We start from the raw sequence: 110,305 nt of genomic DNA, 5'->3' as shown, positions 1-110,305 counted from the left end.
ATTGTTATATCATGTTCCCTTGTAACCACCTAGTTGCGCCTCGGTAATCGTGCACTCTGTACGAGTATCGACGGTCGCCTTCAAACTTAAAATCTGAGAAACATCTTGGGTAAAACTTGGGTTTTACAAAAGACTTGGAAAACCCGACACCTGGGTCGGTGCTTGCGAACTAAATGAATTTCCAAAATCGCGGACCGGGGAACGTACCGGGTGTATGGTTTCCCGCTCTTGCACTAAGGACCGTTTCCTTGGAATTTCATCCGAACATAAGACAAGTGCGACCACATGGGTGTAATGGGACGCCCCTGGCTGAGTAATTAGCTAATCGGGGGAGCCATGATGCCAAGAGACATGTGGATTCAACGCGGTGGTGTCGGGGAGAACCCCCGGGTTTCCTGGCACAGTATGGTCTGGGACCTAATCTGGTGTTGGTCTGGGACCCCTCTCGTTGGCATATGGTGAACATGTGTCGGCTTTGGAAATGCCTTGTCGTGAAAGCCTCAAAGTCGCCAGACGTGGCTGTTCTGCACGGGCTGGGTGACCCGGGTTAGTAACGTCGTGTGGGTAAAGTGTACCCTCTCTGCAGAGGTTATTAAACTGTTCGAACAGCCGTGCCCACGGTCATAGGCAGATGTGAGGTGATTCCTAGCGTAGTTTTGTTTGACTACTGCTTTGTGAAATTTGCTGATGTGGTTTGGGTTCGATGTTTGGAAAATCTGCGGCTGATGGGATCAGCCAGGCCCGGGTGGCCGTTTGAAAGCTGTTGGCCGGACGCCAACCTTGATCAATTCAGAAGACTGATACCTTGCACATACTCCGACCGGACGAGACGCACTGTCTCATCCGTGTCGTTTGAGAAGCACTCACTTAGTTGTTGAAGAAAAGAGTTTAAATAAAACCTATTGCAAAAACAACCGCCATCCCGTTGAAGCCTACATTAAACACTTATTTCCCATGGCTTGCTGAGTACTCCTGTACTCACCCTTGCTCTATATAAATAATCCCCCCCCCAAGTTGCTGAAGAAGATGAAGCGGATCCTGCTGACGAGGAGTTTTTCCAGGAGCAGGTCGGCTACGATGAGTTTTAGGGTTTCGGCCTAGTTCCCAAGTCGCGTCTGTGATATTTGGTCCAAGTCTTGGCTTCCGCTTCCCTTTTTGTAATGCAGTTGTGAGCTCGGGATCTGTCCGCAGCCCAACATGACTGTACTCCTACTCTATAATAAAGAGACCTCTGTTGCTGTGATATTCTGTCTTCCTGTGATACCAGCACTGTTTCCTGGGACTGGTATCGATTAATAGGTTAATTTGGAGCGTCACGGGTTAGTTCCGCTCGGGGCTAGTTCGGGGCGTGACACAAAGGGGCACAGACGAGATCAAAACCACGGCTGATGCACCGATTGCTCCACCACCACACAAGCTTTGCCGACATGTGGTACCCCTGCACCGGCGTCACCCGCCGGCCAGCCTTCGTGCGCCGAAGACCGCGCCACACCCACCGGCAGCTCCTCCTCTCACCTAGATCGCCTCCTCCACCGCCGGCCGCGCCTCTCTGCGCCAAGCCGGCCTCCTCCACCGGACGCGCCTCTCACGCCAATCCGGCCTTCCTCCATCTGCCGCGCCTCTCGCGCCAAGCCGGCCTCCATCTCTGCCGCCCGCGCCTCCGCTGCCATCGGCTGCGCTTCTCTACGCCAAGCCGGTCTCCGACCCCTCCACCGAACGATGCCGCGCCGACCAGATGCAGCCGTCTCCCACGCCCTCGGCTAGTCAACCGAGGCCGCCATGCCTCCGGTGACCGCAAACACGGTCACCACCACCGCAGCCGCTGCTGCCGAACACCCAGCCACCTCGCACCCGACTCCTTCCCCGCCGCCGACGTCGCCACCGCCTCCAGAGTCGCAGCCGCCGTCGCCGCTGTCACCGACACCAACCACCGCCTCCGCAAACTGCCGCTGCGCTGTCGTCCTCCAACACCGAGCATCTAGCTGCTCGACGCCATGTCTTCCGCCGCCGCCGCCGCCAGTTGACACGGCAGCCACCACATCCACGACCGCCGTCGCCGTTGCCAACTGCCGCCGCCGGCACCGTCACCACACCGTGGCTATCGTCACCAACTGCTGCCCGCGTCCAGATCTGGCTGAGACCGCCATCGCCACTATATTCTCTATGTTATCTATAAGGGCGATCCTTAAACATTTTCGGTTCTATCATTCAAGTCCCCAAACCTCTAAAAATTATTTTTCAAGTTTTCAAACTTTGTCCTTGTGTCGTACTTACCCAAATGGGTTCCTCACGTTCTGTGCTCTGATTTGTCACGTTGACACTCATATTATTGAGACCCACATATTAGATACATGGGAAAGAAATAAAAATGCAACACACTCTCATTCTCCCTCTTCCTCTTCTCTTCTCCATCTTCCTCATCACCGGCATTGCGGTGACAGTGGGGGGATCAGACACTGCCGCCACGATTTTGCCCAAAACTGATGAGACTGCCGCCAGGAGGGTGCTTCTCAATACGTTCAAGCTTGGTGCCCTCGGCCACCGTGCCTCCGCCGGTGTACCTTGCCCGTGACATCGCTACAAGGTGTTCCCCAACCCACGCCACGTCACGTCAGCGGTGGCGCAGGCGGAGCGTGTAGCGATGACAACCTGTGGTAATGAAGGAGGCGGCTAGAGAGTCGATGGTGAAGTTGGTGACAGCGAGCAGCTGAAATAGTGGTGCCATGTAAGATGGCAGCTCTCCGAAGAGCTTCCAGATGCATGGTGCGACTGCCGTTGACCACCACGAAAGTCCAGTGGAGCTCCTTGTAGCGGCGGTTTGGGGTGAGGTGGTCGGGATGTGGATTGTGTCATGTGGCCTGGTCAGTGGCAAAGCAAGGCCGAGCAGGGCGGTTGCCGTGGGGCGGTGGGTGTGTGTTGTCGACGAGCTTTGGTGGCCGAATGACTTTGGAAATAGGAGAAAAATTAAGGACAAACACTTTGGCCCTTTTGACTCCGACGACGGCGATTTCGGCGGCGAAGGAAATGGAAGAGAATGTGGTGCGTTTCTTTATGTTGGTTGTGGCCAAGGAAAAGCACTGGAGATGGGGATAGAAGTGGAAAATGGTGGCAGTAGCCACCGTGCACAAGAGGGGAGAGAGAAAAAAAGAGGGAAATAGATTTTTTAATTATTATTATTTCATGTATGCAGCAAGTATGGGTTTAAGATTTTTGTTTTAAAAAAATTGGCCCATCATGTGGATGGGCTAGGAATCCTACTTTCCCATCCATCTAAACAAACACATGCACGAATGCATCCCTTCCTGCTGAATTTTGGTAAGCACAGGAAAAATGTGGCTCCCAAATCCTAATACGTCTGTTTTAGAAAAAAAAAGCCCCAATATATTTGACTGTGTAATATATGAACTACTGCTATTTGCAATGTAGTTGTGGGGCTACACCTATGGATGGAAGGAACCGGTTTTGTCGGTACCCTCTTGAGCCTCGAGGTCAAGGTATGGTGCAACCGGTTTTTCTTAGAACTCCATATTTGTTTTATGTTACGAGTTGTTTTAATTTTTTTAGATTTGTCCAAATTTATAAAAAAAATAGCAATATCTACCATACAAAAATTATTTTATTAAATATAACATTGAATATATTTCAATAGTAGATTTGTTTTGTGTTAAAAATATTGTTATATTTTTTTATAAATGTAGTTAAACTTTGAAACATCTATTATATTATTATTAAAGGAATAGAAAAAGGAGCCTCCACGTTTGCTCTCATGGCCTAGAAATTCTCACATTAATCGGAGAAAAAGAAAAAAAGCAGAGTCCGTATAGAAATACAATTTAGAAATAGCTGAAATTCGGAATTAAAAAATAAGGAATATTAGAAGAGAAGACTAGAGTACATATAGAAATACAATTTAGAAATAGTTGAAATTCGGAATTAAAAAATAAGGAATATTAGAAGAGTTGACTACATATAGAAATACAATTTAGAAATAGTTGAAATTCAGAATTAAAAAATAAGGAATATTAGAAGAGGAGACTAGAATCCATATAGAAATACAACTAGAAAATAACTGAAATTCGGAATTAAAAATAAGGAATATTAGAAGTAGAGTATAGAGTCCATATAAAATACAATTAGGAAATAATAGAAATTTGGAATTAAAAATAAGAAATATTAGAAGTAGAGTATAGAGTACATATAGAAATACAATTAAGAAAAAATATAAATTCGAAATTAAAAAATAAGGAATATTATAAGTAGAGTATAGAGTCCATATATGAATTTAAAACTAACTAAAATTCGGAATAAACATAATAAAATTAAAAGTAGAGTTTTGAGTCCGTATAAAAATACAATTTAGAAATAGCTGAAATTCAGAATTAAAAAATAAGGAATATTAGAAGAGGATACTATAGTACACATAGAAATACAATTTAAAAATAGTTGAAATTCGGAATTAAAAAATACGGAATATTAGAAGAGGAGACTAGAGTCCATATAGAAATACAATTAGGAAATAACTGAAATTCAGAATTAAAAATAAGGAATATTAGAAGTAGAGTATAGAGTCCATATATAAAAATACAATTAGGGAATAATAGAAATTAGGAATTAAAAATAAGGAATATTAAAAGTAGAGTATAGAGTCCATATAGAAATATAATTAAGAAAAAAATAGAAATTCGGAATTAAAAAATAAGAAATATTAGAAGTAGAGTATAGAGTCCATATAGGAATTTAAAACTAACTAAAATTCAGAATAAACATAATAAAATTAAAAGTAGAGTTTTGAGTCTGTATAAAAATACAATTTACAAATAACTAAAATTCAAAATTAAGAAAAACATGGGAAGAAGAGTTTAAAGTCAATAAAGGAATACAATTTAGAAGTAATTGAAATTTGAAATTAAAAATTAAAGAATATTGAAAGATGAGTTTAGAGTCCACATAGAAATACAATTAGAAATAATAAAAATTCAGAAAAAAAGTAAATAATATTGGAAGAAGAGCCTAGAGTCTATATAGAAATACAATTTACAGAAAATTCGGAATTAAAAAAAGAAATATTAAAAGACGGGTCTAGAGTCCATATAGGGATATATATAATTTACAAATAACTAAATTTGATATTAAAAATAATTAATAACTAACACGTATATAAAATACAATATGAATATTACACATTTGTAGTTTCGTAAAGTTATTGCAAAATTTAAAATTATAATGTCATTTTAATATATTTGAATAATATAATGAGAAAACATATATGCTATTATATGAGAGAAAATATAATGATGCTAGCCACACAATCTGCGCGGGGCACCATGCTAGTTTTATTAAAAAAACTAAAGCGATTTGTAATATGAAACGGATGGATTTTCTTAGCGGACAAGCCGACGCGCATCAACAGGGTGAGGGCCTATGTCGAGAGCACCACAATTCCACAAGCGAGATTTCTTGACGTCAAGCGTCGACCAGGACTCGTGCCAGCCACGCACTCGCAAGTCGTCTGAAGTCGTCGTCTGAAGTCTGAACTCCCTGCCACCGCAGTCTACCACCGACGGCGATTTGCGGCCTATCACCGGGCCAATCCCCTTCAGAATCAAGATCATGTTAAAGAGCATGAAAAAAAGACGAGCCCCGGTCCAAGATTCCCTCAGTGTTTTGACTGCGTGTATGTCAGTATGTGCTTAGTCACTGGGAGTAGGTATAATAAGACCATTCACAGTGCACCTAGCTGTCGTTCTTCCTTATCCAGCCAACTCAAAGATTCATCTCCACTAGACATATCTCGTTGTCGGAATCGCATGTTTGGGCCCACAAGAAAAGAGGTGAAGAAGGGGGAGAGAGGGGAGAAGCGTCGCTGCCGTCATTCGTGGCTCCGCGTCACTGCCATGACGCTCAGTGCGCTGCCGCTACCAAGAAGGGGGAGAGAAAGAGCAGCTCGAGGTTGATCTGGAGCCGGCGAGGGAGGTGACGGAGAGGGAGAGGAGCCTCCCGAGATCCGTCGCTCGGCGCCACCGTCGTCCGTGGCTCCATGCCGCTGCTACCGAGAGGTGGTCGAGGGAGAGCAGCTCGAGGTTGATCCGGAGCAGAAGAGTGAGACGATTAAGAGGGAGAGGAGCCTCCCGCGCTGCCGTCATCCGCGGCTTCGACACCCAGCCGTCTTCAAGAGAGGGAGAGGGAGGCGACGGAGAGGGGCTCGTGGTGGTCCGGAGTTGTGACGGAGAGATCCGCCGCTCGGCACCGCCACTGTCATCCATCGTGCAGCTCGACGCCAATGTAGCTCCGCTCATGTGGTGGGAAAAAAAAAGAGGAGCGTCTTGGCTTCTCTGTTGGTGGGGTTGTTGGGGAAAGAAAAAGAGAGGAGATGAAAAGTAAAGTTGATATTAGTGGGACCCATTGTAAGTGGCATGCATTGTGAGATATTTAGCTTATATTGTTCTTGGTCTATGTGGCTGGTGAGGTTTGGCATATTTCAATAGCGCATTGCTAATGCCCTAAGAAATTGAAATCAGCCATAGCGTAACCAACCTGACGAAACTGATGAATTGGATGAAAAAAAACCAGGAGAGTGTGTAAGCCGACGACAAAATTTTTGCTGACTACACATGAGCTCCAAGACGAGAGAAACCGTGGAAAATCTTATTCAACACAAATGCAATCTTATCCAACATAAATGTGGGCTCCACACGACGTGATGTATGGTACGAGTGATGGCCTGGTGGGAAGTTAAATTAGGAAATAAATGATAAATTAGGCTGTGTTCGTTTGGGCTGGTTAGAAATCTTCCCTTCTGGCACGAAAAACGTAGAAGCACATTAGCACATGATTAATTAAGTATTAGCTAAAACTAGCTTAAAAAATGGATTAATATGATTTTTTAAAATAACTTTCCTATATAATTTTTTTTAAAAAACACACCGTTTAGCATTTGAAAAGCATGTGCACGGAAAATGAGAGTGGAAAGTTGTAAAGCTCTACAAACGAACACAACCTTAATCCATTAGAGCTTATAGGGAGTGGATTCTAATCCCTCAAGGGGATATCCTCTCGTATACCTTTTTCTTTCAAATTCGATGCAAATAGTTATGAAAAATTGTAAAAAAAAATTGACAATATAGAGTATAATGGTACCTACTAGTCCACCAAAATTCATGTTCAAATTCGATCTATACATCGAGAAACAAAAAAGACAAATTTAGATATAAACAGTACGGTGCTATTCATACGCTGAATTTGTCTTTTTTATATCTCGATGTGTGAGTTAAGTTTGGACTTAAGATTTTGTGAAGTTGTATATATGTGTTGTATGAATGTTGTCAAATTTTTCCAGAATTTTTCATAACCGTTTAGATGGTTTTTAAGCAAACGAGGGAATATCCTCTCGAGGGATTAGAATAGTTTCTCGAGCTTATGTGTATAGCCATCTTTTAGATATACACCATCTTTTGGTTACCTACTGCTGCTGACATGGTCTTTTTTATTGCCGGTAGCTGTCTAGACTATTAAACTTGTTATGAGTAGGCGAGCGATGAAGAGAGTGATCTGAACAAAATGAATTGGCACCGCCTAACTAATCACTTTGGATTATACAGGAGCACTACCTGTAGTCTGTACACCCCCCAACAAAAAAAAAGGTCCAATCCTAAATCACGCACGCCGCACAGCACGAGCCAGGCCAACCAAAGGAACACGCGAGCGCAACGGCACGGCATGATCCATTGATCCACTGGACAGGGAGAGGGAGAGCGAGAGGAAGCGACCTGCTCGGCTGGGATGATGGCGAACCGGAGCCTTGGAGCCTTGCGCCGTTTTGCGCATGCCCCGCGTGTTGCCCCAGCCCCACACTCGAATGTGCCTCCGGAATCCACAGATGCAGAGGCCGCGGATCGCACCCAATCACGGATCTCCAATCTCCAATTGCCTCGCTCGCTGCTCGCCTGCCGGCCACATGTCCCCATCCATCGATCCCCTGTTGCGCTATCGCGCCGCATCGATCGGACGAGCTACCGGAAATGCTTGTTTTGTTTGCACGCTTGTGGAGCTGTCTGTGCCCTGTAGTGCTGAATTGCTGATTGCATTTTTCTTTTTTGACCACACTGCTGATGCAATTGGAAATGGATGTGTGCATGGGTGTACCGTGCACAGAAGCTACTCTAGTAGACACCAACCAAAATAATACTCTCTCCGCCCCGTTTTAAGTGTGACCATAAATTTTCGCGTCCAACTTTAATCATCTGTCTCATTTGAATTTTTTTTATAATTAGTATTTTTATTGTTATGAGATGATAAAACATGAAAAGTACTTTACTCGTGGTTTATGTTTTAAATTTTTTTTAAAAAAATATCAAATAAGACGGACGGTCAAAGTTGGACGCAGAAAACCATGACTACATTTAAAATGGGACGGAGGGAGTAGTTGCTAAATTTCCGCAGCCATCAAACCACAGGCACCAGTGCACGACCAACTTGTTTGAAATGATAAAACGTCAGATTAAAATATAAAATAAAAACACGTAATTACGATAGAAATATAAGTGTAAAATATAAAAATAATAAGGAAATGATTGTTCGAGTAGATAGCTGGATAAACATAAGAACGGAATCAGAACTAGAGATAGTCAAAGTTTGGAGCTCTTGCTTAGAGCATGTCCAATAGAATCCCAAAATAAAACCCGGTACTAAAAACTTTGTTTTTCTTTAAAAAATGGCTCCAACATTTTCTTTATAGAGATGTCCAAAAATTAGAATCCCTAATCCCATGTCTTGTTTCTCGCTCTCCGCGAGTACGTGGGCACCTGGCGCAGTGGAGGTAGCACAGTCGTGCCACGCTCGACGAGAGGAGTTGACCTCCGATTATGTTAGTGCAGTTCTTTTTTAATAATGGATTTTCGTTAATCTGACCTCTATATCTACGAAAGATATCAGCCAAAAAGATACAAGATTACCTAGACTCACATCTCAATAAAGAGTGGAACATAATACCCCCCCAAAAAAAAAAACTACGACCTCGACACATCCCTACTTCTCGGAATCCTCTCCTGAAACGGCTAAATTCATCGAGTAGAAGTCGTCTAGTCCTCACTGCCCCTAGTGTGCCGTCACTGCGAACCTCTATTGGTGACATCTTCATCCGCTTCAGGTAAACTGGCGTCACGCGCCGCTGGTTGGCCCGCCTTCATCCAACGTCAATTCGTCATCTAGTCAAAACTAGCCGACCAGACGCGAGTTGACATGATCAGATTCCACTTCGCTGGACTCTTAGGACTCTGCCGCCCATAGGGCTACTGTCGTCGTCGGGATCCTCCTTCACCTTCCGAACTCCTAGCCTACTGCTGCCTCTACCGCAGTCCTCTTTCGCCCGAACTCCCATGCCTCTGCTGCACCTAGGGCTGCCGACGACGAGATCTGCCTCTTCCTCGCTGAGATCCTTGCACTAGCACTCAGGTCATTGCTGTCATGGGCCGCCACCCTCTTCTGTCCAAACTCCCAGGCCGCCGCTGCACCTAGGGCCGTTGCTGCATACGGAACCACCTCCGTTGGATCTTAGGCCGTCACCGTCCTTTGCCACACTCGTCGCCGCTCGAAGGGATGCTGCCGCCGATGCCACACCGCTACCTGCCACTGTCCCAACCACCTCCGCTGCTGTCACCAACCCGCTCGGCCAGGCGCGGGCCTAACCACCACCGCTACGCCTCAGCCGCCCACATCCCTACCATCTCCTACACCGCCAGATCTAGAGGCAGGAACCTAGACCCGATGCCCTCCTCCCCCTCCGTCGCATAGGGAGCAAGGTCCCTGTCAAGGAACTGCCATGCCGCCGCCTTCCACGTAGCCGCTCGGCATGCCGGGCGGCCTGCTTGGGCGACGGCAAGGCAGTGGAGAGATGCATGCCGAGTGGCCTGCTTCGGCGACGGCAAGGCAGTGGAGAGATGCATGCCGAGCGGCCTGCTTCGGCGACGGCAAGGCAGTGGAGAGATGAGACAATTATGTTGGTGTAGTGTTAGATCCATTTTCATTTTTAGGAGTTAATGTTTACTCAATTTTCATTTTTAGGAGTTAATGTTTACTTAGTCCTTAGATGGAGGAAATTTTTGACACCTGAAAATCTAACTACTTATCCAAAAGTAGAATTTTAGGGATGGACTTTTAGATTGTGCTGATGACTTATAAAATATATGTAGGATTGCCTATTTCGTAGTTTTTTTTTAAAGAAATTGATTGGATTCAATCCCCTTGTTTCAAAGACTTACTAAACAATTTCTTCCACAGGATTGAAATTTTTCAAATTTTTTGTATTTTTTTATACAAATCAAGGGGCTTCAGACTTTGGATTTTAGGGCCATGACAGAAACGCATGCCTTGTTTAGTTCGTGAAAAAAAAAATTTTGGGTGTCACATTGGACGTTTGACCGGATGTCGGAAGGGGTTTTCGGACACGAATGAAAAATTTAATTTCATAACTCGCCTGGAAACCGCGAGATGAATTTATTAAGCCTAATTAATCCGCCATTAGCACGTGTGGGTTACTGTAGCATTTATAGCTAATCATAGACTAATTAGGCTTAAAAGATTTGTCTCGCGATTTTCATACAAACTGTACAATTAGTTTTTCATTTTACCTATATTTAATGCCTATACATATGTCCAAAGATTTGGTGTGACGTTTTTGGGAAAAAAAATTAGGAAAGTACATCCCGCTCATGGCACTACTGCTACGACTTCATTTATCCTATCTAGAAGGGATAAAGCTCCAGTTTTACATTAGAGGAACGTCGTCACTAACGTGTGGGCCTTTAAAGGTGAGCCCTACCTATCAGCGACCCACGTTCCTTTAACTTTGCATCAGAGGAGCTCCGTCCATCTATAAGTAGTCCATGCTACTTAAAGCAGATGAAGAATTTTAGTGAACTGAAAGTGTTACACGTCATGTAAACGAATTCTTATAATCATAAGTAACACCGAGGCGCCGGTTTGCCGGAAATGCTCGGCATCCGCTTCACACACACAAACAAAAAGAAAAAGGAAAAAGAAGAAAGAAAAATCAGATAACAAAGCTACTCCCTCCATGTCCCATAATATAAGGGATTTTGGCTTTTTTACTTATAACATTTTACCATTCGTCTTATTCAAAATTTTTTTGCAAATATAAAAAACGAAAAATTGTGCTTAAGATACTGTAGATAATAAAGTAAGTCACAAATAAAATAAATAATAATTTTAAAAAAATTTAAATAGGACAAGTGGTCAAACGATATAAGTAAAAACTTAAAATCCCTTATATTATGGGACGGAGGGAGTACTACAAAAGAGATCGTCTCACAAAGTGACAAATCCACACTCGGATATCTCCAAGGCTGCAGCTGCCTGCAGCTCACCACACTCCACCAGTTGTCCAGTTCACCACCAAAGCTGTGGTCGATCCCCTCCACACGAAGATATGGCGGCCGTCGATACGCCGGAGAAGCCGTACGAGGGTAAGCCGGCGGCGGAGGCGAGGAGCTACTGGCGGTGGCAGAAGGAAGATTTCTTCCCGGAGCCGTCCTTCGCGAGCTGGGGCGCGTACCGCGCGGCGCTGGCCGCGACGCCCGCGCGGTTCCGCGACCGCTTCGCCGGCCGCTCCACCGACGCCGACGAGCTCGGCGCGCTGCGCCGCCGCAGCGAGAACGAGATGCGCCGCTGCCTCACGTGGTGGGACCTCACGTGGTTCGGGTTCGGCTCCGTCATCGGTGCCGGGATCTTCGTGCTCACCGGCCAGGAGGCGCACGACCACGCCGGCCCGGCCATCGTGCTCTCCTACGTGGCCTCCGGCCTCTCCGCCATGCTGTCCGTGTTCTGCTACACGGAGTTCGCCGTCGAGATCCCCGTGGCCGGCGGCTCCTTCGCCTACCTCCGCGTCGAGCTCGGCGACGTGGCGGCCTTCATCGCCGCCGCGAACCTCATCCTCGAGAGCATCATCGGCACGGCCGCGGTGGCGCGCTCCTGGACGTCGTACCTCGCGTCGCTCATCAACAAGCCGGCGAGCGCGCTGCGCATACAGACGTCGCTCGCCGAGGGGTACAACGAGCTGGACCCCATCGCGGTGGTGGTGATCGCGGTCACGGCGACCCTGGCCATTCTGAGCGCCAAGGGCACCTCCCGCGTCAACTGGGTCGCCTCCGCCGTGCACGTCCTCGTGATAGCCTTCGTCATCGTGGCCGGCTTCCTCCACGCGAAGACCAGCAACCTGACCCCGTTCATGCCGCACGGCGTGCCGGGCGTGTTCCGCGCGGCGGCGATCGTCTACTTCGCCTACGGCGGGTTCGACAACATCGCGACCATGGCGGAGGAGACCAAGAACCCATCGAGAGACATCCCTCTCGGGCTTCTCGGCTCCATGTCGGTGATCACGGCCATCTACTGCGTGATGGCGCTGGTGCTGAGCATGATGCAGCCGTACACGGCGATCGACCGGAGCGCGGCGTACTCGGTGGCGTTCAGCAACGTCGGGATGCGGTGGGCGCAGTACGTGGTGGCGCTCGGCGCGCTCAAGGGGATGACGACGGTGCTGCTGGTCGGGGCGCTCGGTCAGGCTCGGTACACCACGCACATCGCGCGCAGCCACATCATCCCGCCGGTGTTCGCGCTGGTGCACCCCAGGACCGGCACGCCGGTGCACGCCACCGTGCTCATCGCCGCCGCCGGCGCCTGCATCGGCCTCTTCTCCAGCCTCGACGTGCTCTCCAGCCTCCTCTCCGTCAGCACGCTCTTCATCTTCATGATGATGGCCACCGCCCTCCTCGTCCGCCGGTACGCACGTTCTCCCACCTTACGGCGGCGGTGCACATGTTCAAGTTCGGCACGTAGTTTTCTGTAACCAACAATGGCTTCCTGTAACGCGCGCAGGTACTACGTGCGGGGCGTGACGAGCAGGACGCACGCGAGGCGGCTGGTGGCGTTGCTATCGGTGGTCATCGGCTCGTCGGCGGGCATCGCGGCGTACTGGGGCGCGGCGCCGGAGCGGTGGGTTGGGTACACCGTGCTGGTGCCGGCGTGGGCGGCGGGCACGCTCGGCATCCAGCTTCTGGTGCCGGCGGCGCGCGCGCCCAAGGTGTGGGGCGTGCCGCTCGTGCCGTGGCTGCCGTCGCTGTCCATCGCCACCAACCTCTTCCTCATGGGCTCGCTCGGCGCGCAGGCGTTCATCCGCTTCGGCGTCTGCACCGCCATCATGCTGCTCTACTACGTGCTCGTCGGGCTGCACGCCACCTACGACGTCGCGCACGGCGCGTGCTCCGGCGACGACGTCGACGAGGAGGTCTACGCTGATGCCGCCCACGTGGACGATGCGAAGGCGGCGGCCGCGGTCGCTGCCAACGCAGACGTGGAGAGGGCGGGCGCGAAGATCTGATCACATGCCTAATGATTTGGTACATTGATGCGAAGAATATTCAAAACTGTAGCGTGCAACTGCAAATATCATTATCTATTGAACAGTATCTCACCAAAGTGGGAAATGGATTCTCTTTGGAGGGATAGGGATATCCCCTCCGTCTGTCGTGTCATGTAAATAGTTATGAAAATAATTGAAAAACAAACATATACTATCTCACATATCAAAGGTTTCTTTATAAAAGTAAATGTGATATATCACCCAAACTTCCAGGTTTAAATTTGATGTCATAAAAAAATTAATTTCACAATCATATTTTTTTCACTTGCAAAACTAAAATTTAAATTTACATGTTTGTGTAGTGACATATATCAAATTAATCTATCTTGTTATTTTTTTTATAACTATATGAGTAACATATAAGAAATGAGATTAAAAGAGTTTCCCCACCAATGTGGCTAAACATCTCAGGTCTCGAAAGAACAAGGAATAAGTTCACTTTTCTTTTCTTTTTTTTCCCTCTCTCTCTCTCTCTCTCAAATAGGGATCGGGTTTTGATAGCATTCATCAACCTCAAAATAAGGTCAACATACCACGTGGACGCCACCACCACAAGCCAAAACCGCCCAAAGCAGAGGGACTCAAATTTGCCATGGTTTTAGAAGTCGAGGGGTGATATTGCGGTTGAAGAATGTGATTCGAAGCTCGGCCCCTATCTGAGGAACCTAAAGTGGACTTTTCCAAAAATAATCGCTATGATTTAGGCCCAAGTAATCACCAAGCCCACAAAATTCAGGCCTTCCGAAAGACAGATCGACAGAGTGCAAAGCAGCGGAGAGTGGCCTACCCACATGCGTCCATGCGGGCGTGGCTCATGTGGGCAGCATTTGTTGGTAGCTTTGTAGGCTCGTTTTGGTTATGGGCTTGTGGCTGACATGTCTATGGGCCGGAATGGAAACCCATCTGAACGAGGGCGTAAGCGCGGGGAAACCCAGTCGCTGGAGCGTTCTGTGAAAAATAGGAAGGACGTTTGCCCGCCCTAACCTTTTTTCTAAGAAAAGGTTTACCGTGCTGGTGTGTTCTGTGAAAAATTGGAAAACTCATGGCTTAACTCAGACTCCGGTTAAATTGCGCCAACTGTGGGAAACTTTATTTTTGTGCGAGAAGTGCCTGAAATACACGGATGGTCAGATGGTGTTCGCTCGTTTATCGAAGCTATGGACCGAACTAGAAATTACGTTGGTGCTTGCAATTCTGCAATATACGGTATTCAATCTATATGATACCCTTGTTCCCTTCTTTTTTTCCCCATAAAAGAGGACGCAGTTTCAAAAAGAGGTTTCATCGTCAAAAGTAGTACTAGTATGCCGCTGATGTGGTAGCTGCGGAGAGGTTTCATCAAACCTCACTCGGTCACGCCACTGCTCAATGCTGTCGCCACTGTTTCGATCTTACGTGATCCCCAACGATCGACAGGACGGAGATACAAACGTGTGAGCTAGCAGAGCATATTAGCTGTCCTGGAGAGCGAGTATACGTGTCGCTAAACCAGCGCGTCACGTCGTGGCTAGCTACAGCGCGCTGCATGCATGGACGGGTACGGCGCACTGAAACCGCCGTGATGTTGATGCGCGCGCGGGCGTCGTCGTCATCGGCGTTCGCTTTCCGTGGTGATCTCCACTGGACGGGGCGACGCTCCGTGGCCACTGACCGGAGCGGTGCGTGCGTATATTCCGCCACCGCGCCACGCCATGCGCCGATCGAGATGCAGGGGCATAGAATATAAGATAGCGAGCTAGAGGAGAGCAGCTAGCGCGGATAATGCAGAGAAGGCAGGAATATAACAAAATAATTTTGTCATTATTTGTGGCGTCACATTTTTAAATACAAACATAGATAAATATCTTGCTTACTCAGTTGCTCTATATATCCATGATAGTGTGTTTTTTTCAAATAAATTAGCATGGTGGCCCGCGCAGATTACACGGCTAGTGTCATTATATTTTCTCTCATATAATAGTATATATGTTTTCTTAATATAATTTTCAAATATATTAAAATGATACATAATTCTAAATTTTGTACTAACTTTACGAAACTACTAATGTATAATATATTGTGTAATATTTATACTGTATTTTATATACGTGTTAGTTATTAATTATTTTTAATATTAAATTTTAGTTATTTATAAATTATATTCCTATATGGACTCTAGACTCGTCTTTCAATATTTATTTATTTTTAATTCCGAATTTTCGTTATTTGTTTGTAAATTATATTCCTATATGGACTCTAGACTCGTCTTTCAATATTTCTTTTTTTAATTCCAAATTTTCGTTATCTGTAAATTGTATTTCTATATAAACTCTAGGCTTTTCTTCCAATATTATTTATTTTTAATTCTTAATTTTTTATTATTTCTAATTGTATTTCTATGTGGACTCTAAACTTATCTTTTAATATTCTTTAACTTTTAATTTCGAATTTTAGTTACTTCTAAATTGTATTCCTATATTGAATTTAGACTCTCTTTTTTTAATTTATAATTTTAGTTATTTGTAAATTGTATTTTTATACGAACTCTAAACTCTACTTTTAATTTTATTATGTTTATTCCGAATTTTAGTTAGTTTTAAATTCTATATGGACTCTATACTCTACTTCTAATATTCCTTATTTTAATTCTGAATTTCTATTATTTTCTAATTGTATTTCTATATGGACTCTATACTCTTCTTCTAATATTTTTTTATTTTTTAATTCTGAATTTCAGTTATTTATAAAATGTATTTCTATATGGACTCTAGTCTCATCTTTCAATATTCCTTATTTTTTAGTTCCGAATTTCAGCTATTTCTAAATTGTATTTCTATATGTACTCTGTTTTTCTTTTTCTCTAGTTAATATGAGAATTTCTAGTCCATGAGAGCGAACGTGGAGGCTCCTTTTTCTATTCCTTTAATAAGTTAATAGATACCGAGTTTAACAAGTCTGCACAAAAAAGAAAACGTACTTAGTGAATTTCAAAATGCTAAGACCCCATTGAAACATAGGAAAAACCATAGAAATTATAGATGATTTTATCCTATAGAGTCGAAACAAAGGACTATCACATATCAATTCCTTTAGGGCATTTTTTAATCGCAGGATTGAGAAAACAGAGGAATAGAAAAAATATAGGAGTTGAATGCCACATTTATTGGATTCCTATGGGATTTTGTAATACAGGAAAGTCTTCAAACTGTCATTTGATTAGCACACAGAAAAAACGCAGGAACCTTAGACACATGAATAGGAAAACATGAGGTGAGACCTCATGCTTATTTTCCTCCAAAATTGCTCTAGTAAGGTTCATTCCATAGGAATTTCAAAGGAATTGATAGGAAACAATCCTTTGTTTCAAATGACTCTATAGGATTATTTTTCATAGGATAAAATCCTCTATAATTCCTATGGTTTTTCCTTTGATTCAAAGAGGGCCTTAAAGTTCCTATGGAATAGATCTTGCTAGAGCAATTTTGAAGGAAAATAAGCATGAGGTCTCACCTTATGTTTTTCTCTTCATGTGTTTACAATTACTGCGTTTTTCCTATGTGCTAATCAAACGAGAGCTTGGAGACTTTCCTGTGTTTCAAAGTCCCATAGGAATTCAATAAGCATGGTATTCTATTCGTACATTTTTTTTCTATTTATGTGTTTTCTCAATCATTTTCTTGGTCCTGTGTTTCAAATGGGTCTTAAAATATTGGACAACCAAGTAGAAACTTGGTGAATTCAACATCGGAGAACCATGGGATTGAAATTTGAATTCACGTACACCCTGGACTAACAAGTGCATGCGTCTCTACTAAAATGCACTCGTACGTGCATAATTATGGACGAATGATTAGAGGAGACGCAGGGCGACCCTACCAGATTGTCTTGCACAACAGATGGATGGCAACGCCCCACGGTCACAGCCGTAAATCGAGGCGGATGGATCTGATGGATGGCGTACTGAGATCGATAGATCGACCGAAGTTAGATAGATCGGACGGGCGCCGGTCGGCCCGCGGTTCACCCGTTCACGGGGACCGGCTATCAAGTATCGAATTGTACAACTGGCGGCCGACGACCGGGCACAGCGACTGCTCGCTCTCTTTTCAGCGAATCAGCCCTCGCCGGTTACAGTGCCCTGTACCGTCGATCGATCGTGACATGGTCATATCGAACGGGGCCAATGCTATTGATACATTCATGCATGCCCGGGCCGCTAATGGAGGCGCATATCTAGCCAGCTACGACATCGATCGTCTTGTCACTTGTCTCGCCCGATCGATCGATCGCGACTCACGGACAAGCAAGCTAGTTCATGTCGAGTGTACCGTGTACGGCTCGGTAAACCCCTGGATATATATGGTACGTACTACGCCCGTGATCGAAGGCCGTCCCGAACTGCGTAAACGATCGATCGCCGCGCGCTGCCGGAAGGCTACCCTCCAATACATCCATCGATATTATCGATCAGCGCGCGCGGGTCAGTGTCGACGGCCGACGGGACGCCGTACGTCGCGATCGGCGGGCGAGGGGCGGCCCCGGCCAAAGCTAGGTCAGACCCAGCCGGCGCACGGCGAACGACAGCGACCGCCGCCCCCACGCGGGTGTCGGACCCGCGGCGATGGAGAAGGTTCGCGTTCCCGCCCTGGACCACGCACACACCGGATGACCGGAGGGTTCTGTCTACCTCGGCTAGCTAGCTAGCTCCGGCCGGGCCCGGCCGCGCGCCTTGACGTACCTGACCGTCGACCGGCCCGGTGGGGGAGATCGATCGCGATCGATCGATCGACTGATCGAGACTAGCTAGAAAGCGTAGCCACACCGTACCCGCGCTCACGCTCCCGTCGCGCGCGCGTCTGCCTCGCCGTCGTGCGCGCGGGCGCGGGCGCGGTGCTGCGATCGCGACGCGACACGGTCACGCTCCCGCGCGCGCGAGCGAGAGCGAGATATGTGTGGATCGAACGGCGCCGGGCGCCACTACGCGCGTTGCAGGTTTGCAGCTTTGTATGCGCGTCTACGTGTGCGGCGTATGGCCGCCGGGGAGCACCGATGCGAGCGCGCGCCCGCGCGCTGCGTGCGTATGGTACGACGTGGAGGCGGCTCCATCGACCGATACCATAGGTGGCCTAACACGTACTCCAGAACACTTCAATAAATTTGATGTACTTCCTCCGTTTATTTATATATGTTTGGTAATTTGATATTTCAGACATAAGTTTAACCATTCCTCTAAACAAAAGTATATTATTATTATTTATTTTGTTATGATTATTACAAGTACTTTAAGCGTGACTTCAAGTTTATCACACATAATTTTTAAATATAACAAATTGTCAAGTATATATCGAAAAGTCAACGATGTAAAAAAGGAGGGATTATCTATCTATATCTCTATGTAGATGCGTAAAGTTGATTTCTATCTATACCTCGGTGTCTATTATTCTAGCAAATTAAAGTTTAGTAGATAACTAATGAATAAATGTAGTTATCCATCTGTGTAGAATTGAACTACAATGGCTTGGCTTAGAGAGCATGTGTTAGAAGACATATTCGTGTATGAGTATAGTATGGCGTGTGTAGTTATGTATGTGCGTATGTGTCTGCCATGTAATCGAAAGAAAAAAAACAAAGAGCTACAATGTCTTCGATAGAGAAGAGTCTTGGTATTATCCATTTGTTGAGGCCCGATATTTTCATCGGTTCACGAAATATTCTGTTATCTTTAAAAAGAGTGATAAATAGTTCTAGGTTCGAAAGTTTAGGTCTAAAGTAAACGGTTTGAAAAGTTTTATGATGAATAGTTCCATATTTAAATTGTAAGGTTATTTTTTTCGCGAACGCGCAAAAGGATTACACGTTAATATATTAGAAGAAGAGAGCTGTAGTTACACATCGCAATCAGCCAGACCGGCTTATGTCAGGGGAAGGGAGAAAAAAACAAAATGAAAAACTGAAGTGTAAGGTTATTTTTTAAGACCTTAATCCAAGTTTTAAGTTGTAAAACAGGATGTACCTTCATTTATGTTGATATATAGGTTTGTACACCAACATGCTACTCCGTAAATGGTACTCCTGCTTCATGATTGTTAAATCCACGGGCATGCATCCATACCCGGCTCTAAAGAGTTGATAGAACCATGGGCGGTGTACGTAAACGGCCAAAGAGCGAGCAGGCTAAAGTACAACGTGCTATCAATTCAGATACCGCTTTGATTTATTCGGTTCATTTAACCACGAGGAAGTAATAATAATATAATCAATACAACTAGATACCTGAGGCCCCTACATGACAGGCTAAACCACAAACACGTATCCTCTCATATATTTTTTTTAAGATGATGCACATACTATAGTACTATCCTCGATTCTTCATCACGGATTCACGGGACGGAAGGTCGGATCTTGTGCATGTTGTTGATAGTATTTGAGTATTTTATTTTATATTTTATAGCATAGTGACTGAGTGACACGAGAAATGAAGAATTTAATGCTTACGTGGAGCTAAAATATGTGAGCAAATTTCACGACGAGCAGCGAGCAGACGGTCCCTGTAGCGGAGCAAATTCGTCAATGACAAATTGACAATTGACAAACGACAAATAGATTTATACAAATTGAGATCCTCTGCTTTTATTGGTGCCGTGCCTTTATCACTCACAGGTGGATACATGCTTCATCAGACCCACATGTCGATTACATAGACACCTACACTTAAAGGTAGAGGAGCTTGATCCGATCTATACCGATATCTTGGCGACCCCACCATTCTTTTTTACCTATTCTATTTATCTCAAAATAAAATTATTTCTAATAATAATTACTATAAAAGTATTTTAATAAAAAAAGGTTATTACGATTTAACCATATAGAAATATTTTTTTAGTATGTGAGATATGTGAAAAGTAAATTTAGTTTTGGACGGAGAAGTACTCCAACCGTTCTAAAAATATCAATCCAGATAAGAATTTGACGTTATCTAGAACAACGAATCTGGATATTACTAGTTGAAATGTCAATCTAGATTGGTGTCTTGGGACGGAGTAAGTAGAAATTAAGCTCCAGGCTGCACGCCGGCCTCCTCCCGCCGAACGGTTTCGTCAACTTTAATTCTCCCTGAAACGGTGACACACATCACCAACCAATTGTCACCGGTGAATTAGAGATCCGCAAGCAATTCACAACTTTACCGGAGGTAGCAGTTTTTACTGTTCAAACACAGTCCTGTGGCTATAGTTCTAACTGGAATGGTCTTTCGACGAATCATAAATTGGACAACAATGTAACTAATCCCAGGAGAGATATCGTTTCTTGCACGCAAGTTTAATCGTATCTGCAAAAGAGATTACTACTCTGGATTTTTTTAGGCTTTTCTCTCCTGCTCTTAAGTTAGCACACAGAATTCGATCCACTTCCAGTTTGGCAGTTTCAACCTACTACTCGATCGGCGAGAGAGAGCCATTTGATTGCAGCCACTAGGCCGAGTGAAATCAGTCGACGTCCATGTAGGTTTTGCTTAGAATCTTGGGATTTCCAAGTTGACTAGTGGCGTATGATGTTACACAGAGATGGAAACAAATAGTGCTCTAAATAAAGTAGCAGTACACTACTACTCTTGCACGTTGAACAACTAACATGTCAGCAGTAAGAACCCTGTTCCTTGTTCAACGTGTATGAAAAATAAACAAACCAACAGTTACTGCAAATTACTACTCCTACTAGCAAATTAGTAGCAGAGAAATTAAGGGTCTAGTACACATACTAGCTTGTACATGAGGTTCAGTTTTTCATCGATCGATCTGAACTTTGCACATATAAGTATCTTGATTCCAACAATCGAATCCCACGTCTCTTTTCGTATCACGTCAATTAGTCGATCGATCGGATCCATTTCAATTTTATTAGTTGCTGTCAAGGCATAATGCGATCGATAGCGAGTCGGTGTGGGCAGGGAGCATGCCAGTTGTGTGAAATGCTATCGACCATTAGGGGGTGTTTAGATGGGGCTAAAACTTTTTAGCCCATGTCACATCTGATGTTTGAACGCTAATTTAGAGTATTAAACATAGACTAATAAAAAAACTAATTTCATAAATAAGAGCTAATCTGCGAGACGAATTTTTTAAGCCTAATTAATCCATAATTATGAAAAGTTTATTGTAGCCTCATATTATTAAATCATAGCGTAATTAGACTCAAAAGATTCGTCTCGCGAATTAGTCTAAGATTATGGAATAGATTTTAAAATTAGTGTATGTTTAATACTCTAAATTAATATCCAAACTATCATATTCTCTGTTTCTCAGACATGCCCTTAGTCAGGTAGAAACATGAACGTGACTCTACTAAAAAAACGGAAAGAAGAAGAAGAAGAAGAGGAGAAAAAAGAAACATGGACGTGACTTCAGGTTTGAAAATTCCGACAGAAGAGATAGGTAGAACAGTGAAAAGATCTCTAGGCTGTGTTCGGCACTTTTTTTTCCCAACCGATTTTCCTCGTTTTACAAATCGTTAAACGGTGTGTTTTTAAAAAAAAAATCTACGCGAAAGTTGTTTTAAAAAAATCATATTAATCAATTTTTAAAAAAGATTAGTTAATACTTAATTAATCATACAGTAATACATGCTTCGTTTTGCGTGCCGGGTCCCACAGATACTACTGTGCCTTAAAGACTCACATCACAACACAATAATAAACTAATAATCCATATAATATTGTACTACCTCCGTCCCAAAATATAGGTATTTTTGGCTATGAATACAACTAAAAAGCCTATATTTTGGGACGGAGTGAGTAACTTTTATGTGGTAGATACCTACTCCCTCTATTCCAAAAAAAAAGACAATCTGAATATAGATGGGACATTACCTAGAACAACGAATCTGGACATGTTTATAGCCAGATTCATTGTCCTATATAATGTCCCATCAATGCAAAGGTTGGCTTTTTTTTGTTGGGACGGAGGGAGTACCAATTCTAATAACTTGAAAGATGACTTTGCAAGAGAATTTTAAGTACGTGCTGAAATTGCGAGGGAACTTTAGGAAATCAAGACGAAGTAAAATTCTGTACAAAAAGTTTGCCATTTAGGATTCTTCAACAAAAAAAAAGTCCTTTGAAATTTAAACTGAAACTATCAGTGAGCTCTCTTGTATGCACACTTGCACAGAAATTATGCAGAAAACAAAATCAGCCTTGGCATTATAAAGGCATATTGTTGCTAAGCAACCAGCATAATCTGTTAGTCTAAACAACCATAAAAGTAATATTTAGCTTAGAACATAAAAAAATACTTCCATTTCTAATACATTGTCAGTTAAACTATTGTTTTAGTTTTGTTGGGGGAGAAAATATACAAATGACGCTAAGGACATGTACAATGGATGCCAATAATGGTCTCTTAGCGTTGCTAATTAGGAAAACTTATTGACATGGAAGAAAGAGAAAGAGAAGAGATAAAAAATCATTATTATGCATAACAACGGCTGAACAACGACTATTAATCACTATAATATAGAAATATGGTTGCATGAGGATAAAAAAAGGAAATAATATTAACATAAGGAATATTTTTTGAGTTAGTGATTAGAGTTTTTGTCGTCTCAACAATTGTAAAGACATGATCTCTAAATAATCTTGTATTATTTAAGAGACCATACTCGTCTCTATCATCGAACATGCCCTAGTGCCCCTAGCTCACACAACGAGATTCACGTATTCTTTTTCATCCTACTAATAATAGGCTTGTGTATTGTAACATTTCAGAAAATAGATTGACAACTTATTAGCATATGTAGGTTACTGTAGCACTTATAGCTAATTATGGACTAATTATGCTTAAAAGATTTGTCTCGCCATTTTCATGCAAACTATGCAATTAGTTTTTTCAATTATCTATATTTAATACTCCATGTATATGTCCAAAAATTCGATGTGATGTTTTTAGGAAAAAAAAATTTGAAAACTAATTGCCCTAGTAGGTTCACTGGCATTCTCATTATGGACAGAACGGTGCATATATAGCTCGGCCGGCATTCTCATTCTCATTCAAATCCTCCTCAACACAGGTTTTCTCACCATTCTTTTTCTTTTTAATAATCTGTGCTAAGTCTCTCATTGTTCCTTAATATTACCTTATCACAACTACTCGCCAAAATACAAGACGAAATCAAGATATATATAGAGCATGCGTGGGGAAAAAACATTGCGAGAATATCCGCTTAGGTTTCTTTAGTATGCTTTTTTTGTGTTTTCCTTTACCTTGTTTCTTTCACCTTCCTTGTTGACATTGTAAATACTTTCTTTTCTGCTTAATATTAATATAACACCAGCTTAGCCTTCTGTTTAAAACAAACGAACACCACGACAGGATCAATGATAAAGTGCTGCCGTTCTGTGCTTATTAGGGCCTAGGGCACCACCCTTAGCCACTTTGAGCAAGTGGCATTAGTGCCGGTGCCAGTTCTCATGATGCTTCGTATAGAGGTGCTTGATTAGCTAGGGAAGAAGCATCGTGCGGAAGATAATTTATTTATTATCTCTCTTAAATATAACCATTATTATAATGATAAAGTATGGTCAAGTACATGAACACGTTTGTCCTCTGGCTGAATATAAGTTTTATTCCCTATACCCCAAAATATTGTAATTTTTGGTTGGATGAGATATATCCTAATAATATAAATCTGGATAAGAGACATGTTCAGACTCGTAGTACTATGATGTCCTATCTAACCAAAAGTTGATATATTTTGGAACGGATGGAGTACGGTATTTTAGTAAATTTAGACATTTAACAATGGAGTGATTTTACAAATTTTTAAGAAGGTATCAAAAATATCATATCATACCTTCCGTATTAGTAGAAGGTACTAAAATTGACATTAAATTTAGGTATCTTTTAAAAACTGTAAAATTCCTCTTAACTATGTTCCAGCAAACTTTGCCGAGGTGCGTCCAGCCTGCAGCCGGCTACGACAGTACGACCTTCTCATTTCTCAATGACTGCCTAGCTTCTCCGACCTCCCGCTCGGACCTCCAACGGCTGAGATTAACCTGGGCAGACACTTGCCTACAGCGCCAACGCGCAAACAGCAACCACTAGCAAACCGTGTACATTACCGACCAAGCCTCTCTCCATCCATTTACGCTCGATCGAACGGCCCAAATCGGCGCATTACTAGCACGGCGCCACGGCCACGCGCAGCGCGTGTACGATGCCACATTGCCACCTCGCCGCTAGCTCGCTCTCGCGGTCTCGCCCTCCCCCGCGCGGCCGCGCCTATATAAATAGAGAGCTCTCGCCTCGTATGATCGTATCAAACTCAACCATCCTTGCTTTGGCTGCGTAGCGTGTAGCGCGCGCGAACGAACGAACACACCAAGCTTTGCTCTGCTTTTCCTCTGTCCAAAACAGCCGGCCATGGTGGTGCTTGCCAAGGGCGAGCTCGAGCAGATAGCCCTGCCGGCGGCGCACCCGCCGCCAGCCGACGTGCGCGCGATCGACCTGTCCGCCACGGGTCCCGCCCGCGCGGCGGAGGCGCGCGCGCTGGTGGCGGCGTGCGAGGAGCAGGGGTTCTTCCGGGTGACGGGCCACGGCGTGCCGCCGGGGCTGGTGCGCGCCGCGGAGGCCGCCGCGGCGCGGTTCTTCGCGCTGCCGCAGCCCGACAAGGAGGCCGCCGCAGGGGCGCCGCTCGGGTACGCCAGCAAGCGGATCGGCAGCGCCGGCGACCTCGGCTGGATCGAGTACCTGCTACTCTGCCTCGCCCCCGCCGCCGCCGCCGCGGCATTGCCGTGCGCCGCGACGTCGCCCACGCCTCCTTGCCCCTTACGGTAAATACCGATCTTTCCAAACGCAGCAGCAGCAGCGCCCTACTGCTACTATCTCGCGGTGTTCTAGATTATATCTTTTAAGATTTGATGAAGTATAATTATAAACGTTTTATTATCGATAAATACATCGTTTATCATAAAAAATTAATTAGTCATAAATATGAGTATGCCACTGTAATAAATCTAAACGGTGAATCGTATTTTGGCACGCCACCACGTGCGGGGTGCGTCGGATTTTGACCGTTCCGGGAAGGAAGCGAGCGAAGGCACCAGGCGGCTGGACAAAGCGGTGACATCTACGTCTGCGTTGCGCGTTGCACCGGCGGGTTACTGTTGCTTCCGTGCCGCTGCCTGCGCAGACAGATACATGCACCGTTGCTGCACGCATGTCACGTCTCTCCTCCGTTCCTTTGGGCATTATTAAGTCCAGTCATCGTTGAATCATCATTTTCTTCGCATCACTTTATTTTCCTTTAACAAACTTTAATAATTGGTCCATTGGAACGTTCGTGTCAAACAGTAGATGGAGGGTCCGATCCTAGTGAGCTGAGCTCGGACAAGTGGAGTACTTGTTTCGACAGTACGGACACATGATGTGTGCAACACAGGGTTTATTGGGGTGTAGTGTAGGGACTGATCTGAAGTCGTTATACGCGCGCGCGAGCAGCAAAACGGAATCATGCTATTATTAGTTCCATTCCATTTTGCTGTGTAGTAGTATAAGCAAGCGATAGTTTTGTCCAGGAATCTTTCTGATGTTCGCATGCACCAGCATTGGATACCTTAGGACTTGCTGTTCTTCTTTTCCCCGTGTATTTCCATTTGGCACGTGGAACATTTTACTTGAGTTGAAGTTCACAGGAACGTCAGCAACATTCTAAAAAGCTCATTAAGTGTGGTGTGTGGTGGAGCCATGTCACCCATGTGCGCATGACTTCACTCATTACCAGTGGTCTAAGAGGGTGTTTGGGAGAGACTTATGCTTTTGTGAAAGGGACTTCCTATTTTCCAAACACCCCTAAATTATATTACCAAAAAATACACACGTACGCATATACTTAATTTATCATTGGTTTTTATCTTTTTAAGTCTTAGAGTGTAATAGTGTAGTGTTGTGTGATTGAGAAAAGATTCGGGATTCAAATTCATGACGTGGGTATCGTTCTCCATTAATTAATTCGAGTCACGCATATGTTTTCAGACTTTCAGCATTACTCTTTCCGTTCCATATAAAGTAAATCTAGAACCGAATATAATACATTTTAATACTATAAATCTAGACATATTTATATTTAGATTCGTCGTGGATGTATCACCTCCAATCTTAAGTTAATTCTTCTAGAGGGGCTTTTGATACATTCATAAATAAGCGTTCATTTATTGTAGTGTTGCCCATCTGGTAAATTAATAGTGAGAAAATCGTGTGGATAAGATCGCCCATCGTGGCCGCGTGTCGCTTCACAATATCTCGGGGCCGACGTACGGAGACCGGCGCCGGCGGCTCCGTCTGACGCTGCCGTTTTGATTCACGTGCGCGCACGGTCGCATCGCCGTACGTGGCGCAGCTCGCCACATCGGTCGCATGCATGGTGGTGATCGACCAACACCACCGCCGGATCATGCATGATGCATCTCCCCTGACCTGCGGATCTGCCCGTCTCTATCCACAAACCTTTTACATCATCACGATCCAAGCCGCCGATCGAATTCGTTGCGCGATTTTGGCTTGATCTCTTTGTTGGTTTCTTCTTCAGTTGCGTTCTGCGTGAACCGCGATCGGTGGTTTAGTCTGGTTTGTTTATTTTGCTCGCGGTGCAGGGAGCTTCTACGCGAGTACAGCGCGGCGGTGCGGCGGGTGGCGTGCGGCGTGCTGGAGCTGATGGCGGAGGGGCTCGGCGTCGGGCCGGCGGACGCGCTGGCGCGGCTGGTGGCGCGCGAGGACAGCGACTCCATCCTCAGGGTGAACCACTACCCGCCGCGCCCCGATCAGCTGGGCGGCGGCGGCGGGCCGAACCTGACGGGGTTCGGCGAGCACACCGACCCGCAGATCATCTCCGTGCTCCGCTCCAACGGCGCCCCCGGGCTGGAGATCTCCCTCCGTGACGGCGCCTGGGCGTCCGTGCCGCACGACGGCGACGGCGACTCCTTTTTCGTCAACGTCGGCGACACCCTCCAGGTACGTAGTACACGTACTATACTTCCGTTGCTTGCGTGCACACACAAAATTAAAGGTCAAAAAGTTTGGTCACTTCTGCTGTTTCGCGTACGTGCCCCTGTCGATGTCGAATCGACCGTTCCATCGATCTCCAATCCAGTCGAGCAAATCAGGGTGATCAGTGCACGATCGACTGCACGGTGTACTATGCGTCAAGCAAGCGCCATCAACGCACGGTTACTTGTATGGTTAACTAGCACAATCATCTGCATGCCATGCATATATAGGGCCCAGCCTGCACGTGAAAACACGTACACTTGCATGCTAGTACGTACGTGCCTACTACTACTACTAATGGGTCCATGAACGGTGATGAGATCGATCGGTCACTGCAATTTGCCAACTCTCAAGAAAAGGCCATGCAAATTGTTGCACATCACATCGATTAATTATTGACTTAATTATTTACATTTCTCTGTATCCCTGAGGTTAAATTTCTTTGTGCTGCTCGTGTGTTTGCGCTTTGCAACCCACCCAGGTGCTAACGAACGGGAGGTTCAGGAGCGTGAAGCACAGGGTGGTGGTGAACAGCGAGAAGTCGAGGGTGTCCATGGTCTTCTTCGGCGGCCCGCCGCCCGGCGAGAGGCTGGCGCCGCTGCCGGCGTTATTAGGGGACGGCGGCCGGAGCCGGTACAGGGAGTTCACCTGGAAGGAGTACAAGGGCAGCGGCTGCAAGGGCCGGCTCGCCGACGACAGGCTCTGCAGATTTGAGAACTAGTAGTAGCAGTCATCTGACTTCTATGTACGTTTGTGTATATTAATTCGCAAGTAGTGATTATCACTGTGGTTTGCCTCTAGCAATAGCCTTGTACGTAAATTTCAGTATGTGTTAATCTGTTTATATATAAGCTTCCAGCAAAAGTTGCATGCATGTAAGTGCTCTGTGGACAGTTTAGTTTTATTACAATTAAATGAGCTCTCTTAAGATGATGGTTGCTAGTACACTGGAGCCCAGAAATAACTTTTAAGGTGAGGCTTTACGTTGTTGTGGTTTGGATTGTAATCCAAACTGTTCTTAAATTTTAGAGTTTAATTTTAAAAATAATTATAGGTAATTTTGTTTATTTATCTTATTAGGAACCATGGAAATAGAGCTGGCCAATGGAAGTGACAGAGAGAAAACCCTTAAAACCAAATTCTAAATATTCAATGTTTCAAACATACAATCGAAAGCACAACCTAATACTCCCCCATCCACAATTATAAGGTATTTTGGTCATTTATATTTTCTCCACCAATATATAAATTAAAGCCTGTACATAGATAAAAAAAATGTTTAGGATATGAAGATGTGATCATCTGTTTCTTGGAAAGGGGTGGTTGCTACTTGCCCCCTGTTTCCAATCTTCAATCTTTGATGCAGAAATTAATTTCTTTGCTTTTAGAATGAAGGGAATAAGACGAGTCTCTTAGAGCAGATACAATAGCAGACTATAAAACAGCTATAACACATATCGATGAGATAAAAGAAGAGAGAGATAAGCAGCGGGCTATAGATTTGTAGCCAGCTATATCACGGACTCCAAAACACAGTGTGTATATGATATGTGGGACCAGATATTAATAGTATAGTATATATTTATAAATAATAATTGTAATTAATTATTAAGTTGACTATAAATGATTTGAAGCTAATACTCTTATACTGCAACCTGCGGCAGCATAGAGCCTAATTAAGGAATCTCTGTTTAGGGTTCAAAAATGCGAAAATAAATCCTCTAGTATCTTGCATGATTGGAGCCGGCCGGTCTGCATTTAGAAACCACACAATAAACCGGTTAACTTCAAACTAAATGTGAGTTTTCGGTAAACTTTATGTAAATTTCACAGGTTTTTTATGAAACCATCCTTAGGAATTGATATTCGGTGACCAGTCGCACTTTCTATAGGAGTACTAGTATTTTCCGATGTTTCATGTACTACATACTCCCTCCGTCCCAAAAAAAAAATACAAACCCTGATTTTCGTGCCCAACGTTTGACCGTCCGTCTTATTTGAAAAAATTATAAAAAAAATTAAAAAGACAAGTCACGCATAAAATATTAATCATGTTTTATCATTTAACAACAATAAAAATACGTATTATAAAAAAATTTCATATAAGACGGACAGTTAAAGTTGGACACGGAAATCAAGGTTTGTTTTTTTTTGGAAGGAGGGAGTAGTCGCCTGTGCTGTTTGAACTGACAGAAACAACCAGCAGCCCATCACGAGCTGAGCAGGAGCTAGGTGCAAATGTACCGTACTAACTTAACAGTACTGATTACCGAACAACTGATGCCTGCTCAGCCGCTCAGCAAGAGAATTCATCGCATTCATGTTCTGGGTCAAACAACTGAAATCAGGTCACTCTGCATTACTAGCACGTACACTACCTGTAGGTTGTGGCCCTTCTTCTTCTATCATCAGCATTTGCAACACTGATGACAGGACAAAAGGCCATAGTATCAAGGCAAACAAGGGAAGGAATCCGTACAGTTGTCTACTGCGTTCCACCCGCCATGACAGTAATATGAAGTACGAACCCGACTGCCCTCTGCACAACCCCGACATAGAAATAGTGAAACACATCACAATGGCTTGCAAGTTGCAAGTAAATAGAGGGTACCATTTGGCCATATATAAATTATACTAGTAAGAAGCTCGGACGTCGTAACAGATTTATAGAAATATATAGAAAATTCTACTCCCTCCGTTTCACAATGTAAGTCATTCTAGCATTTCCCACATTCATATTGATGTACGGAGGAAGTAGCTTAAAATGATATGTATTTCATAAAAAGTTTTTCTTTTCCCATTTGCATGCAAATATGCAAATAGCCAATTTGTATGCACAAAAAGAAGCATAAGTAGATATTTGAGTTGCATACATGGACCTCTTCCCTTTTCGTTCGGATCGCTCTTCCATGGTGATCATGGTTCACCGTGAATACATGACGATCAACTGATATTTTCTCAGGAAGATAGAGTGTTCTACCATTTCATTACTGTAAGCCACAAATTGGTTAATTAACCGCTTTTACACATCATTAGTAATGTCCGTGTGTTGCAATTAGACAGAATCTGATGAACTTGGTTCAAATTTCTTGGTTTTTCTAGTGAACGTGGTTCAAATGTTCACTATTTTTTCTCCCATATTTTCTCTAGCTTTTATGAAACGTCTATTCTCTTAATTTTTTTATCTTGGTTTTCTGGAGCGGGTTTTCTTGTGGTTTTCCGGAACGGTTTTTTTTATCTTTTTTCTTTTTGTACGGTGTTTTAGGTGTTTTTTTTCTTAACGATTTTTCTCTCAGTTTGTTTGTATCCCTCTTTTTGGAGCGTTTTTTCTATCGGTCTATATGAATGGATTTTCTCACGGTTATTTTATATGTGGGAATTAATGGGTGAGAAGACAAGTAGGACGACTTTGATTTTAAGGTAGTAGAGATAAGGTGAAAAACAAAAGAAAAACACATCACCGAAGACATTGTTTTTCTACCCATCAATTGGCGCCATCCCATGATCGATTGATCATCACACAACAATCTTCGAAAAAACATAAGAAAGAACTTATCATCACAGCTATTATCATCAGGGTTTGCCATGTGCGGTGAAACGATGCCCTTCCTCCAGGCTCGCTTACGTGTTATATAGGCACGGGAAAAACCCTCGGCGTGGTGTTTACATCTCAACAGAATACATCCTTATCTCAAGTGTTTAGTTACAACAAACTCTAGCTAAGAAGATTCAGTTCTATCTATCCTAACAGAACCAATATTATCTAATACTCCCCCTCAATTGCAAATCTCCAATATTCAGATTATTACGAAACATTTGCAATTGCCGAACAGGAAGAGACTTGGTGAACCCATCTGCTACCTGATCTTGCGACGACACAAAGCGAATTTCCAATTTCTTTTGCGCCACTTGCTCTCTAACAAAGTGATAATCAACTTCAATATGCTTTGTTCTAGCATGAAACACTGGGTTAACTGACAAATATGTTGCCCCAATATTATCACACCATAGCTGTGATGGCTTAGGATGAGGAATTCCACATTACTTCAGCTGTTGCATTTGCCAAAGCTTTATATTCTGCTTCAGTACTAGACCTGGATACTGTAGCCTGTTTTCTAGCATTCCATGAGATCAAATTAGAACCTAGGAAGACTGCAAAACCCCCTGTAGACCTTCTGTCATCTAAATATCCTGCCCAGTCAGCATCAGAGAAGGCACTTACAACACTAGAAGGTGATTTCTCAATTTTGAGACCAAGTTTAACTGTTCCCTGCAAATATCTTAGTATTCTTTTAACTGCTGCCCAATGAACAACAAAAGGATTCTGTAGGAACTGACAGACCTTATTGATTGAGAATGATATATCTGGTCTTGTAAGTGTCAAGTATTGTAAAGCTACAACAATACTACGATACTGACTTGAATCATTTACTCCTAACTTTTCTCCTTCATGAGCCGACAGCTTCTCTACAGTGGAGAGTGGAGTACTTACAGGTTTGCATCCAGTCATACTGACTTGCTTAAGGATCTCATTTGCATACCTTTCCTGACTTAGCAGCAAGCCATCTCCATCTTTCTTTACTTCTATACCTAGAAAATAATGTAACTCACCAAGATCCTTAAGAGCAAAGTCCTTCTCTAGATTTTCAAGTAGAACTGTGACTGCCTGAGAACAAGAACTGGCAACAATAATATCATCAGCATAAACAAGTAGAAACATCACAAGACCTTTCTTGTTAAAGAAGAACAACGAAGTATCTGCCTTTGATGAGGTGAATCCTAACTCCTGCAGCCTCTTACTTAATCTGGAGTACCAAGCTCTAGGAGCTTGTTTAAGACCATACAATGCCTTATCAAGCTTGCAAAGATAGTGAGGCACCTTAGATTCCTCATATCCAGGAGGTTGTCGCATATACACATCCTCCTCAAGATATCCATGTAAAAAGGCATTCTGGACATCCAACTGTTGCAGGCTCCAGCCCTGTGAAACAGCTAAAGACAAAACAAGTCTAATAGTTGTTGCCTTAACTACAGGACTGAAGGTATCCTCATAGTCAATCCCATATCTCTGTTTAAACCCCTTAGCTACCAACCTAGCCTTATATCTATCTATTATACCATCTGCCTTCCTTTTTATCTTATAAACCCACTTACAGTCAATAACATTTGTTCCCTTCTGTGGTGGAACTAGATGCCAAGTTTTATTATGAACAAGAGCAGCAAATTCTTTATCCATAGCTATCTTCCAATTTTTATCATGCAGTGCTTCTTGTAAACTAGATGGTTCTTCAGTATCAGTTAAGCAAGCATATCTTACCGTCCCATCTGTATATTTCTTGGGTTTGTGAATTCCATGGTGCGCTCGTGTGATTGGACCTGGAATTGGCTGTGCTTCTGGCGTTGCCTCGGACTCGACTGCAGAGATGGTTGGAGTAGGCGATCCGGTAGCTGGCGTCGGTGTCGGGCCCGCATCTTGCAGAGACATGGTTGGCCCGAACGCATCTGAGTCGACGTGGCTCGGCGTGGTTGGTGGAGATGACGCCGCCGAGCCATGAGCCGCCGCATCCGCCTCGGGATCCACCTGACGCGACACCGAGTCAGCTGAATCAGCATTAGGATCGTCATCAGCGGTATAATGTTCGCCGGAACTAGCCAGATCGCAGTTCTGCATAAAATCATGGTTAATTGATGTGGATTCGCTATCATTAGCTGCGCTGTTTTCTCCGTTTGCTCCAGAATTTTGTCCTGCACTCTCACCACTGGAATCAGTAGGATTAGGATTATTAATTAGAGGTTGATCATGTACTACTGCACCCCCGTGATCAAGCATAATTGAAGGAAGGAGATTGGGAGTAAGAAGCTGGATTTCAGACTGAAGACGAGCACCAGCATTGGAATGCAACTGAGCAAAGGGGAAAACTTGTACATCAAACACAACATCACGAGAGATATATACCCGACCGGCAGCAATGTCCAAGCACTTAAACCCTTTGTGCATCGTGCTATACCCTAGGAAAGCACACTGTTTAGATCGGAAGGCAAGTTTGCGTGTGTTGTAGGGTCTAAGATTCGGCCAACAGGCACAGCCGAAGGTACGAAGCAGGAAGTAGTCGGGAGGAAGATTGAATAGGCGCTGGAGAGGAGTCTCATAAGACAGAACTCTGGTAGGGGTTCGATTTATGAGGTATGCAGCGGTGGTAAACGCCTCATCCCAGAATTTGAGTGGCATTGACGCATGAGCTAGCAAGGAAAGGCCAACTTCGACGATATGGTGATGGTTGCGCTCAACTGATCCGTTCTGCTGGTAAGCATAGGGGCAGGCGACATGATGTTCAATGCCAACATTGTTAAAGAAACTATTGAGGCGCTGAAATTCCCCTCCCCCAATCTGTTTGCATGGTTTTAATCTTCCTATTTAGGAGTTGTTCAACAAGGTTTTGGAAGGCCTAAAATTTCTCAAAAACTTTAGATTTGTGTTTCAGCAAGTAAACCCAAGTGAACTTGCTAAAGTCATCGATAAAACTAACATAATAACATTTATTGCCAACTGAACTAGGGGCAGGGCCCCATACATCTGAGAAAATAAGCTGCAAAGGTTCTAAAGAAATACTAACAGACTTAGGATAGGGTAATTGATGACTTTTGCTTTGCTGGCAAGCATCACAAATAGACTCACGACTAGAATCCCTAGTGACATGGAGATTATTTGTGCTAACAACTCGATCGACAATTGAAAAAGAAGGATGCCCTAGACGGCTATGCCACCGAGACAAAGACGGCTTGATGGCGCCATGGGCCTGCTTATCAGTTGGCAAGGGGTAGAGGCCGCTTTCACACCTGCCTCGAAGAAGTGGCCTCCTCGTGACCTGATCCTTTACCAAAAAGAAACAGGGGTGAAGTTCAACAAAGGCTCTATTATCTCTAGCAAAACAATGGGCAGACACAAGACTTTTATAAGCTTCAAGGACATGAAGAATGTTCTTGAGCCAGAGATCACGAGTGGGAGTGCAAATAGCAGTATGACCAACATAATCAATGTCCATACCTGAGCCGCTGGCAGCGTGGACCTGGTCGTTGCCATGGTACTTGTCCTTTATCGCCAGCTTCTCCATCTCGCTGGTAATGTGATCAGTGGCGGCACTGTCAATATACCAGTTTGTGTCGATGCTATAGGAGTTGTTGGTTGCAGCAGTGCTCGCAACCTTCTCTTCTCCTGTGAAAGAGGGATCAAACCTCTTCCAACACTTGGCCACCACGTGACCAATTTTGCCGCAAAGCTGGCAAGTGGGCTTGGGTTTGCCGTCACCACGGCCGCGCCTGAAACCGCCGCCGCGTCCGCCGTTGTTGCCGCCTTGTCCCCTGCCACCGCCACCACCGCCGCGCCCTCCTCGCGACACGGTGTTGGCAGAAGGGGAGGAGTTGTTCTGAAGCAGATCCAGGCGTGTCTCAAAGCCAACGAGCAAAGCATATAGCTCGCTGACTGAGATTGAATCTGCACGCCCAGCAACGGAGGAGACAACCGAGTTGTAGTCGAAGTCGAGGCCGACGAGGATGTAGGAGACGAGATCCTCCTCGTCCAGTGGATTCCTGCAGAAGACATCTCATCTGCTAAAGCTTTCATCTTACCCACATATTCAGCGACAGTTTTGTTCCCTTTCTTGGTGGTGGAGAGCGCCATGCGGGTGTTGATGACGCGAGCTCGAGACTGCGACGCAAAGAGGCTTTCAATGGCCTCCCAGACTTCTGTGGCCTTGCCGAGCGTGGCCACCTGGGTGAGGACGTCGCGAGAGAGCGACGACAGCAAGTAACTCAGGACTTGTTGTTCCTGCGCAACCCATTGCGCAAGAGCAGGATTTGCCACCTTCTCAGTGGTCTTCCCATCGTCCTTGGTGATGACGATGGTGGCTTCAGGCGCCTTGTTGCTCCCGTCAAGGAAGCCCGCCATCTGAGCGCCGCGCAACGTCGCTAGGACCTGCGCCTTCCAGAGCACGAAGTTGCTCTTCGTCAGCTTCTCAGAGACTGATTGCCCATGGAGAGCAAATGGAATGGAGCTGGACGAAGATGCCATTGATTTCGGAGAGATTGGATGCGATGGAGGGTGGAGGCTCTGATACCATGTGCGGTGAAACGATGCCCTTCCTCTAGGCTCGCTTACGTGTTATATAGGCACGGGAAAAACCCCCGGCGTGGTGTTTACATCTCAACAGAATACATCCTTATCTCAAGTGTTTAGTTACAACAAACTCCTAAGAAGATTCGGTTCTATCTATCCTAATAGAACCAATATTATCTAACATGCCAAACTACTGGGGCCGGGGTTACCGTGCCCCAGCGGTAAGCATGGTTACCGCATGGTAACCGTGGCAAACCGTAAAAAGTTTATCAAAATTTTAAATTATTTTTTAAATTTATTTAAATTTAAGGAGCTAGGTTACCGCGGTTTTCCTTATACCATACTCTCTCCGTTAAAAAAAAACTAACCGTGGAGGGGTGCTCCTAGGTTGGCTTTTTTTTGGATGGAGGAAGTACTCCCGCGGTAAGCGCGGTAACCGGTGGTTTGAGGAACCCTGATCATCATAACTAGTCAAAGAAGCCTATTCGAGCAGAAATGATCGATATACTCCGACAATCCTACTCACACTCGACACTGTCACTGTGCAAGAGACATGGATTTAACACCGGGCAACGCTTGAGCTTGAGAGACGGCTAGTATGAGCTAGCTGAGAAGACCGATGGTGTCATGTCCGTCGTGCAACACGTAACAGTGACGATAGCAACTGGATGATCCTCTCCATCGATCGCTAGTCACCTATCTATAGCTAGGCCAGCCATGGGCTAGCTGCTGAGAAACAAAGTAAAGTAGGGTCCCGTGTCTCCCAGTCGAGTTGATCGATCGATCGGCCATTCCTCGCAAATGTGTGTATACGATGCCATTCAAGTTCGCAAGGCGCATCATGTCTCTGATCCACTGATTATGCTTACGCGATCGATCGCTAATTCGCTAGCCAAGCCACCAGGGCGCGCACGCACCGGCCAGCCACCCTCGCGGGCGCGGCATCTCCTTGGCGTCGGCGTGCGTGCATGCAATTACACGCAAGGAAGTTAACGTACAGAAAAAACACATCGGTCGATCGGTACGAGCCGGGCGCATGTGGTGAGGCCGGCCCGGCGCTCGTACGTTCGCTCGTCGGGCGAGACTACCGTGAGTGCGTGCGTGACAGATCAGCGCGGCCCCGCCCTAGCTATAGCTAGCCCTTTTCACGCACGGTACGGCTGAGTCGACGTTGGATCGATCGATGGTCCCGGGCGCGGGCCGGCCTACCGGCCGGCACGGCACGGCAGCGGTGTCCGGTGTGTGGGCGTGTTAGTACGTACGGTACTCCGCCTAGCTCGTGCATGCGCGCGCGGCGCTCTCTGGTTGCTCTGCTTTTTGACGTACGGGCGTGTGTTTTGCAGTACACGAGTTGACTACGGCCCGTGACGATGCGTCGATCGGGTTTGGATGTCCAAGAGACCATTCTGCTCAGTGCAAATGTCAGGCTCCCAATGTGTCCTCTGCCATCAATCAATCCCAAATACAATCGATCTTTCGTGCCCACCTCTCAGCCTCTATTTCTAGTAAAGGTGAGTTTAGCTCACGCTAAAATTGAAAGTATGATTGAAATTAAAACGATGTGACGGAAAAGTTGGAAGTTTATGTGTGTAGAAAAGTTTTGATGTGATGAAAAGTTGAAAGTTTGAAGAAAAAGTTTGGAACTAAACTCGGCCTAAGATATCATAACATCCATCCTAACCGCGAAAATAAAGAGAAGATGTGATTATCATATAGTGCTCCTTTCGCTGATTGGATTTGACAGCATCATGCTTGTTCTACAGCAAAGGAGGGATTTCTATTTGAGCGAGCAATGTGATGTTTTTTTACTTTGGAAGAAGGTCAGCCACACGGAAAATCGTTGGTACAGTTGATCTAGAAATGTCTGAATTTGGAGGGCGCTAATGATGATGCACGAATGCACGGTAATGTTGGAGATTTGGATGCACAATTCTACAGCTAATCCTGCTGAGTTCTCCCTTCTAGATTTGTGCAGATCAAACATATTACAGCCCTTGACCTTTCCAGTAGAAGCAGCCTTTTTAGTCCAGGCTGGGCTCTGGACGGACCATAGACAAGTCTAACTTTAATTTCGGGCCAAAATTGACTAACGAAGCCCCGCTCAACAAGCTTAGGTCTTCGTTGAAGGAATTAGTTTTAGATCTTTCATCTTATCGTCAAATTTAAATCTTGTTCTTAAATCATAATAGCAGATATAGAGTACCCCGGACTATTAAAGTCAGATCAATTTACGTACATAAGTTGTTTTGATGGTGGTTTTATTCCACGTGGCATTTTAGTTATGAAAAATAAATTTTAAAGTGGTGGAGCCCATGTATCGGTGACACATCCCTCCTCTCTTCTCCCTCTCTACTTCTCTCACTCTCCTTGCCATTTCTTGATTCCACTATCGACAACCAGCCGAGCGGGGTGAGTGACGACAAAGGGTCCTCGCGACATCGGCGACGGCCCGAACGGAGCTACCCGGCAGCACGTGGTTAGGGTGGGAACCATTGGGGTACCTGTGGTCACGCATGGTGAAGAAGTACTAGTCTCGTTAGCCGATCATCGTCTGGGCAATGATGGGGAAAGGGGCCGGGTAGCCAGCGGTGCATACGTAGAGATAGGGCACCACCAACTTCTCATCCGTCGGGTGGGAGTGGAACCTCGGCAACAGATTCAACACCTCTCCTAGCGACAGAACAATGTCTCGACGATGAGTATGGGGGTTGGGATGTTGGAGGTGCACGTATAGAGGAAGTGCGCCGCTAGCTCCTCATCTGTTGAGTGGAAGCGGAACCTCGGCGACAGGTTCAGCTCCGCCCCTGCGTCACGCCCCTGCTGCGCCACGCTCTCGGCTCCCAACAGAAGTAGCCGACCAGTTGACAAATCTAGGCATCAAGCAGTGGAGACCAGGCGGAGAGGTCGGGCTAAGGAGGTAGCAGAGGCAGTCCGGCTGGATGACCACAGGTGGAGCTACTCCTTGCAAGGCTCCGCCCGAATGTCGTAGTGTTTGACTTTGCAACACCATTGGGCATTGGTTGCCAACGTTGCCAGGCTGTTCGGTGTCAACGCGGTGCCATGTTCTCTATCTTTGCCACTTTCGAGGACCTCGCGTCAGCGCCTGTGGATGGGAAAGCTGGAGAGGACGGTGACTTAGGGTGTGTTTGGTTCACGGTCAAGTTAGGATGGGATATGGTGATCCATATTTTGCTGGATATGGTGATCCAATTTTCTGTTTGGTGGAGTGGATATGGCGATCCAGTTTTTTGTTTGGTTGTAGGGATAAAGGTGAATTTGGTGATCCAATTTTCTGTTTGGTTGGATGGAGGAGGTTGGATTTGTAGGTGTGGTCACCTCTCACTTGAGATAGTGAATATACCCCCATCAAATTAATGCATAATGCATTTTATAAATTCTCTAGCAATTTTACACCGCTACCTTTCCATATTATAAATACACATAGAAAAAAAAAGAAAAAAGAAAAAGAAAAAAAGAAAAAAGCATTAGATCTGGGGCTCCTCCTCCTCACTGCCGCCGCCGCCGCCTCCTCCCGCCGGCGGCCGCTGCTCGCCTCCTCCCGTCGGCCGTCTCCTCCCGCCGGCTGCAGGCGCCACCGCCTCCCGCCGACGCGGCTCTCAGCGCCCGCACCGTCGTCGTTGCCGTTGTCGGGTCCGCATCGTCATCGTCACCGGCAGGCGTCTCCGAGCTCGCGCCTCCTCCCGCCGGCGGCCGCCTCCTCCCGCTGGCCACCTCCTCCCGCCAGCCGCCGCCTCCCGTCGACGCGGCTATTGCCTCCCGCATCGTCGTCGTCGTCGGGTTCGCATCGTCGTCGTCGCCAGTTCGCATCGTCGTCTCCGCCAACGTCTCCGAGCTCGTCGCTATCGTCCCTCTTCCCGTTGCCGCGCCAGCGCCGGCCACTGCGCCCGTATAACGCGCCGGCCCACTCGCCCGGGCGACCGCCTCCCTCCCTCGCTCGCCCGGGCGCTCAGGCGGCTGGATCCGGGCAAATCGGCCGGATCCCCCCATCCAGCATCTGGGGGAATATTCCTCCCCGAGCCGCCCCATCCCACCCCTGCCCAGCAACCAAACACCTACAAAAAAAATAGGCGGCCATGTCCTATCCACCCATATCCCTCCATCCAAACACACCCTTAGAGAACCTGGCAGCGGTTCTTCCTCCTGTCCGATGGTTCTGGCGAGTTCAAAGTCACCTTCACACCCGAAGTAGGGGGCTTGCTTTTGTCAATGTTGTCGAGCTGTTCCCTACTCTGTAGGAGCTTCTATGGAAGAACGACTTGACGTCTCCATCCATCCGTGTGGTTTCTCACCTTATCGATGCTCGGTGCGGCCGAGAGATCGTTGCCGTCGACACCTAGTGTACATTCAGCAGCGTGCATGACTATGGTGGGATGCGGTACACCGCTGACAGACCTGCTATCACCATTGGCTAGCTCTGTCCCGACCACCGCTAGCATCGCGTGGCCCCTCCGCCGTTGCTTGCCCCACTACAGGCTGCTGTCGGAGTGAAATCAAGAAAAAGCAGATGAAGGATACAGAGAAACAAAGATGAGGGAGAAGAGAGGAGAGGGACATGTCACTGACATGTGGGGTCCACTACTTCTTAATTTATTTTTTCTAACTGAAATGCCACATAGGTGGCCATTTAGGATGAAACAACCATCAAAACCACTAATGGACATAAATTGATATGGTTTTAATAGTTCATGGTACTGCATATATGGTATTGCGGTTTAAGGATACGATTTAACATCAAAATGAGAGAACTAAAGTGAATTTATTACTTAGTTAAATGGGCAGAAAACATGGCATATCTGTGTGTGGGCTAATATTTTATAGTTTAATTATACGCGGATGGATTGAAATGTTATTAAGTCCTTTATAATGTGGTGAAAAAGTGAGTAGCAATATAAAACAAAAAAAATAGTGAGTAGTCTGTGCGACAAAATGTCAAAGCCAAGTCGGAGAGATACCTTCAAAATGTCAAAACCAAGCCCCTGTGCCACAACGCCGGAGGGATACAGGTTATATTACCATGTGCGTGATGAATTTGCAGTTAGGTTTGTCTATCACGTGCATACCGTGGTGGTGAAAGTTTGTCATGGAATCACAATCTATCGAGTGAATGCATGCTACCAAAAAAGTAAATGGGAAAATAAAAGAAAAAGTAAAGCAATATGCCACCGCTCAATAATGAGCTTTGTTTTGATTTGTCATCGAGAGCATATGCACGCTTTTTGGGTTTCTCCACGAGACTGGGACTCCATCGTAAACAACATATTTACAAACAGAAAATAATTTATAAATAAAACTTTTATAAACATATTATTTGTGTTTTAAAAGCAAAGGCTAAAAAATAACTACGATGAAAAAATCTTAAAAATCAACTCTAAATTTAAACTAAATTTAAGGTTTAAAATTCAAATTTTAGCTTATAAGTATAAACATAAGCCACTGCACGATATTCATAGTGAGTCACATGTAGCATGAAAGTTTTTTGTATTTTTAGAGTGATGTCAATATTCTTCCTCATCTAGCATATAATAAGTACTATCTCCATTTTTTTTAAAAAAAAATAAAGTGAGATACAATTAGTAAGAAAGTAGGTATAACTAAATGAGGGAATGCTTGATTGAATGGGAAATGAAGGTAGGTGAAAAAATTGATAATAAATAATCATGTTTGAACGAGAAGAGAATGTTGATGCAGAAACTGTTATATTTTAAGACAAATTCAGAAGGCTAAAAGTTATTATATTTTAAAACTGATGGAATAAGAGAAAGGTTATAGTCCATTGAGTGATATTCCAGTCATATCCTCTTGGTGTACTACTCCGTCCCAAAAAAGACAAACTCTAGCCATGAACTTGGACATATACGTAGCTAGGATTGTTTTTTTGTGAGGGGTAGAACGTAGAGGCAGTTCATGCCGATTTGTACGAGGGATGAGATTAACTATTCCCTTTTCTTCATCTACTCCCTCTGTCCTATAATATAAGGGACTTTGGGTAGATGTGATACATCTTAGTTCAATGAATCTGGACAAATCATGTATCATATCCATCTAAAATCTCTTATATTATGGGACGGTGGGAGTAGATGTTAGGGGTGAGAACTGAGAAGTGATGGTGCTGAGCAAGAAATGATGATGGTTCCAAAATTCGAGCCTGAGACAAACTTAGAAAATCTCAGCACCTATCTCAGTCTCAATGAGGGCAGCTAGCAATATTATGTGGTGATTTTGATATATATATCAGATGATGAAAGATGACTCTATTGACGAAAGTGTATGACGGTGTTACACCAAGAGCTTCTATCCCAATCTGATTTTCTCTCTCGTACATCATGTCAACACAAGAGGATTTTTAATTAATTTTTAATCATTTTCTGTTGTTTAAAAGTAGATAGGTGCATGCTTGGATCGCAAAACAGTTCTTTGTTTCGCCTTGCACCTGAAGATCATTTGACAGAAACCCAACATAACCATGGAAGTTCTACTAACTTTTGGTGAACAAAACCAAAACAGAGCAGCAGCTGGCTCAGAACCTGCTCATCCAATGCTCCTTTTGGGTGTTTAGCGAGTTGATGCCGGTGGTCCCCACGCACCACTGTAACCAAGTGCAATTCCCCCATCAGTTCATGGGCCCCCATACATTAAACTCGGTCCAAAAAGTTCCAAAGTCCAAACTCCTAACCGGGGCCCACGTCCGAGGGTGCTTTGCTTTCGCGGGCGTGACAGCACGGCTCGAAGTCACTTTCCCCACTCACAGAATCACAACTTCCCACCCCCACCACGCCATATCTCCAGCCTTCAATGAACCAATTCACCGAAGCGACGCTCTCCGTACCTCCACTGACATGCGGGCCATGCCTCGTGTAGGGCCCATATCTCAGTGGGTGATATGACTGGGTTCCTGCGTGGAAAGCGTCTCGCTCGCCCGAGCGGATACGATTGCGCGGCTGCGCCCCCCGCTAACGACAAGCGGCAATCTCTTTGGCCGCGGCACCCCGTCACCGACGGGTGGTCCCGGCTCCGGAACGGCGTGAGGAGAATGGGCGGAGATCAGAAGTACGGCCACGTCAGAACAAGCAGAGAAAGGCCCCCAGGTCACTGCGTGGTGGATCCCACCGTGGCGCCACCCTATTGGGCCCTACTCTTCAGCGTGACGTGGATGGGGCGCGTAATATGTGTTTCGGCGGTAGTAGTAGGTTCTAGATTATTTAAGGCCCCTCGGCTGCTATCTCTATCTATCTACACGACGCGAGAGAAAAAAAAAATCTGGCTCCCGAGAAGAAAACAAAAGGGTAAAAAGAGCAGAGCAAAAGCTCTCTTCAGTTCTCCACGCCCAAGGGCAGAAGAGAGGGAGGGAGAGAAGGGGGGGAGACGAAGGAAGCACGAAACCCTAATCCCGAGGCAGCGCGCCTCTCCGATCAACTCCGGCGTGAGTCCTCTAACCGCTCTCCATCCCCGATCGCTCGCTCGCTCGCGCCGCTCGGTGCTTCAATCCGGCTAGGGCTTGCGGCCGTCGCAATGTGGGGGGTTTTTCCGTGCGATTTTTGGTCAAATTGCGGGTGGTGTTTGGTGGTTTTTGTGGACTCTGGTGGGTGGGATTAGTGTTTCGAACTTCGAAGTGTACGGGGTTGGGATTATACTAGGGCTTTGGTTTAGGCGGAGGTTTTGGTGGATAATTTCTGAAAATTTTCAGTGGTTTGGGTAGTTTTTGCTGGTAAATGGCGGCTGGTTGTTGCGATTGCTGGTGGGTTTTGATCACGATGAAATGTGGCATGTTACCATATGGCGTTTTTGGTTGGTTGGATTTTTATTTTGTGTATTATTGAAGGGGTCGGTTTTAATGGAGAAATTTCACGTTTAGCAGTTTAGTCTTATGTGAAGTGACTAATCGTCGGTTTTGCTTTACCCGTAGTTTGTTGTCTCCCACAAAAAAATTGCTTCGATGTTGTGGGGTTTTGGTACTATGACGTTTGGGTTTTAGTGGCAGTTATCACAACCATTCTGTGCGTATCCTTCTACGTCAGGGTGGGTTTTATTGCGAAATGATGGCGACTTCTCTTAATTTATTAGATTAATTTGTTTTATTTGTAAAACATCCACTATTACCGGATAAGAGAGCATTAGATTATATAAATTCCGTTCGAGGTGTAGTTTTGCTGCATGCACCTCGTGGACTTGCGGATTTGCATGTAGAACCCTGATTAAGAGATTGATTAGCTTTGTGCATTGTTTGTTATATCATTCTCACCATTATGTGGTAATCAAGAAATTTGATTACCATTGGATGGGACATGTTAGTAATTGCAACACTCATGGTCAAATTGTCTTCACCAACACATTTATAACATGCTGTATATCAAGATGCATGGTAATTTTGTAGCTTTGATTATCTTTGCTTTGGTTGTCTCGAGTTAAGATACTGCAGCCAGTAGGGTTTTACCTCCCTTCATAGTTTTTCCAATAATATTTATTTACTTTCTGATAGACTGACATGCTTGTTTACATTTGTTACTCCAATTTATATGTGAAGATATTATCTAAAGATAATTTTGTTTTAGAATTTTCTTAGCATGATGCGTGATATTTGTTTAGAGCCTTGACTGTGCCTTTATTCTTTTGTGTACAACTTCTTGCAAACCACTGCGACATTCTAGACTTGATATTTTTATGAACAGGGCATGCCATGCAATATGTAATACCCCAATACTCAACCAAACCAACTACCCTAGCTTATCCCGGCATAATTTGTTTCTCGATCTTTTGTAAATTACATAGTAAGCTTCTCTGCTTCTGTATGGCTGTATGAGAATTGAGAACTTTTTGGAGAGATGCCAAACGCCAATGCACTTCAGAGTACAGGCCATACATATGAGTTGAAGAATAGTTTAAGTGTATTTGTAATTTCCGAGTATGAATGAACTAAATGCGGGTTAACTGTGAAACTAATTAACATAGTTGGAAAAAAATGGTAAATTAGAAATCGTGCAAGTGCTGATACTACTATTGCTTACTATGCAGTCACTTTTTTGGACTTTTACTAGATTTCCTTTTGGGGCTTGATTTTAGCAAAAAATTGATCATCACCTTGATTACATCTGACACTGATCTTCGTGGAAAAGATATCCTGGTATGATCTTTATGGATCAGGAACAATGTCATTTTTAAGGCATGCTTTGCAGCTCATCGAGTCATTTTGTTGGGAACAAAATGCAGTGTTGTTTAATCGGTTTCGATATTTCTATATCAAGTGATTTGCATTTTTTTCTGTGATGAATATCTTGCATCAGTGTACAGGTGTAACCTGGTGGCCTTAGCCTAATCTTTGTGATAACATTTTTCACTTGATAATTGGTAATAATATTTTCCCCCTTTTCAGCTTCCCTGCTTTCTAAGTATCAGTTGGAGCTACCATGACGACCCAAGCTAAAGAAAAATGCCCACTTTGCACAGAGGAGATGGATTTGACAGATAAACAGCTGAAGCCGTGTAAATGTGGATATGAGGTGAAAATTCAATGCTTGAGCACCAATTTGTAGTTCATCTGATGTGCTTCCTTTTTTCCCTTGGATATCATGCTTTATATGCTTGTGATAAATACCTAACGGCGAGAGACATCTTTAGTCTGTTGTTCTTCAAATGCTTAAAGAGTCGAAGTTCATTTGCTTGTAGATTATTTATTTTGGTGAAATTGAGCAACTCTTATCTCTGGATGCATGTCCTTTCTTCAATTAGAGGTTTTTTTTTTTTCTGAATGAAAGGTTAATGACCTTGAAGTATTAGTGCAGTTTGTTTCAGACATTATATATCATAGTAAAATTGTAAAACACAATGTAATCGCGCTAACATTTTTAGTTTCTTTCAGGACATCATCATTAAAGATCTAACATCAATGTAAAAGTACCTAAGATTTTTTTCAGTTTCTTTCAGCATATCATCATTCAGTTAGGTTATTAGCCAAAAGTCCTTAGAACTGTCAAAACTATAGAGATGCTGCACGCAACATGAAATATACGAATTGTATCCACTTGCTTCCTTTAAAAATAACATAGTGGTAGTGGTGAATCTGCCATTACCACCTCCACGCTACATTTCATACAAATTGCTCTCTGAATTTCTTTAAAAGTGCAGAATAGACCTTCCATGTTGTTTGACTTTCTAAAAGCGCAATTAACATGGAAAGATCTTACATGACCATATTTTCATGTATATATATATATATATAGTATTTATGAATTAATTTTACAACTAGTGTGTGTAACACTGTTAAATGCCCCTTTAAAAACACAAGTGAAGGACATGTTAACTGACATTTATTTGACATGTAGGATTGAATTTAATTTTTAGCAAATGCACAGGCATTTGGGTAATGCAACTATCAAATGCAATAAATTTCAGATAGTTATTGTCCATATTTTGGTAAATTAAATGCATGGTCTGTTAATTTTGTATATTGCCTTATGTATTTGGTGTATTTGCATGCTGCAGATTCTATAAAATATGCACATTTGTGGCTTGGTTAATTTCTTCTGTTGTGAATCTTATGTATTAACAAAATATGTGTGTTTATAATTTTCTGGCAGATTTGTCTTTGGTGTTGGCATCAGATAATGGAAATGGATCAGAAGGAAGAATGTGGCGGGAGATGCCCCGCGTGTCGTTCTATCTACAACAAGGACAGGATCATGGGAACAAGCATCAGCAACCAAATGCACGTGCATTAACTTATCCTACTATTTCCTGTCCACTTCTGCTGTTATATGCAATTTGTATCTCGTAGAAAAGAAACTGATTTGGAATCCTTCTTATGATAGTATATATAGGATGGCTTCTTAATTTTTCTAATTTATGGAGCTTACCAGTGAAGTAATTACTGTGCCCTTTCTAATGGCAGATTAAAGGAACTTTGTGCTGACAAATCAAACTTTCAAAAAGAACAAGCCAAGTCTCAAAAGCAGAAACCAGTAAAAGTTCAGTCAGGAGTGACAGAAGAATCAATAGACCCATATAGTGTTCGTGTGATTCAACGCAGGCTTGTTTATATTGTTGGGATGCCTTCTGAATTCGCGAGTGACAAGGTAAGAATGTTTAGTCCTGTGAAAGCTTTAATATAAGATTATAACTATGATTCCCATATCTATCGGTTAGATGAAACAAATGCCAACCAAACCCTGTTCATGCAGGTGCTGAGGCAGCATAATTTTCTTGGGCAATATGGAAAAATAGAAAGTATTATTATCGACAATATTGGAGCTAACCAACAGATTCCTGACTCTGGCCGTGTGTAAGTTTTTGGTAGTAAATGCATTTATGCTTTTTACTTATTATATTATTTTTTTGAGCAAACTACAGTTACGGAGGCCCCCACGTATATTAATTTTCAGAAGTTTATGATTTTTACTTATTTATATTAGTGCGGGAACAAGTGAAACAGGTCCAGTTCTTGAATTAGATACCTTTCTTGGACATCAATTAAACCTAGAAATCATCCACATTGCCACAATATGTGGTAGGCACCTTTGCATGAAGTGCCTGCATTATTCAACTTTTATCCCATATACCTTGCAGATTTCATTGTCCAAGCCACAATCCACCTCTATATGTACTGCTGCAATATGGCCCAATAGCATATGCTGTGGATCTCTAGTTTTTGGTTGCCCTATTTTAATTGTAGCTACTGCTACTATATTAACCCCAGCAGATCTAACTGTCAATAAACTGAATGACTATACTCCCTCCATCCCAAAGTATTAAGGCATGGTCAAACTTGGCATGGTCTCGGAAACTAGTCTTCCGACTTTTAATTTCGCATATACTACAGTGCTTGTAGCAACAAAATCATAGCCATAGGAAATATATTCAAATGTTGATCCAATGATATTATTTTCATTATATAAAATTTAATTTACATTGGCCTAATCGTGCACGTCTTATATTTTGGGATGGAGAGAGTAATTTTTTTTTGGTTGAGATGTTGTTATTTTATGTAATCCTTTGGTTCTATCCCTATAGATATGTTACCTTTTCAAGGGAGGAAGAAGCTTTTCGGTGCATTGAGGCAGTTAATGGTTTCATCTTGGATGGTAGACCTCTAAAGTAAGTCTGGTCACAGAACACACGACAGTTTGACTTGAAGGAACAACCATCTCTGTCTTGCCTTCTATGCAGCGTATGCCTTACCTTTTTTTATATGCTGATCATGTAGGGCAACTTTTGGCGTTACAAGATATTGTCATGTATGGCTAAGCAATAAGGTGGTTTATACAAATTTAATACTTCAGTTCCTGCAAATTCTTATTTTGTCTGCTTTGTACTTAACTTCCCTGTGTTGTGTCCCAGGTTTGCCGAAAGCCAATCTGTTCGTACGTGCATCAAAAAGCCCCACCAGAAGATATTTGTACGAAGGACGATGTCGCTGTGTACTGTGCAAGGTGCATATTGCTAATGCATTTTTTGATAGGCATGTGGAATTTGATTTATTTCATGGTCATTTGTCATTTGTCAAAATTGTTTTTCTTTATTGGACGCTGAATTAGTCATGATTGTTGAAAAGTCTGTCTGGCTAATTTATTGACATTGCATTCACCGGGCATCTAAAGATTCTGATGTATATTATGCTTGGGTTGTTTTTACATTGCACATGCAAACACCCACTTGAAATGTGTGGATATTCTTAATTCTTAAATACAAGGGTTATATGGTTTTGAAATTGCAGTACATGTACATCTCTAGAATCTTGAGTATCCAAAAGAAGTAGATGTTACAAAGTTATAATTGAAATAGCGTCTTTTATGTTTGGTTCTATGAATCCCATTCATCCAAAGCAATGAGAATAAAAATTAACAAGGTATTTTGCAGCTTCTTGTTTTCTCTTTACTGTGTACATTTGAGGACGTTTCTTTAGCTTCTACTGATGTGGCAATTTCATAGTGTGGTTCTTGAATTTCTTCATTCGCCACCTTTTTGAATGAGCAGCACGTGTTGTCTGACTCATTTCCTATTTCCTTGTACTCCTACACTATTTTTTGTCTCATTAGTTACTGCCGACACATCTATAGATATTTTTTTGAACAAACACTTCAAATATTAAAGTTGAAGAACCGTATCTAAAGCATATATTTTACTCATTTGTATTCTGGCATTGTGCAATTTGGGGCCAACTGAATTTATGGGTAGCTAACATCACCAGTCCAACAACTAGCGGATTAGCTGCTCTGCCCCTGTCTTGTGAAATCAATCTTAGGAGAGCTGTGTTGCATTAAGTGTTTCTGATGCATAAGGTAACATGTGGACTCTCTCAAGTTTGCTATATTTTGAGAATCCGTTCACTGGCTTGCCAATCCCTCAAGTTGCTGCTACTTGACCTGGTTTTTTTGTTAAGTACTCCCTCCGTTTCACAATGTAAGTCATTCTAGCATTTCCTACATTCATATTGATATTAATGAATCTAGATAGATATATATGTCTAGATTCATTAACATCAATATGAATGTGGGAAATGCTAGAATGACTTACATTGTGAAACGGAGGAAGTAGATGTTATTGTCTTCTTCTGAATAAAACATAGTTTTTTCCCTTTCATTTTGGTTAACTTGTCCAAAGTGCATTTCATTATGTTCCATGTTTAGTTGATGGTCGTTTTATTAATTAGCTTGTTAATGTTCCATGTGTAGATCTATCATGCCATATACCTGCATTTCATTTTGTTGAAAACTGTATTTCATCATTTTTTTTTCTTTTTCCTTTGTGGAGATAAGGCTTCAGCATTTGTTGGGAATGGATACAAAGGGTCTCCGTTCAGGAAATACTTTGCCCCCTCCTGGTGACTGTGTATCAAGAACTACCGTTTGTAATGGAAACTCCAAAGATAAGGTAACAGCTTAATTTTGAGTGAAGTAACATAGAGTATTTGCCTGTGCTTTGCCTGTGTCTAGTTTGGTAGTGTAATTATAATGGAAAAATCTGGTGTCGCATGCATGGGTTTCTGGCCCAGCATTGTTCTAACAGTCAATACTTGCATGTGAAGACCTGCAGCGATGATTATGGAGTACTACACAATCACGGTAACAAGAATCTTGGCACGCTGCCAGCTACAACTCTTCAAGAAGAGAAGAAACGTAATAGCACACCTAATAATCAGCAAGGATTGTCTGCCTCCGTGTCTCAGGAATTACCACCGCTTGGACCAAAGGTTCACCATCTCAATGATCAGTTGGCTTCCTGTGGTGATAAGCCCCAAGCATCTGTGCAGTCAGCAAATGGCAATTTGAATTCTAAGCAAGTAACTGCAGCAGGAAATGGAACGGTGGGCACCTTATCAGCAAAACAATATGTTAATGTAGTTTCACAAGGATCAAGTGGTTCAGGTCGCAGATTTACTGTACTTACTAGGCAGACGGCTTCTAGTGATACTCGGTCTAAAGCAACAGGACAAGTCGGTAATGCCTCTTCAGATTCCCAGAAGCTTACTTCGGCAAACAATGAGCACAGTGACAGAATTAAAATTTCTAGGAGTGATAATGTAAAGTTAGTTTCGCAGAGACCAGAGGAACCTTCCCAAATGCTAGCTAATCATTTGACCGGAGCAATTGATAAGACCCACGTTGATACAGATGAAAAGAATGCTCGCTCAGATATAAATGAAAAAACAGTTTGTGGTATTCAGATGCAGCTTAAAGAAAGCACTGCAGCACACAGATCAACTGTGCTGCAGAGTTTGAGGGACAATCCTATGTCCAATAATCTTCCAACATTGGATGTCAAATCTCAGATATCAGTTGTGCCAGACAAGCCTTCAGATTCACAGTCAGCATCTAAAACTCAATTGCAGCCCTCAAATCATAAAAAAACTGCTGTTTGTAGTTCAGATACAGCCAATGCAAGTGATGCATGTGGCATCGCTAATAATCAGGTGCTGTTCCCTGGTGGTAAACATCAAACTTCATCACAAGGGGAGGATCACAGCTTGTACAAGAGGGATAAGAGTCAGTCAGGAGATCAACTTTCATCTCAGCATCCTGGGAATGTTTTCTCACCAAGACTACTCACTTCACTGTCATCCATTGATATAACTGCCAAGGAAAATAAAGGAATTAAAAGGCACGTTTGTCCTCCTGGATTTGAGGAGCTTCACAGGCCGTCTGATTCTGACAAGATTACATCAGTAAGCTCCCCAACTTCTTCTATTATGTGCTCTGGACCTGATACCCTGGTACAAGATTCATGCTCTGCTAAAGATCAGCCAGACTTCATTAGCTGGGTTTCAGAGTGCCTAGAAGATGGTGGAGAAACTACACAAAGTAATAGGAGCATACCTTCTACTCTCAGTTCCACAGATGCCACTTGGAGATACATGCAGTATCCTGCCTCCTGTTTTTCTGGTGCATCAAATCACTTTCTAGTATCACCGTACCCTAGAGGATTGTCACAGCACACGGTGGGTCGGATTGAAAATACCATGAATTGCTGCTGTTCCCATCCATCTGTCAGTGGCATAGCAAATCACAAGCCTGAATACTGGAGTGGAAGTGACCATAGCTACATGTCTACTGGGGGATATGATGTATTCAGTCAAAGTGCAACATTAGGCATGATAGCTGGTATGGTAGGCACATCGCCCCAACAACCTTCGCCACCTGTTCATTACAATGACTGGACCACGGGAAGTGCTGATTCAGATTTGAAGAGTCCACAGGTTGATCATACATACCCCATGTACTCGCTGTTCTGACGACCTGGCGGAGTTTGCCTTCGCAACCCCTAACAATAGATGTACAAGTAAAATGCATACCTGCTAATCTAGCTTGCAAAATGGTGGGTGGTAGCGACATTGGCAACGAAAATGCTTCGTCTGCTGAAGCTTGTAAAGACCAAATGTGGAGCTTCATGTACAAAAATTAGAGTACTTGTGAACATTTGGTCATGGAACAATCCGTTGTAGTGCGTTGCCATTGCTGTACAGATGGCCTCCATTTCTTACATCTTGATGTCCTTGTTCTTGTGTTTCTAAGTACTTCCTCCGTTTCACAATGTAAGTCATTTTAGCATTTTTCACATTCATATTGATGTTACCAATATGAATGTGAAAAATGCTAGAATGTCTTACACTAGAGTGCATAGAGCATGCTTATCTGGTTTTCGATGCGTCTCTAGAAATTGGACGAAAAGGCTAACCATCAGTGAATGTGAGAAATTGCAACACCGAGATGCAAAAATTTAATTTGTAAACACAGACTTACATGTAAATGCTCCTTGATGGTCTAGTGCTTATCTAAGCGAAAAAATAGTGCTTAAGCTTAACAAGCACTTCGAGCGCCCCATTACACTTTGATCCCATCAATACAACATTTTGGCCATAAGAATACAGCATATTGCCTTTGTTTTTTAATGTATGATGTAATTGATATTTTATTTCTTTGACTATTCATCTTTCTGAAAAATGTTTTCACAAAGAAAAACATATAAATAGGGACAAATCTATCATGTAATGGTGGATGCTCGAGACTCCACTACTGGTGCAAGGACCATGGACGCTTTGGCTCCGCTCACGTCCTTGGAGATAGGGGCTCAACAAGGTTGCACTGCCACCGAGCTCCACGCCCAGTTGCCCGTCGCCAATCGTGCCACGCTGCCCCAAATTAAATCTGAGCGACAAGCGAGGTAGTGGCGGCGGTGACTGAGCTAGGCCATAGAGGAGCAGCCAATCCCCTCTCCTTCCACCTCCCCCTTTCTTATTCCCCTCCCCTATCTCTCACCAAGAGAGCTCACTTTCACTTGTTCTTAGAATTGGATAGAGGAGGCGGCGGCACTCGGGGAGGCAGGTGCTCGAGGAGGTGGTGGTGGTTTAGAAGATGGAGGACGCGTTATACCCGGTTTTGTGATTGAGAGAGACGATTCAATCATAGGCAAGAGATGAGGAAGGTAAGATAGACTTGTTCCCTGCAGCATGTGGGCCAAAGTTGGGCCTTCTTTTGCTTCCTTTGTTTCTGTTGCTGTTGCAAGCGAGCCAAATCAGTAGCTCGTGCTGGTCTCGCTAATGAGCAAACCTTATTAATCATCATACTCATTCCCTTCATCATATTATAAATCAATGGTGGTGATATTCTTCTGGAATTTTATTCCTCTCTGGGCAAAGGATGTGAGCCATTGCTTTTAGGACTCGGTGTCTCCTTAATTAGAAACAATAGGACTGCTGCAAAAATCCTTAGCTAGAAAGTAAAGTGACAGTAGTCGGCTTTAATCTACTACTTGCATGACTAGATTCTCTTTGTTCGTCAACTAGGTCATGTGTGTTGATTATGGCCTTTAATTAGCTGTTACTACTACTAGTTGTTGTTTGCTTGCTAAGGAGAGCAAAACATGCAGTTGCGTGGGAGCACAATTCCGTTCCCTCGTGTCAGACAGGCAAGACTTTGTATGAAGCTGCTGCCGGAGCTGTGCCGGACGGGCTACAGTGTCCACAAGCTGAACACCAGCGCATTCCTTTTTTTTCACAATTGTAGTTGAGCTGAGATTGAGTTTTATTGACAATTATATCCTGTTTAATTACATGTATGTTCCTTGTACTCGTAAATATAGTAAAGCGGTGTAATATTACATTGGGCGTGGCAAAACTATGTCGCTCCGGCTTTGCTAAAGTTCAATGAAGTGAAGTACCACTCGATTAAATTCAGTAATATCAAGTTCCATAGCACCTCGATTTCTTAAATCATTAGTAGATTGAAAATATTAGAATTTAATATGTGAAAAAGGACATTAATAGATTTGTCATGAAGACACTTCATATGGTTATTTTGTAATATATTTTTTTTGTAAACATACAATTAGAGAACACAATGATGAGAGATGTAATTGAAGATTATGTTGATGTCTAAAACAAGAAGTAAAAAAAAAAGATAGGACTGCTAGCGCTGAGTTTTTTCACATGTTGAGGGTGCTGATGTGACCTGGCTTCCAAAGCACAATTAATAATCGAGCAGTAATATTATTAATGATTTTAAAATTTGTCTAAGCTATTGTGTGACGTTGTCTATGTTTGGAACAACTTGCATTAGAGTTTATGCAATTATGGACCTTGATTTCTATTCCCATTTAGCAATAGTACTCCATCCATTTCAAAATATAAGACGCAACTATCACTAATGCAAAGACCAATAAATAATACTCCCTCCATTCACAAAATTTACACCTATTATTTTTGTCACCAAGATAAAAGAGAAATTAAATCATCTTGAATGTTACAAAATCAAGTAGTGAATACATGCATATAACTAATGAGTATTTAGATGACTCGTTAGGTTCTAATCAAACATTTAATTTATCTCTTTATTTAAGTATTGAATGCATAAAGACTACAAATAGAAACTTGTGGATGGAGGGAGGAATAATAATAATAATAATAATAATAATAATAATAATAATAATAATAATAATAATAATAATAATAATAATAATGTTTATATTACCCTAATAAATACAATGCAAGCAACCAATTAGATTAGAGATCTTGTGAATAGAGGATTAAAAAAATTTAGAGGAGTAAAATGTGCTATTTATTGCATGCTTGTATGCACGCCTTGTATTAGGAAACACTAAAAGGAATTTAGTTGTGTTCATTTTGAAATGGAGGGAGACAGAAAGTAATACTAAATTGTTGAATCGGTTAAAAAGATATATTGTTGAACTCAATTTTGGTGTGTTTAGTTCACGCCAAAATTGAAAGTTTGATTGAAATTGGAACGTTGTGATGGAAAAGTTAAAAGTTTATGTGTGTAGAAAAGTTTTGATGTGATGGAAAAGTTGAAAGTTTGAAGAAAAAGTTTGGATTAAACAAGGGCCTAGAAACCTTGAAATCCTGGATCAGCACCTTCCCTGCACTTATAAAGTCGAGAAATGTTGAGTTGCGCATGTCAAATATATAGTCAATGCACCGTGATGTAACGCAACAAGTACGGTAGTACTACATGTAAAGTACCTAAGTTCAGGTCTTGACACATGCGCTGGGGGATGTGAATGTCAAGATCTCTTCAGCCCCTCCTCTCGTCCTCTGAACTTTTCACTACACATGCCATTAGAGTCAGGCGGCAAAGCACATTGCTTCTGACTCAAACAATCCATGCATCAACACAACACAAACAACAGCTTTATGTTCTCTCTCTCTCTCTCCCCTCTCTACCAATTTGTGTTTTGTTAGTTGGCGAAAGGAAGCTTCCTTCAGACATCTCTCTCTCTCTCTCTCGCGCGCGCGCGCGCGCGCGTCAGCTAATTGGACATTGGTAGTTTGGTACCTTGAGCCAAAGAAAAAAAACGGGAGATTAGAGGCTTCGCACTCAAAGTTGTCGTGGTTGCCTTCATTCAAAGTGTCCATCTTTCGGAGAAAAAAAAACTCAGTTCATTTGAATTCTGCACTGGAGAAGAAACCAGCGCAAACGAACAATGAACAGACATCGACTTCCTCGTCAGTCTTGGGATTTGACGATGGCGTCGGAGCTAGCTGTGAGCTGTCCCACTTGGTCTGCTATTAGTAACTCTTCTTAAGAAATTTATCTAACTACATGTATTTTCTTGAGATTTGATTGAGGAGAATTACAGGACATTTTCCCCAACATTTCTAGCAACCTTTTCTTTCTCTCTGTTTTGAAGTTGGCAACCAGTATGTTAGACCAAAATTGCCGTTGATTAGCCCATCAATAACAAAAGCGATTGTCAAGGGAAATGATGCCCGAGAAGTGGTCCGATTCCATCCAAGAAATGATACGTAAGAAACCCATCGATTTCGACGGTGTTGATTCCAGCAGGCGCTTCTTTTTCCCCTGGTAGTATCACATATAGTATACAAATATACAATAAATTACATTACTGTACAAACATACAATTTTTTTTCATCATGGTCTATTTTCTTGACTTGCACACCGTTAATAACATAGATATAAAATATTTATCCATAAAATATATTTGGTTGTTTTTTTACATCGGTATTTAGTACCATTAACATATATCTAAACTGTAGTTAGGCTCTGTTGGAGAGAGCAGGTTCGGAACGTTTGCCTCCAGCGCAGAAGACAGAGCGATCCATTAGCGCGTGATTAATTAAGTATTAGCTAATTTTTTTCAAAAATGGAACAATATAATTTTTTTAAACAACTTTTGTATAGAAACTTTTTTTTAAAAAAAACGTACCAAAATAATAGTTTGAAAAGCGCGCGCACGGAAATCGAGAGGGAGAGGTTGAGAACATAGACAAACGAACTGAGCTTAAAGTAGTATGCATCATTTCTTTTTGAAAAACTTGAGTAAATTTTTCTGTAATGAGCTAATGTCTAGAAAAGATATTGATTATGAGAAACATAAAAAAGGATATCTTACCTACAACACAAACTCAAAAGAGATGAAAGCTACAGACAGTCTTTAGCTAATATTTTTGTATATCGCAATGGGCCCATACGATGTGGGATGAGCTACACCTGTCCATACAAACTAAGGATAGGCTAAGAGTGTGAATTGAGCATAAAACATTAGATCTAACCGGTTTTCCGTTAACTAACTATTTATTTATTTATTTTTTTAGGAAGGAGGTGGCTACGCTTCGTGCGGCATTGGAGTGGGGAGAAGATGATGGATGACTCAAATTCTAAGGAGTAAACACATTTTGAAAGTACATCTACATAATTATGATAAGCAGTAAGTTATTCCTGCTAATCCAAATACTCCCTCCAACTCAAAATAAGATGCGCAACCACTTTTTCAACGTTTCATAATATAAACATGCACATGCATGCATGCATGTAATTAACTAACACCATCATTCTTTTATTTTTGTTAAATTAGAGATCTTTAGGGTGATCTAGTGAAATTAACCCTTTTTTTTAAAATTAGAGATGTTTAATTTCATTGGATATTAACCCCCATTGGATTTCTCCACCCTCAAGTTAACTAACACCTCCAAGATCTTGAGGGGTGGAGTATGCAATGGATTGTTTTATTGAAGTAATCCAAACAAACAATTGATAATAATTATTTCTTGGCCTTTATATTAGTGAAGATTGCGCCTTATATTTTGAAAATAGAGAGAGTAATAATAGCTAAACTAAATGAGTAATACCCCGCAATTTAATCAATGGCTAGGGGATAATAACCTATGATTATGGTCTAGGGAAGGTACGAGCATTAATGCAATTAGTTGTAACGTACACCTGGATTAGCATGGACAAACTTAATGGAGAATCTTGGCGATTTGATGAATACTCTTGATATGGAGTTCAGCCTTCTTCGTGCTTCATCTTGTTTAACGCGAACGACCTTCCTTCCAAAACAGAGTCAGAGTCTGAGTTCTTATTCCACCGAGATAGTACTACTAGTATTATTTTAGTGTTCGAAATGGAAGAAAATAATTAGTATTGAGCATTGCCCTACATTACGTTTTTACAGGGATTCCACTATTGTGTAGAAACCAAAATCGTGTACTTTACATATAAGTAATATCTTAATTAGATAGTAAATCCTTTTTCTTTGCGAGGCATATTAGTACACTTCCTTTCTTGGCGAGGCATATTACTAATTCCTTTACATACTTTTCTTATTAGGAAAATCTGTTTCACAATGTCTTCCATTAGAAAACGACAAATATATTGCTATTGCAGTTTTCCCACATTTTGCCTTTGCTGCTTTAAAGGGCTGATATAGTTTGACATGTAGTGATATCAACACCTTGGAATTAGAAAAATAACTACTCTGTGGCTCCCTAATTACTCTTTACTTTTTTTTTCTAAATAGGCTTAGAAAAAAAAGTACTACAAAGGGATGAATGTGTATTTACTATTCAACCTTAGCCTCCTTGAAAACAAAAAAAAATGCATAGAAAATAGTTTAATTTTCCACATGGAAATTTTGGTAGGCTTTAATCCATCAAATCAACCACACTAATTACTCCATCATTTAATACGGCCTCATGGCTATGGACCGATGGACATGGACCATGCTGGTACAGTATACGTGCACAGTAGCGCACGTGCTTCACACCTGCCGGTGCATAGACCGCGTCCACGCAGACTCTATACCCTCTCCTTCCTCACTGTCCTTTCCTTTCCAAAATACCATTTCTTCCAATTCGCAGCTGTTGCGATGAATTAAAAAAAAATGGCCAAAACCTTGTAAAAAGCAAAACCCACTCGCCACTAATCGACGCCATTGGCGAGAGCTCGAGCGCGCAACACCACCACGCGGTAGCCTCCCCCAACCTCCACCTCCTCCTCCTCCGCCCGCCCCAGAGCCACCGGATGGCCTCGCTTCTGTAGGAGTAGAGGCGTAGAGCCCAGCGCGAGGGAAGGCGGCGATTGATTTGATTTGACCAAGATTGGTCGGCCGTGCCGTCTGGTCTGAGGAGCCCGGCTCTGGGGGATGGCGGCGGTGGCGGGGGGATCGCGCGCGGCTCCACCGGCGGATTCCGCTGCCGTGGCGGCGGTGGCGAAGGAGGCGGAATACCAGAAGGGCGTGCAGAAGCTGGTGGACCTGCTGTCCAAGCTGAACCCGGCTGCCAAGGAGTTCGTCCCCTCGTCGGCGGCGGTCTCGTCGCCGTCCAGGAAGGCGCTGTCGGCGGACGCGCCGGTGTTCGACTACAACTCGATCGGAGGCTGGAACGGGGGCGGCAAGGAATCCGGCGCCGACGCCTACCAGCAGCGTCGGGTAAAAGAAAAAAAAATCTGAGTTAAAAACTCTGCTGTTCTTGAGAAACTGAATTGGTTGGTTGTGATTGTGCCTGTGTGGGGGATTTGGTTGTTTATTTGATTATTTCTTTCCATTAGTTTGGTAGGTAAAGATTGGATTCTTTTTTCCCCTTGTGTTGGATTGCATTATCGGTTGGTGGTTCGTGGTGCGGTAGTTGGTATTCTTTCGTGAAAGGTTTACCTATTTTATTTTTGATGATTAATTTTTTTTATGACACTGCAAAACCAGTCAATGCACTATGCACAATTCTATTATATTTCATTTCGAATAGTTGTACAGTACCGTAATGTTTCTTCAAAACTGCCATGGACATGGAATAGTTCTTTGATCCACTCTCAAATCAAATCGTCTTGCATTAAGGTAATCCATGCTGAGAATTCCTGCTTTTTTTATTTATTTATAGTAGGTAGACAATCCAAATTACCAAACGCTATTTTTTCTTTGAAACTGCTAGTTCTTTGATCCGCGCTCAAATCGTCTTGTAATGAGGCAACCCATGCTGAGAATTCTTTTTATTTTTTAGCATAACTTTTCTTAGTGGTTCAGATATTAGACGACAAAGATTGAGACTATTTTCCCCAAATATGGGGAAAGTTTGAGATTAGACTCCCCTTTCAGGGTTTCTATTATTCTCCCACTTGGTTTCTTTGTTTATTTTGCTGACTAGGATTTAACAGATGATGATCAGCTGCTTGTAAGAATTAAGTTTGGAGTTGGCAAGTCCATGGAAAAAGAAAATTAATATAAGATCAGAATAGGATGTAATGGTTGTTTTTTTTTTTGTCAGAGGAGGAATGGATACCTCAGTCAAGGAAGGAGGAGGATGAACGAGAGAGCAAGGCATGCAGACAGGGAAGACAGCATTCGGCGAACTGTTTATGTTTCTGATATTGACCATACTGTGAGTAGTTGAGGATTTTTCTAAGCATGCATACGTATTCTAGAGGAGCTGTTATGTCTGATGAGCTGAGCATCTGTTAGGTGACGGAGGAGAGACTTGCTGATATATTTGCTAACTGTGGGCAAGTAAGTTCCTTCAACCTGAAGTATCAAGTTGTACTGGTATTATGTATGAAATACTGCAAATAAGATTTTTCACTATTCCAATGCTCGCATTGAACTAGAGAATTTCTACTAGTTGATCATATTGTTCCACTTATTAGCAAGTCTGTACTTAATGACCGTCGAGTTGATGGAAATAAAGGTAACATGTGCACTCACCCTTTTGTTGCGCTCGTGCACTCAACTTTCGGTTAGGGTTCCAAATCGTAATAAATAATTCCAGAGAAAGGATTTGATGATGCAGTCTACCTCCCTTGAAAGATTTTTACATTTAAAATGGACTAAAAGAAACATTTTTGAAAAACAAGTTTGCTATGGGTGGTAGTATTGGCCCTTTTTCTTTTTTCCCTGCTGACTATAGAATATATTTGAAGTTTTATACATATGTACAGGACCTTGAGAAGTACATCTAGAACTTCTTTCGAAATTTTTCATGATGGTTTTTTATGCTCTAAACTGTAAGTACATGAGTGACAAAGGGTGAGTGCATTTGTATGTTAGAATAAAAACCCAACATCTCTTCTATTAGTAATTTTTTTCTTGTTATTAAGAAAGGAAATGAAACTATTTTGGTTATTCGGTTTTTTTTTTGCTTATATTGTGTACAATATCAAGTACTGCAATTTCTGGGGTTATTGTTTTTATTACTGAAATTATGGAATGAAAATTTCCAAAACCATACTAATACCCTCTCTCTCCTGAAGGTCGTTGACTGCAGAATCTGTGGTGATCCACACTCAGTTCTAAGGTTTGCATTCATTGAGTTTGCTGATGAAGGTAATATAGTTTCACCTTCTACTGAAGTGCCTTCTCCCATAGTGAATCTATTTTTTGATGTATGTAAGTTTTATTTGTTCTAAAGAGGGCGCAAGAACTGCACTTAACCTTGGTGGCACAATGCTTGGTTTCTACCCTGTTAGAGTCTTACCTTCAAAGACAGCTATATTGCCTGTGAATCCAAAGTTCCTTCCTAGGGTAAGTTCTTGTATTGTATGCGTTGTTTCACCTTTTGATGCCAGAATTATTCCTCTTCTCCACATAACCTTAGTACTCATACTGTGTTGTGTCTGGCCCATAGACGGAGGATGAGAAGGAAATGGTCATAAGAACTGTTTATTGTACAAACATAGATAAGAAGGTACATGTCTCCTTTTTACTTCATAGTGTGCTATAGTTTTGACTTGTTTATCTTTTCATCCTCTGGTTATTTATATTTTTTCAAGCTTCGGAAGCTATAGAATTCAAACATATGACATCTTTCACCTTTCCCTGCAGGTTACTCAATTAGATGTAAAGAATTTCTTTGAAGAACTTTGTGGTGAGGTGAGCTTTGAAGCTCAACCATTGGTCAAATTTCACTTATCCTATTTCATAAGTTTGAATTCTTGCTAAGTGGGCGATACTATTTTCTGGTTAATCCTATTATTTATATTCAATTCAGGATGAAAGCTTGCATATCATAACTATCCTGTCTATCGTCATAATTATCCTTTCCATTGCTCCATTTTTTATGTTTGATGTGTTCCTTATTTGCAATTGATCCAAATATCTAACTTAAAATACAAAATCAACTCGAATGGTTGGACAGAGCATGGTTTCTTAGTTGGTGGATGGTGAATGCAGGAAACAACTCAATTGCTTGTAGATATCCTTGTTGGCCTGCATTTCTTCTATAGCTGCTACATGCCAGCTGTAGTCTTGAAACATAAGAACCACAACACAACTCCAAAGCCTGTACTCGCCTGGTAACGATATATGTTACAGAGCCATTGGCAGTTTAATAAATAAGCGGGATTTCTATTATGCTTGATTCCCCACAAGATTTCAATTTCACAGCTAGTATATGCTGTTCTGATTGAGTTAAATTTGACATTTTGTCTATACTTGTCACTCGAAGTTTTGTTCCATCAGCTTCCTATTCTTGAGTATTGATGTCCTAAATCCCAAACCTAACGTATCAGATGTTGAGGAACCATGCACGCACTTATATATTTTGCATTATTGTTCTTGGATTGATCAATTATCGAATATACGGTCCACAACTCCTTGACAGAGGCATAGGGTCTGCTCGGCTGCCTTTGCTGTTGTTGGCTTGTTGCTGCTGTGGCTGCTGCTACTGCCAGCATCTGTGGCCCTCAACGGCAGCAGGTGCCAAGGCATAGCTGTTGTGCAGCCAATGTACTGATCTGCTTTTACTTTGCATGCATGCACAACGGTAGACTGAAGATATCCTTTATTATTTAATCAATAGCATATCGCTGTTTTTGTTCTTGATGGTAGTTCTCTTAATGAATGGTTAGAATTTGTTTCCACAAGTAACAGATGGTTAGAATTTGTTTCTATCAGGGACAACCAAATTAAAGTGTTTTCCTTTATTCTTTATAATTGGTAGTATATTTCTCTCTCTCTTTTTTTCCCTAGTAGCTGTACTGTCATATTTTATATAGTGAATTAGCTGATCTGGCACAAACCTAATATGTTGTATAAAATATGTTCTCTTTGCAGGTCTCTCGTTTGAGACTTCTAGGGGATAATGTACATTCTACAAGGATTGCTTTTGTTGAGTTTGTCCATGTAAGAACTAAGGGCCTTTGCATTGCTTATATTTCAATATAAATTTACCTAGTAGCTTATCAGCTATTTACCTGGAGTTACTGGCACGCGACTTTGCTGACCAAAGTCATCATGAACAAATAATTGATTCCATTTTTAACTAAGCTCTGTCAACCGCAGGCCGAGTGTGCCATCATGGCTCTGAATTGCAGTGGGATGATTTTGGGTACACTGCCTGTCAGGCATGATCCCCAATCCTGTTCATTTATTTATCGGAAGTTCTAAAATATTGTAGATTTGCTGATCTTGGCACTTGTATGTTCAGGGTGAGCCCTTCTAAGACACCGGTGAAGCCACGTTTAAATCGAGTGGCGTCGAACTGACCGCTTGAGCCAAGCTGGATTGTTTACGGGAAGATCGCTTAACCATCACCTATAGCCTTCCGCGATCCAGCGAATTGTGATGCTTTTTTCATTCACCCCTTTTGTCGAAAACTGTTGGAAGGAACTGGTTAAATCAGATCCTTGGGAGTCCGAGTCAGCATCTATGTCTGAGAGTTTATTCATCATGATGGAGAACAACCAATAGACTATCCGCCACTAGATTAATTTCTTTGGCTCCCGATTTTTTTTCCTTCTTTTTCTCAGTGCTACAACTGTTAAAACTGAATCGATATTTAACGTCTTTAGTCTTCACTTGAGGACAATCTCAGTGTCGTTTATAATTTCTCTAACCTCTTTTTTGCCAGGGTAATTTCTGTGACCTGATTGCTGTATATACAGAATTTCGCATGCACCACGTTAGCCGTACATAACATGTGTTAGTTCTAAAAAGTTCCTTGTGCCCCTGATTTTTCCCACTACACTACCCGTTGTGAACAACGATGACGAAGTAAAACCCGACCAACAACCAGTCAACCATTGACGGAACTTGCCAAACCCGACCCAATTATCAGGTTAACTCGTCATCTACTAGATGGCAAAGGGTATAACCGTATGGCAAAAGGCAAAACCGAAAACCAGTCATCATTGTCGCCACTCAGCACTCACAGGGCTAGAAAACCAACATGGTCACATACATACCGCGCTGGTGAGCTCTCATAAGTTAGATGGCAACACGTATCAATGCGCACCTGGCACTACATAAAACGGAATAGTTTTAACAAGCACAGGAACACATAAAAGAAGGGAAACTTTGATGAACCAGATAACTTTTGCCTAATCATCATCAAGAGTAACCCAAAAAAAAACAATGCTTGCAAAAGAGCGATCAGCGAGTGCTTAGTACACGATGTTGCTCAAGAAGTCGAAGAATCAGGCCCAGACTACAAGCGAGGGTTACTCAGCAGCTCAACTCCTACACTACAGAACCTAACACTAACAGTGAGTAAATGGTAGTCCTTCCGCACCCCACCACACCCTTGTTGTTGTTGTTGTTATGCTTCGACTCTACCAGCTATTAGCACCTCCATCACTGCAAACATAGCAGGCGTGTTAAACAGATTTACTCAGTGACTAGGCGAGTGGATCAATATATCTATGGGAGAACATTGGGTGCGACTGCATACCGCTGCAGGGTCACCTTTAGCACCAGTTGTATCTGTTCGTTCCCTAATATCGTCTGCAAGAGGGATTAAATATGTGAGTTATATTATCTCGTCCATTGAGCTATCCGTCATGTTTTTTTCATTATAACATTAGCTTTTATCTGCTATCCTTATAAAGACTTAAATCTGTAATCCTAACAGCACAAGCAAAATACAGCCGGTAAAGCATGCTATCCACTGCAGAAATAAGGTAGATTATCCACTACTAGACAATGTAGTTTCGTGAGCACGCAAAAAAAGAAAACCAGGGTACATAGCAACAAAAAGGTGTTGCCTACTCATGACAAGGTCACAGGATATGTAACAACATCAACATAGGGATTAATGATTCAATGTTACCTGCATCATCAGCCATATCAGAATTCCACAGTGCTAGATTATCCCTCAGAAGTTGCATGATCAGTGTACTATCTTTGTAATTCTCCTCACTGAGGGAGGGAAGCTCCGCAACAGCTTCATCAAAGGCGTTCTTAGCAAGTTGGCAAGCTCTGATATACAAGTAAACCAAGAATTAATCCACTTAACAACTAGGTATAGATCAGAGCAGGCAAGGAATGAGAAACAACATACTTGTCAGGTGAGTTCATGATCTCACAGTAGAAGACAGATATATTCAGAGCTAAACCAAGTCTGATAGGGTCAGTTGGAGTGAGATCTGTCTGCGCAGTTTTGGAAGCAGTCTGAACACATGCAAAACAAAAGACAGAACATCAATTAGATGGGGGCTGTGACAACAATCACCAGGCTCACATGTACAGAGTTAGTACAATCCATCACATATTGTGTATAATCTGATGTCTCTATGGTAACACAAAATTATTGGAAGATCAGAATTGGCAGCTTAAAATAACATCAAACTAAATGTTTTACAAGGATGTGTATAATTCAAAAAGTGTGGACCTAGCAATTTTTCCTTCAATTACCATAAAATCCAAGTGCCAGTACTGCATGTCTATACAAGCTGTGCACACTTGTATGAGCCTCATTATGCAAATACGATTGTACAAGATGAATCACAATTTAGCAAGTACCTGCCTATCCACTAGAAATTAAAAAAGCAAACGTATGCAAGCCAAGCATGACAATCGTGAGGAAATAAACTTACATATACAACCAAGACTTGATAAATGGTGAACTCAATGAAACAAGTGACTTGAGAAAACAGAAACAAGTTGAAAATGAAAAAAGGATCACATGCCTCATAAGCATTGAGTGACAGTTCAGACACTTCAATCTTCTCAGTCCCAGTCTTGAACTCTGCAAGGTACCGGTAGTAATCTCCCTTCCTAAAATCAGGAATGCATTGATCAGACAATAATCCAAACACATTTAACAAGAATTAACAAAGGGTAAAGCAGCGTCACATTTTGTAGTAGAAGACTGAGCTCTCAGCTCCAGAGGAATGTGGGATAAGGTACTTGTCAATAATGTTTATGACATCACAGCAGATTTTATCCATCTCAGCCTCCACCTTGCGACGATACTCAGCAGTCTGCCTTACATGACTCTCCTTGCCCTTTGTCTCCTCCTTTAGCTCAATGGATCCAATGATACGCATTGCCGCACGCTTTGCACCAATCAAATTCTTGTAGCCAACTGAGAGGAGGTTCCTCTCCTCCTTTGTCAGCCCCTCGTCTAACTTTGCCACACTATTCATTGCCTCCACCATCTCTGCAACATGGATGACAAAAAATCTCAAACAAGGAATGGACAGTTGATCAAATGCATATTTATTGTCTCAAAATAAATCATGCTACTTATTGTCTCATATTAGCGTACCACGCATACACAAGAACCTGGCAGAACGCCAGAACCAATATGTGATCACTTCATCTAGAGAGAGAACTGATAATGTGTTAACTTCATATAATATGGACACCAGAACAATACCACATCGGAATCACAAATCCTTGCCACTAGGCAATTCATGCAAGATATTATTGTTGAATAGTCCCACATTGTTTGTGGAAGGGCAAAGGACCTAAGATATAAGTGGGGGAGCCCCTCACCTCAATGGCTAGCTTTTGGGGTGGGAAAGGCCCTTTACGATCCTACAATTGGTATCAGAGTCAGGCTAGGTTAACATCTCTGGCCCGATGGATACGTGTGAAGGCCTGATGGACCGTGGGTGCCTGCGGGGCCCGTATACCTGATGGACTGTGGGCCAGTGGGGCCCGGATACGGTGAAGGGGCGATGAAGGGCTGAGGGACACCAATGTGTGAAGGGGGAGATTGTTGAATAGTCCCACATTGTTTGTGGAAGGGCAAAGGACCTAAGATATAAGTGGGGGAGCCTCTCACCTCAATGGCTAGCTTTTGGGGTGGGAAAGGCCCTTTATGATCCTACACCGTGGCAATGAACGCCGCTATGGAGGAAAAATACTCTGCGAAACCATTTGTTTTCGATGGACACAATTTTGTCATTTGGAAGGCACGAATGGAGGCCTACCTCCAGTCGCAAGGGCATAATGTGTGGAATAAGGTTAAATCACCTTACACTGTGCCCGATGATGCTGACATCACGCCTGCAAATATGGCTCAGGTTGATTTTAATTATCGTGCAAGAAATGCAATCATTGGTGGAATTTCTTCTGGTGAATTCAATCGTGTTCAACACCACAAGTCCGTTCATGACATGTGGACTGCTCTGTGCAATTTCCAGGGAAACAATGATATTCAATTGGTTCGTCAGAATCAATTTCATAAAGAATATCAAAGATTTGAGATGCACCCAGGAGAGTCTATTGATTCTTATTTCAAGCGTTTTGGAGAAATTGTTTCGAAGTTGAGATCTGTTGGAAAAGAGTTTTCTGATAATGATAATGCTCGCCATCTTTTGAATTGTCTTTATTATGGTGTTTGGGAAATGAAGGTTGCTTCCATCACAGAGAGTGCACCTCTGAGTGACCTTACCATGGACAAGCTTTACTCAAAGCTAAAAACCCATGAGATGGATGTTTTCCATCGGAAAGGCCTCAAACACTCGGTGGCTTTGGTAGCTGATCCCTTTGGTAGTACTTCTTCTAATGACTCAGCTTTTGTGTGTGGTGGCTTCTCTCTTGCCGCTTTACACTCAGTCACTGAGGAGCAATTAGAGAAGATCCCTAAAGATGATCTTGCTCTTTTTGCTAGAAAATTCTCAAGAGCTTACAAAAATGTGAGAGATAGAAAAAGAGGAAAAACCAATGAACCATTTGTGTGTTTTGAGTGTGGAGAGCCTAACCACATAAGAGTGAATTGTCCCAAGTTGAAGAAGAAGAGTGACAAGATGACCAAGAAGACCGAGGGACAAGGGCGAAAGGGGAGAAAGGATTTGATGAAGAAGGCGATCCACAAGGTCTTGGCGGCTCTTGAGGAGGTGCAGCTTAGCGACATCGACTCCGACGACGATGATCAAGAAAAGGGGGACAAGGACTTCTCCGGGATGTGCTGTCTCGCCAACAACGAGGACTTCATCAACCTGTGTCTCATGGCACTTAAGGATAAGGATGACTCATCGGAGCATCCTGAGGTATGTCTTGATGATATCCCTTCCTTGGATGGTTCTCTTTGTGATGATTCTTGCTCAGATAATGACTCTGTTGATGATGAACTAAGCAAAGAAAGAATGGCACACTTGATGATTGAAATTAGTGACAAGTATAGGTCTTCTAAGTATAAAATTGAGAAACTAAAATCTGAAAATGATGGAATGGAGCTAGAAATTGCTAGGCTTCGATCCATGATTCCTAAGGAGGATACCTGTTCTACTTGTGCTTCATATCTTTCTGAAATTTATCTCCTCAAGGATAAGTTGAAATCATGTGCTTTAGGAGCTGGGAATCCTTCTAGTGCTAGTGCTACTTGCTCTACTTGCTATGAAATGAAAGTTGATATGGGTTTGCTTGAGATGGAATTGAAAGAACTAAAAGAAAAATTTGTTCATGATAGGATTGGTAGGTGTGAAAATTGTCCCATTCTCACTAGTGACAATGATGAATTAAGACAACAAGTTGACATGCTTAGGACCAAGAATGATTTGTTAGAATCTTTTGCTACTAAGGAACCTGTTCATTCTTCATGTGCTAATTGTGCTATCCTAGAAACTGAACAAAAAGATGCTAAAACTGTCATTGATTCTATCAAATCTATTGATTCTTGTTCATCATGCATTTCTCTGAAAGTTGATCTTGAGTCTGCTAAGAGAGAGAACTCATACCTACAACAATCTTTAGAGAGGTTTGCTCAAGGAAAGAAAAAGTTGAACATGATCCTAGACCAATCCAAAGTGTCCATAAACAATCAAGGTATAGGCTATGATTTTGCTTATGATTTTGCTGAGTCTTTGAGGATAGGTACCCATGAGATTTTAGGTGTCAGATGGGATGATAGAACTAGCTCAAAAACCTATAACCTTCAAGTCTGCAGGTTTCATTGAAAACACTAGTTCTAGTTCACCCAAAACTTCAGAACTAGCAAATCTAAGCCTGTAGAGTTACGTAGACCCAAAAATCCAAAACAAGTTGAGCTCAAACAAAACCAGAAACAAACCAAGCCTGTAGAGAAAACCAAGTATGAGTGCACCTATTGTGGGAAAGCTGGTTAGAAAGGCTAGAAAAGAACGACAAGAACGTCTTAGGACTAGGAGAGCTACTAGAGTCCCTGGGAGGTTCGAGTGTGCGTGTCATTGTCGTTCAAGTGGTGTATCTCGCTTTCCTCGCCGAGATGTGCACCCTCGACGTGACCCAGCAGGGTTGGGGCAAAACAGACATGGTCATCTTGCATATGATTCTGCTCATAACACTAAAGATACTTGTACTCCTCGCATGGTTCAGTACTGGATTCCGAAGTCATTTCTCACTAACCCCAGTACTGAATCATCGAGATCTGCTTTGTCTTTCTTGTAGGATTTTGGAGTAGGGAGGAGTAACTCTTGGCTTGTGGACTCCGGTTGTTCACGCCACATGACCGGTGAAGCCAAGTGGTTTACTTCTCTCACTCGTGCATCCGGTGATGAGACCATCACTTTTAGGGATGCGAGCAGTGGACGCGTGATGGCTAAAGGAACAATCAAGGTCAATGACAAATTCATGCTGAAGGATGTCGCGCTTGTAAGTAAGCTTAAGTACAATTTGCTCTCTGTTTCACAACTCTGTGATGAAAATCTGGAAGTTCGTTTCAAAAAGGACAGGTCTCGAGTTCTCGATGCTTCTAAATCTCCTGTTTTTGACATTTCTCGAGTTGGTCGAGTTTTCTTTGCTAACTTCGACTCTTCTGCTCCTGGTCCTTCTCGTTGTCTCATTGCCTCAGAGAATAGGGATTTGTTTTTCTGGCATCATCGTCTTGGTCATATTGGCTTTGACCACTTGTCTCGCATTAGTGGTATGGATTTGATTCGGGGTTTGCCTAAGTTGAAAGCTCCGAAAGATCTTGTGTGTGCACCATGTCGTCATGGGAAAATGACATCTTCCTCCCACAAGCCTATTACAATGGTTATGACAGATGGACCGGGACAACTGCTTCACATGGATACGGTTGGTCCTGCTCGGGTCCAGTCAGTTGGGGGGAAGTGGTATGTCTTGGTTGTTGTGGATGATTTCTCTCGCTACTCTTGGGTCTATTTTCTTGAATCAAAAGAGAAAACGTTTGGCTTCTTTCAGTCTCTTGTTCGTAGATTGGCTTTGGAGTTTCCTGGTGCTCTTCAAGCAATTCGCAGTGATAATGGCTCTGAATTCAAAAATTCTGCATTTGAATATTTCTATGATTCTTCTGGAGTCGAACATCAGTTTTCTTCGCCATATGTCCCACAACAGAATGGGGTGGTTGAGAGGAAGAACCGCACCCTTGTGGAGATGGCACGAACTATACTTGATGAGTTTACTACTCCAAGAAAGTTCTGGACTGAAGCTATTTCTATGGCTTGTTTTATCTCCAATCGTGTGTTTTTGAGAACTATCTTGCACAAGACGCCATATGAGCTCAGATTTGGTCATCGACCAAAAGTTTCACATCTCAGGGTCTTCGGTTGCAAGTGCTTTGTTCTTAAACCTGGAAATTTGGACAAGTTTGAATCTCGATCTGTGGATGGCATTTTTCTTGGCTATGCTACTCATTCTCGGGCTTATCGAGTTTATGTTCTTTCAACTAACAAAATTGTGGAGACTTGTGAAGTCACTTTTGATGAGGCTAGCCCAGGAGCTAGACCAGAAATTTCAGGTGTTTCAGATGAAAGCATCTTTGTGGATGAGGATTCAGATGATGATGACGATGATTCCTTTCCTCCACCTCTAGACAGTACACCACCAGTGCAAGAAACCGGTTCTCCTTCGACTACATCGCCTTCAGGAGATGCACCAACTACATCATCTTCAGCAGCTGAGGAGATTGATGGTGGCACATCAGGACCGACAGCTCCCCGACACATCCAGAACCGACATCCGCCTGACTTGATGATCGGAGGCCTGGGTGAAAGGGTAACTAGAAATCGGTCTTATGAACTTGTTAATTCAGCATTTGTTGCCTCTTTTGAGCCTAAAAATGTTTGTCATGCTTTATCTGATGAGAATTGGGTTAATGCCATGCATGAAGAGTTAGAGAATTTTGAAAGAAACAAAGTTTGGTCTTTGGTAGAACCGCCCTTGGGTTTTAATGTGATTGGAACAAAATGGGTTTTCAAAAACAAACTAGGTGAAGATGGTTCAATTGTTCGAAACAAAGCCAGACTAGTTGCACAGGGTTTCACTCAAGTTAAGGGCTTGGATTTTGAAGAAACCTTTGCACCAGTTGCTAGATTAGAAGCCATTCGAATTCTTTTGGCTTTTGCTGCTTCAAAAGGTTTCAAGTTTTTTCAAATGGATGTGAAAAGTGCTTTTCTGAATGGTGTTATTGAGGAAGAGGTCTATGTCAAACAACCTCCTAGTTTTGAAAATCCAAAATTTCCAAATCATGTGTTCAAACTTGATAAAGCTCTTTATGGTTTAAAACAAGCACCTAGAGCCTAGTATGAAAGATTGAAAACCTTTTTGCTTCAAAATGGTTTTGAAGTAGGGCAGTTGATAAAACTCTCTTTACTCTTCATAGTGGCATTGATTTTCTTCTTGTCCAGATATATGTTGATGACATCATATTTGGTGGCTCTTCTCATGCACTTGTTGCCCAGTTTTCTTATGTGATGAGTAGGGAATTCGAAATGAGCATGATGGGAGAGCTGACTTTCTTCCTTGGACTTCAAATCAAGCAAACCAAGGAAGGAATCTTTGTACATCAGACCAAATACTCCAAAGAGCTCTTGAAGTTCGACATGGCCGACTGCAAGCCAATCGCCACTCCCATGGCAACTACTTCATCGCTTGGTCCTGATGAGGACGGTGAAGAAGTTGACCAGCACGAGTACAGAAGCATGATCGGCTCCCTCCTCTACCTGACTGCGTCAAGGCCGGACATCCACTTCTCCGTGTGCCTGTGCGCAAGGTTTCAGGCTTCTCCAAGAACATCACATCACCAAGCAGTCAAGCGCATCTTCCGCTACATCAAGTCTACACTTGAGTACGGTATTTGGTACTCCTGCTCTTCTGCCCTTTCGGTTTGAGCTTTTTCAGATGCTGATTTTGCTGGGTGTAAGATTGATCGCAAAAGTACTTCTGGCACTTGTCATTTTCTTGGCACTTCTTTGGTCTCTTGGTCCTCTCGTAAGCAATCTTCTGTTGCTCAATCAACAGCTGAGGCTGAGTACGTAGCTGCTGCTAGTGCATGTAGTCAAGTTCTTTGGATGATTTCAACTCTGAAAGATTATGGTCTGTCTTTCTCTGGTGTTCCTCTGCTTTGTGATAATACAAGTGCAATCAATATTGCAAAAAATCCAGTTCAACACTCCAGGACCAAGCACATTGAGATACGGTACCACTTTCTCCGAGACAATGTTGAGAAAGGTACCATTGTGCTAGAGTTTGTTGAATCTGAAAAACAATTGGCAGACATTTTTACAAAACCACTTGATCGCTCTCGGTTTGAGTTCTTGCGGAGTGAGTTAGGAGTGATCCACCCCTATGGCTTGATTTGAGGGGGAGTTGTTTTTCATTTGCATGCATTTGTAACATATTACATCATGTTTACTTTATGCATTGTACTATACACTCTTCGATTGAGCTTTGCTTGTTATCTCTTGGTCATCACTATGCTATGCATGTATCACTCTTATGCTAGTTTGATCTCTTGTCTAGCTTTCATTTGCTTAAGTAGCTTGTGTGATCATGTTATGCTGTTCAAGCTTGTTGAAACCTGCTTAAATTGACTATTCATTTGAACTTAATCAATGTGCAATGCTTGCTCTAGAAGTTTGTTTAAGTTGAAGTATCCATCTCATACTCATGCCATGTTTACATTCTTTTTGCAATAACTGTCAGTACATGCTCATGAATGCTCATGCTTATGCGTCCATACTTTGTATCAATCATGCTTTACAAGATTTATCTCTGTTTTTGTCCAGGCTACTGAGTGCGTTTACGCATGAGTAGTGCCGAAGATAGCACTGAGACAGCCTGTAATGGGAACTCTAGCTGGAAAACTTGATTGAGGTCAGACGGCAGTGTTTGGCACAACCATCACTTGCTGACTGATAAGATCAGGTGGACCGTCGTGATTGTGCTATTGTCTTTAAAGAAATTAAAAAATCATAAAAATAAAAGTCATGAGAAAAGATTAAAAGCTCATGTTCTATGCTTTGTTATCATGTTGATACTCTTTATGAACTGGGCATTAGCACATTAGCATGGGTTCATTGCTTTGATTATGTAAATCTTGCATGATTATGAGCTGGTTTGCTTCCTTTTAAGCTTCTTCTAGAAATAGCTATGCACACTAAATCACTAATTCACTTGAAAGCTTTTTGCTTGCTGACAATACTTTCTTGATTTTCATGACTTGTTTCATACTTCTTTTGCACTTGCTTAGCTAGGCTTGAGCACATGCTTGTATCTGTGTGATCCATGTCTACTTTTTGATGCCTTTAGATAACTCTCAAAGCTCTCAAAACTCTACAATTTGCAAGTTTCAATCATTTTCATTTTGCATTTTTGTCTCTTTTTGGTCTTGATGGCATCATTGACAAAGGGGGAGAGAAATTTGCACTTATTGAAAATTAAAACTTGCTTTAGATCTTGGTGAAAGGGGGAGTTTGGCACATAGGGGGAGCATTCTTGCATTTGCATTTGCATCCCTTTTCTTCTTGTCACTTGGTCTTGATTTTTCGCGATTTCAAAATGACCAAAGTTCAAGTTTTGTAAAATGGTTTGCTTTGTGAATCAAAAATCAAATTTTCAAATTTTTGCTTGAGATTGTCAATGTTCCCATCAAGGGGGAGATTGTGAAACCATGTGTGGTTATAGTTCTTTTGTGATGGGAAATTGACAAGTACCGAAAATGCAAGAAGTGTGTGCGTGGACTAACATTGGTCAGGTTACAACATCTGTGCCAAGACAACGGTTGTTTGGTTCATGTGTGTGCAGGTGATCGGGGTCGATCTTGGTCAACGGCGGATCGGGACTAGACTCAGGAAGGAGTTGAGGTCCAGAGCGATCAAGGATGCCGGGTGACAAGATTGGACACAAGGTTGCACACGGTGGACGAACACTGTGTGAGGAGGTCTTCACAACGAGCTTCGCAAGGTCAAGTGCAAGCGTTGGGATTCACGAAGAAATTGGAAGGAGAAGTGACTGTATAAATGCACTTTTGCTACAGTAAATGGGATCACTGTAGCCTTGCATGCATGCACGAGGTGATGTGCATGTGTGCTGTGATTGGTTGGCAGGGAGGCCACCAATCCATCATGATCATGGGCTCGGCCAGGATGCCACACGGCTGGACCGGACTGGCCCAGTCCAATATGGAGCAGGCCAGCATGATCCAAGCAACGACGGCCCAACTCGGAAAGCAAGGGCGTCAAGGCAGGAGGTTTCGGCGACGGCGCGCGTGTGAGGGACACGCGGCAGGCGCGGACTCGACAGCGCGCTCTCGCGCGGGAGATCGACTACTCGCGGGACCCACGCCAAATTCGGACAGCGCACGCGGGAGGAGAAGGCGCCCACGGGAATTGGCAAGGGCGCTCTCCAAGACGACGTGGCGCTCACTGGTTCGTTGCGGAGGAGTCCCGCGTGGGACCCACGCGGTTTCGCGAGCGCGCGCGGGGCAAGGCACGGTCTTGCGTGGCCGCGTGGCGGCTTCCTATTGGTGCAAGTGATGAGCACGCCGATCCGCACAGCATGGGGAGCTCGGATCGACTACGTGGCAGCAATCTGCACTACTTCCTTCGAGTCTAAGGAACAGCGGATGGTTAAGATCAAGTCCAGGGTAGGGTTTCGCCCTAGGGGTATGAGACAATGTCTTAGGGGTCTTAGGCTATAAATAGAGAGATGGATGCAAGGGTGGAGGTTGCTCCTTTTGTAATTCTTTTTGAGATGCTCGGTGAGATAGTCTCGGTGTGAGTTTGGAGTGTGTTTGCCCGAGAGGCTTTTGTATTAGGATTAGTTTGGAGTGTGTTTATCTGAGAGGTTTTTAAGTTTGTGTTAATGTTCCTCTGAAGGTGTATGTTTGCTCCTAGTTGAGCGGTTATTTTGCATCACCTATGAATGAAATGATTTGAAGAATTTCGTTTTTGCCTTGTTTATTTAATTTCCGCACTTTAAATTCCGCTTGTGATTTGAATTTTCTGATGACGAGTTTTGCTATCTCCTCCTCACCTCTCTTCTAGCTTCGGGAATCTCCTCTCTCTTATTTTCTAGGTCCGGCTTTTCAATAGCCGCGATTCTAGTAAGAATTTTGAGAAAACTGGTTTGATGAGTATTTTCAAGGGCGAATTTTGATTTGCTATATTCAACCCCCCTCTATAGCCGTTCTTGGTCTTTCAATTATATGAAATTAAAACTCTCCTAGCATCCATTGGCACATTTGAGCAGAAATCCAATATAACGACCAAAGCAAAAACAATACGGGGTAAAACGGAACAGTAGAAATGCTCATCCCATGGCATCTGCCCATTCGTAACACCGCGACCCCGACCAGTTTGAATCAAACCAAACCAAAATCACCCTGCTATTGTTAAACCCCTGATTAAACCCAGAGTAGAAATCACAAGGGGACTCCCAAGTCATAAACACCCTAATCCACGTCCGATGCAGCAGCGACGCAGGACACGGCTCGAAATCGCAAACCCCAGTTAAACCCCAAAAAATGGACGGTGTGTGCGAGATCCATGCGCCATAGTCGTAGGGCGCCGAATCAACGCAAATCAACCAAACATCCTGGTTCTCTCGACCAACTCCCACGCGTCGAAACGCCAAACGAGATTACCAAACAAAAGCTGCATTCCACGCCCAATTTCTCCGCACGCAACAGAGCACTATCCAGCCGAGCCTAACCCAGAGCAAAGACGCGAATCATTACCCCCCCACAATCCAAACATTTCAGAAACATAAACATGAACCAGCCAGAAAACGGAAAACCCCTCGCCCCGTGCACCAACGGGCGCAGAGCACACAGACGCGAACTAATCCCAAAACTCCCAAAGTCCCAATCGCCTCCCAAAACAAACGCACGGAAGCTAGCACAACACCAATTACCACGAAACCACAACCAGAATCACCCAACGACAACGAGCACGAGCGGAATCGCCACCAAAACACACACACAGCACAACACCACAAAACCCCCAAGCACGAGCAGAGGTAGGGAGGAACGGCAGGGGGGAGGAGGGAGCCGGGGGGGATCGCGTACCGTCGTATCGCTCGGCCTGCTCGGCGAGCTTGGCCATGTAGACGAGGTCGTCGCTGGGGGCCATGGCGAGACGAGAGAGAGATCGAGCTGAGCGAGGCTGCGATTTGGGGGTGGGGGTTTTGCTCGCGGCCCCCGGGACAGGAGGCGACGAATGGGGGGGGGGAAGGCGTGGGATGCGAGGCGAGGGGGGGAGACTGGTGAGGAAGGGAAGGAGGGGGTTACTTGTAGCCGTAGAGTACGCTCTGGACACGGGGATCGATGCGTCTGGTGGGGTGGCGGCCCGATCTGGGACGTTCATAGTGGTGTGCGCGTGTGATCTGAGCCGTTCGTTTTGGCTGATCCGGGCTTTTGGTTCTCTGCCGTGCTGGGGTCTCTCTCTCGCTTGGCAAGTATAGTAGGCCCCCAAATATTCCTCATCCAGATTTCAGGATAAAAATCATCTTTACACAGGTACTGTCCAACAGCATCTGGGAATGGTTTCCATTCAAGATTTTTTTAGAGTTTTGAACAAAAAAAAACAAGGTCCAACAGTAGCCCTATACAGGAAACCCAAAATCCTGATTCCTATCTCCGGAGTCTTCGCTCCCTAGAAGTAGGCGGCTGCGCTCGCTCCCAATCACCCGTTCGCGCGCTCATTATATGATCTCCGAAATGTTCCTGCCCAGAGTTTCATCGCAAGGTTGTACCGCCGTCGCCTCGATTTGTCCTGCTGCTGGCTCTAGGTCGTCCATCAGCGGCCCTATCTTTCACGCGGCCGGCCAGGAATCCATCACAATGTCCCCCAAGCCCAGACTTTTCGATTCATCATGCCGCCAGCTCTAGGTCGTCCACCGGCGACACCATCTTCCACGACGGCGGCGAGGAGCGGCGTGGCCCTGCGGTTGCAAAGTGAGACCGTGCGATGGCAGCGACGGCGCGAGTTTGGCCCGACCTTGGTATGATGTGATGGCTCTGGCGTGGGCACGGGCGCGGCGACCTCCGTGTGGCGCTGCGGGCGCGGCTCGGCCAGCATGGTCCTTCTCAGACGAGGCAGCGCAGCGAGCATGGCGCGGAGTGGTTGTGGCTGGCGGACGTCGCCGTCATGGGCTCACGGCCTCTGCGGGCGCAGCAAGCAGATGTTCTTTCCCCTTTTTTTTTCATTTTTTTTTCTGTTCTTCGTTGCAAGTAAAAAACTGACGATGTTTAAGCGTACAAATTAAAGCGTTGCAATTTTAGTGTTTCTGTAGCTGGTTAAATCAATAGCCAATGTGATTGATCCTATACTTTTATTTAACTTCTGCTGACGCCGAGCGGCGCGAGACGAGGAAAAACTAATTCCTGATGGTAGTTTTGTATGGACCCACTTTTTTATTTTAGGGATTTTATTTTACCTAATCTCTTAGAGAAAGAACTATTTTCACACTTCAAATTCTCTTTAGGATTCCCATAATCAGATTTTTGGGGATGAGATTTAGCCATTCTCTTGGTGATGCTCAGTTAATTAGCACATTCTCTTCCCTAAATTATTATTATTTTAAATCCTATACTCACAAGATCTTTAGTTCTATTGGTTGCATGAATTGTATTAATTAGGGTAATCCATGATAACAATGAGATATTAATCATTTCTTGGTCTTTAGGTTAAGGGTAGTTGTGCCTTATATTTTGGAATGGAGGGAATTCAGTACACAACGAATCAGTGATGGTCAGTAATATACTATTCCAAATTTTAGTTTGATCATCTATATTTAACCAAAGTTTTGCTATAATAAACGGCAACTCGGCATATAGGCCCATGTTGATATGGGTCCACATGTCAGTGTCTTAATGGCACCTATCAGGAGAAGATATTCGCTACATACATCTTCCTACACAACATCACATATAGTTGCAATCCCTTGCACTCTAAATCAGGATTCACAGCTTATTCTCTAATACTTCAATTGCTAAGTAGTAAAATTTGATATTGGAATGTTCCTATGTAGTAGTGAAATCCCATTTATTTTCACTTAACATGTTGCATTTGTTGTTCTCATATTTGCATAGTTGTAAATCTTGATCTGGTGAGACGAGGGCAATGGGGTTAGACCATCATCACCTCATTCGTCAAAGGCATATGCTAATTTGTTGGATGAAAAATGGAGTCACTACTTAAATTTTATAGGATGATTTCACTATGGATCACTCATCCTAAATGGTTTGATTTCACTATAAATCAGAGGAATTTTCTCAAAATAAGGTGAGTAACAACAAAAAATAAGTTAGGGCTGCTATACATATATCGACAAATTTTCTCCTCAATCATAATGTAATTATATTTGTAACTTGTATGTATATAACTACAAAACAATTTATTTGTAACTTTTAAAAATCCTAGGGTAACACGTTATTTTTCGCTTAGCGGAGGTCGTGCGACCAAATATCATCCTTTTTTTTCTCCCCAACTTGCATGAATCCTGATGTAAATCTAACCGCCAAAAATTATGGGAAAGTTATGTAGTACAAGTTATATATGTAAGTTATAATTTAATCACAATACAATTATATTTTATTATATTGTATTTACATTTAATCATTTTTAGGATAAAATTTGTTGATAAATATATATCAAAATCGACTAATTATCTGCGAGATTGCGACAATGAACAAGAATTATAGTTTACTTCAAGTTCTAACATGATATGACATCGATCATTAATATAGTAACTACTCCAGTACTGAACAAACCACTTGCTTCACTTGTCCACGGCCACTCCGGCGGCATCATCGCCCTTCGCCGTCTCCGGCGAGCTCACTCACCACCACCGCCTTCTTCCAGCACTGATGCTTCCGGCACTGGCACTGCGCCGATCGCGTGCTCACCGTGCTCCCGAGCCGCGCGAACCTCATGCTCCCGCCCCCCTCCTCCTCCGCCGCCTCCTCCACTACCATGGTGGCGCTGGCGCCTCCTCTCCTGCTGCTGCTGCTCCTCCTCAGGCACAACGCCCTCATCCTCCTCCGCGTCTCGCACTGCGCCTCCTCGTGGCCTTCCGTGTCGCAGAACTCGCACTTGGTCATCCGGGCCGCCTTCGCCGCGCGCCGCGCCTCGCGCACGCTCTCGGCGCGCTCCCAGCTCAGGGCCAGCGCCACGGCCACGTCCAGCGCCTCCGGACGCTGCGGCGCCACCCAGTCGTGGAACTCGGGGAGGAGGCCGTCGACGAACGCGGACTTGAGGAACGATTCGGGGACGTCCGCGCCTCCGCCGCCGCGGCCGGGGAACCGCCGGAGGATGCCCTGCATGCGGAGGTAGTACCGGTTGACGGGCTCGCCGGGGCGCTGCCTCATCGACAGGAGGTCCCCGCGCGCGCGGTCGGCGGCGCCTGGAGGGCGGAAGAAGTCGAGGAAGGCGGCACGTACGGCGTCCCACGGCGGGGGCGAGTCGTCGGCGCCTGGGGCCGCGAGATCGTACCACAGCGCCGCGTCGCCGTCGAGGGACGCCGGGAAGGTGCGCGCCGCGGCGTCCGGCGACGTGGCGCTGTTGACGACGCGGTCGAAGCGGGCGAGGTGGGCGTCGGGGCACTCGCCGGGGTCGCCGCGGAAGACCGGCAGAGTGGCGACCACGACGTAGGAGGCGGTGGCGGCGATGTCCGGGTAGGAGAAGTAGGAGGGCGGCGCGGAGGGCGACGGGGTGAGTTCTGGCGTTGGTGGGTCGGCGGAGGGCGGGGTCGGAGATCGGTGCCGGCGGAATCGGAGAAGGCCGCGGCGCCGGTGGCGGCGGCGGCGCGCCGGGGCGTCGTGATCGGACGCCGACGGGTCGGTGGATGCGTGGCCCATGTCGACTGCGTGTGTTAGCGCGCGCGCGCGTGTGGAGGGGGAAATGGGAAGTTAGAACTGGAGAGTGGAGACGGGCAGACGGAAATGAATGCGATTATATGCGACGGTTCGGTTTGGACTTGAGGCGGTTGACGTGTTTTTGTTACGGAATTGCTACTACTACTCCAAAGCTGTGTTTTTGTTAACTGTAACTCTGTAAGATGTAGAAGGACGACAATTTGGAAACTGCTTGTTTCTGCAATTCTGCGTAAATTATAGACTGTTCTTGTGATGAAAATCATGCGTACCAGACAAAAGGTACACCGTACACCGATGCATTTGCACTACGGAAAAGAACCATGCGTTTGCACAAGTATGGTAAGCTTTGGTTACAAACTTTTTGTGCAAAACAAAGTGTGGATTGTCTCGACTGTATGAAACTATGGCCTTGTTTGGATCCTCCGAGCTATTAAATAGCCCTCCGGAATCTTGCTATTTAGGAGTATTAAACGTAGATTACCGACGAAACCGATTCCATAATCCCTACGGCTTGTTTGACAACTTGAGGGAAGGGGATTGGGAGTTTACACGAGGGAATTGATGGTGAGATTAAGATGGGAATTTGATTTTTCATCCCAGTCTCTTGTTTGGTAGAGATGGTGGAAATTGATAGGGAGTTTAGTTGGAGATTAGGTCATTAATGAAAACGGATGGCTGAGATTTGTTTAGGCAAAGTAAAGGAGGAATTCCCTCCCAATTACCACCCCCTACCCAGGTATTGAAAAGGAGGGAGTTCATTCATCAATTCCCCATCCCTATCCCACCAAAATTTCTGTCTCCCAACCAAACAAAACAGTTAATAGCCTCATCCCTCTAAACTCCCAATCCCTCCTAAAAACTCCCCCCAACCAAACAGGCCGCTAGGCTATTTTGCGAGACGAATATAATGATGTATATTAATCCATGATTAGCGGCTAATTATTGTAACATCACTATAGCAAATCATGGATTAATATACCTCGTTAGATTCGTCTCGCAAAATAGCCTAGGGGTTATAGAATGGGTTTTGTCAGTAATCTACGTTTAATATTCTTAAATAGCAAAATTCCGGAGGGCTATTAAACAAGGCCTATGAATCCACCAAACACTAGCCAGCCTAAGAAATTATGGCACGCCTAAAATTTGGCGTACTAGCAAAAAGTACCAACCAACATGTAACCGTTCCAATGTTCAGCCAAACTATTTCAGTTTGATTTATTTCGATTTTTACAAATTCATGAGTCCTCCGAACACATGAAATGGAAATTGGAAACCATAGCCAATTCAATTTCAGCATGAGACAGATCTTCACAAAAGAAATTCCGGAATGATGAACTAAACTTCAGTAAACAACTTCATAATCTACCATTGCCAAGGATTCATCATGCAGTAGAAACGAGTATAGTGCTGGCTAAGTGCCTAAGCACTATTTTCCACTTTCCAGGGCACAATCACGCAATCCTCAGATTCCGTCAAGAAAAATAGAAAAGCTAATGATTCAGTTATACAACTCCATTCGTTGGGATAGATTAGTCTACACATAACATTGTTCAGAATTTCACAAATAGGGAAAAGGGGCATTTCAGTGAAAAACATCTGGTAATCAAAATTTGTGAATCAGTCTATGCCGACTAATCAATCATACGATTTGCTACTTCACTGTGTTATAGATAATGAGGTTCCAGTACTAGATTACGCTTGGTCAGTAGGCAGCCTCCTCAGCAGTTTGTACAGGCCAAAAACATTGTTTTGCTGCCATCGGTGCGGTATGAAGAATGACCGGTATAATGCAGGTGAAAGCTCTCTATCCAGAAAGGGCAGCGCAGCCAGTGTCTGGAGTTTAAACGAATTATCAGATGGCAAAAGTAGGAAAACAGACATGAGAGTTAACAAATGAATGAAATTGTGAACATGGAATTACCTCCCATGTCGACAAATCACTTCCTCGGGATGGGTAAGGCCGTCTAAGATCAAGTTCCACCAGTAAGCTACATGCCCCAATGTCTTTCAGCTGCAACCAGAAGTGCAAGGAGGTTGTTACTCGGAGTATTGTCAAGAGAAAATATGTGCTGTAAAGTTTAAAGGCAAGAGAAAATACATATTGTTCATCAGAGGCCTTGTTCTTGTCATTGAAATAAGATGGAGCAGCAGTGGTGCCTCCCAGGGTTTCATTGAAGGGAAATGGAAGAAGCCCTCGGAAGCCATCATCTATCCACCAAACTTCACTAATATAGGAGGGTATGAAGAACGATGATGGATAGCGGTGCCATTCACTCCCAACACAGAGAACAGAACCTGAAAACAAAGAGACACAGCTAGTGAGTTCAAAATGCTTCCTTCATAATTCATCGTTCCATGAAAGATTGCTTAATTCTATCGAAAGATTACTCAATAAATCTCAATCAGCAGTTGTGTAACTATCACTACAGTAAGAGCCCTACAAGAGCAAGACTACAGCAAACCCTCGCAATAATACGCACAAGGTTGAAGCCATTGTTATATCACGAATCCATAATAGCTCTGCGCAGTGTGCAATAAGCAACCACAGGTCCAAAACTCCAAACAAGAGAAAAAATGTATCACAGAGAGAAATGTTTAATTAGTGGATCAACACATTGGTAGATCCTTACCAGGCCCAGTATCTTCATGATGTTCCAGATGCTGGTAGATCTGAATAGGGGCACCATATCCATTCAACATGGAGAATGTTCGGCTGTGGGAAGCACACAAAATGAAGCCAAGGATCAAAGGCCGCAGGCCCTTTGCTATCTGCCATATTTATCAGAGGAATTTTTTAAAAAAATATTATCACATTAACAAAATGATATAAAAATGCAATCAAGGTCTTTAAGATAACCTTTTCAAAGATAGACTGTTCAGATGAATATTTGTCATGGAAAAAATCTGGAAAGGTGTCAATAACAGCTGCAGCTGCAACACATATCAATGGGTAAATTGGATAAAGAAACCTGCATAAACAGATAGAGGAAAGAAAAAAAATGGTCAGTTTTTGTAGTTCTCATCTGTAGAGTAGCATTAACCATAAAAAAAAAACTAGGAGAATATCAGAAGCACTCAAACAGATAATTGTTTTCATGCCCCAGAACAATGGTGTTTTCTTTCCACATCAACATAATTAATAATCACAAGGTGCCAAACACACTGCCTTGAAGTTTGCCAGGTTAAGACAAGTTTGGGAGAACCTTGTTGCTGTATCTAATTCTAGATTCAGAAAGTTAAACTTGTTACTGTGGGCAAACATGAAATTTATAGGATGAAGAACATGCCAGCGATAAAGCAACTGAAAGAAAACACTGCTACTGTTGGCCAGTGGCAACAGGGGCATACAGCTATACAAAACACAAATGCAGATACTGTGTTAAGTTCATGAGAGGAAACAAACAGAATAAGCATGTTTAGTTATCTCTTCATTGTGTTTATGCAGAGAAAAATCGTTTCACTCAGATTAATAAATCTTATATATATTGCATACTCAACTGATAAACAAGTTAATATTTACATTCAGATGATTACCTTTCTTCTTTGTGTGCCTGCAAGGACATGAAAGCCAACCAAATGTAGACAGGAGATACAACTATCAATAGATCTGGGACATATTTCTTCCTTGCAAATGGCACAAACCCCAAAAATAGCAGAGCCAAGATGAACGCAAAATTGAAGTTATTGAATCCATTCTTAAAATAGAATGAAGGCCCCTCTGTTCCATACAAGTGACTTTCACCACCACCAAACACATTATATTTCAGAAGATTGAACACTGATGCTGTCCATTTGCCATAGCAGTAGTAATCAGCAATAACCGAAAGGACCTGGCATGCAACTTTCACAATCAGATCAAATTTGGACTTCATTGTAAAAACAATGACAATATACATGTGCAACTTACAAGAAGGAACATGGAAGTCAGAAATCCAGATAAAAATACTCTTCTGAAAGATCCTCTAATTAGTGAGTAAACCGTAATAGGGAGAAACACCAAAATTGAGAAAGGCCAACCAAGGATAACTCCTGCAGCTGCAACAGAGACTGCAGCAGCATAGTTCTCAAGTAGGAAGAGTGCAGAGGAAAGTGTTACAGCATACATGGAGAATGAACTTGGCAAGAAACCTGCAATAAGGAAAAAAAAATATAAGGTACCACTTCAGTTTGAATAGTTACACAGCTGCAATAGAGCTTCCATATGATAATATAGAACTGAAATCTGAGAAACATACTGGTACTGGCAAAGAAGCAGCCACTGGTTAAGCACAGCATTGCAAGGACATAACAAGCAAGTCTTTTTCCATATTTTCTTGAAAGAGCAACAACCAGAACAGTTTCTGTTATAGTTGATATAAGGCCAAGAAAGATTCTCACAGAGTAGAACACTCGAACCTTAACAATCATGAAAGAATAAATTAAATACGATTAGTGGTAGGTATTGACTAGTAAGAATTTAATTAGCAGATCTTAAAAGGTGAGGAAACAAAGAATAGAACAGTACAAACCTTATGCTCCCCAAAAATCATTGAAGCAGGCCCAGCTACAAGAGCGTGAATGAAAAGGTACAGATATGATCTAAGAGCAAAGTTGGAACTGCAAGGATAGAATTACACAAAATCAATATCAAAACCATTCATATCGTCATGTACTCACAAACGCTGTGAAATTATATACAAGAATTCTTCGAATTAGATCTATGTCTAGTTGATTCTGTTTAGATACTAGAGCTTTTTTTTTTCTTTTTTTTTTCAAAACAGAGAGGCCATGCCTCCCCCAGTCCCCCCTTTCCATTATAGGAAAAGCATCCCGCTACATAGTAAACTAACAATAGAAAAAGCATAACAAGTGGTAAGCACACTGCAACAATGCCATCCTACTGCCTGTGTGATCCCCCGAACAAAATTACAAGCTCTGGAATTGAAAGATAAAAGACTGCAGAAGCTGAAACCAAAACACAAAGTGGCCCATCTACACTATGAAGATTTCCATCCACCATATTGCCAGCCAGGGAGGCACCATCGAGTGAGAACACATATTGTTACATGTATGGATTAGCAAAAATAATAATAATAGAAGGAATCATATTGTTAGAACAAGATCTATCAAAACAAATCCTTGTTAGTGTAAGCAACATTTTTTCAGCCACAGTTACAGAAACCATGCAACTGCCTTATCATCATCCGATTCTGAAGCCACTCGAAACAAACTTCCGCATGCTAATTATAATAAAACCATACCAGCAACTTCACTAGTTCTCTGAAACCAGGCTTCAAATGGAACCCCTAGGAATGCAAAACATTGGAGCCTCAAACATGAATGAACCGTCAATATTTATTTTAAATGTCAGTTTGGCAATATAGTTACAATGAGCTGTTAAGTATCACAGCTTATTTCCAATCTTAGAATACAAGAAAAATATGGTAACCCAATAAAAATTGAAACAATTAAATACCGTTCTCTTTGATTCTAAGATAGTTGGCCATGTTTATCACTGCACCAGTGCCTTTTATCCTAGTGGTATAGTCAGTCACCCTTACCTAAAACTATTCCACCCGCCCCCCCCCCCCCCCCCCCCCCGATTCATGAAAATCAAACAATTTTGCTCCATAAATCTGCCATGCATCTGAAGACCTCATATAATCATTTGGACACCCCAGCCTCATCAAATCACCACAATTTGCAAAACCCCAAATCAGACAAACTACAGAAGCAGACAATGCAAAGCCCCAACACACAGACTCATCATTGGTGCCAAATCTAAAACAAAACGCTTCATGTCATAAACCTCCGAATTGTAACTCAGTGCATACTCACGCGACCTAAAACCCTTCAATCAAGCACCTCCACTAACCTACACGGCTACACCATTGCTCCCAAGCCGAAGTCCTTCAAATGCTCACCCGCCACTACGCATTCCCAGGTAATCTCCAAGGCTCCATTCCACTCAGACTCGCCCACCCAGAAGTGTCAGCAAACCATCCCCAAATAGCGGCAGATCTTCACATCCCCATCGAACCACTACGAACACTTGTTAAAATCTACCCTCCGATTCTCTCCTGCTCCGTACAACAGCACAAATCCGTGCAATCCCGGTCCGCGATTCCGCCCGCGCATCGAGCATCAAAACGAACTGTACAGCTAGGGTTTAGTTTAGGGAGAGTGAAGCGAGAAAAAAGCGAGACCTGTACTCCCAGGTCTGGAAGCCGGAGCGGTAGAGGAGGAAGTGGAGGGGCTCCCAGTAGTTGAACACCTCGTCGCAGTCGTGGATCAGGTTGGAGGACGCGCTCATGTGGCGGAGGAGGCCGAGGGCGAGGAACGGGAGGAACCACCGGATGCCCTCCTCCTCCTCCTCGCCGCTGGGGCGCCGCCTCCTGTCCTTGGCTTCCTTGGAGTAGCCGTCGTCGGTCGGCGGCGACGCGGCCGTGGCCCGACGCTGACGCGCCGACGAGAGCGACATGGCCGGAGTCCAGAGGCGAGAGGGTTGCGGGTGTGAATGCTTCCGCTTCGAGGCCCAGACCCTCGGGAAGGGGTTGGGAATTCTTGCTTCTTTTGAAGCAGATTTAGGCCATGGTTTGGGACTTCAGGGCTGGAGCTTGTCACAGCAGGGGTTTACATTTGAGAATTCAGAGTATTTACCATCCAATTCGTGTGCCTCCGTATGCCCTCTATAATATATCATTAGGACTACTAATTAGTCTATTTGGTACCACTTTCTTAGTTTTTTATGTATTTCTCATTTCTTAAATCAATTTGTATTTCTTTCTAGGTATATTGTGGACTGTTTTGCCCCTAGGCCCACTTGTCAGATCAAAGGGTGAGATATCCTTTGGAGTCTGGATCGATCGATCTGAGCGCCATCGACATCCACTCCGGCGCCGAGAGCATGAGCGCCACCAACCCGCCGGCCCAGTCGATGCCCCACCGCCACCAAGCGCCGCCGCCTGCCCTCAACGCCCCGCACATCACTCTGCCGCCGCCGAGCGCCCCCGCCACCACAGTTCGCCGCCGGCCCAGCTCCCGCTGGCACCAAGCTCATGTTTTACTTTTTCTGCAGGAGACTGCAGTTACTATGTTTCTTGCATAGCATTGAGAGACATAGTTGCTTCGTTACTCTCAGTCTCTGACCAGCATTGTCGTTGTGCTCCATCCCGATCAGCATGCAGCTGATGTCATTCTAGCTAGAATTGATAGCCAAAGTTACTTATGTAGTTAACTGACAGGCATTTTATATCACCAAGAACTGAACATATGATCATCTTCCTTTCTTCAGATTACATAACCCAAACAGGAACAAGTGCAAACTGAAGATGTCTGTATTGTGCCGCTGAAAGCCTGAAACTAAACCAATTTCCATGTAGATTCCCGTTCTTCCATCTGCCATTCTGAACAACATCGCATGGAAAATTGCTACCAATTTCAGATATGTACACTCCCATAAACAATCAAATATGTCTATGTATATAAATATGTCTATGTATATAGTATACACAATACATGAACTAGTACATCAAAATATGAACAATCAATGAGTGTTCTCTGTCCTCTATATTAGAGTGTATTTACACATAGTATAAGCAACTATGTGTTTTTCCAACTGAAACACTGAAAAAAACAAACTACAGCTTGGTGGCGGCAGTGGGGCGTCGAGTGCCGGCGGCGCCCAGCGGCGCCCAGCGGCGGGGTTGGCGGCGCCCGGCGGCGGAGTGGTGGCGGCGCACGGCGGCGGGGGTGGTGGCGGCGAACGGCGGCGAGGTGGTGGCGCTCACGGCCGTGCCGAGCGACGCCTGGAGACTGGAGGGATCAATCGATCGAGAGAAGAGGAAACATCTTCCTTTGATCTGACAGTGGGCCCAGGGGAAAAATAATCCACAATGCCTGAAAAGAAATACAAATTGAGTTAAGAAATGAGAAATACATCAAAAACTGAGAAAGTGGTACCAAATATACTAATTAGCTATCCTAATGACATATTATAGATGGCATACGAATTGGGTGGTAAAAAAAGTTAAGGCACGCGAATTGGATGGTAAATACTCTAAATTCTCTTTATATTTACGGTTGACCACTAAATTTCGAGTTCTATCGGTATCATGGTTTTCAATAAATTTTGATTAAATTTCGATAAATCACTGTTTAACCTTCAAAATTTCAATCGAAACTTAATTACGAGCCATGTCAAAACATCAAAATTTTGCAGAATTCAACTGGTTTTCGTTGGAATTATGAACAGCTATAGAATTTAAAAAATTAACTGAAAGTTAGAAATTGAATTTCAAGTTTTTGTAGATTTTAAAAAATTGGATACTACTACCAAACAAACTGTTTCTCAGATTTTTAAGTTTCTCAAACATATCTTTACAGGTGGGTCCCTGAGGACTGTGAATCCGGGACTACCTGCTTTCCGACCTTCTTTAGAAAAAGTTCAGTTTTTCATACTTTGCTTCCTTCACTAGATGATCAGATCCAACATGCTGTATGGGTTCAAAGCGTAAAAGTGGCGATCCACAGTTATAAATCGTGCTGATCAGTAAGACCAGGAACTTTGGATTTCTTCCGGCCGAGATATTCTTGGGAAATTAGTTTCAAAAAAAGATATGCTTGGGAAGCTGAATTCTCAGGTATATCCCCACTCCAGGTTAATCTGCTACGTTACTGAAAGAAAACAGTGATCACGGTTCAAGCTAGAACCAGGAAATCCGTGTACCATCACTGCTAAAAAACAGAGATAACTGAAGAAACAAGAACAGTACGATCTGTTCTTGACCCAATAAGCACCAGAAACAAGTCAGCAACACCAATTTACAGTCTCAATCCACTCCCACCAATCTTCTCTACAAAGTTTTAACCGGCAAGGCCATGGTGCTTTTGCATCGATCAGCCCGTGTTCTGCATGCCGGCGGCGATGCCCTTCATGGTGAGGATGAGCGTGTCCTCCAGCCCGGGGTCGTACTCGCTGTTTGGGTTGAGCTTCACCAGCTTCTCCGCCACCGCCGACGAGCCCAGAAGCTCCTTCGACAGCGGCGGCCGCGTCTCCGGCCTGAACCCGCCGTCCCGGATCCGCTTCAGCGTGTACGCCTGGCACACGTTCAGCGCCGTGATGTACGAGTCCCGCAGCATCAGCCGCTGCCTCAGGTACGGATCACTCTCCAGGAGATCCTTGTGCCCAGCAACCTATGAATACGAACAAATGCGTGTGATATGTCACGGCGATCTAATATATTAACGTGCAATTTTTTACGCTTTCACGAAAAATATATCATGACGGCGGCGTGTTCGATGGAGATAAAATGTGCCGTGGCATTATTCATGTATGACTTAAATAGTTATAGAAAAAATTAGTATGACGACATAAATTTAATTGATAAACATGTAAGACTAAATTTGATATATAACTAGATAAAATCAGTGATGATTGCTTACTTGCAGGAAAATACTTTCCCGATGAAAATACTTTGATATATAAAACATGGGTGCTAGAAAATACTTTCCCGATGAAGTGATGATTGCTTACTTGCAGGAGCAGGCGCTGTGTCTCGACGTAGTTGGCTCTGAGCTGCTCGCCGAATGGACGTAGGTCGTCGGGGACGAGGAGCTCGTCGTAGAGTGCGGCGATGCCGGGGTCGCCCTTGGCGAAGACCATCTCGAGGAGGTCGATGGTGACGCGGAAGAAGGGCCACTCGTCGTACATCTCGCGGAGCGTGGCGAGGCCGCCGCCGGCGTCGCTCTGCTGCATGGCGTGCCTGAACGCGGCGCCGAAGCCCAGCCACACGGGGAGGTGGAACCGCGTCTGCGTCCACGCGAAGATCCACGGGATGGCGCGCAGCGACTCGATGCCGCCGCCGGGCTTCCGCTTCGACGGCCGGCTGCCGATGTTCATCCGCCCGTACTCCGTCTCCGGCGTGGCGGCGCGGAAGTACTCCACGAAGCGCGGCTCCTGGAACACGATGGAGCGGTACTCGTCAGTGGCCACCGTCGCCATGTCGTCGAGCAGGCGGCGCCACTCGGGCTTCGGGGACACCGGCGGGTTCATGCCGTGCTCCAGGGTCGCCGCCGTGAACCTCTGCAGCGTCCGGAAGCAGAGGTTCTCCTCGCCGAACGACTTCTCGATGACCTCGCCCTGGACAGTCACGCGGAGCGAGCCATTGACGGTGTTCGGCGGCTGGGACAGGATGGCGAGGTGGCTCGGCCCGCCGCCGCGCCCCACGGTGCCGCCCCGGCCGTGGAAGATGGTCAGCTTCACGCCGTGCCGCTCCGCCACGCCGACGATCTCCTCCTGGGCCTTGTACAGCTGCCACGCCGCGGACAGCCGGCCGGCGTCCTTGCCGGAGTCGGAGTACCCGATCATGATCTCCTGCTTCCCGTCGATCCGCTCCTTGTACCAGTCGACGGAGAAGAGGAGCTCCATGGTGGCGCGCGCCTGCTGAAGGTCGGCGAGCTTCTCGAACAGCGGGACGACCCTCAGGGGCTTCTTGACGCCGCACTCCCGCTGCAGCAGCTCGACGGCGAGCACGTCGGACGGCGCGGTGGCCATGGAGATAATGTACGCGCCGAAGCTGTCGGCGGGGAGCTCGGCGATGACCCGGAACGCGCCGAGCACGTCGGCGACCTCCTCGGACTGCGGCAGGTCGGGGCCGAAGAGCGGGCGCCTGCCGCGGAGCTCGGAGACGAGCCACTCCTGGCGCCGCTCCTCGGGCCACTCCCGGTAGGAGCCGATGCCGAGGTGCGTGGTGATCGCGTCCATGGCGTCGGTGTGGCGCTCCGACTCCTGCCGGATGTCGAGCTTGACGAGGGAGAGGCCGAAGGTGGAGACCTGCCGCATTAAGTCGAGCAGTCTGCCGTCGGCGATCAGCTTGTCGCCGCAGTCGCACAGCGATCGGTAGCACAGCTCAAGCGGCTCCAAGAACTGCAGCAAAGTTCACCAAGTATAAACTTCATATGGTTTAGAGAAGTCACATTTAGAATGCGGGGAATTTTTTCCCCGATCAATAAAGAAACTAAACTACTTTCTGTATATTTTACAGAGAAAATCCTGAGTTTCAAACACTGTGATAGTTTTTGAGCTTAAATTTTGCAACCTGCTCGACATTGGTGTAAGTCTGGTCTTCAGGAATGCTAGAAATTCCCTTCGACAAGATCTGGCGAGCACGCTCGCAGGTGTTGTACAGCTTGTCCCTCACATCGCCGAGTATAATGCGGTAAGGTTCTCCTGGAGAAATCTTCTTCCAAAACTCTGCAATAGATGAATAAAACTAGCAATTATCGCAAATAATTTCAACATCTCATCTAAGTAAAATACTGTTAGAGTTTGTGTCGAATATGTGTACGTAGTCGGTTACAGTATAGGACTTGGAGTTGTAATAGGTGTAGGACTAGAGTATGAGTCGGACTCTATCCTAGGATCTCTCATAAATAGAGGGGTGTGCCTGTTGTAACTGCATGGCGACTTAGCATAGCGAGAGGGAGCGGCTGCCGGCAGTGACCGGCCGTAAGTCGTTGTAACTCTGATACGCTGTAATATGCTGGATCGGGAGGAGCGCCCATAATCAGTGCCCCGGAGATGTAGGCTTCGGCTGAACTCCGTTATCAAATATCGTGCCTCGGTGTCGTAATCATGTTTGGATCTCCTATGGCGTTTCTTCCGCGTTTGGTTTCCGATGTGATTTCGGGGCCGGTTTTATAACAAGTGGTATCAGAGCCTGCGGGAGATCCATGGTAGAGGTACGAGGGAGGTGCTCCATGCTGCGACGACTACACAGGGTGTCTAGGGACGGACATGGACGCAAGGTGGAGCACGGCGGCAATCAACGGAATTTGATCGGTGGATCGAACACTTCAGGCGGCGGTCTGAACCGTTCGATGGCTGCTTTCAACAAGGAGATGACTAGACGTGGTGCTCGGGTTGATGGCGGCGGAAGCAATTGGCGATCCAATCGGTGGGTCGGACACTTCGGGCGGGTGGCCCGGACTTTCCGGTGAGCTACTCTCAACAGGGAGACGTGAGGCCCCATGCTCGGGTTGATTGAAGCTAGAGGCGATCGGCGTTCTCGGTCGGTGGATCGAACACTCTGAGCGGGGTGGCCTAGGCCTTTCGATGAGCTGCACTCGACAGGGAGATGGCTAGACGTAGCGCTCGGGTCGTTCGATGGCTGGGAAGACGGCATGCGACTTGTCGGCTTCGGCTCGCGACTAGATTGATGGCGTTCAATCGGAAGTCGGAGCGGGTGGATCCAACAGGCTGTTTTGGAGGTGTTAACGACAAGTACTGCATGGAGGATTGCTACTTAGCAGCGTACATGCAATGGATGGCAGAACAGAGAAGCGTTTGCTCTGGAACCAGGACGTTGCTAGGGGTATGTGAAGCTTGGAGGTCAGGGTCGTGGCGGTGTGCGCGGTTTTGCGTCGAGGCCGAGCCGGCGGTGGAGATAGAAGCAGTGCTGGTAGTAGCAGTTTCATGCAGGACTCGACTCGGAGAGGCCGTAGTAGAAAAGGAGTCGAGCACAGGTTCGGCTTCAATACACACGACAAGAAGAGATCGAGAAGGATACCACATCGGACACGAAAGGGGACCGGAGGAGAATTCGATTTGGAAATAGAATCGGGCTCAACTTGTCCCTGTAAATTAGCAAGAGGAATCCACGGGATTGCAGAGATTGCGATCGAATCAAACCAACCAAAGCAATGAAGAGATCGGACCCGATTTCTTGGGCGGCAGGGGTTTGGGCGACGAACTGCGAGCGGTAGAAGCACGGCTTGGTGTAGTCGTCGTGCAGGTGCCGGCGAGTTCGACGCGGGCCGGCTCTGGCGAGGAGGCGGCAGGTACCGGCGAAGGGGCGGCGGCGACGCTCCTGTGTCGGGGAGAAGGCTTCCGTGGGCGTTGGCATCCTCACCGGCGGGAAGCCCACGGCGGCGGCGGCGGCGCCCTCACCGGGGGGGCTCAGGAGGCGACGAAGCGCTTCAGGACGGGCAGCGATGTCGGAAACCAAGGCGGCGTCTTCGATGGCGGCGTTGAGGAAGCTGGTGAAGCGTGCGGGCTCCTGGTGCTTATGCAGATCCGAGACGGAGACGGTCGCAGCAGGCGTGCAGAGCGATGCTGTAAGCGGCGGTCTCTTGCTGCGGTAGGAGCACGAGCAGAAGGAAGCAGAAGGGGATCGATCGATCTGATTCTGTTTGACCGATCTCCTGTTCCGCGGTGGACTAGTTTTGCCTATGGGCTGTGGTGGTTGAGTCAAGGCAGCTTACACGTGGGACCAAGCAAGCATGCAAGGTGATTAGTGCATTGGAACTTGATGAAGACTAGACTATGCGCACGTGATGTTTGATGGCTAATGCATGTGTCCATACATGGTGATGGTGTTGGCCTGGTACATGTATCGAAGGACAAACATGTTAGCACATACTTGTGTAGTAGTCTGGTGAGATAAGTTATATGCGAGAAGGATCGTGCATGTAGAATTGCAAGGTATTGTGTTAACTCGTGGACTCGGCAGTGGCAGTCGTGGATGGGCAAGATGGTTTCCCGGGCAACAGCGGGGGAAAATCGTTGTGGGTGTCAACGGTCTGTTTAGCAGTACAGGGTATATCCAGGATCTATGAGGTTTGCATGATGGGGATATATGGAATCTGCGTCACTGAAGAGGAAGAGCAAGCGCTGTGGTGGTAATTTTTTCAGATGATTCAAAGCAACGGTGATTTTCTCAAACTATCCGGAATTCAGTCTACGGATGCGGGAAAGCGTGGATGTTGGATTAATTAGCTTGGTTTATAAGACGACAAGGAAGAAAGGGTTCTCTTCATGTCTGGTGAGTTTGATTTATCTATTTTGGTGATGACATCTGTTATCTGGCCATGGATTAGATCAAGTCAAATTTAAGACGGAAGATGGAGGTGAACATGGTCTTCGGAGAGTCTATGATGTGACAGCTAGGAAGGAATTCAATTTCATTTGGCAAGACGACTATGGTGATATGAGAGAAGGTGGAGCACTGTTGCAGGTGGAGTTAGGAGGAAGAAATTACAAGGATAGCGGAGTCTCTTGTTTACGGTGAGCCTGGTGGAGGCTTGTCGGGGCAGCTCGGCATGAGCGGCGAAAAAGGACCAACTCAAGTCCGGGTACACGGAGGTTCGAGCAAGTAACAGATTCAGGTTGGCGTGGCATATTCGCCAAGGTGGAGTTTGTTAGAGTTTGTGTCAAATATGTGTACGTAGTCGGTTACAGTTTAGGACTTGGAGTTGTAATAGGTGTAGGACTAGAGTATGAGTCGGACTCTATCATAGGATCTCTCATAAATAGAGGGGCGTGCCTGTTGTAACTGCATGGCGACTTAGCATAGTGAGAGGGAGCGGCTGCCGGCAGCGACCGGCCGTAAGTCATTGTAACTCTGATACGCTGTAATATGCTGGATCGGGGAGGAGCGCCCGTAATCAGTGCCCCGGAGATGTAGGCTTCGGCTGAACTCCGTTATCAAATATCGTGCCTCGGTGTCGTCATCATGTTTGGATCTCCTATGGCGTTTCTTCCGCGTTTGGTTTCCGATGTGATTTCGGGGCCGGTTTTATAACAAACTAGCTGGGTGGCCCGCGCAATTGCGCGGCTAGCACCCAAACAAAATCATATATTTTTTAGTATGATTTTACTTAAAATTTATTAAATAGCTATCTCATTGTCTTAAGACTTTAAAAGACCAAACCTTATCATCCTCGTGTTTCTAATTATATAGTTTTTAAAAGTCACACCAGTTGCTACCCCTTATGTCATTTCCTTTTTTATTTGCTTGCTCGATCTACCACTATTTCTATTCATTCTTGTTGGAACCTTTAAAAATTGGATTTTATAGTTTTTAGAGTTTATTGTCACGTTGAGTTTTTTTTTATAATTTCTAGATGTCCCGTCAAACGTTACCTTATACTCCTCTACGGCCCGTCCACTGTTTCTTCTCTTTATTGTCATTGAGATTTTAAAAATCAAACATAATTATCGTTTGGGTTCATTTTTACTTTCTAGAAGTCTCGCCAAACCATCAGCGGCTTTGCCATTGTACTCCTCTACGGCTCGCCCGCTGCCTACTTTCTTTATTGTCATTGAGATTTTAAAATCGAACATGATTATCATTGGGTTTTTTTACTTTTTGGAAGTTCGGAACCTTTAAAAATTGGACTTGCAGTTTTATTTTTTATAATTTTTAGAAGCCCCATCAAACGATGTCACTATGCCCCTCTACAGCCCGTCCGTTGCCTACTCTTTTATTGTTATTGTGATTCTAAAAATCGAACATAACTATCGTTGGAATTCATTTTTAATTTTATAGAAGTCCCGTCAACCGTCGGCGGCTCTGCAACTATACTCCTATACATCTCGCCCGCTGCTTCTCATTTTTATTGTCATTGAGATTTTAAAAATCGAATATGATTATCAATGGGTTTTTTTTTTTACTTTCTAGAAGTCCCAGCAAGTGCCTTACTTGTTTGCTTTACGGCCTACCTAACGTTCAACGTTCCTCCTTTTAATCGTCATTAGGATTCTATCTGGTGTTTTATTAACAATTTTTATATGTCATATCAACCGCCACCACTCTACTCCTTTATAGGCATGTTACTTAATTTATCTCATCATGTGTTTTAGATGGTCTTTTTTTTCAATAGTCTTTATTTTTATCACAAATTTTAGTTATTTATAAATTGTATTCCTAATTTAAATCTTATTTTTCTTTTTCTAATTTCATAATTTATTTTTTTAAAAAAATAGTTACTACCGTATTATGTTCTTTTAATGTTTTAATTTTTTATTTTCAATTTCAGTTGTTTCAAAATTGTATTCCTACTTGAGCTCTCCTTTCCTTTTCTAATTTTGTATTTTATTTTATTTTTATTTCGAATTTTGATTAATCTCGTATTGGGTTCTTATATGGAAACTTCTTTCAATATTGCTTATTTTTAATTCCAATTTTCAGTTATTTTTAGATTGTATTCCTACTTGGACTCTCCTTTCTTTTTCTAATTTTGGATTTTATTTTATTTTTATTTAGAATTTTGATTAATCTCGTATTGGGTTCTTATACAGAAACTTCTTTCAATATTGCTTATTTTTATATTGTATTCCTACTTGGACTCTCCTTTTCTTTTCTAATTTTGGATTTTATTTTATTTTTATTTCGAATTTTGATTAATCCCGTATTGGATTCTTATATGGAAACTTCTTTCAATATTGCTTATTTTTTAATTTCGAATTTCAGCTATTTTTAAATTGTATTCCTACTTAGATTCTCCTTTCCTTTTTCTAATTTTGGATTTTATTTTATTTTTATTTCGAATTTAGATTAATCTCGCATTGGGTTCTTATATGGAAACTTCTTTCAATATTGCTTATTTTTAATTCCGAATTTCAGCTATTTTTAGATTGTATTTCTACTTGGACTCTCCTTTTCTTTTTTATTTTTTCTCCGATTAATATGGGAATTTCTAGTCTCCACAGCGAATGTGGTACTCCTTTTCAAGCTAGATAGATAAAATCAATCAAGCATCATACCAATGTAGTATTTGGCGTACTTCCTTGAGGACTTCCGGTGCAACTCGTTGGCACGAGCTCGGAGCTCGTCGTTGCAGCGCCACATGGAGAGCTACAGAGACAGAAGGTCAGAACTCAGAAGCAAATGCGCATTCAGAGGCCACAGGCCAGCGCTTCAAATAGCATAACAGTGATAAACTAGAAGTTCAGAGCCACAGGCCACTTGTAGAAGTGAATTTGGTTTTACATGTTTGTGAAGTGATATATTTTATACCAAATTTTTTCAATTTTTTTATAACTTTTTAGGTGGCATACACGAAACGAGGGAATATCCCCTCCAGGGATGAAATCCGAATTAACAATGTCTGTACTGAGAAATTCAAATCTAAAATTCAGAGCAGCAAGCACCTCGAACATCAAATCGGCCATCTTGGAGAAGTACATGTTGGCAGCCATCATCCTGGCAAGCAGGCACACGTCCCTGGTAACCTCTGGTGTAACCCTCGGATTCCCTGCACCGTCGAATTCACGAGGAAGACGATCTTGCAGATTAAATTCCTCACCTCTCATCTCAAATTTTGAAAATGGATGGATTGGATAGCTTAGCTACCGTCGCGATCGCCGCCCATCCATGAGGAGAACTGGATGAGGGGGGCGTTGTAGGGGAGGCGCTCGTCGATGCCGATGTTCTTGAGCGCTGTGTCGACGCGCCGGAGGAACTTGGGCACGCCGTTCCAGATGGTGTCGTGGAAGTAGCTCATCCCGGCGCGCATCTCGTCCTGCGGCGTCGGCGGCGTCCGCCGGATCTCGTCCGTCTTGAACGCCGCGAGAATCTGCGAATTCGACCCGACGAACACATCTCCATCTGATTAGTGATTACACGACACGATCAGTCGCAAATTTGAGACGAGATTGATTGCTCGAGAGTTGTCGTAGCACCTCTCTCTGAAGGGCCTCGTCGATCTCCTGCTCCTCGTTGTCGGAGATGCCCTCGCCGCAGAGCTGTGTCAGGCAGCTCCTAATGCTGAAACAATGATCACAATTCACAAATCCATCAGCAAAACACGTCAATGATCAAGTGAAAGGAAGCATATCACTGCATCAGTAGTGCCCTTGTAATTAACCTTGCGTGCTTCTGGAGGAGTGAACGCCTGACGGACTGCGTGGGGTGGGCGGTGAGGACGAGGTCGATGGTCTGGCTGCGGAGCGCATCGAACACCTCGCGGGGGGACTTGCCAAGGCCGCGGACGAGGCGCTGGAACGTCTCGTCGATGTCGGACTCGGTGGGCGCGGAGGCCTCGTCGACGAAGTCCCCGCGCCGGCTCGCCTCCGCCTTCTTGCGGTACACCATCTGGATCTCCTCGGCGAGGTTGGCCAGGTTGAGCATGTGGGAGAAGGAGCTCGCCACCATGATGGCGTCGCCCACGTCCAGGCTCGTCAGGAGGCCGCCCAGCTCGCCCAGCCTCGCCGGGTCGCCCTCGCTCTGGTACTCCCCGGACAGCCTCAGGCAATCCTCCACCTACGCCGCCATACATGGCGCCGTTAAATCCTCGTCATTCTCGCAGTGCAGAGCAGCACATCGACACGATCAAACGAGAAGAAATTGAGTGGGTTTCCGTACCACTTGTCTGAAGTCGCCGCCGTGGAGGTCCTCGAGGATGTCGAGGAAGCGCGCGACGAGGAGGGTCTCGTAGTCGACGAGGCGGTCGTCGGCGGACACCTTCTCCGGCGCGAGCTGCCGGAGGCGTGCGTCGATGGAGTACTCATGCTGCCGCCGCCCCTCCGCGACCGCCATCTCCCGCACCGCCGCCGACGACACGTTCCCGGCTCCCCGGACGGCGCACCTCGGCGGCGTAAGACCGCTCCTCCTCCGGCCGGGGAGCTTTACGAGGAGGGTGAAGGGGGCGGAGTGGAGGGAGATCATCGCGGCTCGCGTGCGAATTTATACCGCGCGCGCGGCTGCACGGCGAGGCGTAGGCGCGGGCACGCCATTTCCCCCGGTTTTTTTAAAGCGTTGGAGTGGGGGAGGGGGAGGAGACGCGAGCGAGAGCGCGAGAGGATTTTGTGGTGTCACCGGCTGCTGCTGATGTCTCATCTCCGCTGTGGCTAACCCTCCCGTGCGTGCCATACAATTCTCGCCGTACGGTGGTGACGCACGCTGCTCGTCGGCTCGCCCGTGGCACGGCGAGAAGCCGAAAATTATCCCAGTTTGCGAGACTTATGCGTGTTGTTTTGTCTGTCTTTTCATTTTTCTGTGAGGATTTGTGAGAAGTCAGCCTTTGCATCCCTGGAAGTATTTTACGTTCCAGGTGGCTCTTTTGTTTTGTTTTCTTTCAGGAACTGGCGCTTAGGAGGGCTGAAGAGCTGCACAACGGGTTCATGGCTGGGATTCTGAGACTTTCGTTTTCTGTAGCTGGTAGAACATTGGACCGATAGAGAGGCCTGGCTGCAAAATCTTGCCCATGAGACCATGGCACTGTAAGAGGAACAATCTGTTAAAAACTGGGAACAAACGAATAGGAGAGGAAGACAATTTGCTTCAGGAATTCACATTGGAAAAATGCAGAAGGAAATTATATTCAACTAGCCCAGTTTGCAACGTGAGAAACAAAATATTGCAAATAGGGCCACTTGCTTTAGTAACAATTGCAAATGACCATTTCCCAGTTCCCACAAACCACAAGAATTGTGTACCACGTCAATCTGATGACAGATAGATACCATATGTGGCATAAAAAAATGCATTGCCGTAGAAGAGCTTGTTTACAAACAGTAATAGATTTAAGAACATCCAATGATATAAAATAGAAAGCACAACTCATGTTAAAAATAAAAGGCATTAGAAGCATCCTAAGAGGTAACAAATTGGTGACTGAACTAATTATTATTGCATGCTATACATCTAATAAAAGAAGGAAAACACTTAGCAGTTTACTATGGACAAGTGATATAACTGTAGCATAGTCTGCCCATGTTCAAAACAGTAGTAGTAAGAGACCACAGGATCAAGATGAGAAGTCGCTTGTCTAGGATCAGGTTGTGCAACTCATGCAAAGGATAAAAAAGCATACCATACTCTGCCTTTCTTGTTTGTAATAAGAACAGGAAGGGACAAACATAAATAGTATTATACCAAGTTGGAAGCAAAGCTTAAGAACCTAGACTTAAACTGATTAGCAGCATTTTTAACTTAACAAATAACACCAGGTACGCAGTAAGTTTGCACAACTAAGTATGTATCTACCAGATTTTTCCGTAGGTCCAACATAACAAATGAAGTAAATAGCACAGATAATGCTGTTAACCAAACAAAGCTGATAGAGTAATGTGAATGATTTGCAATTCAGAATTATTGCCTTTGTTGAGGGGAAGGACAATAGGTCAACAGCATACTTCAAAAGGGTAGGGGGGGGGAAGAAAAAATAAATCTGTTGCACAGATACACCCCCATATTATTATGAATGCAAAGAGATATTATTTCAATACATTGCTAGAAAAAACAGTTTAACATGCTTATTTTACCAGTTAATTTCACTATCAAAAATAAATAATAAAGTTAATTTACATAATGTGAAAATGATCTAACCATTTCCACAACCGCATGGGCCTATGAGAGAATACACTAATGTGAACTAAAAAGAGGTACAAAACAGACCTGGAAAATCTAATTACAATGAAGAAAAGGATGTTATTCACATTTTTTCACTTCATCTTGTACTAGCTGAATATACAGAAAAAGAGTTTCATACGCGTTCCAGTTGAGTATTCATATATCACTCCAACTATCATCATCACCTCCCTCATCACTGGCCACAGCCTGATAGCATGGAAACAATCAGGGAAAACGTAAGGAAAGTAGCGCATAAACTAACATCAAGGGGAAAAAAAGAATCAATACAAACCTGGCGGATTGCATTTGCCTTTTCCAAGATTGCTACAACGCTGGAGTTGGCAGTGGTTGGTGATGAGGTGTTTGTCTTAGATGCATTTGTTCGTCTTAAATTGAATGTCTGCATCATGTGAACATATTAGCAAACTAGCTACAGTTATTTTCTGAGATGACTGTATGCATCATACGAGCATAGTAACAAACTAAGTAGTTATTTAGCCTTCTTATTGTGTGTTTATGGTTTGGTTGAGAGAGATGGGCCCTCAATGTGGGTGTTCTAGTGTATCGTGTTTCAACTGCAAGTCTGTCGACTAGGCATGGATCAAGAAAACTTAACATAAAGACCTGTCAGGTAGCATTATACTACACAAGTACAATAGGGCAGATAATGGAAATACCTTGCTCCTGATTTGTTGAAGCAACTCCTCCCTTTCATCCAAGTTTTTAGTATCATTGCCTACTGCTTTTGACTTTTCATGTCCATTCAGCTTCTGCTGACCTGACTGCAAGTTATTAAAATGAACAAAAATATCAGTATTGAATGCCAAAAATTTGCTAACTAGCTTTCAAGTTCAAGAATCAAATAACAACCATCAGAAAAAAAAATATTTGTATTGGCAAAAGAAGAAGGCACAGAGCCTCCATGATATATTGTCACATGATACTCTGGTGCTATCTGTTCGTAACTAAAAATTCTAAAATTGCTCAGGTTTCAACACAAAAGAGTAACAAAACTATGAAACAATAGAGAACAACAGATTTTTTTTTTAAGAAAGAATGAAGCAAACCTTATCCCTGATTTGCTGAAGCAAGCTTGCTCTGATCTCAATGTCGAGAGGATTGCTTATCTCTTTTACCCCATCAACTTTTCTGTCATTCTGCATAAGTCAAGTTAATGAATCATTAATAAAAGACAGTGATTATTGATACAGAATTATTCAAAATAGAGTCAATTAAAGATGAGACATACTACCTCCTTCGCATGCCCTTGTTGATCTGGTGGTGCGATGGGCAGAAGATTTTGTTGATCTGGTGGTGCGATGGGCAGAAGATGTTCTTCCTGAACAGGAGTGTGTACTGGTGGTAGATCTGAGGTACTCTCAAGCATATCTTCTTTAGCTGCAGAACCTCTTCCTTCTTCTACAGAAGCTACTTGTCTCATTGTCCTCCATTGCATTGGGGGAAGAGGAGGAGGTGGAGGCAACTGACCTTCATCTGGTGATAAACTTACTGGATTGTGCGGAATGAAGGCCTCATTTTGATGAGCCATCAAAGTATCGAAGTTAGGAAGTTCTCCAGCAGGATGAGAATCTAACGTGCCAAGTCCATTATCATCCCCAAGATCTGTAAGTGATACAGTGGACTTCGCACCAGATAAGTCCATCTGCTCAAATTCCACAAAGCTAGAGATTGGTGCTCCGAAGGATCCTATCTGATTTGGATTGTTATGCATATCATGATCCTCCAATCCATTTGCGTCTTCTTGATCCCACAACTCAGAGTTTGAATATAACCGTGGACTTAGATCATCATACGAAGAATAACTATAAGATCTGCCAAAAGTATCATCTTCCGATTCAGAACCACTACCAAGCTGTGGAACGGAAGACCCTGGAAGTAACTGAAACGTTGGTAACATCATATCATCGGCATTCTCATGAAGATTTTCATCAGAGAAATCTAGGTCCAATTTTGACATTTCAAATGCACTCATAGGGTGGAAAGATATTTTCATGTACTCAAGCGGCGGAGATGATTTCTCAGAGTAATGGCTACTAGAGAAGAGTGACGATTTGGGCAGTCCATTTGTGTCATTTTCTGTTTTCTTCTCAAATTGAGATGCCTCGAATGTTGTTTCATTGGGGGCTAGAGAAGATATTTGGGTAGATTCATCAGTCCCGTTTGCATCAGTGTTAACTATAACAGATGACATAGGAAGATCAGTGTATTTGGGAGTTCTTCGCTGAAGTGTATTAGCAAGAAATCTTTGTGCAATGCTTGAAAAGCTTGATGCAGACACCTGATTCATGTTATTCCTTCCAGTCATGTCAGTTTTAGAGAACATTTCAGCACCATTTTCAGCACTGTCTTCAGATTCTAGGAGCTCACTTATTGAAGTTTGCTTACCAATAATATTTTTGTGATCACTGTGCTCAAAAGATGTGGAACAACCTGTGGACCCCTCTGTTTGACCAATAACAGTATCAGGTGTTCTTACTGTTGATTGATTAGTCTCTGAGCTGTGGCTTGTAGAACCAGGACAGATACCAACAAGTTTCCCCACAAAACTGCTGGTAATTGGCGAATTGCCATTTGGAACATATACTTGTGCTGATTCAGTGGGCTTTGAAAAATGAACTTCGGGGCACCCAGTTGAATGGCAAAGCTGAGGTTGTGTGTGTCCAGGTGTAGTATCCTCCTTTGGACCATCATGGGCACCGAATACTGGAGGTTTAGATGGCTCAAGTCCAAAGAGCCCAGCATTAGTCCAGAGCTTAACAGAAGATACTCCAGTAGAATTAGTAGGGGCATTTGCTGGGAGGCCTTGAGTTGCACATCCGTTCTCCAATGAGTCATTCAGTGGCATGGGCTGTGAATTAGACACTTCAACAATGCCACCACTTTCAACTGTATCTTCATCGCTAGAGGTATCATCAGGTGAGCTATTAGTAGCAGATACCTCATTAGTTGGCTTATCAGAAATGATATGCTGGGAATAGGATATAGCACAAGCAGTGCCTTCACTACAGTCTCCGGAAACATTTTCTGCATTAGTATTTTGACTGACAATAGAGGACTCTTTAATGGGAATTGTAGGTGTATAGCTTGAAGGTCCTGGTTCCAATTTCTCAGGAGAATCTATGGGTGCATCTTCTGCCTTACTGTCTGGAATTTCTTTGGAATCAGGTAAACTTTGATTAGGAAGTGTAATTATATAGGCTCGTGATGCTGACTCTGAAATCTCTAAAGGACCTGGAGCATCCTCTGTATTGCTCACAGGGGTATTAGTAGCAATAGCTGACACTTCAGGATGAGGATTAGCTGTATAGCCTGATAATACTGGCTCTGAAATGTCAGGAGCATCTGCACTTGACAAACTGGGAAAATCAGCTGCGCTCTCAGGAGCAGGAGGCATACTTGAATTTTGATATGCATCAGGGAATTCAGCAACAGAAGAATCAGGAGACTCTGTGACAATGTTATCTATCAGCTCCACCTGAGGCACATCAACATTGAGAGAAGGTACTGGTTTCACTCGACTTTTAGTTTGAAGCTCGGGTTCAGTCTCTGTCTCAGATTCAAGTGTATTAAGTGCATCCACATAGTTGTCTGTTTCACTGGGGACTTCATCATGGTGGTTCAAGCCTGATGACACTAATAACTGTTTTGCCTTTTGATGTAATGCCTCTTGCTGCTCCAAAGTCTCCATCTCCCTATGGTCGATTTCTTGCTGCTCAGGGCTAATACATTTAGATTGTACATGTTCAGCCTTGTCCATGACAACATCATCACAGTAGACGGAAGTTGTAGACATGGTAATTTCAGCCTTCTCATCCCATTTAACAGAAGGTGACCTAGCAGTCATATCATCTAGCAGGGAACTTTGCTTCAAATCATCACCCAGGTCATCTGCACTGGTACCGTTAAGCCGTGTGTGCAAGGGGGTATTGCTAAGCTTGTGTAGATTATTATTTGACAGCTTGTCATGGCCATTTTCATGAGGAACTACAGTTGGCTTTGTATCTAGAACTTGCTCTGTGAAACTCAGTCGTGCTTTCGAACTAAACGAAGAAGATCTGCTTATATTGTCAGGGTTAGATCTTACATCAGATGTAGATCTATTCTCTGAAAGGCTCCGGCCATCAGTACTAGGAGTCGCAAAGTGCCTGCTGACAAAACACATTACTAATAAGGCTGTTCGAGATGCATGAACTAAATACTACAAGAAAAATAGTCATGGAGGAGAAGGTGACAAGGATATGCAATTTATGTCTCTTCAAATTTGGGATTTGTGTTGCACCTGCTGGTAAGCTGAACAGCGGTGAGTGCTCGCTGCAATTCACCATTCCTCTGCCTGGGTGTAGTTTGTCCGTGATACGGTTCTCTCAAGCGTGATCCTTTTCTCTGTCCAAGTTCAAAAGATTTATTAAGTCTTTCACCACATATTTACCAACATGATAAAAGATTACAATTGCCATTCTAACTTCAATTAGCTACAGCCGTTCCATATCAGAAACAGCTATGGATGATAGTTCAGTAACACATCTAGCAATTCCTAAACATTCACTCAGAGGCTCAAGCAGAATATGACCATAGAAAATGAGTTTCAAATATTTTAGCACATGAATGTATTCATGGAAATGGTTATTTCTTGTTCCCACGAGATTATTAACCAGTAACAAAGTTTGGTGACTCTAAATAACTATTTCCTATCTCTTCATAAGGACAACATTCAGACTTCTGCCAAATCTTGACACGAGCTAGGTATGGTGATTTCTAATCATTGAGTTTAAATCATAACATGATAGTACCAGTTTGATATGTTTGCCTGTAGAGTACAGTGGAGCAGCAATACCATAATTATACATATTAACTACCATTAAATGTGTCTGTTGCTAAGATAGACAAGCATGCCACTGATCCTCTGATGCAGAAATGCAGAAAGTAAAATAACGGAACCTTGATTTTCTGAGATTTCTTTTCTCTTTGGAAATTTCCTGTCTTGTCTGCTCTCATCATATCCCATGCTTTCTTGAAGTATGATGGATCAGAATGTCTCCTCGAACAAGCCCCAGCTCCAGCATTATCAAATCTAAAAGACAAAACATTTCAGGAACCACAAGCGCATCAATAAAGAAAACAATCAAGTCTTACTTATCAAGAAGGTAAAGTCGTGGTGGGTCTCGACATTCTTCATAGGAATCCATCATAAATCGAGGTAGATCACTAGAAAGCAGGTGATTTTGCTCATCTTTAAGTTGTGCATGCCAATCAGAGCCTGCATTTTACCAGCACATTCAACAAAACTGTGAGACCATCTTAAACCAAATTATTCGGTGAGAGCAAGTGACGTTCAAGTATGAGACAGCATCTGACTTTGTACCGTGTAGATCTAGTAACAGTAAAACTAAAGTTTAATTCATTACCAACAACCAGAGCAGCTCTAGCATCATACGGCTAGGTTAACTTACCGCCAAAAAGGTCTATAGCAATTTAGCGACACCACCAACTTCAATTGGAAGTTCCTTATGGGTTTGGCCATTTTTCAGGTTGGCATTTTGTGATAAACTACTATGGACCTCATGCACAACATCAGGTTACTTCAACTAGTTTCAGTGCATTCTGATGGGTTTGTGGGCAAATCAGTGACAAGTAATTGGTTAAGATGGTTGTTGACAATTTAAATATTCATAGGAACCCTTAGCATGGTTTCTTTTATACTCCTGGTCATGATATATTGACACTGATACGGTATGTACCTGGTACATAAGTGAAATGTATATGGCTCTTCTGATTCTTGACAGCTTTTTCAAGAGATGGAAGTGCTGCCTCGATGTTCTGTACTCGAGTCAGCACCTTGCGCCCCCTAGCAGATGTAGTTATAACTTGCTCATGTAAGTCGTGAAAAACATCTGCTGCAAATCTGGTAAGACCAAAATATCTATTTAGCCATAGTAAACTAAACGATTACATGAAAATAGAGGGCTCACAACATAGTCGAACCCAACTAATAGCCAGCACTTCAATTTTTACCAGACACGGTTAAGAAACATATAGCGGTAATAAAAAGAAAGAAACATAGTAAAAGCAGGCAGGTATGTAGGGATGTAGGGCGGTATTCAAAAGTAAATCAATAGCCAGAAACAACTTCCAAAATGATGGTGGGAGCTTTTCATCAACAAGCAATGGAAATTGCCAACAGCCCTTGAAATCCTCAAGCCAGAAGTAGCAAAGACATTCAATAACATCTATCCCAAAACCCAAATGCATCCAATCACCCCTTAGACTAACTGATGGAAAAGGAAAATTTCAGAATTACCGGCGATGTCATCCAAAAACAAAAGGGAAATTTTCCAAAGCATAACCTATTACCCCCATGCTAACACAAGATCTTACTGAAAACCACAGTGAGATACTCAAAATACATAAACAGTTTCGATCAATTCACCAAAGCATGAAACCCGAACAAAGCAAATGCGGCAAAAAACCACATTGGTCAGCCATTTCCCACTCCTAAAACGCATCCAACCCTAGAAAGAGATCCCAGACACATATCCAGTTCTGGACAGGCAGCTCCGCAAAATTTCTCGATAACCAACAGACCGAAATCCTACTCTAATTCCTAAAACCCAGCGTGCCACTCGTCTCATCAAATCCAACCTCAACCCCAGATCCCCCTTCTTCTCATCACCCCAATCCTATGCACAAACCAACACACACCACCACTCCCGAACAAGCGCGAAACTTCCCCCCGGAACTGCAGCGGCTCGCCGAAATCATCACACACGAAGCGCACCAGATCCCGCGCTGGAGCCACAAACTCACGCGGCAACTCGAATCTCGCCTGAATCACAGCGCCAAGGAGAGAGGGTGAGAAGTAATGTGGGGGCGCTTACTCCGCGAGATCTCCGAGCTGGCGCAGGATCCCGACGAGACCGGCGACGGCGACGCCCTCGAGCAGCGCCTTGGGCTCCGCCTCCCCGCCCTTCTTCGCAGCAGCCCCAACTCCTCCTCCTCCTCCTCCTCCTCCTCCACCGCCGCCGCCGCCGTACAGGTCGGGGTCCCCAAGCCCCACCTCATTCCGCACCTCGAACCTCACCAGCGGCATCTCCCACCCACCTCCACCTCCACCTCACCGCCGAGCGGCACCCCTCATCCTACAACAATAAAAAAGGCGACGCCGCAACGGCTACTTTTCCCCCGGTGGTGGTGGGAGCCGGTGCGCCCGCCGACTCCGGTAGCTCTCCCCCGGTGGTGTCGTGGCGTCACAGGTTGCCGCCTCCGCAAGGAAGGAAGGGGCGCGAGGAGTAGCAGCAGCAGCAGTGGAGGCGAGCGACGCCGACTTCGATCGATCGAGCGGGCGGAGGCGCGTCGGTCTCCGACAAGGTGCTGGGCGAAAGGGACGGGGAGGCGAGGGGGGTGTAAAGTGGTGGTGGTGGCTACTACTGTGGAGGGCTTGTACTGGTCGGAGGCGCGGTGCGTGCGTGCGTGTTGTGTGCGTCTCTCTCGCTGTTTCTTTTCTTGTGTTGTGGCGACTTTGAGGCTTGGAAGTTGGAAGAAGAAAAGGGAAATGGAACCTGGGAGTTGGGACATGCGTTTTGTGTCGTTACGCTGTACACAGATATGAGAGGTCAATTGGTTTTATTTTGGGGGGGATTTGTTTTGATGGACTGAAAATTGGGGGGGGGGGGGGGGGGGGGTAGGTATATGATTGTTGTATTTGTATGCTTGTTTATGAGGGGGTATTGGGTTGGGCTCGTAGGTTAGACACAATAATTTAAACAAGTGTGTGTAGGATACTTGTAGCAGCTAGGTGTAGTACTATCATGTACTCTAAGATATACTTGTGCTTGAGATATAGCCTGGCTAATGATGGTGGTAGAGTGGGTAAGTAGTGGTTTTTTTTCTCGAACGCGCAAAAGGATTGCACGTCAATATATTAGAAGAAAAAGAGTTTTAGTTACACACCGCAATCAGCCAGACTGGCTTATGCTAGGGGAAAGAAGAAAAAGCAAAAGAAGAAAAACCTGAAGCTGAAGCTTTAGAGAAACTACGGCGGCTAAAAACAGACTCCAAGCAGCGGGAAGGGGCTAAGCCACGCTACACTCCCAACAAATTCCCAAAAGCGGCGACGCCAACTAAAGACCATAAATGGCCCTCCGCATGGATGGACTCTAGAACCACTGGGATCGAAGAAAGAGCGGAGTTAAAAACCCTAGAGTTCCGCTCCTTCCACAGACACCAAGAGACCAGGAGCACCATGGAGTCGAAGCTGTCGCGGAGGTGCTCTGGTAAGCAGGCCCTAGAGGATGGCCACCAGTCCTGGAACCAATTGCCACGGGGTGGAGAGAGGGCAGACCGGCCAGAAGGCGACAACACCCGGAGCCAGACCTGCCGAGCGAACACGCAGTCGAGGAGAATGTGGTTCGCCGTCTCAAGATCCTGAGCATAAAAGGGGCAAGTCGAGTGACTATCGATGCCACGCTTTTGGAGGAGATCAGCCGTCCAGCAGCGCTGCTGGAAAGCAAACCAAAGTGGGTAAGTAGTGGTGATCAATGATCATGTCAAATTTGACGAAAATGTGACATTTTTTGGGTGAACCCTTAGCGTGTCTCTTCTTTATCAGTGAAACGAGGCCTAGTTTCTAATTTTCTCAAAAAAAAACTTTATCATTTTCGTGGAGAAATATATAATCCATCAATCCTAAAATATAACAAGACATAGCATTCGCCATAGATATTAAAAGGGTGAATAGCCAAAGTGGTCCTCCAAGTTTCATATAAGGATTAGTTTAGTTCTTAATGTTTCAATCTGTACATATTAGTCCTTCAAGTTTTTATTTTAATTCAAACTTATCCTTGAACTCACATAACCAACAACTCTCTTGATAAATGACACTTATACCCCTCATTCACATATATAAGAGAAAAAATTGCATGCAATAAATTCTTTTTAGAGATAATCCATAGCAATTTATGTAAAACAAAAATAAATTATGTACTTGCAAGTGTATACGATAGCCATTAGGCTCAAGTTTAACGTGCACATGTTGAAATAATGGGAAGTACATATGCAATGTTGTTTATTTATTTTGGGTTTCTTTTTTTTTCCAGTGTATAGTTGTATACAAATTAAGAGCAAAAGGGACATTTTCTAACAAAATTGTTGACTAAAAATAGTCATATGGCATATAAGTGGGTCCAAGGATGATTTTAAGCCAAAACAAATATTTAGAGGATCTATGTGGACAAAATAAAACCTAAAAGACTAAATTGAGCCTTCGATGAAACTTGAGGGACTAAATTAGCTATTCACCCATATTAAAAAGAGAGGAACAAATTGGTTTTTTTATGGGTGGGGTATAAGATCAGATTAGTTACGGCTATAATAAAACCAATACCCAGTGGGGATAGTATGGGTAATTTATTGGTAAAAGTCACATTTTACAAGTCTTAGGTTGCTATATTTGAGATAAAAATCTAAAATTTAGAAGTTGTTGTATTTTATATTTCGGGATGGAATGAGTATTTCCTAGTTTTTTAATGATGTGAGTTGAACCTTGCACTTCTGTTATAAATAGATGGGGAAAAAGAGGAAGGCATTGCGCTCATGATCAAATTCACATGTAAAATAGTGGTAGGCCTATTTGTTTGGCTGGAATGAGTAATTTACACATAGGGTCGCTGTGAACAGTAACTTGTGCCTTGGTCTAAGTGTTGCAGCTATAGTAACCATTTTATTGTGCCGTCCTTCGAATACTGTGGAGGTTCATAGTAGCAACTGATACAGATCCATCTACATCTACATAATACTCCTACTGTCCTACACACTATTACCTCCCAGCTCGGACAATATATGAATCACACGGTAGAATTTGGAAGTTTCTACCTCAGAAACAGAACGGGGGCCATCCATTTGATGTCAGGACCATGGATTTTAGTTTGGTTGTTGGGGGATACAGCCATGCAGGGTGCTGGAGCCTTTGCTTTATTATCTTCTCCTTCAATGGGCTGGTGTGGCCATCTCTAGCTCAGTGGCTCCACCATTTCATAACTAGTAAAAGACCAACGGCATGATCATGAGTAAACTTTTCTCACCACATCATTTCTCCGGCACCACAGGATCAGGAAGAATCATATCCAGTGATGTCAGTGAGTGAGGATTTGTGATGGGCACTTGCATATACTAGGAAGGAAGTTAGGAGAGGAGGGGTGCTGAGTAGGTGGCTAGGTGCCACATTTCTTGCTTGTGGCCCACAGGGTAGCAAATGTGTGATTTTCTTGCTTTGCTAGTGTATCATATTGTTCATATATTAATGTTGTTTTTGTCCTTGGATTGCTCTCTTTTTTGTTTGTTTGTTATGGTATTTTATTTATCTAGTACAGCATCAGGTGTTGTTAATCTATACCTGGGAGCTGTCTTTCTCATGAGTAGGAGGTAAGGATCTGTTGAGTAAAATGGTCACTTTTGTGCACTATTGAATAAAGTTATTCATAAAGTAGTGAGAAAATGCTACTTGGGAGACTTTTGTATAAGTTAGGATGTGAATATATATTTTGTTGTTAGGTCGCTATTTCGAGGGAAATTCATATTTTAACATTTTTCTGCTAGTACTATAACAAGTCGATGCTTCCAATGTCACCATATTATTTCACTAACCACGCGAGGTATACACATCACCACTTTATATGTTAAATCATAACCATTTAAAAAAATACTTAACGTGTTTGAAACAATAACAACTTCTACTCATGCCTATAGGAATTGAATGCTTCGTATCAATGGATGAACCATCGTCTTGTCGAACATGCAATAGAACTATTATGTTAATGTAGAGATTTAAAATAGATTTTTTCACTAATAAATACTCTAGTTAGAATTGTTTGGGTTCTAAAAGTTTCATGGATCCGACACTGTTTTATACGAAATTTATGAAAATAAGTTTCATCGACTACTTGTACATCTTGTACTGTATAACGTACTACGCAACAATCATTGTTAATTATAGCCGACAACCTATTATAGGCTAGAAATTTAACTCATCCTGATCCTGATCTACCAATCCGAATTGGGTTAATTCCCTGATGCTGGCCTTGAGCTAGATGGGACTCCAGAAGG

The 110,305-nt window shown here is 43.8% G+C and overlaps 8 protein-coding genes and 1 non-coding gene across 10 annotated transcripts; 4 read left to right on the top strand and 5 right to left on the bottom strand.

Moving 5' to 3' along the window:
* The first annotated feature begins 11,324 nt into the window (after positions 1-11,324).
* LOC4325538 (cationic amino acid transporter 5) lies at positions 11,325-13,593 on the top strand. Its single transcript, XM_015766180.3, has 2 exons — positions 11,325-12,792; positions 12,889-13,593. The coding sequence occupies exons 1-2, from the start codon at positions 11,444-11,446 to the stop codon at positions 13,388-13,390; spliced, it is 1,851 nt and encodes a 616-aa protein (XP_015621666.1). The 5' UTR covers positions 11,325-11,443; the 3' UTR covers positions 13,391-13,593.
* Positions 13,594-24,716: 11,123 nt separating this feature from the next.
* Positions 24,717-28,398, top strand: LOC4325537 (gibberellin 2-beta-dioxygenase 3-like). Its single transcript, XM_015777894.3, has 3 exons — positions 24,717-25,241; positions 27,060-27,417; positions 27,935-28,398. The coding sequence occupies exons 1-3, from the start codon at positions 24,832-24,834 to the stop codon at positions 28,172-28,174; spliced, it is 1,008 nt and encodes a 335-aa protein (XP_015633380.1). The 5' UTR covers positions 24,717-24,831; the 3' UTR covers positions 28,175-28,398.
* Positions 28,399-34,897: 6,499 nt separating this feature from the next.
* Positions 34,898-35,036, bottom strand: LOC112936144 (small nucleolar RNA Z247). The gene has a single exon (XR_003240361.1). It is a non-coding gene; the product is annotated as a small nucleolar RNA Z247 (small nucleolar RNA).
* A 7,863-nt stretch (positions 35,037-42,899) lies between these two features.
* Positions 42,900-51,584, top strand: LOC4325536 (uncharacterized). The gene is made up of 10 exons (XM_015776617.3): positions 42,900-43,007; positions 44,955-45,081; positions 46,159-46,286; positions 46,470-46,653; positions 46,759-46,859; positions 47,588-47,671; positions 47,781-47,829; positions 47,915-48,006; positions 49,333-49,447; positions 49,602-51,584. Exons 2-10 carry the CDS (start codon positions 44,989-44,991, stop codon positions 51,303-51,305), a joined length of 2,550 nt encoding a protein of 849 aa, XP_015632103.1. The 5' UTR covers positions 42,900-43,007; positions 44,955-44,988; the 3' UTR covers positions 51,306-51,584.
* A 6,172-nt stretch (positions 51,585-57,756) lies between these two features.
* On the top strand, positions 57,757-62,618 carry LOC4325535 (polyadenylate-binding protein-interacting protein 9). Its single transcript, XM_015766134.3, has 10 exons — positions 57,757-58,255; positions 59,085-59,198; positions 59,279-59,323; positions 60,064-60,136; positions 60,222-60,334; positions 60,438-60,497; positions 60,635-60,682; positions 61,865-61,933; positions 62,093-62,154; positions 62,238-62,618. Exons 1-10 carry the CDS (start codon positions 57,971-57,973, stop codon positions 62,293-62,295), a joined length of 927 nt encoding a protein of 308 aa, XP_015621620.1. The 5' UTR covers positions 57,757-57,970; the 3' UTR covers positions 62,296-62,618.
* Positions 62,619-63,099: 481 nt separating this feature from the next.
* Positions 63,100-75,459, bottom strand: LOC4325534 (14-3-3-like protein GF14-G). Its single transcript, NM_001397726.1, has 7 exons — positions 75,264-75,459; positions 64,883-65,189; positions 64,717-64,804; positions 64,089-64,198; positions 63,858-64,006; positions 63,480-63,532; positions 63,100-63,385 (listed from the first exon to the last, which is right to left on the bottom strand). The coding sequence occupies exons 1-7, from the start codon at positions 75,325-75,327 to the stop codon at positions 63,383-63,385; spliced, it is 774 nt and encodes a 257-aa protein (NP_001384655.1). The 5' UTR covers positions 75,328-75,459; the 3' UTR covers positions 63,100-63,382.
* A 4,921-nt stretch (positions 75,460-80,380) lies between these two features.
* LOC4325533 (alpha-1,2-mannosyltransferase ALG9) lies at positions 80,381-85,658 on the bottom strand. The gene is made up of 10 exons (XM_015766570.3): positions 85,259-85,658; positions 83,582-83,669; positions 83,309-83,468; positions 82,981-83,201; positions 82,608-82,903; positions 81,931-82,042; positions 81,704-81,842; positions 81,172-81,368; positions 80,995-81,084; positions 80,381-80,906 (listed from the first exon to the last, which is right to left on the bottom strand). Exons 1-10 carry the CDS (start codon positions 85,531-85,533, stop codon positions 80,766-80,768), a joined length of 1,719 nt encoding a protein of 572 aa, XP_015622056.1. The 5' UTR covers positions 85,534-85,658; the 3' UTR covers positions 80,381-80,765.
* Positions 85,659-87,659: 2,001 nt separating this feature from the next.
* LOC4325531 (phosphoenolpyruvate carboxylase 1) lies at positions 87,660-97,659 on the bottom strand. Its single transcript, NM_001404885.1, has 9 exons — positions 97,199-97,659; positions 96,702-97,096; positions 96,517-96,601; positions 96,188-96,410; positions 95,986-96,089; positions 95,599-95,689; positions 90,152-90,306; positions 88,588-89,979; positions 87,660-88,247 (listed from the first exon to the last, which is right to left on the bottom strand). Exons 1-9 carry the CDS (start codon positions 97,499-97,501, stop codon positions 87,951-87,953), a joined length of 3,045 nt encoding a protein of 1,014 aa, NP_001391814.1. The 5' UTR covers positions 97,502-97,659; the 3' UTR covers positions 87,660-87,950.
* A 1,349-nt stretch (positions 97,660-99,008) lies between these two features.
* On the bottom strand, positions 99,009-106,758 carry LOC9268854 (phosphoenolpyruvate carboxylase 1). 2 transcript variants are annotated; one of them, XM_026023792.2, is made up of 10 exons: positions 106,084-106,618; positions 104,947-105,110; positions 104,342-104,465; positions 104,147-104,279; positions 103,488-103,591; positions 100,440-103,356; positions 100,255-100,344; positions 99,865-99,969; positions 99,480-99,587; positions 99,009-99,394 (listed from the first exon to the last, which is right to left on the bottom strand). In XM_026023792.2, the coding sequence occupies exons 1-10, from the start codon at positions 106,293-106,295 to the stop codon at positions 99,344-99,346; spliced, it is 4,008 nt and encodes a 1,335-aa protein (XP_025879577.1). In that variant the 5' UTR covers positions 106,296-106,618; the 3' UTR covers positions 99,009-99,343. The 2 variants fall into 2 exon arrangements, with proteins under 2 accessions (XP_025879577.1, NP_001391815.1); NM_001404886.1 differs by having other exon boundaries at positions 99,011-99,394; positions 100,440-103,353; positions 106,084-106,758.
* Positions 106,759-110,305: the final 3,547 nt, after the last annotated feature.

Source organism: Oryza sativa, chromosome 1, assembly GCF_034140825.1.
Source record: "Oryza sativa Japonica Group chromosome 1, ASM3414082v1".
NCBI classification, from domain to species: domain Eukaryota; kingdom Viridiplantae; phylum Streptophyta; class Magnoliopsida; order Poales; family Poaceae; genus Oryza; species Oryza sativa.
This window is presented reverse-complemented; position numbering and strand designations above follow the sequence as displayed.

Excerpts from the sequence above, each read along its gene's own strand:
- LOC4325533 (XM_015766570.3), bottom strand. The coding sequence starts at position 85,533 with ATGTCGCTCTCGTCGGCGCGTCAGCGTCGGGCCACGGCCGCGTCGCCG. Across the intron at positions 83,469-83,581 it reads TGATTTTTGGGGAGCATAAG|GTTCGAGTGTTCTACTCTGT; the intron begins GTTTGTACTGTT and ends ATGATTGTTAAG. Across the intron at positions 83,202-83,308 it reads CTGCTTCTTTGCCAGTACCA|GTTTCTTGCCAAGTTCATTC; the intron begins GTATGTTTCTCA and ends TCCTTATTGCAG.
- LOC4325534 (NM_001397726.1), bottom strand. The coding sequence starts at position 75,327 with ATGGCCCCCAGCGACGACCTCGTCTACATGGCCAAGCTCGCCGAGCAG. Across the intron at positions 65,190-75,263 it reads GCAGGCCGAGCGATACGACG|AGATGGTGGAGGCAATGAAT; the intron begins GTACGCGATCCC and ends TCCATGTTGCAG. Across the intron at positions 64,007-64,088 it reads ATCATGAACTCACCTGACAA|AGCTTGCCAACTTGCTAAGA; the intron begins GTATGTTGTTTC and ends CTTGTATATCAG.
- LOC9268854 (XM_026023792.2), bottom strand. The coding sequence starts at position 106,295 with ATGCCGCTGGTGAGGTTCGAGGTGCGGAATGAGGTGGGGCTTGGGGAC. Across the intron at positions 104,280-104,341 it reads CGACTTTACCTTCTTGATAA|ATTTGATAATGCTGGAGCTG; the intron begins GTAAGACTTGAT and ends TTTGTCTTTTAG. Across the intron at positions 103,592-104,146 it reads AGAAATCTCAGAAAATCAAG|AGAAAAGGATCACGCTTGAG; the intron begins GTTCCGTTATTT and ends GAACTTGGACAG.
- LOC4325537 (XM_015777894.3), top strand. The coding sequence starts at position 24,832 with ATGGTGGTGCTTGCCAAGGGCGAGCTCGAGCAGATAGCCCTGCCGGCG. Across the intron at positions 25,242-27,059 it reads ACGCCTCCTTGCCCCTTACG|GGAGCTTCTACGCGAGTACA; the intron begins GTAAATACCGAT and ends CTCGCGGTGCAG. Across the intron at positions 27,418-27,934 it reads ACGTCGGCGACACCCTCCAG|GTGCTAACGAACGGGAGGTT; the intron begins GTACGTAGTACA and ends CAACCCACCCAG.
- LOC4325535 (XM_015766134.3), top strand. The coding sequence starts at position 57,971 with ATGGCGGCGGTGGCGGGGGGATCGCGCGCGGCTCCACCGGCGGATTCC. Across the intron at positions 60,137-60,221 it reads CATTGAGTTTGCTGATGAAG|AGGGCGCAAGAACTGCACTT; the intron begins GTAATATAGTTT and ends TTTGTTCTAAAG. Across the intron at positions 60,498-60,634 it reads GTACAAACATAGATAAGAAG|GTTACTCAATTAGATGTAAA; the intron begins GTACATGTCTCC and ends CTTTCCCTGCAG.
- LOC4325531 (NM_001404885.1), bottom strand. The coding sequence starts at position 97,501 with ATGATCTCCCTCCACTCCGCCCCCTTCACCCTCCTCGTAAAGCTCCCC. Across the intron at positions 96,090-96,187 it reads GATGGGCGGCGATCGCGACG|GGAATCCGAGGGTTACACCA; the intron begins GTAGCTAAGCTA and ends TCGACGGTGCAG. Across the intron at positions 89,980-90,151 it reads CTTACACCAATGTCGAGCAG|TTCTTGGAGCCGCTTGAGCT; the intron begins GTTGCAAAATTT and ends ACTTTGCTGCAG.
- LOC4325538 (XM_015766180.3), top strand. The coding sequence starts at position 11,444 with ATGGCGGCCGTCGATACGCCGGAGAAGCCGTACGAGGGTAAGCCGGCG. Across the intron at positions 12,793-12,888 it reads ACCGCCCTCCTCGTCCGCCG|GTACTACGTGCGGGGCGTGA; the intron begins GTACGCACGTTC and ends TAACGCGCGCAG.
- LOC4325536 (XM_015776617.3), top strand. The coding sequence starts at position 44,989 with ATGACGACCCAAGCTAAAGAAAAATGCCCACTTTGCACAGAGGAGATG. Across the intron at positions 47,672-47,780 it reads TTGGATGGTAGACCTCTAAA|GGCAACTTTTGGCGTTACAA; the intron begins GTAAGTCTGGTC and ends CTGATCATGTAG. Across the intron at positions 47,830-47,914 it reads ATGTATGGCTAAGCAATAAG|GTTTGCCGAAAGCCAATCTG; the intron begins GTGGTTTATACA and ends GTTGTGTCCCAG.